This window comes from Bubalus kerabau, chromosome 9 (genome assembly GCF_029407905.1).
Source record: "Bubalus kerabau isolate K-KA32 ecotype Philippines breed swamp buffalo chromosome 9, PCC_UOA_SB_1v2, whole genome shotgun sequence".
Classification (NCBI taxonomy): Eukaryota; Metazoa; Chordata; class Mammalia; order Artiodactyla; family Bovidae; genus Bubalus; species Bubalus kerabau.
This window is the reverse complement of record NC_073632.1, coordinates 26,550,486-26,662,315: the sequence shown is the minus strand read 5'-3', so window position 1 is coordinate 26,662,315 and position 111,830 is coordinate 26,550,486. Positions and strand designations below refer to the sequence as shown.

Genomic DNA, 111,830 nt, shown 5'->3' with positions numbered 1-111,830 from the left:
CGCCCAGTGGGTACCCAGGGTCAACGATTTTATCTATTGTAGAGGTTGAGCTGTCTTGTCAGCATACTTCTTACCCATTCTGATAGGAATCAAGGATCATTTTAAGTTTCAAGAAGCTCCAACTGCCTTTAATCCAAGTTGGTGTCTCTTTTAACAGTAAAACTGATTTTCAGATTAAACCTTGTTTGACTTCTTAGCCCTATGTTTTCTTTCTAGACATATTTCTTTGCCATATTTCCCTCCTCTCTCTCCCTCTTTCTCCGCCTCCCTCCCTAATTGTGGGTTCCTTGAGCTCAGCAGTGAGAGCAATATCTCTTCCCCTGAACCGTGTTTAATTCATGGCCATTTGGTCCAACGGAAGGGGATATCAGCCACCATGCCCTAATCCATGTTCACTGTTCTGATCCTCACTGCAAAGCTGGGTTTTAATAGACTTCATGGCTCAAAGTATCAGTTTTATCTTTTATTGTTTGGGTTGAGAAGCCGTTGCCTTTCCAACCTTGTAAGTCCTTGAATTTGCAAACTCTCTTATCTCTTTTATGCATCTTTACCAAAACTGACAGATCTTCTCCTCATATCTCTTTCTTGCAATATCTTGTCACATGCAGAGAATAGCAAGCAAATAAACAGTAATAATAATAATTTGCTTTCAGTCTCTTCCCTAAAGTTAGGTATGCCTTCTACTTTCCAGTTGACTGCTGGCAACACTTTACCGACTTTTTGCCCACTAGAGAACATGGATTTCCAGGGATTTCTGTGGTGGTCCAGTGGTTAGTACTCCATGTATTCACTGCAGGGGGCATGGGAAAAACTTATTAAAAAAAAAAAACATGGATAGATTTTCAGTCTTTCAAGAATAGTTACCTTGATTCCTTTGACCAGTGGTTAAGCCAAATGCCACATAATTTAGGGTTTATTATTGAAGCAGCAGCTCACTCTTCCAAATTCTGTCATTTCAGGATAAGATAATCCCATGGTGACAAACTTACCCCCCAGTATCAACAGCTTAAATATGAGGTTTCTTTTCTATTGTGTCCCATGTCCATTGGAGGGACCTTGAGAAGATTCTGTTCAAGGTGGTCACTCAGGGACACACATAGCCAGTCTCTGTCTCAACAACTGCTCCCTTAAGCAGAGCTCTGGGGGAAGAGAGGGCGCCTCTTAGAGCTGGCAATATTTGGTAAGCAGCAATCTGCCTGCCAATGCAGGAGGTGCAAGTGACATGGGTTCAATCCCTGGGTCAGGAACATCCCTTGGAGTGGGAAACGGCAACCCACTCCAGTATTCTTGCCTGGGAAATCCCATGGACAGAGGAGCCTGGAGGGCTACAGTCCATGGAGTCACAAAAAAATTGGACACGACTGAGCACACATACACAAGAATAGAAGCTCTATAGCTCAGAGTTCAGATGCAGGGAACAGAACCCGCTGTATCTAATTCAAGGAGGAAGAGAGAGATTTGAAGATTCAATGGTTCGTGGACAAGTGGAGGAATAAAGAAATAGATTGTAGGTTGAGCTTTCAGGAAAGTCTCCCAAAGTCACACCCCAGAACCAGGTCATCAACGGAGCTGTGTCTCCCCTGCAGTCAGGAGTCCACTAGCATCAGGACTCCTTGAGGATGAAGACGCTCTCTCTCCGTCAGGAAAACAGCATTGCCACTAGTTCCAGACCACACCACACCTGGCACCATCTAGGTCCACAGGCTGCGCGCCAGGAAGCCCACCTCTCAGAACCCACAGAGCTGGTGCCTGGTATCTATCTCTGCCGATACTGTCACAGGACAAGAGAAAGTAGCAGACAGGACAGACAGACGCAAGCGTGGCCTTCTAGTCTCGACTTTCTAAATCCAAGCTAGTGCATCTGATTGGCCGGATTCAAAGCACGCCCAGAACCCGAGCTGCAGTGGGCTCTGGGATCTGGTTTTTAGACTCTGGCGTCTACACGCATGGAGGCCCACCACAGCGAAGATGAGGTTGTTAGGCAACACATCCATCCTTTACGACTCGGCAGCAGACCACAGGTAGGGCAGCAGGTGCTATAGCAACAATAAAGCTTGTTTATAATTTTCACATACCCCCCAGGCCCCACCTACTTTAAGAGGTTTACACTGAACATCCAAAGTCAGGCCCTTAGGGATTCTGGAAAAATTAAAAATTTTTTTGTGTTATCTTTTACAATCTATGGGGGAAGATAATATACTTTTTAAAAAACCAGATTTTTGCTTTGATGTAATGTCTTTATTGAATTTGTTACAATATTGCTTCTATTTTTGTTCTGGCTTTTTGGGCATGTGGGAGCTTATCTCCCCAACCAAAGATCAAACTGCTGTCCTCCCCCCATAATTGGAAGGTGAAGTCCTAACGACTGGGCCAGGGAAGACCTGATAATACAGTTTCATCAAACACAATATGTTAAGGACTGTGCTTCAGGCTTTTATGCATTCTCATAGTTTAGTCTCCAATTCTGACACCAATTCTATGAGGCCGTGTATCAGTGAGGGACTGTGTTTAGCTGTATGTCGCAGGCACCCACTACAGCGGCTTGAACGAGCAAAGTGTTCATTTTCCACGTGTCATAAGCAGTCTCTATGTGTGCATGCTCAGTCACGTCTGACTCTTTGGCACCCTGTGGACTATACAGCCCACCAGGCTCCTCTGTCCATGGGATTATCCCAGGCAAGAATACCGGAGTGGGTTGCCATTTCCTACTCCAGGGGATCTTCCTGATGCAGAGATTGAACCCTCATCTCCCATGTCTCCTGCATTGGTGGATTTTTTACCACTGAGCCACTTGGGAAGTCCCAGTAAGCAGTCTGCAGGGGAGCAAGCCAGGACTAATACAGAGTGCTAGCTGCCTCTCTTTTCTTTAGTCCTAAACTTCTGGCTCTGATCCTCACGGACATAAGACCACCTCCAGACATTACTAGCAACTTCCAGAATGGAAAGGGGAGGTTCAAAGGCAGAAGGCAGCAGTGGGGCTAGGTCCATCCAGTTACAGGTGGTGTTTACACTACAACCTCTTGACTTCCGCACACATCTCATTTCCAAAACAGTGTTACATAGCAACCTCTCTCTTCTGGGGAACTGGGGGACTAAAGGTTTTGTTTTGGTGACAGCTATTACCAAAATCAGAATTCTGTTAGTAGGAAAGAAAACCACTTTGAATATTGGGCAGGTAACTGGTAGTGTCCGGCTCAGATAAACATTATTTTCATTCTACCACAAGGAAACCAGGGTTCAAAGAGGTGGAGTAACATGATCATAGCTCAATGACTTGGGAATTCAAGCTCTGTAAGTACAAATTCAGGGCTTTCTGATAAGAATTTATTTATTTGGCAGGAGGAATTTTTTTTATCGAAGTATAGTAAATCCGATGGACAGAGAAGCCTGGTGGGCTATAGTCCATGGGATCAAAAAAGAGTCAGACATGACTTAATGACTGAACAATTTACATAGTTAATTTACAATGTTGTGTTAGTTTCAAGTGTACAGCAAAGTGATTCAGTTGTACATATACATACATATTTTCTTTTTCAGATTACTTTCCATTATACTTTATTATAAGATACTGAGAATAGTTCCCTGTGCTGTACAGTAGGACCTTGTTTTTTTATTTATTTTATATTTAGTAGGGTATACCTGTTAATCTCAAACTCCTGATTTATCTGTCCCCTCCCCCACAATTTCTTTGGTAACTATAAGTTTGTTTTCCATGTCTGTGAAAGAATTTACTTTTAAAATAGTTAAATCAAAAATATTTTGACCTATAAAGGGATAAACTGAATTATTCAGAAAACAAACAAACAAGAAACCATTTGCTAAAAATTCTGGAGAAGTGAAAGTAGGAATGAGAAAGGATGAGATTTTTGGTGGGAACAGCACAATCTCATGCTTAAACAATAAAACAACACCGATAAAAACCCCCCATGCTTAAAAGCAACCTTAAAGACTATGGCACATTTTCAGGCTAGTTTCCCACTGTGGGTAAAAAAATTCATTGCCTTGTGGCTAGAACTCATTCTGACCTGGCAAAGTCATTTTATTGCCTCTATTAACTCTAACCTAATGCCTGAGAATTAGAGCAGCTCTTAACCAAGCTAGAAGGCGATTGCACCCCACTCCAGTACTCTTGCCTGGAAAATCCCATGGATGAAGGAGCCTGGAAGGCTGCAGTCCATGGGGTCGCTGAGGGTCAGACACAACTGAGCAACTTCACTTTCACTTTTCACTTTCATGCTTTGGAGAAGGAAATGGCAACGCACTCCAGTGTTCTTGCCTGGAGAATCCCAGGGACGGGGGAGCCTGATGGGCTGCCGTCTATGGGATCACACAGAGTCGGACACGACTGAAGCGACTTAGTAGTAGTAGTAGTAGTATAACCAAGCTAACCTGAAGACCATCTCCAGTTGCTATATGGTGTTTTCCAGAATGATTCATTTGATTCTCATTTCCCTAAACTTAGATATTTTTATTTCTTGGTTGGTGTTTTTGTTTTGTTTTTGCTACCATTGAGGAAAGAAAATGATTTGATCTGCCCTGAAAGACGGGAGCCCTGTGAGTAGTGACGGGGGTGGAGCTATTGGATGTTTTGTACAAGCTCACAAGGATACTGAGGTTTAAAGAAAATGCAGAAGACATCAGAAGTGGGTACCAAGATCCCAGCTGGGAGGGCAGAGGTGGGTCTGCTTGAGAGTGCATTGCCCTGGCCATAGTTTGCAAGAATGTGCAACACAAGGGACTTCCCTGGCAGCCCAGGGGGTAAGATTCTGCAATTGCAATGCAGGGGGACAGGGGCTGGATCCTTGGTTGGGAACCAAGATCCTGCACGCTTCACAGTGAGGCCAAAACAATAAATAAATAAAAATGAAAAGACACCAATTTAAAAAAAAAGTACAACTCTGCCTGGGAGCCTGACAACAACCCCTAGCTGGCCTTGGGCACCTGGCAGGCTGTGGCTTCTGCCTTAAAGGGATAGGATGTGTCCTGACTTGGCTGTGTCCTTGCCTTGAACCTTGGGATTCCCCACTTTCACCACCTTGAACTTGGCTGGCTTCTGGCACAGGACACGTGGACCATCCAAGCCAAAAGGGACGGCTGAACAAATGCAGCCCAATCCCTGGTTCTAGTTACAGAGCATGGCTAATTTCTGCCCAAATAGTCTTTGGAGAACTACAAAGAGCAAATTAATTACACTCCTGTGAGTTTAAGCAGCAGCAAGAAGAAGAAGGAGAGGTAAATAACACAGAGATTGAACCTGAAAAGGACCGGGGGGTGGGGGGAGGTTGGGAAAACTGTGTAAACCACATTTGTTGAAGGCTGGGAAAACAAAAAGGGGGTTACTGTTGGAAGATCACAGAACACCCTGGGCCTCCTCGTTAATGCAGTTACAAGGTGTGCTTGTCCAGTTGCTGAAATAATAGAGCCTTGGAGGCATGGCTTGTGGGATTTTGCTCAGGTTGGGTACCCTTTGAGGGTGCGAGGCCACGGAATTTAACCTTGCCAGAGGCTGAGGAGCTGCCTGGGAAGCTGGGATGAGATGCTTTTCTAAGATCTCAAGGTGGGGCATTTTTACTCTCCTTGCAACTAGAGAAGAAAGTAGGTGGTGCCTGGCAAAAACTGGAACTGAGCAGGGATGAAGCCTGAGCACAAGATGAGGTCTGGCAGGGAAAGTTTCACCCACAGAATGAAGGCCCTACTTTGGAAGTGTGTTAATTTTAGAGGCTTTCACAGATATACAGTCTAAGTACCAGCATTCAGGCCCAGACTAGAATTCTCAAATTCTAGTATAAAAAACAACACAAGAAGCTTGTTTGAAACGTACGTTCCCAAATCCAGCCATAAAAGATTCTGATTCAGTAAACTGGGGTTAGAGTGGCAGAACCCCACAAATGTCACAAAGAACTCCGACTCTTTGTAACCCAGGAACTGTTGCCTACCAGGCTCCTCTGTCCATGGAATTTTCCAGGCAAGAATATTGGAGCAGGTTGCCCTTTCCTACTCCAGGGGATCCTCTGGATCCAGAGATCGAGCTTGAGTCTCTTGTACCTCCTGCATTGGCGGGCGGGTCCTTTACCACTGCGCCACCTGGGAAGCTATGGACTGTTCTAGTTACTTTGTAAAAACTATGGTCTCTTCAAAAAAAAGCACTCAGTCCAATTAGAGACCTGACTGATAACAATACCATCGCCAACAACAAAGGAGTACTCTTTTGCCATCTCTTGTTCATTTACTTCTGGAATTCTTTGGCTTATTCACTGAAGAACAGTAACTTATCCAGGAATTAGAGATCTATCAGGAGCAACAAAATATGATTCTACTTTTGATTTCTCCACAGCTGCCATTACTTCGAGCAAAACCTGCCTGTGCCTGCCTGAAAGAGGGAAGGAGGGACAGAAAAAGGAGGTGACCCCTCCCTTTCAAATTTTCTTTCCAAGACTTGAAGATGAAGCATCTTTCCTCCAGAGGAAGAAATTGCTGGAGCCCCCAAAACCACAAGATTGATTAGGGCTATTAATGTTCAGTCACTCAGCTGTGCCCAGCTCTTTGCGACCCTATGGACTGCAGCAGGCTAGGCTTCCCTGTCCTTCACCATCTCCCGGAGTTTGCTCAAACTCATGTCCATTGAGTCAGTGATGCCATTAAACCATCTGACCCTCTGTCATCCCCTTCTCCTTCTCCCTTTAATCCTTACCAGCATCAGGGTCTTTTCCAATGAGTTGGCTCTTCACATGAGGTGGCCAAAGTATTGGAGCTTCAGCTTCAGCATCAGTCCTTCCAATGAGTATTTATTAGGGCTGTGCAGTAGCTTCAATGTTTTTCACCAAGACCCCTCCTAAAAATAAATTTCAAGTCACAACCTAGAACACACACACACAGACACACTCCATATATGTGTATCTAAGTGTGGCATGTGTTTATGTGGAAACATGGAAAATGGAAACACTTTCTAAAACATGTGACGTACACTTTATCATGTGACGTACACTCTAGTATTTTCTACTTTTCATTTTCATGCATTGGAGAAGGAAATGGCAACCCACTCCAGTGTTTTTGCCTGGAGAATCCCAGGGACAGGGGAGCCTGGTGGGCTGCCGTCTCTACAGTCGCACAGAGTCGGACACGACTGAAGTGACCTAGCAGCAGCAGCAGCAGCCCTCTTTTCTTTTCCCTTCTTCCTCCCCTATCTTCTCTACTGACAGTCATGGTACCACATATGGTTTCACCTTGGTGTTTGAAAAGTGCTGGGGTCCATGTAAGATTCCAACCATTATGGGAAGGAAAGAAGGGGAAAGGAGCTGGAATTGGAAAAGAGGTCTGTTCAGTCATTTTTCCTTCTTCCTCAGGCAGTAACCCTCTTCATTTATCCTTTGTCTATCTTGGCTAAAACAGCATCTACAACCTACAGAGAAGACTTTAGTCTTAGAGGTTGATTGGTCAAAGTAAGTGAAACACTCAGAGGAATTTACTGATAAACCAAGGAGTCTCTTCTTACCAGGTTGGCCTTCTCACACTCTTGCAGAGGGCATGCTCACTTCTGCTTGGCTGTCTTTACCTCCTAATCTGGAATCACAGCTACCTGCAAAATCATCCTCCTTGCCTGCCTCCTCACCCCTAGGTCTGCCAGTGAAGGCTACTGAAGGCACAGGGCAAGCCCTTCCTCCCCTAACATCCTGCTCAGGCAGGTACAAGTGCCTTCAAAGTAAAAAGAACCAATGCTGTTATTTATTTTTACAACTAAAGCCATTATTCTCATCACTTGGAAATGAATTCTGGGGCTCAAATGACCCAAGGTCCCCACAATCAACCCTCTTTATCCAATTAGCAATGCTCATTTTCATTGAATGGCTATCCACTCCAGTATTCGGGCTTGGAGAATTCCATAAACCAGTTCCACTATTTAATTATATGCAGTAAAAACAGTCACAATTGTGTTTGCTGTTGTTGGTTGAGTGGTTAGTCTTGACAAACATCAGCTAAAGCAGCCAACTTCATGAATCACTTTTCCTCACAGAGGGGGAAAAGAAATCACTCCCATCCCACCTTTGTTGTGACATCATTTTATCTCCATAAAGAAAAACAATTCTAGCCAGATTTCAAGTGTTACTCAGCATCCTTCCCACATGTACCTTATTTTAAAATGTTTTCATTGGTTTAAAATGCACTTTGCAAGGACTTCCCTGACAGTACAGTGGATAAGACTCTGTGCTTCCAATGCAGAGTTTGATCCCTGGTCAGGGAACTGAGACCCTACATGCTGTGCGGTTCGGCCAAAACAAACATTTTTAACTGAAAAAATAAAAATAAAAAGCACTTTGCAAGTTAACTGTCTTTCAAAACAATTTCATTATAAATTAATTACCATGGTTAAAATTATAAACAAATTCCATCCAGTGCTGAAGCAAAGAACTGGTTTTATCTCAGTTCTTTTCAGTACATTGTGATCCACTGAACACCTGAAAATAAGGAGTCTATCAAAAACAATTGGGATCATGTCAAAAGTATACAAGTACTAATTTGAAAAAAGTCTCTCACATTGGAGCAATATGAGTATCAAAAAAAGTAATAATGGCAACAGGTTGAAGCATGCCAAAAAAATATCCATGCCAAAAAATCCATGTGTTCCTAAAGATATTACAAAAAAGAAAGTCATTGATCACTTCTGTAGTTTTCTAGGATACTAATTCATTATTGTGAAAATTAACAAAGAAAAATGTCAAGCATTAAAATTAATTACTTGATGATGCTATTTAATACATATTTGTAGCCTTTGTGTAACTAAAGTGGATTTGGCCATATTTGTAGTGTAAGGTCTCATTAGTGTTTTCCTATAATGTGAACTTTTGCCTTCCAACATGATTATAAAACTAACTGTGTAATTTTGCTTTAAAAATTTTCATGTAAGTGGAATTATTCAGTATGGTCTTTTATACTTGCCTTCTTTCACAAAGCATTTTGTTTTTGACATTCATCCAGGTAGGAATATTTTATTCCTCTTCATCAAGTTGAGTAGTATTCTATTGTATATAGTTACTAAAGTTTGTTTAACCATTCACTAGTGCTTTTCCTGTATCTGTTGAAAAACTGTTTTTTCTTTCCTTTATTCTATTAATAAAGAATACTACTTTATTATTATAATACTACTATGTATTATTTAAAGAATAACTACATTGATTGACTTTCAAATGTTAAACCAATTTTGCATTCCCAGGATAAACTACACTGGTCATGAAGGCTTATCCTCTTAAATGTTGCTGGATTTGACTTCCTAAAAAGAACTTTTTTTAATTGAGGTAGAGCTGATGTAGAAAATTATATAGATTCCAAGTATTCAACATAAAGGTGATTCACAATTTTTAAAATTTACATTTCATTTACAGTTATTTAATTTACTAAAATATTATTCAAGATTTCATGTCTGTGTTTATGAAGGAAATTGATCTCTAGTTCTCTCTACTTTTGAGATTTTATCACTGGTTATGGTATCTGGGTAAGAATAATTTCATAAAATAAATCCAGAGTGTTTATTTTATATTAAAATACTTTATATTTTATTTTATATATTTTATATTTATATTTAATCCAGGCATCCAATACCTATTGGATGCCTTGCAGAACTTTGAGAAACATTAAATTGTGCATATTTGAATTGTCATTTAAATATGTTCCAAAAAATAAAATAATCTTATCTGACCTTGTTTAGTCTTCTCTAATTTCCATAGTAAACACACCCTATTCACCTTCAAGCTTAGTTTGCTGGTGACTGAATTTGTAAGCAATATGAAATTAGGTTTTAGGAAATTATTCCTAAGCAGTTTTAGGGTTTACTGTCACTAGAAATCTAGAAGGGGAAACTGAGACCCTTAGAGACTGCCAGACTGTCTCCAAGCAGAGTACCTTCCCACTGTCAAAGCTCTGCACCACACAAGACTCATTACAAGCTTTTACAGGAAACACAAAATGCTTGCCGCGTATACATTTACCTTATAAAGTTAATGTGTCCATCCTTACTCTTTTTCCTTCTTATGAAGGCCCACACTTCCTACTGATAACAATCCAAATAGGGAGCAACAAAACAATGAAACTCCAGGATCCCATGGCTTGCGGGGGTTACTAGTTGAACTGGGCATGCTCAGTCGCCAGGCAGATTTTTCGGTGAAGTGGAAACTACAACAGCGCGTACCGTGCGCGCGGAGGTGGGCGTGCCCTCGTGGAATTTAGAACGTTGCCGCAGCCAATGGGGCCTCGCGGCCGGCTGCCGGGGCTCCTCATTGGAGGAGCGGGGAGACCAGCGAGTAGAGGGCCCCTGGAGGGAGCCGCCGAGGTTGAGGTCCCGGAGGCCGGGCTACGCCAAGACCTGCGCGTGAGCAGCTTCGGAGGCGGCAGCATCCAGCGGCGGTGCCAATAGTTCCAGCCCGTTGCTTTACTTTTAAGCTGCACGAATACAGTCATTATGCCGAAGAGAAAGGTAAGTCTTACCCAAAAAGATTTCAAAGGCCTTCAGACTGTGAGAAGAGCAAATCTTGCCATTGCTATGGATGGCGCGGAATGCACTCGGTAGTAACTCGAGGGCGGCGATTCTCTTTGCTCCTTCAGGCTTGTTTTCAGGTGCCTGTTGCAGATCTTGCTCCCTCCCTCTGTCCTCATCGATCTCTGGATGTTACTTTCTTTCCGGCGACGCGACTTCCCTTCTTTTCGAACTCATTCTAGCCGGAATGGTTTCTACCTCGAACAAGAAGCAAAAGCGCTTTGCACCCCCCCCTCCCCCCCCCCCACTTCCAGAAGGGGAGTTTTCTGTTTCCAAAACTGCCAGATTGAGGTTAGTGTGCAGGAAAAAGCAGCGAGACCGGGGGCGGGGGGAGCGGGCGGAGGGGAGGAGTAACAAGTAACACGCACAGGGAGATCGAAAATGAATCCAGTAAGTCGGGCAGATGTCGGGGTTATTCCCTTGTGGGCCGTGCCCACACCGGTGCGCCGCGAAGGCGCTCAGGCCACGGGAGAGGGAAAGCCATGTTTTAACATAGTGCTCACCCGGCTGCCGCCCCCGCTGCAGACCCGTATGTACCCAGTCCAGTGTCGGGCAGGGCCGGGCGGCTGGACCTGCGTGCAGTTGGCGGCGGGGACTCGCGGAGTTGGCCCTGCGCAGGAACGGGACGCCGCCGGGGGCGCGCGCAACTGTGTTTGCAAAGGGCAGGGGTCACCGGGTCCGATTCGGCGACCCGAACCCACATTCGGTCCGGGAAGGCGGGCTCCGCGTGCTCTCGCGCCCCTGGGTGCGGAGGGGGTACTTAGGGTCCCTCCTGCAGGACCATTATGTGTCCCCTTCCGCGCAGGCCCGGGACACCCAAGTGACTCGCACCGGGGACGCACGTTTCCCTTTGAGTCCGGCTGCGACTTGTCATTGTCCCAGGGAGGGAAGGGAAGGCTTTCTTCCACCCCGAGGAGAAACTGCAATGTGGCAGCTGTTGCTGAGAAAATACTTTGCACCCTCCCACCGCCTGGCCTCGCGTGTCCAACAGTGTTAAGCAGTGAGGATATTAAATTGGAAGCAAAAGGGCAAATAGTATGTTGGTATATCAGTTAAAGATGGTGGAATGATTTATGTTTGTAAGTGATCTCATTATTTTCAAAATCTTGCAGCTTTAAAAATACAGAGGCTTTTGACTTTTTATCTGTCTATATTTAGAAGTTGATGGAAAACTTGTCTCCTCCATTTGGAAAAAGAAATATTATAATTAAAAGTTAAAAAAAAATCTAAGAGTTTATTGTGCACATACTATATGCCTCATACTGTGGGCGGAGTTTGATTTAACGTCGCATTTAAACCTCAGAACTCCTTGAGAGATGGTGGTACTGCCATTGACCTGGGGCTTTAAGACAGGAATTACCTAAGGGTCTCAGCTACCAATAACTAGTACCAAAGGTTTAATTAGATGCTGTAGGTAAAGGCCTTACTTCCAGACATTGTTTACTCATTCTCTTTATTTACTCTCTCATGGGTGGTGAAGAGGAATTTGAAATGCAAAGAAACGCCCAGCCTGAGAAGATGGATGGCATATTAAGAGTACTAATACTTCGGATTCATTAGTTAAACTTAATTATTATGAAAGTACGGTTTTTCCAGTACCACAATGAGGACATTAGAATGATGCCACTATTTTTGGCATTTTATCTTTGGTTTAATGATGAGGTTGGGAATTCTAGTAGAGTCACCAAGAACTGGGTTCCAGAGTGAGTTGATATCATCTCCATTCTGGGAATTATTAACAAATGTAGACAAATAGATTGTACAAATTCTTTATTATAAGAGATCCTGATGTGCTGGAATCCTGTTGTCCAGGAGTCAGAGTTGGTGAAACCATTACTCTTCTCTTTTTCTCACTGCCCTCCTCTCTCAACGGAACAGAAGGGAAGAACAGAAGAACAGTAGAGAAACTGGTTTTTGATTATTGTTTTATTTCCCTAGAAAGCAGAGAAGAAGCTAGCCAGGCATCCTGGGACCAAGGGTGGACCTGTGTGTTGGCACCTGTGTGTCAGTCTACTTCGGAGATAGGAAACCTCTCCTTGATTAATAGAAATTCTTTTCATTTATACATAGGGCTCAAAGACCTGGGTTGTTACTTGGATAGGAGCAACCACAAATTAAACATGGCTCCCATGGCCATCCTGTTCACCAGGCAAACCTTGATGCCGCCCCATAGAACCCTGGAACTGCCTCATGGGGCCCTAGGGTTCCCTGAAACTTACATAGGAAACTATAGTCATTAGATAATGCCTGCCTAGGTGCAAAGAAGAGAACTGGAGACAATCTGTGCTTTGCTCTTCGAGATCTGTAAAGCTGGGGTATCTGCCAAAGCATTTACATACTACTCCGTGGTATTTTTCTAAGCTAAAGCACTGCTTGTTTTACATTGTAAGTTTTCAAAGTGCACTCACAGTACTTTTTTTTTTTTTTAACCTTCTTGGCCCCTGTTTTTCAACTTTTTCCAGAAATCAAGAAATGTTATTTAATGAGCACTGTTGAGGCTACAGAGGAAGAAATGGCACTAACAAAGTCAGTAGAAGCATCTGGAATCCTAGTACTGCTTGAATGCCATAGGAATACAAAGTTTGCCCTCATGGAGCTTATGTTTAATTTGATGAGTAATGGGCACAAAACAATTAAATAATATTAAACCTGTATACAGGTCCCAGAATATATAGTATAGATTCCAAAAACTGTAGGCTAGATAAGGAAAGAGGTTGAATTGGGGCCAGTCTTGAAAGTGTATGTGTGGGGGGGAGACTCATATATACAAAGAAAAACAATCATTTTCTGTTTTCAGGCATTTGAATGCCTCTTCTGATTGTATCTAACATGACCGGGCCTCAGGTATATGCCTTAAAGGCCATAGTGTCCACATTAATATAAAATGTTTTTACGGCATTTCTTTTTTTAAAATACAGTTATTTAAAAAATTTTTTTATCCAGTTATAAAGGTTATGTTCCATTTACAGTTAATGCAAAATATTATTTGTAGTCCCTGTGTTGTGCAGTACATCCTGAGCCTCTCTTACCTTTATGAGTTTTCTCTGTATCTTTGTGTGGTAGTCATAGCTACATGAAAGCAAGTGGTTTTTGGAACTGCAGTAGTATTTTTCGATGAGTATAGCACTCAGTAGTGACGGGTTCTTCAGTTAGTGTTACATGTCTTCCTGAGTCGGTGAGATTTAAATAAAGTTGTGTTTCCTGTATTCATTACCTAATGGGTAGTGAGTCACCACCCACTAATAGTGAATGGAGCAGCAGGGAAAATGGTAGTATTCCTGGACTCAGGTGGTGGTGGGACAGTGAGTGACTGAGTTCTAGACTGTTCCGGTCAGACATCCACGAATGCCTGATCACGTTGAATGCAGTGATCATGTTGTTATGGAATGACCTGATGGTCTACAAAGAGGCCTCAGCCAGTGAGCCCTCTAGCCATGGTCCTGGCATGACTAGCAGCAGCGGCCACATTTTCACGTCCTTCTTTTTATTTTTCCAGTTCCTCATCACTGGAACTATTGGAAATGTCAAGTGTATCACATCAGAAGTTTGCTCTAATGAGACAATTTTCCAGGAATTTGGGATGTCAACACTAGTTCGTCTTTACCCGTAAAGGTTTAAGGCAGAAAAGTCCGTCTGCCTCCAGCTTTGGGATTTGAAATTATGTTTTATCTCTTTTCATAAAATGGAAAGGCCTAGTAACACTGGGCTTGGGACAGGGGATGCTTACCTAACAATACTCAAGGTTTCTGATTAATCTTTCAAAAGGAGATTGCATATTATAACATCAGAGACAGACTCTGTAAATGAAAATACAGATAAATTTGACTCCATGAAAATGAATATGTCTATATGGCAAAGAAAAAGAAAACCCTGATAACAAAATTTTAAAACTAATGAAAAACTGGGAAAAAAGATGTCTACCACATACCACTGAAAAAAGCATGCTACTTTAAAAAAGATGAAAAGATGTCCTTATGAAATAGATGTATATCCTTTTAAGAAAATAACAAACCCAATACATGGAAATGTTTAGTTTAGCTAGAAGTCAAATACATGTATATTATTAAGAATAATGAGATGTGAATTTTTTAAGTCTGTTTTTTTAAAAAAAAGATTGATTGTGTCACTGTGCAGGGCTGAGGGACACAGACACTTGAGCAACTCTCAAGCAATATGGATGGGGCTGTAATTTCCTTAAAAAAGAAAAAAATATTGAGGTATGATGTACTTACCATAAAGTCCATTTATCTATACAAAGTATACAAATCAGTGACTTTTAATACATTTATAGAGTTGTATAACATTTCTGTAGTCCAGTTTTAAACCACTTCCATCTCTCCAGAAAGGTCTTCTCCATTGTTTGCAGATAGTCCCTACTCCCCCCTAGTCCTAGGCAACCACTGATTACTATCTCTATAGATTTGCTTTTTCTGGAAATTTTATATAAAAGGTATCAAACAATATGTAGCCTAATTGTGTCTGGTTTCTCTCACTCAGCACAGTGATTTTGAGGTCCATCCACAGAGTAGCTTGTATCCATACTCCATTCTTTTTTATTGCCTAATAGTAGTCCGTTGTATGAATTTTCGACTTTCTGTTTGTCCTTTCACAGGTCGATAGACATCTGAATTGATTTCATTTTGAATTGTTATAAATAATGCTGTCATGAATATTTATATGTAAGTCTTTGCATGGACATATTTTCATTTTCTCTTGGGAAGTTTCCAAAGGGTGGAACTGACATGTGGTACGAAAGTCTATCCTTAATGTTTTAAGAAACTTCCAAACTGATTTTGATGGTAATTATATCATCAGTGCATGAGGGTTCCAGTTTTCTCTGCATCTGTGCTCATAGCTAATTGTTGGGGTTTTTTGGTTATAGCCTTTTAATTAGCCTAATTTACATTTCTATAATAAGTAATGATGATGAGCATCTTTTTGTGTGTTTACTAGCATAATAGATACCTTAGGTGAAATGTCTATTCAAATGTTTTGCCCATTTTTAAATGGGATTTTCGTCTTATTATTGATTTGTAAGAGTTCTTTATATATTCTGGATACAAGTCCTTTATCATAAATGACTTATAGATCTTTCCTTCCAATCTGTGGCTTTTTAAAAAGTGTTGTCTTGATGTCTTTGGAAGAACAGAAGTTTTTTTAATTTTGATGAAATCCGTTTAACATCCTATCTAATAAATCTTTGCCTAATCTAAGGTCACATATATTTACTTCGAGAAGTTTTATAATTTTAGCTCTGATATTTAGGTCTATTATCCATTTTGAGTTAAATTTGTAAATAGTGTGAGATAAGGGTTTCAGTTTTATATTATTTTTGTTTTGGTATATGTGGATATCTATTTGTCACAGCACCAATTGTTTAAAAGACCATCCTTTTTCACTGAATTACCTAGGCACCTTGGTCGAAAATCAGTTCATCATAAATGGAAAGGTTTGGTGTCTGTGCTCTTGAATTGTGTTCATAATCTATATATTTATTCATATATTAATACCACATTATCTTGATTCCTATGGTATAGTAAGATTTGATACTGGTAATGTCAGTCTCTCACTATGTTCTTTTTCAAAATTGTTTTGGCTTTCATACAAATTTTTGAATCAGCTTGTAAATTCCTACAGAATGCCTGCCATGATTTTGATAGGGCTTGAATTGAATCTATAAATTGGTTTGGGCTTCCCTGGTGGCTCAGCGGTAAAGAATCTGCCTGCAGTGCAGGAGATGCAGGAGACATGGGTTCTATCCCTGGGTTGGGAAGATATCCTGGAGGAGGAAATGGCAACCACTCCAGTATTCTTGCCTGGAAAATCCCATGGACAGAGACTGGCAGGTTACAGTCCATATGGTCAGAAAGAGTCAGACACGACTGAAGCGACTGAGCATGCACGCATGCCATTTTGAGCTATCCAGTCTGAATGTGAAAGGGCCCAACATGTAGTATGCCATCCATAAATACTTGCTGAGTTTAATTGAGTTGATACTTACATGAAACCTATATTTGAGTAAAGGCTCCAAAACGTCAGGGTTATACATTTTATTCAGCCCTTCACTCACTTCATGTGAAATAAACATTTATCAAGCATCATGTTAATGCAGAGTACCATCACCTTGGGGAAGTAAGTGAATTATTGACATTACAAACTCTTTCTGAAATGAATGAGTAAAGGCCCTTGTTTTTAAGGATCTTTCAGTCTGAGAGGGTAAGTAATATAAATATGACAGTATTTATAATTCATGGCAAGAAATGATAATGAGCCACAAGAAAAACCATGAGTTCTAAACATTCAAAAGTTTGGCCAGACTGCATGTCCAAAGAAAAAAAACTGACAAAAAGTTGTTTGGTTAAAAGGGTTGGGGGTTACTTTGTTTTTTCCTTTATCTTAAGAGGATCATTGCTAGTTTGTTAATAGAGGTGGTCTGTGAAATCTTGCTTTCTTTGAAGTAGAAGAAAGGTAAATTCAAGGCCTGTTATATTAATAGCAGTTGAGGTTAGATTGTGCACAGTAGGTACCCTCATTAGTGAAGATTCTGTGACTTCCTGGTCCCATGCTTTTCTTGTAACCACCCTCTGATGTTTAAAAGGTGAGGACCATGTTTCTAAATTGACATATATTATTTGATTACCTAATTTTGAATTAATTTTGTAGCCCTTCTAATTTCACTTAACCATGAAGTGTTTGATGGCTCTGGCCTTTTTTTTAATTCCCACCACAGCACCTAGCACAGGTACTAGAACTGTTGAACGAGTGCCTGAATGAATCATTTTCAAAAAAGAAAGTAGTAACTTGAATTACTTCATGTCTTTGTTGGAGAGATCGTCCAGTTTGACCTGGCTTTACTGTTTACTAGCTGTATGTTTTAGGGTAGGTTGCTTAACTCTGTAAGCCTCTCAGGTGTCTGAGACTCAGATTCGTCATCTGCAAAACTGGGCTAAAAATATATTCTACCTTGTTGGGTTATTGGAGACATTAAATGAGATGATGAATGCAAAGTTCTTAGCCCAGGGCCAGCATGTGTGAAACAGTCAGTAGATGTTCCATATTGCGAGACAGGTATTTTTTTTTTAATTAATGTGTAGTTGATTTACAGTGTTGTGTTAATTTCTGCTATATAGCAAAGTGATTCAGTTTTATGTGCATATATCTGTCTTTACACATAGAAATATATATATCTATTTTTCCATTGTGGTTTATCATAGGATACTGAATGATAATTTTTAATTGTTAAGAGAATTGCAATGAAATAATAGCCTTGTAGTAATCCAAGCTTTCATTTTACAGGAGGACCAGTGGCACATAGATCTCACCTGTATGTCCAATTAACTGCAATTATAGGAGTCAGTGTTCAACAACCAGATAACAAATGTAGTGTTTTTAAGAGAACACAGGCTTTCATCTGGTGCATTTTTACATGGTTGATTTTTCTCACAGAAAAAATTATGCTTAAAAATATCGCCATATAACATTAAAATTCCCTTGGCAAATCAGTTATCAGGTGATCCACTTCTCCTATATTTTTTTCCCCTAAACCACTGCCTTTGTTTACACCAAGTTTAAATATATTCCACTTTCCTGCAGGTTACAGTTTGGAAATGGCGACTGACATAAACACCATTTAAGCTGTCTGCTTTCAGAGTACCTAGTGTGTTGAAATACGATGTTAGTCTCCTGAGTAATTTAAAAATCAGTGTTGAAGATAACAAACCAAATCAAAATGTTGAATTTTTCCCCCCACTGGCTGCTCATTTATTGTGCATTTCACTGCCTTCTTAGAAGAGTTCAATCGAATCATGTATTGGTCCTTGGTCAAGGTGTTTATTGAGTCCAGTATTTTTATATCTTGTGGGCATATCCAGAAAACAGGGCCATTTAGATCTGCCCAAAGCAAATGCTTGTTCAGTCACAGAAAGTAAATGATATGCATAATCAGAAGTAGGGAAGTAGAGAAAAAAGGTTTTAAATCTCAAAATTGGTTCCAAAATTTAATATTTCAAGAGAAACTTACCAGTAACAACATATGCATATATTTATTACCATTAAAAGTTAAATAGCTGCCATTTATTGAATGCCTGGCTGAGCTTTGTGCTTTGTAGTCATTAAGCACCTTCTTTTAAATAAAAATATGTGAAGTTGTTAGAAATAAACCTGGGTGAGAAGCATTATGGAGTAATTTCATATTATTTCATTTTATTCTCCCTGCAGTTCTGCAAGGCTGGCCTCGTCTCACAGAGTATGATATTGACAGCCACAATAAATAACATTTAGGTAGCTTTCTATGACTCAGGCACTGTTCCCAGCACTTTGCATTAATAACCTGAATCATCTAAGCACCCGGTCAGGTGTGTTCTCCACAATGACATCTTCAGAGGTAGGGGGTGGCCGAGACGGGTCTGCTTCCAGACCATGGAGCCTGCAGCTGGTCTCAGCTCCAGACACAGTGAGAAAACGGGGACTTAGTCAGATGAAGGCATTTCCCCTGGTCACACAGCGGGGAAGTGACAGAACTAGGAATTCCACCCCAGCCCTCAAGCATTTAGCGCCTAACTGTGACGCCACAGTACTTCCCATACATGTTCATTTCTAATAATCTCAGGTGGTGGTCGTTGTTCAGTTTCTAAGTCGTGTCCGACTCTTTGCGACTCCATGGACTGCAGCATGACAGGTTTCCCTGCCCTTCACTAGCTCCTGGAGTTTGCTTAAATTCATGTCCATTGAGTCAGTGATAGGTATTTAAAAAAAGGCGCCCAATGAATGAAACAAGAAGGACTCAAGCTATGTAAATATGTGTGTCCATCTGTTTAAAATGTTGTCTTTATTAAGATATAGGCTGATGCCATTGCTCCTAGGCACCAGTCAGAGGAAGTTACTCCACAAGTCATTATTATCTGTGATCGCAGCCTAAAGCTGCCCTCAGGGTCCAGACCTCTGGCTTCTGAAAGATGCCCATTATCATGAAGCCTTCTGGGTATTTCAGGAACTAATGGACTGCAGGCTCCTACACAAGGTATTTATGTGAAGTTTCCATCCCTAAGCTTTGGCATCTTCGAGTATTGAAAGTCTAAAACTTCATATTTTCTCAAATTCCACCATCAACTGGTGGATTTACTATTTCCAAGATATATTGTCTTTGTTGTTATATTTCAGGTAACAGGGATAATCACCTGTCCCCAGAAACATGTAGATAGACTTGCATCAGTTTCAGTTCAGTCCCTCAGTCGTGTCCGACTCTGTGACCCCATGGACTGCAGCACGCCAGACTTCACTGTCCATCACCAACTCCCAGAGCTTGCTCAAACCCATGTCCATCGAGTCGGTGATGCCATCCAACCATCTCATCCTCTCTCATCCCCTTCTCCTCCTGCCTTCAATCTTTCCGGGCATCAGGGTCTTTTCCAAAGTATAGTTTAGAACTATACTACAATTAAAAAAAAAAATACTGGCCTCACAATATGGAACATCCATTGACTGTTTAAGAACTTTGCATTCACCATCTCATTTAATGTCTCCAGTAACCCAACATGGTAGAATATATTTTTAGCCCAGTTTTGCAGATGAGGAATCTGAGTCTCAGAGACCTGAGAACCCCATGAACACTTGCATATTATACAGTAATATTGACAGGTTGTAATACATGTATGAAGCCCCCATTGCTTAGGCACTGGATTTAAAAAACAAGCAGGTGCTTTTGTGTTTGGAACTCATCAAATAAAGAATAAAAGCCTCATAGCTTGTAAAACCTGTTGGACCTAGAACAGAACGGATTTTTATTTCAGAGTTCTGGATTACCAGCGGATTAATGTATAATTACAAAAGTTATTTTTAAAAGGTATGAAGTGACATTATTTTAAAATTATATCTTTATTATTTTGATCCCATCCAAAGATAAATACAAAGTTTACCCTAAAAGGTGGGTTTTTTTTATTCTTTTCTATCTTTCTCTTTTTGCGTATAAACTGTGGCTTTTTACAATACTGGACACAATTAGTTAAATTCTACTTTGTGGGAAGTTGCTGTGAGTCCTAGACCTGGTGTATGTGGGAGGTTAACACACCAAAGACTTAAGTGTGAAGCTTGAAAGACTTCTGACCTTCCATATATATGCCGTAGAATACATTTCTGAACTGTATGTTTTATGTCTACTTTTCATTGCTTTCCTTTATCTCTTCTTTTATTTACAGTTTTTAATTTTACTGTTCCCCCTTTTAATGGTCACACGTCCATCACATCAGAGCCGGCTTAATTCATTTTGCAAAAATATAAGGAGTATCATAACTTGTTTACCATTTAGTAGAAGTAAATTCATATCTGAGCAAATAGGAAAATTAAAGGATTTGATAACATCCCTCTAAAATCCCTGGTGTAAAAGTTGAAAGACTGGGATCTAGGGTGGTCTCCCCGACTCTTTAATGGGGCAAAGTCGCTTGACCTCTTTGAGCCTCTTTTCTTCATCTGTAAAATGGGAATATTGAGACAGTCCCTGTGTATGTCAGTGCTGTTGAGATGATCAAATACAGCAACAAGTTGAATGTACGTAGAAAAACATTAAGTGCTACGAAAATGATAGAAATGATTTGGTGTTTTGTCTTTACTTTTAATAGTAAGATGAAAGTACTTGTAGCCATGTATATGAACATTTTAAAAACCTAGAATAGTAAATTTATGTGCCTCTCAACATGTAATATTTTCATTTTTTCAGAATTATCTTAAGTTTTATTTTATTATAGGTTTAGTCTTTTTAAAATTTGTATTTATTTATTTGCAGTATAGGTTATGTTTCAGTATAGTTGATTCACAATATTGTGTTAGTTACAGGTATCCAGCAAGGTGATTCAGGTATACATGTACATATATCTATTCTTTTTCAGATTCTTTTCTAATATAGCTTATTACAAAACATTGAATAAAGTTCCTTGTGCTAGACAGTAGGTCCTTGTTGATTATCTGTTTTATTAATGTATATAGTAGTGTGTATATGTTAATCCCAAACTCCTAATTCATCCCACCCTCACCTTTCCCCTTTGTTTACTGTAAATTTGTTTCTGAGTCTGTTTCTGTTTTGTAAATAAGTTCATTTGTATCATTTTTACAGATTCCACATATAAATGATGTCATACGCTATTTTTCTCTGTCTGATATTTCACTTAGTGTAATAATCTCTATCGATGTTTCTGCAAGTGTCATTGTTCATTCTTTTTATGGTTGAGAAATATTCCATTGTATATTTATGTACCACATCTTCTTTTTCTTAAGTCTTTATTTATTTGGCTCTGCGGGTCTTAGTTGTGACATGCAGGATTTCTAGTTAGGGCTTGTGAACTCTTGGTTGCAGTGCGTGGGATCTAGTTCCCAGACCAGGAATCAAATCTGGGCCGCCTGCCCTGGGAGAGAGGAATCTTAGCTACTGGACCACTAGGGAAGTCCCCACATGTTTATCCATTCAAATGGACATTTAGTTCCTTAAAAAACTAAAAGCAGAGCTACCATATGATCCGGCAGTCCCACTCTTGGTCATATGTCCAGAGAAAACCGTAATTTGGGAAGATACATGCACCCCACTGTTCACTGCAAATAGCCAGAACTTGGAAGCAATAACATGTTATATTTCTAATGGGAAATTGTTTCTTGTTATTCTAAAAGTTAAGTCGCTTAGCCATGTCTGACTCTTGGCTACCCCATGGACTGTCGCCTACCAGGCTCCTCCGTCCATGGGATTTTCCAGGCAGGAGTACTGGAGTGGGTTGCCATTTCCTTCTCCATGTTATTCTGAGGCTCACAAATGGGGCGGAGAAGGCAATGGCACCCCACTCCAGTACTCTTGCCTGGAAAATCCCATGGACGGAGGAGCCTGGTAGGCTGCAGCCCGTGGGGTCGCTAAGAGTTGGATACGACTGAGCGACTTCACTTTCACTTTTCACTTTCATGCATTGGAGAAGGAACTGGCAACCCACTCCAGTGTTCTTGCCTGGAGAATCCCAGGGATGGGGGAGCCTGTTGGGCTGCTGTCTATGGGGTTGCACAGAGTCGGACATGACTGAAGTGACTTAGCAGCAGCAGCAGCACAAATGAGGCAGAGGAGGAAACACTCCATTACATATTATGTGCTGCTTGCTCAGGTCTACGGGTTAAGATACTTCCCAGACTGGAACCCTTCTGCTGCCCTAAAGTCCCAGATATGCACCCAGTTTTGAATCTAGCAAAGCCAGAAGAAAGCACTTAGAGCCTGTAGTGGATGAGAGGATGAACTCTGAGCCCGTCCCCCTGGTCTGAATCCCAGCTCTTACACTTACCAGCGAGATTACCAGCTGTGTTGTCTCGGGCAAGTTACCTAAACCTCTCTGGCTTCAGTTCCTCATTCATACAATGGATATGATGCTTTTTACCCACCTCACAGGATTGTGGTGAAGGAGAGTTAACTCATTTGGATCACTGCCTTGCACGTGAGCGCAGTACACAGTCCACGTTTGTTGAGATGATGATGGTTGCTCTGGGTCTCTTCTCGTATCCCTTTCCAGGGCTTCAGTACTGGACATCTCTGTGATATACACTCCATAGTGTGATTAGTATATATTCGAGTATCTCACTAAGTCAGGGGAGTGAAATCTTTGGATCCAGCCTCTTAGTCTTCCTCATGAAGAAACTCAGGCCCAGGGACATAAGATACAAGCCAGGTTGGGGTCAGGCTTCCAGCCTCAGCCAGGAGCTTCCTGCACCATCCCATTCACCCAACATGGGAAGAGGTGACTCTCCTGAAAAAGGCAGCTCAGACCAAAGAGCTGCGTAAAATTTTTAAGTTATTTCGTATTAATGATATATTTCCATTTTTAAATTATGTACATTTATACAAAGAAAATTTTGCTGAGCATACTTAAACACAGCTTTTTCTTTGCCTTCAGCTATCTTTTGTAATGGAATCCATGAGATACTTTCCTTAAAAGTTTCCCTCAGAAAAGAGAGAATTGCTGTTTATTTCAGTTCATCGAGAGTCTTTTTAAAGCAGAGTCCTTACTCCATTACTTTTATCGTGAACAACAAGATTTTATTTTGGGAAGACATACTAGCCTCGTGGCCTTAATAAGCTATTTGGGTTTATAGAAGTTGATGAAATTAATAGACATAAGCCAAGGAGGAAGTAAGAAAGAAATTTGACATTGGTTTCATTATTAACGAAGGTCATTTGCATGTGACCTCTCATTCCCAGATACTGGATTTTTTAAGGGTTATTTTAACAAGCAAGGCAGTATTGGACTTCCCTGGTGGCTGGACTTCCCTGGTGACTCAGACAGTAAGCGTCTGCCTACAATGCAGGAGACCCCAGGTTCAATCTGTGGGTTGGGAAGATCTGGAGAAGGAAATGGCCATATTGGAAGATCTCAAACACACACTTAGAGAATGAATGAAAAACTGCCATGCTGATGTTAAACAGTGGTCCTTATGGCTTTGAATAAAATTGTCAGAGTCTGTTTCATATGTCAAATATGTGCATATTTGAGTTTAAGAGAAATATGTGTTATTTGGAAAACTTCATGAGAATTTCATGGACAGTGCCCTCATTTGTGGACGGAAATTAATGCTGCCTTAAATAATTTAATTATGTGTCAATTTTAGCAGAAGAGTGAAAACTTAGTTATAGACACATTTCAGTCTTTCTCCGGGTGGGTTATTTGGATTTTTGTCCTTAAATGTCCTCTGCTAACCAGCTCACTATTGGAGTGCTTTATTTTCTCCAGCTTTAGATTTGTAACAGAAAATGTAAATTAGTTTTAAAAGAAAATGTTTAAAAATTAATTTTAAAAGAGAAATGATACTAATTTAAGCATACTGACCAGCAAGTTGAATAAGAGTCCACTCAAAGTAATACATTCCCTAGATGAAAAGAAGTGATTGTTTATTTGCAGTGTTATATCTGCTCCTAACTTTCCTGCATCAGCATAGATAATCCAGCAGTTGAGTCTGGATTTGTTCTATGGCAGCTGGCTAATGGTTACTTGAATTGTGTACACACTCTAAGATCTCAGTGAATTCACTTAAATTAGAAAAGAATAACCCTTGTCACTTAATGTCTTGGAAGGAAAACTCCGAGAGCCTGCACTTAACTGGTAAAGACCATTTGGAACTTTAACACAAGGTCCAGCACTCGTTGCTAAGAATCCCAAGCTCTTGTCTTTCTTCCGCAGCTGAAAAAGATGGCACCAGGAGGTACTATACTTCCCAGCTTCCTGCCACACCCTCAGTATTTTTCTCAGAAGTGACAAATTTGGAGGCTAGGACCATCCAGCGCTGTTTCCAAGCAACTATTGAGGGGCATAATGATTCTCATCTTTGCAGATACCTTCCTGAGTTTAGAGAGAGAAAGCTGGGCTAGTGGTCCCCGTAAGAGCCCCTGAGTAAAGTGGTATTTATTCAACGAGAATCTCAATACATGGGCATTTGTTCTGTTGATCCCTATGGATGGTCTGCAGAATGAAAATTCCAAATTTCATTTCCTTCATTTCCCAAGAAGGACTCCTCGTCCTGTTGCAGTCTTAAGGAAGTACGATTTTGTCCCCTTCGGTGTGTTTTCGTGTCCTCAGATGCAGGACTCTGGCATCTTTGTAAGATGGGAGAGTGGAGACAGTGAAGTTGGTCAGCTGCTGAAGGAACTCTGGCTTTCTTCACCAGCTCTCCTCCCACGCCCGCTCAAGAGGACAGTTCTGAATTCGTGTTTCTAATGATCTTGGCTTCCCATCTTGCCCGACTCCAGATTGCTTCATATCAGCACAAATGAAATGACTATGAATTATGTTCTGGCCAGAAGAGGAAGAGGTGGTGTCTGCCCAGACTTGTAAGAAACACAAGAAACACTAATAGTTGTGGAATTTGTGTTGGCAGGAGATGTGGCACTGCCAACTGGGCTTTACTTCCACCCCTCTTCCCCCTGAATATTGGTAATACTTTGGGAGTTTTAAACACAAAAAAATTCAGGAAATAATATAACATGCCTATTTACCCATCATTCAGAATTCACACATTTGACCATTTTTTATCCTCTTTGCTTCAGATCTTTCTAAGAATAAAATGTTATAAAGTTTAAGTTCAAAACACCCGCTTGGTTCCCTTCCCTTGTGAACCTTCCTGAAGATAACCTTGATCATGAATTGATTGTATATGTTTGCAGGTCATGATTTTAGATGTTCATGATGTGTATGTTATATATAAATCCAAAATATTGATTTGTGCATGTTTTGAAATTTACAAGTAATCACATATTGCATGCTATTTCTTTTGTTATTTGACATTAAATGAATGAGTGTAATTTGTTTAGGTATATTATGATAACTAATATATGTGGACTTTTTCTAATGACTTATTTTGTGGTTTCTATTTATCATGTGTTTTCCTCTTTTCTTTCCTGTCTTTGATTTGTAAAATTTGCTTTATTTCACCCCTCCTGATTTTTTAAGTGTATAGATTCTTTTTATTTTCTTAAAAAACATAATGCCTGTCTTTAAATTTTTATTTTAGTATGATCTAAAATGATTCTGTGTCTGTATAATCCTCCAGAACAAAACCAGGACCCTCCCATGCTGAAAGATGGGGATGCTCTGTTCCCCCTCCTCTCATCTTTTATGGTTGTTATTGTCTAGACCTGTGCCGCCCAGGATGGCAGCCACTAACTACTCAGTGGCTGTTAGCCACTGAGAAAGAATGAGCCAAGTTTAAAAATTTTAATTTCATCAATTTAAATTTAAAAGCTGATATTCGATTCAGTTATTAGAAGGTTTTAGACATGTTTGCAACAACCTGGATATGTGAAAATACAGTAAAGTTTATGACCTCTAAATATGGGTCAGGTATTCCTTATTGACTATGCCAAAGCCTTTGACTGTGTGGATCACAATAAACTGTGGAAAATTCTGAAAGAGATGGGAATACCAGACCACCTGACCTGCCTCTTGAGAAAGCTATATGCAGGTCAGGAAGCAACAGTTAGAACTGGACATGGAACAACAGACTGATTCCAAATAGGAAAATGAGTACGTCAAGGCTGTATATTGTTACCCTGCTTATTTAACTTCTATGCAGAGTACATCATGAGAAACGCTGGGCTGGAAGAAGCACAAGCTGGAATCAAGATTGCTGGGAGAAATATCAGTAACCTCAGATATGCAGATGACACCACCCTTATGGCAGAAAGTGAAGAGGAATTAAAAAGCTTCTTGATGAAAGTGAAAGAGGAGAGTGAAAAAGTTGGCTTAAAGCTCAACATTCAGAAAACGAAGATCATGGCATCTGGTCCCATCACTTGATGGGAAATAGATGGGGAAACAGTGTCAGACTTTATTTTTTTGGGCTCCTTTTTGGGCTCCGAAATCACTGCAGATGGTGACTGCAGCTGTGAAATTAAAAGACGCTTACTCCTTGGAAGAAAAGTTATGACCAACCTAGACAGCATATTCAAAAGCAGAGACATTACTTTGCCAACAAAGGTTCATCTAGTTGAGGCTGTGGTTTTTCCAGTGCTCATGTATGGATGTGAGAGTTGGACTGTGAAGAAGGATGAGCGCCGAAGAATTGATGCTTTTGAACTGTGGTGTTGGAGAAGACTCTTGAGAGTCCCTTGGACTGCAAGGAGATCCAACCAGTCCATTCTGAAGGAGATCAGCCCTGGGTGTTCTTTGGAGAGAATGATGCTAAAGCTGAAGCTCCAGTACTTCGGCCACCTGATGTGAAGAGTTGACTCATTGGAAAAGACTCTGATGCTGGGAGGGATTGGGGGCAGGAGGAAAAGGGGACGACAGAGGATGAGATGGCTGGATGGTATCACCGACTCGAAGGACATGGGTTTGAGTGAACTCCGGGAGTTGGTGATGGACAGGGAGGCCTGGCGTGCTGCAGTTCATGGGGTCGCAAAGAGTTGGACATGACTGAGTGACTGAACTGAACTGAACTGAACTGATTCCTAGTGAAAACTTGGCATTTGAGTGGAAGTGTGCTGTAAATGTAAAATACATGCCAAGATTTGAAGATTTAGTGTGAAGAACATTTGTCACATACCTGATTAATAATTTGAATCTTGATAGCATGTTGAAATGATAAAGTTTTAGGTATCTTCAGCTAAATGAAATATATTATCAAAATTAGTTTCACCTTTGTCTTTTTACTTTCTTCATGTGGCTATTCAAAAATCTAAAATTACATTTTATAATTTTATAGGGCAACACTAGTTTATGACTTCTATTGAAATATTTTAAACACACACAAAATAGATTAGTATCTACAATTAATAGATTTGCCAATATATTTTATACTTTTTTCTTATATGTTTTTCTTTCATCTCAATTCTCTTTTCTTATTGCTGAATTTGATCCTTTAGTTTTAGATCCTTATTGAAAGAAAGACTCTGTTGGCAGTAAACTCTCTTAGTATTTATATTATGACATATCTTCATTTTACCTTTCCTCTTGAATGATAGCTGGGTGTAAAATTTTAGGCTGACACTTTTCCTCAACTCCTGAACATTTCTCTGGAGTTTGCTGTTTACAGATTCTGGTGAGAAGTTAATTCTTTGAAAATAATCCATCTCTTAATTCTGGAAACTTGTAATGACTTTTCATTTTCTTTGACCTTCTGTAGTTTTATTATGTCTCGTTGTATATGTTTGCTTTGTTTTGTTTCCAGTTTGTTCCTTGGTGTGAGTTTTTCGTCTGGAGACTCATGACTTCAGTTTGGGAAAATTCTCACCCATTATGCCTTTGCCTTCCTACCAGTGTCTCTGTTCTCTGCTTCTGAAAGTCTATTAAACGTATGTGGATCCTTGCAGTTAACCACCATGTCTCCTAACCTCTCTTTCATACTGTTTATCTCCTTGTTGCTGTTTGTTGCATTCTAGGCTAGTTCCTCAGCACTCCATGACAATTCATTATTTCTTCTGCTGTACCTGGTCTAGACTTTACGTTTTGAGTTCTTTTTAATTTCAAGGAGCCTGCTTTCATTTTCAGAACTTGGCAGTTTTAAAAAGTTCAACTACCTGTTGATTTTTGCCATACACAGTTTGTGCTCTCGGGTGAGTCTCCTTTTCCATTGGGTTACCAGGTGTTCAGTGATCCAGCTGCCTGCTGACTTGCACCATCTGCCACCCAGTGACTCCCCCAGAATCCCCGCTGTGCCTTCCATCAGGCCACCACATGTGTCCCCTACCCCTTGCTGGTTCTTAGTTCAGCACCCATCCACTTGGATGCTGAAGGAGCCTCAGATATGTGAAGATCTTTTTTGTTAGACCGTGGTTCTCTGCCTTCTTGGCCATTCTGCGTTCAAACTAGATTAGCGTGAGTCTGCCCTGTCTAGAGAAGGCAATGGCAACCCACTCCAGTACTCTTGCCTGGAAAATCCCATGGGCAGAGGAGCCTGGTAGTCTGCAGTGCATGGGGTCGCAAAGAGTCGGACATGACTGAGCAACTTCACTTTCACTTTTCACTTTCATGCATTGGAGAAGGCGATGGCAACCCACTCCAGTGTTCTTGCCAGGAGAATCCCAGGGACAGGGGAGCTTGGTGGCCTGCCGTCTGTGGGGTCGCACAAAGTCGGACACAACTGAAGTGACTTAGCAGCAGCAGCAGCAGCCCTGTCTAGGGGAGTGGGCAAGAACCTGTCTGCCTTGGAACCCCCGCATCTTGTCTCACTCACTTCATTCTTCCCTTCTGCTCACAAGGTGGTTGAAGTATATCTGAGATCATCTATGTACACCCCCGAGCCTTATTTCTCCCTTTTCTTCATTTTTAGTCCTCAAAATCTCGGATGAAAGCTTCAGGCTTCTCTTTTGATTCCTTTATACCATGACCTCCTGCTCTCTCCAGCCTCATGGCTAAGTGTTAGCAGTGTGTGATAAGACAGTCTGAAGGTGGTAGGTCTTTCTGAAATTGTATACCTGTTACTCTGTGTAACAGAAGCAGATGACAAGGTTGCAGGAAATCTGGATGTAAGGAATTGCATTAAACCTCAAGGCTCTATTGAATTTAATATATCATATTTGATAATTTACAGACTCAATAAGACAAATCTGCCTTAGTAGATACGGCTCAGTCACAAATATGGAAGTCTAGAATTTCGGGATTAAAAGGTGGTTCTTTATTTTACTTCTATACTCAAATAAAAATTGTTACTACAAAGCCTTTGACTGTGTGGATCACAATAAACTGTGGAAAATTCTGAAAGAGATGGGAATACCAGACCACCTGACCTACCTCTTGAGAAACCTATATGCAGATCAGGAAGCAACAGTTAGAACTGGACATGGAACAACAGACTGATTCCAAATAGGAAAATGAGTACGTCAAGGCTGTATATTGTCACCCTGCTTATTTAACTTCTATGCAGAGTACATCATGAGAAACGCTGGGCTGGAAGAAACACAAGCTGGAATCAAGATTGCCAGGAGAAATATCAATAACCTCAGATATGCAGATGACACCACCCTTATGGCAGAAAGTGAAAAGGAACTCAAAAGCCTCTTGATGAAAGTGAAAGAGGAGAGTGAAAAAGTAGGCTTAAAGCTCAACATTTAGAAAACTAAGATCATGGCATCCGGTCCCATCACTTGATGGGAAATAGATGGGGAAACAGTGTCAGACTTTATTTTGGGGGGCTCCAAAATCACTGCAGATGGTGACTGCAGCCATGGAATTAAAAGATGCTTACTCCTTGGAAGAAAAGTTATGACCAACCTAGATAGCATATTGAAAAGCAGAGACATTACTTTGCCAATAAAGGTCCTTCTAGTCAAGGCTATGGTTTTTCCCGTGGTCATGTATGGATGTGAGAGTTGGACTGTGAAGAAAGCTGAGCACTGAAGAATTGATGCTTTTGAACTGTGGTGTTGGAGAAGACTCTTGAGAGTCCCTTGGACTGCAAGGAGATCCAACCAGTCCATCCTAAAGGAGATCAGTCCTGGTTGTTCATTGGAAGGACTGATGCTAAAGCTGAAACTCCAGTACTTTGGCCACCTCATGAGAAGAGTTGACTCATTGGAAAAGACTCAGATGCTGGGAGGGGTTGGGGGCAGGAGGAGAAGGGGATGACAGAGGATGAGATGGCTGGATGGCATCACCGACTCGATGGACGTGAGTTTGAGTGAACTCCAGGAGTTGGTGATGGACAGGGAGGCCTGGCATGCTGCGATTCATGGGGTCTCAGAGTCGGACACAACTAAGCAACTGAACTGACTGACTGACTGAAGGTCTTATATGTTTTGTTGTATAACGTCTGTATAGCCATTCAGTCTATGAAATACTCTCCCCAGTATCTCACTTGATTGTAAACACGACCCTTTGAGTTAGGTCTCACTATCATTGATCAGAGAAAGAGACGGAGTCACATGATCAGGTCACTGTCCCAGATCACACAGCTCTGAGCTAGGGAGCCAAGAGTGAAGTGGTGTCTGGACCTGCATGTGTGCGGCAGAACCCCACTGATCCCAGGGTGAAGATCATTTGGGTTGTTCCTGCCTACCAGTTTGCTATGTGCTTGTTTATAGAGTGATCTCGTGGAGTAGTTGCCAGAGAAACCAGCTTTTCTACAGTTGTCTCTCTTGCCGTCTCCAGTCTTAGGCTCATTCATTCATCTGGAAGAATTAGCATATTCAGTTATACCTGCCTTTTTTGGGGGGTGCGGGGGTTGTTTCCAAGTTTCTCTTTTTCAATAATTTGCATCCCATACGAACAATATTAGGTCAGTTTAGAGAGTGATCAGTCATATTGCTGTCACAAATCCACTGCCTGGAAGCATATTGAACATAATGTCGTTAATATCAGTTTAAGGAAAAAAATTTGTGGATGATATCAGTTTAAGAAAAAAAAAATTTTAATGTCATTTAATGTCAGTAGAAGCTGTGTGGAGACTTCCCTGGAAGTCCAGTGGTTAAGACTCCGCACTTACATTGCAGGGAGGGTGGATTCAATCCCTGGTCAAGAAACTTAACATCCCACATGGCCAAAAAACAAATAAGGAGTAGCTGTGTGCTGCTTCTTTAAAAGCCTGTCAGTTACAGGTAGAGGGTAGCCCAGATCAGATCTACCGAGTGGCCTGATAAGTAAGAATGAGAGCCCAGCACTTGAGACAACACAGCGTCTGGTTTGTGGCCAGAAGGGTCACATTGGTAACCGGGGAAATGGGCAAAGCCAAATGGCTCACCTATTAGATTTTCTAAGATTTTTCTGTCTCTAACTCAGCCGCCTGATACAGCACAAGATCTATGAGCCAGACATTCCTGTGCCAGAGAGTGGGGAGAGAAAAGAGAAGCTCTGTTTTCCTGGATGATAGAGAGGATTCCATGGATGAGGGGGAAAATAGTTGCTTGATGGGGAAACAGGAGAGAACTCCATGGATCTGGGTGGTTCTGAAGAGAGAGAAATCTGTAGGCTGGGTAACGGGCAGCTCCCAGGGAAGAAGAGGCTTACTGTGTTGTTTGCATTGAAGAAAAGCTTTTGTCTTTCTCAAAGACTTTATCTGCTTCTGACCTGACTTTTACATATTACTTTTATAATCTAAGTGTTTATTAATATTTTTTGGCCGCACTGTGCAGCTCACGTGATCTTAGTTCCCCTACCCAAGATTGAACTCAGCCCCTCAGCAGTGAAAGTGTGGAGTCCTAACCAGTGGTCTGCCAGGGATTTTCCTGTAACCTAAGTGTTTAAATTTAATCTTGCTTTATGTGGACTTTCCATATGTTCACATAGCTTAACTATTTTTAATCCTATAACATTAATAATTACATTGTTTATCTAAACATTTGTCTGTTATTTACTGATCCCGTGAGTCGTTTCCAGTTACTTCATATTAGAAAGAGTACAAACAAAATGGTATTTTTACAAAGCTTCTTGTTGCTTTCTCTGAGTCTTGGTTCCAGGTTCCAAAATCAGAATTACTCTGTCATTACATGATTAGTCCTCTGTGTCTTTTTTATATTGCCAGATTGTTCTTTGAAAATATATTGATTTACAGTGTCACTAACACCAGCAAACAGTGGGTTTGAGGAGCATTTAAATGTTTTTCTCATTTTATCAGACTAGGCATTACCACATAGCTGTTTTCTTTTCCTAAGCCATGCTGCTACTGCTGCTAAGTCGCTTCAGTCGTGTCCGACTCTGTGCAACCCCATAGACAGCAGCCCAACAGGCTTCCCCGTCCCTGGGATTCTCCAGGCAAGAACACTGGAGTGGGTTGCCATGTCCTTCTCCAATGCATGAAAGTAAAAAGTGAAAGTGAAGTCGCTCAGTCATATCCGACTCTTAGCCACCCCATGGACTGCAGCCCACCAGGCTCCTCCGTCCATGGATTTTCTAGGCAGGAATACTGGAGTGGGGTGCCATTGCCTTCTCCGTTCCTAAGCCATGCGTTGTATCAAATGTCAGTTTGCTATTTGTATTTTTTTTGTCCTGGGAACTCTATCCTTGTGTGTGTGTTAGTTGCTCAGTTGTGTCCGACTCTTTGTGACCCTATGGAGTGTAGCCCCACCAGGCTTCTCTGTCCATGGAATTCTCCAGACAAGAGTACTGAAGTGGGTAGCCCTTCCATTCTCCAGGAGATCTTCCTGACCCAAGGATCAAATCTGGTTCTCCTGCATTACAAGCAGATTCTTTACCGTCTGAGCCACTCCTCTCTTCCTGCGTGCTTGTCTGATGAGTCACTTCAGTTGTGTCCAACTCTTTGCGACCCTATGGACCGTAGCCTGCTAGGCTCCTCTGTCCATGGGATTCTCCAGGCAAGAATACTGGAGTGGATAGCCATTCCCTTCTGCAGGGGATCTTCCCCACCCAGGGATTGAACCCACATCTCTTAAGTCTCCTGCACTGGGAGGCAGGTTCTTTACCACTAGCGCCACTTGGGAAGCCCACTCTATTCCTGTGTTGTGTCAAATAGTTTTAATTTTCTGATTATTATTGTTTTCGTCTTATTTATTGTATAGCCAATAAAAATATATTGACATAATTGATTTGCCCTATAAATCTAAGTGTATTTATGGAGTCTGGAAAGGAGTCAGGTTTGAACTATCACAAGAGTGGGCAGATGCTGCCCGGGGGGATGGATCAGAGTCTGGAAAGAAATCAGCTAGGGTGGCTGGGTGCTGGGCCGTTCCGCTGGGGCCGGGAGTGTGGGAGAGACCCTGGAGTTATTGATGGAAAAATGGGAATTCATGATAAATGTGTCAGGTCTTATCAGGAAATGGGCTAGAATCAAAGCTAGGCGAGTATGGGGTGAAAATAACAAGTTTTGAGCTTGGCCTGGGCTTTCCTGCTCTCATCTTAGGGAACAAAGTGACTATTGGCTCCCTATTCTTTTCCCCCGGTGGCAAAAGAAATCAATGAAAATTGCTTCAAGTGAATGTACATTGAGAACAGGGGCTCAGATCAGTTCTTGCAACAATTCTGGTTTAATATTAGAGCAGTTATGCAGATAAATGCTGTGTGTGTTTGTGTGTGTGTGTGTGTGTGTGTGTAAAACGTATCCTTTTACAAATTTTCTTTTCCCTGGAGATTATCATTGGCTTATGTGGTCTTTTAATATGCATTTTCCAACTTAAATACAATTCACCCAAATATTTTCTTTTTAGTCTCCAGAGAATACAGAGGGGAAGGATGGATCCAAAGTAACTAAACAGGAGGTAAGTGTATCTTTGACATCCTGTATTTAATTATTAACTGGAACTTCTAGTATTGTTACGATTGTCTGCATCTGAATGACTCCTCTTCTAAACTGGATTGCTGAGACTACTAAACCAGAGATAGACGTGTGGCTGTGTCACCGGCCTGGGCAGGTTTCAGTTGGGGGCACTCAGGAGGTGTTTTCCACTTACTGTGTTTATGTTTCTGCTTGTGGGTACTGCTGTCTGTTAAAGCAGATACTGAGAATTCCTCCTGGGCAAAGAGTGAGATAATAGGTAAATTCATCAAGGAGAACAAAGTCCGCCTTTCACAGTAAGGAAATGAAAGACTGTTGATTTAATAAATTCTCCACTCCAGTGAGTGAACTATAAATTACCGTTTGGGTTCTGAATATTTGCCTAAAAGCGGTCGTCTTCAAAAGTCAAAAACTACAAAAGAAGTGTAAAATGTCAGAATTTTAAAGGTTTTTTATTTTTAACCAGGAAAATTCTTAGGGTTTGGGATAATTAGATAATAAGTCAAAGAAGCTCTGTGTGAAAATACAGAAAACTCCAAAAGGCTAGGAACTTGGAAGAGATACCTGCGTTTGACCTTCCATGGCAATATCATGAACTTCTAAGAGGAGACGAGCTAGAAAAGTAGCAAATGAGATGGTTACTGTGACGACAGCCGTTCCCTCTGCACAGAGCTTTACAGCGTGGACACTGCCGCTCTTACCCTTGAACTTACAAACTAAAAGGGGTCATGAGAGAGACGAAAACAGTATCTAGTTACAGATTCTTTGATTGGGTGACTCATATTGTGTTAATAATTCAGAGGTTGTCATGAGAGCAAAACCCCTACACATGATTTGTAAAAGGAAGTTTGTTCGGCCAAATGGAAAATCTTCAACAGAATCTGTAAAGAAATAATTCAAAAGCAGAACAAACAGAACTGCGTATAGCCGAGTCCCCCCATGCATTTACCCAGTTTTCAGTGTCTAGCAGAGCTTGGGAGGTAAAACTGGCAATCTAAGGTCAAGTCACTAAACAAAGGGTAGAAACAAACAAAAAAATGTTATACCGAAGTTCCAGCGCTTGAGTTTTCTGGAAAATGGTGAAATGTAATCTGTAGGACAGTTGACTAAGTGTAATACGCCTTAATGTTTTTAGGTTTGGGCACAAATGCATTTGGGTTTCTCCTTGGGGACTGCTGTTTAAATTGATCTGTCAGAAAACCTAGAAACCATTATGTACAACAGATCATGGATAGTGAAAACAATTTCTCCCTCCTTTCAACACTAAAAGCAAGCTGGTAGAATATATGAACAAAATTTTTGCTCATACAGTTGTCTTATGCATATTCTTTTAGCCTCAGAATTTTTATTACTTATATTTTTAAATTATTATTTTTAATGTTTTCTCTGATTGCATGTATTATCTTACTACTATCAGAAATCTTTCCTAGAAAAGATTCTTCCTATCTTTTAAATCAGGACCAGATTAAAACTTATGATTTGTCTTCAGGACACCAACACAATTGTTTAAAAAGTGAAAAGGTTGGTTAATTAGAAGTGCTTTGTGATAAGAACTGTTTGATCATATATTGATTGGTTTTCCCTGCTGAATTGATGGGGTTTTCTAGTTATGTCACTGTGTGTGCCTAGCTTAGTCTACATTCAATAAATACCAGTTACAAAGGAGGATACCCTTTTGAAAATCTTCTCTGGTATTTGAAAGGCATAGTGCAGAGTATAGTATCTAGACAACAAATGACCAAAGTGATAGGCTACAGTCATTACACTGGGCAGATTTTCACCTCCATTGTTTGAGCTGACCCTTAATTTAACCCTGGAACAAGGGGAGAGAGCACTTCGGGATTTCCATCGAGATAGTTGGCCATGCACAGAGCTGACTCATTGGAAAAGACCCTAATACTGGGGGAGATTGAGGGCAGGTGGGGAAGGGGGTGACAGAGGATGAGATGGCTGAATGGCATCACTGACTCAGTGGACATGAGTTTGAGCAGACTCTGGGAGATGGTGAAGAATAGGGAAGCCCGATATGCTGGAGTCCAGGGAGTTGCGAAGAGTCAGACACGACTGACTTAACGACTGAACAACAGCAACAGCATTCCAACCAAAGCAACCACAAGACGTATGGAACACTTGAATGCACCAGGCTGTGCAGATTGCATAGTGAACAAAGGAGCAAAAGTCTCTGCCTTCATGGAGCTTCCACTGTAGAAGGGAGAAAGATAGAGTAAATAAAATGATCAGAAATCTGCTATGAAGAAGAGGGAATGGCAGCCCACTCCAGTGTTCTTGCCTGGAGAATCCCATGGACAGAGAAGCCTGGTAGGCTGCAGTCCATGGGGTTGCACAGAGTCGGACACGACTGAAGCGACTTAGCAGCAGCAGCAGCAGCACTGTTTTGGTCAACAGAGGCACGAGTTGTTATCCCCATATAACAAGAGCGGAAAAGGTTCTCAGAGAAATAACATACTTTTCCTTCAGGTGTCACACCTTGTCAGTTGCAGCACCAGGAAAGCCGTCTGAGTCTTCTGACTCAAAATCCCCTGTCCTCATGCCCCTTTTGGGGTCATCGTAAATCTGGTCATGGGACTTCGTGGTGGTCCAGTGGTTAAGACTCTGCACTCCCAGTGCAGGGGGCCTGGGTTCAATCCCTGGTCAGGAAGCTATATAAGATCCCACATGCCACACGTCACGGCTCAAAAAAAAAAAAGAATCTGGTCACCCAGCGCCTTTTCTCTGTCTTCTCCATCCTCCAGTGAAGACCCTAATATGCATCCTCCTCCACTTCTCAATTCTGCAAAGAAGGGAAATTCAACCTAGCTCTTCATTTGTTTATGAAAGTTAAAAGCAACTTGACTTGTGGGCTTTGCTTGGAAGTGCGTGGTGAAGCACAGAAGCATTAAGAAGTCTCATAAAAGTAAATATACTTCTGAGTTCCACTGGAATGGCGTATATGTTTTGAGCAGTATTCAGCTAAGTCCAGTGATTCTGCTTGTCTCTAGCTCTCCCAGGGAATTCTGTCATATTGAGATCAGACTTCTGTGTTGCTTTTGCAGGACATTAAAGACTCCGTATCTTTCATAGTAGCCCTCAAGATAATTTTGTCTAGCCTAGGGAGTTTATCAGGTGATCAATCAATGCCTACTGAATAATTCCATTTTGTCCAGCACCTGTGTACCGCAGTAACAAACCCTCAAGTTTTTTCTATAACTCTTAATGACCAATCATTCTAAAAGCCTTCCTTTTTTCCCCTGAGAACTGCTCTTTTGGCCACTTTTCCTGCAGATTCACAGTCAACAAACGGAAAGACTTTTTTTTTTAATTGACGTATAGTTGATTTACCATATTGTGTTTCAGGCACATAACAAAATGATTTGGTGATACACATATATGTATACATCTATATTCTTTTTAAAAATTATTTCCACTATATTACAAGATATTAAATATAGTTCCCTGTGCTATACAGTAAAGCCTTGTTTATTGAGAGAAATTCTTCTCTTTTTTCTTAAATCTTACCTTTTATTTTAAATCTTATCTTTTTTTAAAATAGTAGTTCTGCCCCACAATGTGAGTCTCAAAGGAATACTTTGAATTCTAGTGTTTGAAAGAAGGGAGAAGAGCAGCCTGGTCTATTTTATATCCAGTAAATACAGTCCGGTCATTTGTAGGAAGATTTGTGAAATGTGATGAAACTTTCCAGGAAGGTATACACACTTGGTACAAAGTCAGTTCTACTGACTGTGAGCGAAAGTTTGTTTCAGCCTCCCCTCTCTGCAGTGAGAAAGAGCATCTCTTAGGATGGTTTAAGAGAAGAATATTTAAGAGAAATTTAAGAGAAGTTTTTTTTTTTTTTTTCCCCTCCCTGACATAGAAGAGCTGGTAAATTTTAGGCAGGAAGTCATAAAATCATTTTACTGTAAAATATATGCTTTTTAGATATGGCTCCATTTAGATAGCCTAGAAAGGCAGACTTTGTTTTGCATGCGTTCTGTAGGCTTTTTATTTTGAAACTCTTGTACTGGACCTGAATTATGAAAAGGTAGTGAGTCATTTGGATGGCAACAGCTGGCAGGCCAGTGCTCTGTTGGAATGCCTCTGGAAATCCCGGGGTGGGGGTGGGGGTGTGACATCACTCTGCCTCTTCGTGTGTTCCCCTCTTGCCTGGAGAGGGAGGGAGCAGAGAACCATTGAGTTGGGGAATTTTTCACAGGATCTGGCTTCCCTTCAATGAGCTCTTACTCAGAACAGCTCGTTGGTTGATAGGGAGGCAGTTGTAAATAATGGTTAACCTGTAAGGCTCCAAACTGGATCCTAAGTAACTAGTGGCCTTGGCACCGCACCCTGCGAGTTCACTCTTGCTGTGCGTGTCTGTTGCTCACCCAGTCCAGTCACTTCCGTGTTTGCTGAGGGCCCCCGCGAGGCGTCAGAGCTACAGAAGTGCTAGAGAAGATGGTTCCGTGCAGAAGGGGTACAGACAAGGGGCGGGAGGGAAGACCCACACTGTGTGTCGCGCTGTGCACCCCCTGACCCTGTGCAGCGACGTGTCTGCACAGTCTCCTGACTCGACACTTCTGCCCGCCCACCTGAAGTCCAGCTCTGAGCTGTGCACCCGAACCCAGGGTTAAAGTTATTCCTGGAGGCTCTGGCCCTTCATTTCCTTCTGTAGTTTAAAGAAAGACAGCTTTAGCTTCCTCTGGCTATTTTCAGCAAGAAAATTCTTCGATGTGGAGATGGCAAGAAACACTCCAAGGCCCTTTGGCCTTGACCAGCTCACCCAGACTGACTTGAGAATTCCATGATTCCTTGGAATTGTGAGCCAGGTTCCTGCTGATCATGTGCGCTGACCGTCAAAAAGATTATTTGAGACCTTTAAGTTATTGTCATGAGGCAGAGTCCGCATAAGGCAGCAAATTAGAGAAAAGCTTGAGTTCCTTTTTTTTTTTTTTTACGAGTATACTTGCATATCTACTATATGTTAGGTGGTACACTGTTCTAGATGGACCGAAGAGAACGGGAGGAGTATTTGCTCCTGGAGCACTTACAAAGAAAGGAAGTTGTACTTGTAGAAAGTGAAATCCCTTGAGGCTCTGTCTTTGGCGGGTGAGGAGCAGAGTACCAGTTGTATGTGTGTTTTTCTGAAATATGTAGAACATTTCTGCTCTTAGTAATTTTCTTTACCATCTCCTTTGCTGTGAAGTTGCACCATCCTTGAGGAAAAAGATTTCCTTGAAAAATTCTAATCTCAACAGGTTCTCTAAATTTGTAAACTTCCAAATGAAAAGAGCTTTTTACTCTATTTAAATCTTTCAGCGATGTGCATTTCATAGATCAATCATTGTGTTTATTTTGTTACAGGTAAAAGGAAGCTGTGGTTGTTAACTGCCTAAGATTTGTAGTCCTTCTCTTTTCTAACATAGTAACCAGGGAGGGGACTCCTGCTATTTCGGTTTCTGCACAATTATTTAAGTCTCTTTTTGTGTAAATTTTTAAGCTTCGGTTCCGTTTGTGAGGAATGCGCGTCAGACTGGACTGGTTCTGAAATAGCGCCTCAGTGCCCCTGCGGCCCATTTTATCACACAGTAGATGGTGCTTTGGGTTGCAGCCTAAACGCATCTTCCTGGCCTTGCCCACGGCGCCCTCCCCTGCGAGAGGCCATTTCTTTTAACACTGCACCTGCACCTCTTTACAGACACTTCTGGAATGTTCCAGTGCTCAGGGCACTTGGGGTATGTTTAACTGCGCTCACCGGGGGTTGAGGTGGGGGATTAATGGGACTCATGCGTACTATTCTGTCAACAAAATAAGACAGTAAGAATGAACTTTTTAAAAAATCAGCTTGATTGTGCAAAATCACGAAGAATTATGTTTTGTGTTTCTTTTCCTTTGTAGCCCACCAGACGGTCTGCCAGGTTGTCAGCGGTGAGTACTTTGGGCCCCACTGTTGTTAACTCTTACGAACACACGCTCCTCCTAGCCACAGCAGCAGAAGGAAGACTAAGGTGGTGTTTCCCTTGAGCTTTGTTTAATTTCCTTTTTGGAAATTACCTGGGTCAGAATTTCGAGCAGGTTTGACAAGTGTTGCCAAGCAATTCACTTCATCAGATACGCTGGTGAAGAAAGGTGGCCAGCCCAGCGAGCAAGCATACGAAGCCCAGGAAGTTGTTTGATATGGCTGGAGCCGTGCAGTGAAGAGTGATGTTATTAGCAAAGCCCTCATCTCCTATTCTACACCTGATGTACCAAAGGAGACAAGAAGTCTTGATTCTCTCTCTATGAGAAAGAGAAAATCCATACCTTAGTCAGAATGTTCTGGAAGTCCTCTGAATCCATAGGCTGTAGCCTCACCTCAGAAGCAGAGAATCTTTTAAAAAAAAAAAAGGAACCATTTCCAGTCTGCCACCTGGGGTCTGCCTCTCTGGGCCAAGCCCAGGGAAGGGTCGTGGGTTAAGAGCATTGAAGCTGGGATGGGCAGTGATCAAGCCTTACAAGACTGTACCCCAGCCCTCCTCACCCCACCGTGCTCCTGGCTGAATCCGGTGCTCCTTCCACCCAGCCTGTTCGTGTGCCCGGCCTCCTCCTGCCAAGACCGATCAGCCCAGCTCTCTGGAGGGGGACGTGCACTGCCCACTGAGATGCAGGGGGAAAGGCTTTGACCTCTTGGCTCACAGCCCATTCTGGATGGCACTGGGACCTTCAAGGGAGCCTGGCTCTCTTCTCAGCCCACACCTGTGCCTGGCACAATGCAGGGAATCCAAGCCAAAATGGATATTGGAAACTTCACACATTAAAAAAATATATATCAGTTTCTGTTTTTTCTTCTCAATATATTTTCACTAAACTTGTTTCACAAATTTAAAAGAAAAGGAAAGAAAAAGGTATTGGAACCATTCTCAAGTTCGGAAGTATAGGTTTAGGTTGGGTTGAGCCAGTGTTCCACATGTGTGCGTGCTAAGTCACTTCAGGTGTGTCTGACTCTTTGCGACCCCCATGGACTGCAGCCCTCCAGGCTCCTCTGTCCATGGGTGCTCCAGACAAGAACACTGGAGTAGGTTGCCATTTTCTTCTCCAAGGGATCTTCCTGACCCAAGGATCACGTCTCCTGTGTCTCCTGCATTGGTAGGCAGGTTCTTCACCACTAGGGCCACATGAGGCCCAACCTAAGAAGCAGCATCAGAGTCACCTGGAAGGTTAAGACCTGGGAGGTGTGTTTGTGTGTGTACATAGTTAATCCAGATTTTGCTACAATACCAACACAATACACCAACACAAAAGATGTTACGCTTGTCCGGTGGTGTGATTTTCACTGTGGTTGAAAAGCTATGTCTTAACTCTTTTAGATTTTCCTGTAGATTATGCTGAAAGCCATTGTATTGCATGGATATCTAGCCTATCAGTGAGGGGCAGACCTTTAAGTCAAAAACCAAAATATAAAACAAGGCCTCTCTTGAGCACCAGGGTCCAGCAATATAATATCTTCCACTGACAGTATGGTCCGCGGTGCTGACGCAGAGCCTCGGAAGCCGGTGGGATTACAGACTACAAAAACATCACCATTTCCTGTCCCATTGAAACACCAATACTGAGTTTAGGGGGAAGAGGTCCGTCTTGCTGTAAATTGAGAAAACAAGGACATGTTAGTACAGTGTACCAAAGCCTGAAGTAAAATGTTTTATATCCTGAAATTTTAGGAGCTATGCAAGCTGATATATTTGGGGAGCAAATTTATGGTGGTCAGAAGATTAAGGATAACAGCCCCTGCTTTTCAAGCTCAATTTCCTTTTCTTATTTGAGAGGTTATGTCCAACGACCAGTCTTCCGGAATTGAAGTGATTATAATTTCAGTTTATGACCTTGATGGAAAGGGCCAGATTCGGCATGGTCCTGGACATCTGGAGGCACTGGGGAAACGTGTTTTTCTCCATGGGGGGGGAGGGGATGGGGTGGGGGTAGGGGTGGAGGAGGTACTCTGGGCAGTGTTTTCTATTTAAAAAACATGCTCCAGGAGAGAGGTATAATTTTTTCCTAGCTCCATGAGCGAGAGAAATATTTGCCCTAAGATAGCTTTAGAAAAACCACAGGTTTAAACTTCCCCCGTGTCTCTTTGTACCCATCTCAGGTCCTTAGGAAGCAGCCGGGCTGCAGCCTTGTGTGGAGGGGCCTGGGGCCACAGGGCAGGGGGGCACTGCTCCCAGGAGTGGGGAGAAACACACAAGGCAAGAAAAAAAAGAAGTCGCCTCGTGGGCCCTTTGGCTAATAAGGTCTGTGAAAGATCTTGGAACTCTGGGAGCTAAGAGTATACCTTGTGAGCTTCCCAGGTGGCGCTAGTGGTAAAGAACCCGCCCGCCAGTACAGGAGATATAAGAGATACAGGTTCGATCCCTGGGTCGGGAAGATCCCCTGGAGGAGGGCGCAGCAACCCACTCCAGTATTCTTGCCTGGAGAATTCCACGAACAGAGGAGTCTGGTGGGCTGTAGTCCATAAGGTCACAAGAGTCGGACACGGCTGAAGTGACTAAGTGCACACACACACGGTGAACACTGCCTCATTATAATTGTGTTCCTAATAACAGACTCTAGGGAGCCCAGGGTCTGGGTGGCCAGGAGATTCTGTTCACCTTGAACTGGCCTTGGAAGAGAAAAGTAGGAAGAAGCTCAAGCTCAGACAGGCATTTGAAACCCGCATCAGAGGTGGGAGAATTTGGAACTGGTTTTGGAATACTTCATGGGCAGCTCTCTTCATTCCCAGATGGGCTTCGCCTGTGATGGTGCTAGGATTTCTAGACTGTTTGGAAGGCCGGTGTGAACCAAATTCACAGAGTCATTTGGCCGAGGGCCTGAGTCGTTCCTCTTGCTGCATTGCTGTGATAAAAGGAAGTAAAGAGACATCAGACAGAAGCTTAAATGTGTTCCCAGAGAGTTGTTCTGGCCCAGGGAATAGTGAATTGACTTCCAGATCTCACCTGTCATCAACTTGAGAACCCAGGATGAAAATAGTCATGAAATGCGGGGGTCTTTTTGCTGGTACTGAAAACAGAACGACATTTTTTTCTTTTGAAATGAACGTCATAGTCAAAATGGACTGTTGTCTTTGGCGGTCTTGTTGCTGTTTCTTTTGGTGCTGAGGGTTGTCTTTTTCAGTATTTGTATAACTTCATTTATCTTGCAGAAACCTGCTCCCCCCAAACCTGAACCTAAACCAAGAAAAACATCTGCTAAGGTAAGAGGTGCTCCCTCCCCCGCTTTGGCTTTTTCAACAGTGAATGAATTATAATTCCATATCCCAAGAGTCATCTGAGGAAAGATCACATTTAATGATTCAGGCTCAGTGCCTGGACTAGAAAACTCACCCGAGCTGGAGACAGGCTTTCTCAAAAAGCAGAGAGCACAGTTTTTACACTTTGCTGGGAGTCTGTTTTCCGTTTGGTCCATACAGCAAAGGAAGTCAGAGCATATGCTGCTCTGAGAAGCCTCGTGTCCAAGGTGGAGTTTGGTAGCTGCCTCATGAGACACACAGTTCAGATGGTTCTCTGGAACAGTGAGCCTGGGCCTGCTGCCAACAGCTGGTGGAGGACTTGTGAGGGGCTTCTGGCTTCCTAGAACTGGTCTTAGGAGGCCAGTCTGCTGACTAGTAATTAATCAATACTACCAAAAAATTAAGGCTTCCTTGGTAGCTCAGACGGTAAAGAGTCTGCCTGCAGTGCACGTAAGTGTAGGTGAAAGGCGCTCAGTCATGTCTGACTCTTTGTGACCCCAAGGACTATTCAGTCCATGGAATTCTCCAGGCCAGAATACTGGAGTGGGTAGCCTTTCCCTTCTCCAGGGAATCTTCCCAACCCAGGGATCTAACCCAGGCCGCCTGTATTGCAGGTGGATTCTTTACCAGCTGAGCCACCAGGGAAGCAGGAGACCTGGGTTTGATCCCTGGGTCAGGAAGATCCCCTGGAGAAGGAAATGGCAGCCCACTTGAGTATTCTTGCCTGGAGAATCACATGGACAGAGGAGCCTGGCAGGCAACACCCCTTGGGGTCGCAAAGAGTCGGGCATGACTGAGCGACTAACACACACAGTAATAAACACACAGCAAATAATGAATACAAGCAAACGGTTTTGTAGCCCTTATCGTATGTGCGTGTGTGCTCAGTCGCTTCAGTCATGTCCAACTTTGTGACCCCATGAACTGTAGCCTGCCAGACTCCTCTGTCCATGGGGATTCTCCAGGCAAGAATACTGGAGTGGATTGCTGTTTGCCTCTCTAAGGGATCCTCCCGACCCAGGGATTGAATCCGCATTCTCCTCCAGCTCCTGCATTGCAGGCAGATTCTTTACCCACTGAGCCACCTGGATAGCCTCTTGTCCTATGTCAGACCCTCATACTATGCGTGGGCCTCCCTGGTGGCTCAGTGGATAAAGAATCTGCTTGCAATGCAGGAGGCCTGGGTTTGATCCCTGGGGTTGTTGGGAAGATCCCTTGGAGAAGGGAAAGGCTACCCACTCCAGTATTCTGGCCTGGAGAATTCCATGGACTGTGTAGTCCATGGGGTCACAAAGAGTCAGACATGAATGAGCGCCTTTCACTTTCATCCTATGCATAGACACTCACATCAGTCCTACAAAGGTGGGGATACATATTCTGTTTGGCAAATGAGGAAATTGCAGTGCAGAATTATCAGGGGGTAGGAAGTTTACCCCCAAACGGCTTTTCTTTACTCTGCCCTTCAGAGCGTCATCCCTTGTTGCGTGTGCATTGTTTGAAATGATGTGTATTGAGGCGTGAAAAGGTGATTGTGAAGCAGAAGTCATTTTTGTGGCTTTGGTCTTTTTTTTGGGGGGGGGCTGTGGTCACACTTCATGGCCTGTGGGATCTGGAATCTTAGTTCTCAAACCAGAGATGGAACCTGGGCCCCCTGCTTTGGGAGCGCATTAGAGTCTTAACCACTGGACCACCAGGGCAGAGTCTTAACCACTGGACCACCAGGGCAGTCCTGGCTTGGTCTTAAAATCAGGAATTTTTCTTCCTCTGGGCCTTCCTTCTCAAGGGCTCTCCCAGCTTCTAGCCCCAGGTCCTCATGTGCAGCGTTTGCTCTCGCTGGGTCTACCCTGACTTCACTGTGTCCCCCCTGCAGCTGCTCTCCCCACGGCAGGACCGCTTCTCACTGTATCAAGAGAGGATGCCCGCCAGAAACACACTTGAGGAGAAGTCAAAGTCCAGTGGATTTCCTGAGTTGCCTGTTACATTTTCACGGGAGCCTCCATGTAACCCACTCAAAGCTCAGCAGAACCGGGTTCCCGGTTTCCCCTGAGAGCCACCCCGTCACCCTTGTTTGTGCTTCCCCTTGTGTTTGGATGGAGGCTGGCTGAGTGTACACAACCTCCCACCCTGTCTCACGCACTCTGTCTCCCTGTGCTTTGATCCTCTGTTAGAAAGAACCGGCAGCAAAGGTTAGCAAAGGTGTTAAAGGGAAGAAGGAGGAGAAGCAGGAAGCTTCTGGAAAGGAAGGTACCGCAGCACCGTCTGAAAATGGGGACACTAAAGCTGAAGAGGTACTTTCCCCAAACGTCTCCCGCTGATTGAATCAGTGTCTTGAAAGCAATTGCTGGATCCTTCAGCCGGCGACCGCACGTTCATAATGTGTCTCTTTATTGCCTGTAATGTGATTGCAGATCCACATCTCTCGCTCAACTGTTAGTGTCTCAGCCTCCAGAGGTACCCCACCCAGCACACTGTCAGTAAAGGGGCAGATTGAAACAGTGAGAGTTAAGGGTACAGTAGACAATTCTGCACGTTTGCAGTGACTAGCATCAGATAGTGGTGTGGTGTTCTCTTTCTTTAATCGTGAACCGCGGGAGCCCCGCAGGCAAAGCTTTTGTGGTCGTTTGCAAAGCAGAAAGCAACAAATGCAGCCAAGTGTTCGTGTCATATAGCCCTGCCTTGTCTGTTTTTACACCCAAAGTTGAACTCGGTTTTGCAGTAGAGCCGCTAAAAACAGATGTTCCAAACTGTGCATGTTGCTCGGGTGGAGTCGTCTTTGGCTTATGGTAGTTTTAATAGTAACTCTTGTCTTTTTTGTCTTCCTTTCTGTTTTCACAGGCACAGAAAACTGAATCTGTAGCTAACGAGGGAGAATGAATGGTCATGAAAATTGGGGTTGATTTTATGTACCTCTTGGGACAACTTTTAAAAGCTATTTTTACCGAGTATTTTGTAAATGCTAATTTTTTAGGACTCTACTAGTTGGCATACAAAAATATATAAGGATGGACATTTTACCTTCTCATAGTCGTGCTTTTTGGAAATTTCCATCATCCTTGAGTAAAATAAATACCAGTTTAATATTGGGAGCTGTCTGTAAAATTGATTTCAGTATTCCATGCACTCGCTTTAAAAATTTAGTCCTGTGCATCCTGTGGTGCTTTTACTGTGCGTATTTGGATTTTTTCATGCCGTTTTTCTAGAGCAATAATCAGTGGTGCTTTTGTACCTAGGTTTTATGTGATTTTAATGAAACATGGATAGTTGTGGCCACCTGCTGATTATTTGTGGTTTAAAATAAAAGGTTTTCCTGCCTGCAAAATACCTGCCTCTTAGTAGTGTCTTTGCTAAATTTAGGCATTGTTTTATTTTCTTGCTGGAGAAGATGGAAAGAATTTGTACAGTCTGTCCCATGATGGTCCCTCTAATAATTCATAGGGTTGTTTCTTAATTTTATGGCCTTTAAAAATGTTATTTTAATAGAATCATCTACGAATGCCAGTGTAGAATTATTTCTAATAACCTTTATACCAGAAGTGGCCAGCAATAGTCAACCATATAATAAAACTTAATGCAACATTATTTTGTTGAAATCCTTATAAATAGAATGGCATTCTGCTAAACCAGAACTAGTGAAAAACCATAAACTCAGCCTCATCCTTGAAAATGTTCCCAGTTTCAAAATAATACTAAGTTGTGCTATGTTGTGCTAAGTTGCTTCAGTCGTGTCCAACTCTGTGACCCTATGGGACGATAGCCCACCAGGCTTCTCTGTCCCTGTGGGTTCTCCAGGCAAGAACACTGGAATGGGTTGTCATTTTCTGCTCCAGGGGATCTTCCTAACACAGGAATGGAACCCGCATCACTTAGATATCCTATATTGACAGGCAGGCTCTTTACCACTAGTGCCACCTGAGAAGCCAATACTAAGTTACATTCATATTAAAATACTTTCCCATTTGTTGAGAATTTCACAGTTTCGAATGCTCTTTACCCAAGTGACCACTTTTGGGAAAGATGTTGGCCTAGGTAGTATTAGAGCACTCTGTAGGCTAAGAAGTAGGAGAGTATGTGACCTACTCCACGCCCTCGGGAAAGAGAACAATCCGGACATGAACCTGATCTTTTGAATAGCATCCGTCTGAGTCTGTTCAAGCTGCTGTAGCAAAATACCACTGACTGGGTGGCTTATAAACAGTAGAAATTTCTTTCTCACAGTTGTGGAGGCTGGAAGTCTGAGATCAAGTGCCAGCAGGATCGAGTGAGGCCCCCCTCAGATCTGAGACTTCTCACTGTGTCCACACATGGGGCAAGGGGCTGGGGATCTCTCTCTTAGAAGCACTGATGCCATTCATAGGGGCTCCAGCCTCATGAGTTAAGCCTCACCTCCTACTGCCAGCATCTTTGAGAGTTGGAATTTTAGCATAGGAACTTTGGGAGAACACAAGAACATTCGGGCCATAGCAATGTCTTTTTGTTTCTGGAAGGACAGGGGCAGAAGAGCTGTTTTCTAAATGCAAATTTGTTTGTTTGTTTGCATTCCTGAGAAGTTGGGTAAATGCATGAACACCCGAGAAAAGCTGAAATCTGCAGATTCCTCTTGGATGAAGAAATGGAGAATAGTTATTGCCTGTGCTGCTCTGGGACTCTTGCACAAAGGCTGTTGTTCCTAGGGCCTTCCATGTTTTTCTCTTATCAACAAAAACAAGCTCCCTCCTCCAAGGTATAATTTCAGGACTCAGAATTTACACCTGTGTCATTGTCCCAAGTTTGGCATTAATCTCCTGCAGATAGGAACCGTATTATATGGAGGATAATCTCATGTATAGTTTCTTTGGTTTCTGATTATGAAATGTACCTTGACTGATGAGTGTTAGATATGCCAAGAACTTTTACCCCAAAGGAAAATAGCTGGTATCCTATGATCACTTGACAAAAGTATTTTCATCATGCAGTTAATACACAGTTGAAGTACATTTCTGGCTAGCTTCCAGTTCCGAAATGAAGTATAAACTTCATAGGTTTACATTTAATTTCTAAAGTGCTGCTGGTGGTCTTTTAAAAAATAACATTACAAAGATATATAAAGTCAAACTCCTCCTTTTTCCCCTTCATATCTCCCAGAGATAATCACTGTCCCATCGTTGTCTCTATTTTACTGTGTATATGTGCATATATAAGCACTTGTGTGCACATGTGTACATATGTGCATATAATTTTAAAAGAAGGAATCATACTATGCATTCTATTTGGAATTTAATTCAACCAATAAATTGTATTGAATACAAAGATTATCTCTAACAGTGCAGTATCACCAGTAATACTGCAGTAAACATTCTTGTACACAAAGTTTTGCCTACTTACATATTTCAACTCAAATAATTTCCTAGAAGTGGAATGTCTGAATCAAACGGAATATACATTCCATGTTCTCGCTATTGCCGAAAAAGTGGTCCCTATCTACTTCCATCAACAGCGTATAAATGCCATTTCTTCCTGCATTTGTCAACACCCTTATTTTGATTCGTCTCATAAATGAAAAATATGCTGTACTGTTTTAATTTATTACTAGTAAAACTGAGCTTTTCCTATGTTTAATGTCACTTTAACGTCTTCTATGAACTGTGATATTTTTCTCTTGGGGAATCAGTGTGTTTTAAATCCTCATTTGCCATGGCCACTGCTGTCAATTGCTTTTTATTCAAAGACACAAAGATCAGGGGTTCTGTAGGCCATTGGTATGCGTCTCTTAAAGTTATGGGTATTATTACTGCCACATTGACAAAGCAAGGGAATACTGTAGAGCAGACAGCTACCAAAATAACACAGGAAGCCTGCGTTGCTCCCCAAGAACTTGAAGACCTAAGGATATGCTGCCAAGGGTATGAGTGCGCCGCCAGCAGATGCAGTGAAGGTTGGGAATCCCATCCACTGCCACATTGCTCACCCCTTCAGTGAACATACCCAAGTTAGAAAAATATGTGTTCTCCAAAATGCTTGTCTGCTTGTGTTCTGCTGTGCGGTGCTCAGTTGTGTCCGGCTCTTTGCCACCCCACAGACTCTCACCAGGCTCCCCTGTCCATGGGATTTCCCAGGAAATAATACTGGCGTGGGTCACCAGTTCCTACTCCAGGGAAAATGGCAACCCATTTTCCCAGGCAAGAGTGCTGGAGTGGGTTGCCATTTCCCGATCTAGGGATTGAACCTGTGTCTCTTGCATCTCCTGCATTGGCAGGCGGATTCTTTACCACTGAACCACCTGGAAAGCCCACTTGTCTGCCTAACCTGCTGGAAAATCGTAAGTCTTTGGATCTACAGTGACTTTGAGTCAAATGGCATGGCCTTACGGTTGAGCGGCGCACTGCTTGTCCAGTCGAAGTGGTAGTCCTAAAATTCTCCCTGAGGCCGGCCCATGGATTGTGGTGGAATAAGTGGGCTTTGAGAAGCAAGTGGCTCTGTAATTCTCATTTTTATGTTCTGGGAAAAGATCATGTGAACTGAAAAGTCAAGATACATCAGATACATCAGCCCGACAGTAGGTGAACTGTTTTATAACATCTTTGGTGGACATTAAAATGATTAAGGAGTTTGAAACAGGTTTATGAAACGAAAGTTTTTTTCCTTCCTCAAATTTTAGGAGATGTTTTTCTCAGCTAGAGGTACAAATGCTGTCCTTCAGGTTTCCAATCCCAGCAGATATAAGGAGGCCATCTCAATTTTTAGCTGTCACCTATGCTAATGTATCTCTTTGAATGCCTCTCTCTTAATTGTGAGCTCTGAACTTTTATTATTTTCTATTATTTTATCCAGAACACTGACATAAAATATCTTGCAATAATTATAATGATTAAGATAATTATAAGTAGCCACAATTTATTTACTACCCTGTAATAAGCACTTTTCATAAATTAATTTGGGAGAAAATTTGTGAATTCTTTAAATATATTAATATGATGCTCCTATGCCTCAGTAAAAATTAGCCTTTTTTTCCAGTGCCAAGTAGAGGTTCAGGCTCTTTTAAAACTGCAAAGGGAATTTGGGATTATACATCTCTCCCTTGTATGAGAAGAGAAGGTGAAAGCCGGTTTTAGGATTATATTTATGAGTAAGCTTCATGACCTTGGTTAGGCAGTAGTTTCTTAAGTATGAAATCCAAAGCACAGCAACCAAATAAAAAACTAGATAAATTGTACATCAAAATTTAAAACGTCAAGAAAGTAAAGGTAGAATCCACAGAATGGGTGAAAATTTTTACAAATAATATATCTGATAAGTACCTATTATCCAGAACATATAATAAAAATTTAAAACCCAACAATAAACAATTTTAAAATTTCAAATGGGCAAAGGATTTGAATAGACACTTCTCCAGCAATATGTATCAATAGCCAAGATGTAAATGAAGGAATGCTCAAAATAATTAGGGAAATACAAGTCAAACTCATAAGGAGACAATACAGTCACTAGGATAACTTTTAAAAAATTGAAAAGTGTTGGAGAGCAGCTGGTGAAATTGAGGCCTTCATTTGTTGCTGGTGGGAACGTAAAATGGTGCAGCATCTTTGGGGAACAGTTTGGAAGCTCCTCAGAAAGTGGAAGAGTTACCAAATGACCCAGGAGTTCTGTATATACCCAAGAAAACTGAAAGCATATTCACTCAAAAACTGATGCATGATATGTTTATAGCAGTATTTTTTATTTTCCGCAAAGTGGAAGCAATGTAGATGTCCACTCACTGATGAATGAATGAACAAAATGTGCCTCGTGGTGGAATATTATTCAACCATATAGAAGGATGAGGTACTGATACATACTGTCACAATGATGAACCTTGAAAACATCCGCTCAGTGGAAGAAGGCTGTCACAAAAAACAATTATATGATTTCATGCCTGCCAAATGTCCAAAACTGACAAATTTATAACGACAGAAAATAGACTCATGGTAGGTAGTGGGACGGGAGAGTGGGAACTGACTGATAATGGAAACAGTTTACTTCGGGGGCGATAATGAAAAGGTTCTAGAATTTTAAAATGGTTGTACATCCTTGTAACTATACTAAAATCCACTGACTGTACACCATTAAAAATGACATTTATGAGGCTACTAAAAGCACAGGCCTTCAGGACGTCACCATTGCTCACCTATGTGAAGCCAGCCAGGTCATTTAACTTCTGCTCAGTTTCTCATCCCTAAAATAGAGATAATATCTGTTTGACAAAGCTGTTAGTGGTGAATGAGATAGTTTCTATGAAATCAGGTACTGCAGTGCCTAAAATGCAGTGGATTTTCCATAAATGCCAACTGAATGGAAATTGGATGAATACGAATGGGCCTTGTAGGTGTGGGCTGGTGCATATGTCAGGTATGTCTGTCATAGGTGGTCAGTCTTGGTATGCAAAAGGAAAAACTATGCTTCATGTCAAAGGCAATATAATATACTGGTTAAACTTGTAAACTCTGAAACCAGACTGCCTAGGTTCAAATCCTGTCTATTTCTTACTCTCCATATAATCATGGACAGGTTACTTAGTCTCTCTCTACTCTGCATATCTTAGAGTTCCTGTCTATAAACGAGGATAAAAATAGTACACTTGATTGGGTGTTAAAAGTGTGAAATGATACAAAATAGGTGTTCAGGAAGTATTAGGAGTCAAACCATGCAGCAGGTGAAATGTTAGTCCCTGGGGCGCAGTGACCATTGTCTCTTTGACCTTTGTGACATATGGTAAAGGCAGAGTAAATACTTGTTGAACTCAGTGTGGTCTTCTATAAACAAGAGAAGAATCAAGCTCAGGATTTTATCATTGCTCTATGTGTCTCCAAATTAAGCGAATTGGACAGTGTAACCCAAACATATAAAGCACAATTCAGGCTCATATTCCTTGGAATTAGTGCAAAAATTAAATCATCTTTATTTTGTGTGAAAGTCGCTCAGTCATGACCCCATGGACTATACAGTCCCCGGAATTCTCCAGGCCAGAATACTGGCGTGGGTAGCCTTTCCCTTCTCCAGGAGATCTTCCCAACCCAAGGATCAAACCCATGTTTCCCACATTGCAGGTGGATTCTTTACCAGCTGAGCCACCAGGGAAGCCCCAGAATACTGGAGTGGGTAGCCTATCCCTTCTTCGGCAGATCTTCCCGACCCAGGAATTGAACTGGGGTCTCCTGAGTTGCAGGCGGGTTGTTTGTATTTAAAGCCTTTTAAAATCCAGTTTGGGACTTCCCAGGTGACACTAATGGTAAGGAACCTGCCTGCCAATGCAGGAGACGTAGGAGACGTGGGTTCAATCTCTGGGTTGGGGAGATCCCCTGGAGGAGGGCATGGCATCCCACTCCAGTGTTCTTGCCTGGAGAATCCCATGGACAGAGGAGCCTGGCAGGCTACAGTCCATGGGGTTGCAAAGAGTCAGACACCACTGAAGCAACTTAGCTTGCACGCACGCAGGCACATCATAGCTTTAGGAACATCGTTTTTGGTTGTGGTACTATTCTTGGGACAATACTAGTTTGACCTGTGTGCTCACATTTTCTTTTTTAATTTAGACCCAACTTCACTTTTCTACAAAAATTATACCATGTTCTGTGTAATATCTTTCCTTCTAGATTACAAATTGCTTAACATTTTAACAGGAAATATTCACATAGAGATAAATAGACCTAGGTTGATGGCTCTCATTGAGTTGCTTGAAGCCAGGACATCAACTCTGAAGATGGGAAGAACCCCTGAGATCATCTTACTCCCTTCCAAGGAGGTTTAAATCCCCTTTATAACATGACAAAGAGTTTCTTAGACTTACTGAGTTCCTTCAGTCTTGACATTATCACTCAAACAGCTCTGTTACAAAGTACTTTCTTATTGTTGAGCTAAGAACTGTATCCTTGTGGGTACCTGGTCAGTGGCTTCAGCTGTATCTGACTCTGCAATACTTTGGATTGTAGCCCGCCAGGCTCCTCTGTCCATGGGATTCTCTAGGCAAAAACACTGGAGTGAGTTGCCATGCCCTTCTCCAGGGGATCTTCCTGACCCAAAGATCGAACCCACCTCCCTTAATCTCCTGCATTGCAGACGGATTCTTTACCCACTGAGCCACCTGGAAGCCCTATCCTTGTACCTGCCAACTATTGATGTCAGGTCTCCCAGGATCAGGGACGTACAGAACATTCTTCATCCAGTGACCCTTCAAGTGTCTGAAGACACCTGTTACATCCCCTTGGAAACACTTTGGTTTCTCAAACTCCTCTATAAAGATAGGAGGAAAGATCTCTTTTTAAAATATAATGTACTTAAATTAGTCTCATAAATTCACACTGATTGAGAAGTGAGAGCAGAACATTTTTAAAACAATCACATTAAACTGATAAGAACAGAAATCGCCAGTCCAGGTTCGATGCAGGATACAGGAAGCTTGGGGCTGGTGCACTGGGATGACCCAGAGGGATGGTATGGGGAGGGAGGTGGGAGGGGGGTTCAGGACGGGGAACACGTATACACCCGTGGTGGATGCATATTGATGTATGGCAAAACCAATACAATATTTTAAAGTAAAAAAATAATAAAATTAAAAAAATAAAATAAAACAATCACATTAGGCCTAACTGTATGAAATGCCTATCCTATTTTCTCTTTGGACCTTTAGAAACAGCGATTTTGCATGATTCAACTGATCCTTTTACTCAGTCTTTCTCCTTTGTGGAAATTTGATGTAGTGTCTTCTGTGAATACATCCTGATTTGTAATACGTATGTTTTTAGGACAAAGGACATATCAGGGTTGCACCAAAGTCTGTCTTCCACATTCATCTATTCATGAAAAACATACTGAACATGTAAACGCTGGGCATTTTGCAAGGTATTAGGGATGCGGTATTGAGAAGGTCACTGTCCTGCTGTTACGGAGCTCAGAGTCTAGTGGGGAAGCTGACATTATTAGTTACTTAGTAACACAAATGTGTATTTATAAAAGCCATTACTGAATCCTAACCTTTTCCACTGTAAAACCTTCATATAATTACTCTAATGGATTTCATTTTAAGAACAGATTTTAGTCACAAACAAACATACATAAAACTAAGTAAGTTAATTTACTGAATAGCACTTTAAAATATTATTTACCTGGTTGCTGTAGAGTGCCTGTGAAAAATGACTTCTTGGACTTGGAATAAATGTTTAGCTGTATTTCCAGGAAATAATTGATCTTGAATAATACTTCTTGTGGCTCTTCCACTGATGTCTTTTGGGGTTGGAAGACTCCAGCCCATCCCACCCAACGACCTGTGGAACTGGAGTGATTTGAAAGGCAAAACGGAATCTGGGGAGAATAGAGGATGGAAGGAAACTGAGGTGGAACTGATCTGTATGGGTACCTTTGTTTTTAGAGCCAAGTCTCCTTTGAATTCCAAAAGAATTGCTTTTTTACCTGTGAAATTTTTAAGGTCTTTTCATAGTAGCATCTAAATCAGGATAAGGTAAATTTTTATAGTATTCATTCATTCTTTTTGGTTGAATTCAGCTTGAATAATTGGTAATGAACAGTGCTCTTAAAAACTGGCTTACTTAACATATACAAAGCCCCCAAGAACTACATTTAACCAGCAGTTACTGAGCTGCTGCTGTGTTCTGAGCACTTTGCTAAAGAATTGATAACAACCCAAGAAGAGATGTAATCTGGGGCTTCATTCTTACAAGTCCAGACAGACCTTTGGCCATATACACTTCTAGGTTGTTTTTTTTGTTGTTGTTGTTGGTTTTTTTTTACAGTGAGTTGAATAATGATTAATCAAATTGTGTAAAATCTTCAGTTGATCAGCAGCTGTTGAGTGGCTGCAATGTCCCCATGACGGCAAGAAAGAATTGGACACTTGACTGATCTTTTCAGTCACAATGCATTGCTTTGGCCTTTTGCATTCTTAGAGCACCTTCTTGACCTATATTTTATACTGATTCCGTTTTGTCTGATACTATAATACCATAAAGGACTCCAGGGTAAAAAATCAACCATTATATATGTGTGCTGCTGCTGCTGCTGCTAAGTCACTTCAGTCGTGTCCGACTCTGTGGGACCCCATAGACGGCAGCCCACCAGTCTCCCCCATCCCTGGGATTCTCCAGGCAAGAACACTGGAGAGGGTTGCCATTTCCTTCTCCAATGCATGAAAGTGAAAAGTGAAAGTGAAGTCGCTCAATTCAGTCTAAAAAAGACTCTAGGAGACCAGAGCAGGGAACCATTTTGAGTAGCTGTGGAAGGATTATGGTATATTATGCACATATGCTCCTGATGTTTGAAGGAGGTCTGGATGAGTCTTGAGAGTAGCAGGAGAACTTGTCAGATGGGGAACAACCTTTATAAGGCTGGAGGGAAGTACATGGAGTCACATCTGGAGTAGGTTCATCTCCTAAAACCATATTTTGGGTACCTGAGCAAAAATAGATTCACTGTTTCCTGCTTCCATTTTTTTCTGCAAAATGATAGATTGGGTTTGATTAATGGCTTTTAAAACCATGTTTCAAAGTAGTGCATGCTAAGTCGCTTCAGTTGTGTCTGACTCTTTGCAACCCCATGGACTGTAGCCTGCCAGGCTCCTATGTTTTTGGAATTCTGCAGGCAAGAATGCTGGAGTGGGTTGCCATGCCCTGAACTAGGGGATCTTCCCGACACAGGGGTCAAACCCGCATCTCCTATGGATCCTGCATTGCAGGTGGATTCTTTACCACTGAGCCATCAGGGAGCAGTAGGATATCGACAATTCTTTGGGTATGGTGGTGAGGGAGGTGGACCCAGCCCCGAGGCTGTCACCTCACCTCTTTGGGCAGCTCCTAAGTCTCATTGGGTGAGCCCACGGGACACGATTTGAAGACTAATGAACCAGGGGAATCCTAAAGGCCTGAGTGACAGTTTGACTCCTCCTGGCTATCAGTGTGCATAGATGTGCAGGAAAATGGAAAAATACCGTGACTGGAGGAGAGGGTTGCTGGTGGGAAGCAGAGAGAATCGGAGCTGGGCCTGGCACACAGTAGGCACTAAGGAAATGGCATGTCAGTGTCCGCGGGAATGTACTGTCGTAGGCTGGGTATGGGCTGCCCACACGGTCAGAGAGGCCTTGAATTGTGGTCACCAGCAGCTTAGCTTTGAAACATGGAGCCACCCTAGACTCTTCCATGGGGGAGTGACAAAATGAACATGGTATGCAGGGAAAAGGAGCCCGGTAATGAACTGGACTCCTCACTTAACTCCTATTTTCCTTTAATTAGAATGTAGTCTGGATATTGCATACTAGGGAACTATAGTTAGTTTTCTAAGGTAAAATATGGTATTGTAGTTATTCTTAGGAAAGGTGTGGTGTGCTGCAGTTTTTTGTTTTTGTTTTTTAGGGGTGAAAGCATGTGAGAGCTGCAACTTATTTTCAAACAATTCAGATATAGAAATATACCTATATCTCTACATCTGAATTGTTTGAAAATACGTAGTGTATATAGTATATATATACACTATAGTGTATATAGTATATATATGGGGCTTCCCAGGTGGCATTAGTGGTAAAAAATCTGCCTACCAATGCAGGAGACCTAAGAAACCATTTCAATCCCTGGGTCAGAAAGATCCCCCGGAGTGGAAAGTGGCAGAGGAGGAGGACAGAGGAGCCCGGAAGGCTGCAGTCCATGAGGCTGTGAAGAGTCAGACACAACTGAGCACATAGTATACATATGATGTATATATTATACATATAATAAGGTATATAATATATGAATATATATAATGTGTATATAATATATATGAATATATAATGCATGTATATACAATGTGTATTATATGTATTCACCCATTCATACACATATATTTATCTACATGGATACTACAAATATGGCAAAATGTTAATTGTTGGATCCAGTGGTGGGAATACTCCTTACACTATAATATAATCATACCCATTAGGACAGTACTTAATCTGTGCCAGTAAAGAGTCTTGCCTATGTCTCTAGCTTCTGAGAGGTAACTTTTAAACCTTTGGAATAGTACTCTCACCTGGAAAATCCCATGGATGGAGGAGCCTGGTAGGCTGCAGTCCATGGGGTTGCTAAGAGTCAGACTTGACTGAGCAACTTCACTTTCACTTTTCACTTTCATGCCTTGGAGAGGGAAATGGCAACCCACTCCAGTGTTCTTGCCTGGAGAATCCCAGGGACGGGGGAGCCTGGTGGGCTGCCGTCTATGGGGTCGCACAGAGTCGGACACGACTGAAGTGACTTAGCAGCAGCAGCAGCAGCAGTAGCAGCAGTTGATACTAGTGTCTTTGATATTCAGGGTGAGCCCCTGGGCCACGTGGTTTCAGTCCAATTTGGGGGTGGGGAGAATGGAAACCAAGTTCAACCACAAGGGCAATCAATCATCAAACATGCCTCTATAATGAACCCCAGTAAAGCCTCTGCACATCAAAGCCCTGGTGAACACCCCGGGCTTATAATCCTCCCTGTGAATTGTCAAGCAGCAGTGCCAGGACTTGAACACTTCCTGAGGACACTGAAAGCTTTGCCTTTGGAACCCTCCTAGGCTCTTCCCAATGTGGCTCTCCCTTCAGCAGGTTCTAACGTGTATCCTTTGTCATAAACTATAACCACACGTGTAATTGCCTTCAGTGAGTTCTGGGAGTCCTCTCAGGTTTATCCCATTAGCAAATCTGGGGGTGGCTTTGAGAACCCCCAAACCTGCAGTGTTCAGAGGTGAGGTTGGGGTCAGAAGTGAGGATTGTTTTGGGGACTCTGTCCTTAGACTTTGCAGTTTGGCTACCCAGGGCTCAGGCCTTCTACGCTATACTTGTGTATGAATATTTAATACTCCTAACATGAGCATTAATGAGTTGTGATGGGCCTTCTATTTGTCTGTCTTACAGACTAGAAAAATTTAGGAACAGATAACTCCCTTGCCCAAGGTTATGCAGTGAGTAAATGGTGGAACTAGCATTTAACCCTTGCCAGGCTGCACTAGAGCTTGTACCTCTTGCTAATAAGGAAGCAAGCTCATCTCAGGGAAATAAGTGAATAGAATTCCAGAGTAGGTAGGTCCAGGTTAGATCCTGTCTCCTCCATTCTCTAACTACAGTTCTGTACAATAATAATGGACCTTTTGGATAAAGACCCTAAGGCATAATAAGACAGCAAGCCCTGAAAGAAAGATTCAGTGATGTTTAATACTACACACTTTGTTTGCTAAGGTCATTAAGTGGACTAATTAATTTTGTAAAGAAGTCCAAGAGTTCTAACAGAATGGGCTTTCTCATAAACTTCTCCCTTGTCCAAGTAACGAGACCTCCACATTCTCTAACCATCCCGGTTAACAGGAGGCTTGCTATAAAATGTCAGTGGCATGGAAAAAATGCTTTAAAGAGAAAGCAGTCCCACACCTCTCTCTACTAATTGATAGTTGACAATAATCCAAATCAGAATGGCATGCTCTTCAGAATTCGAAAATAAGGGTGGTAAAAATTTCAATACCCTAAAGAAAGTATATGAGGGAAGAAGATTTAACAAGTGAAGCTCCCAAACGCTCTTTTTTGCAGGAAAGTTTAATTGTAACAGGCCACAAATGTCACAATTTTGCCAGCACGTTGGTAATCTTGTAAACCCAACTAGCTGAATGTGCATTAAATTTTAATCAAATCGTCACAAAAGCTTCCAGATAGATGGTACTGTATAGATGCCAGCAAAAAAACGTGAATGACCCTCTGCAGTGGTCATGGAGTTGGGCATTTGCTCTTTGAATATGTGCACTGATGCGTGAGCAACGTCCTGACGCAGGTTGTGAGGGTGCTGTTCTTCCCTGGCCACCCCCCAAAAAGCCTGGAGGTAAGCAATTCACTAGTGGGGGAAAAACTCGGCAATGCCAAGAGCACAGTAAAACAAGAGAAATCCAAGAGATTAAATCTCTGCTGCTGCTTTATTCTGCTAACGTGATCCTGCTGGCCGAATGAATCTCTAAGAGTTTTTAGTTTGGGCTCTTCCATGGACTTCCTAAAGTGGCTTATATTTCACCTAAGACAAAACGAAACAAAAAAATCCCTGCAACTTCAAACATTGTGGTTTGAGATAATGCTTTGCTTTGATCTCATTTTCCAGTTTTTTTCAATGATTACAAAAAGTCATTTTCCAATTTTCTCAATGACTAAAAACTTGGTTTCAAATTTTCCATTTTCCAAATTGTAGTCATTTTCCACCATTTTCCAATTTTTTTCAATGATTAAAAAAAAAATAATTGGTTCCAAAGTGTTACTAGGCACAGTCCTAAAACCTTATGTAGGGGAAAAAAAAAAAAAGAAGCAGAAACAAAAAAAGAAAAGAAAGGAAGAGAGAAAGGAACCACCACCAAAGGAAATAGGAAATGGTATTTACGTGTTTCCTCATCCATTAAATAAGAACAAAAGTGCCGATCTCATAGGGCTGTTATGAGGATTAAATGAATTAATATTTTTAAAAATGCTTGGAAAAAGTGCTGGTCATGTGGAAAACTATATAACTTCACTTAATAAAAATGTTTAAACACAAGTGAAAGAAACTCTGCAGGCACCAGTGGAATGAAGTGACCGTCAGAGAAGCTGCCTTTGTTTTCCGTGGAAGTGATTAAGTACCACGAGGCAGTTCTAGAGGCAGAGAGAATTGAGGTGCAGCGGGAGAAATGTGTTTCCAGCAATTCTTAGCTACGTGCGTTATTTCTGGGTTTATTTTCATAATATGAGTTTTTGATTCCTGCATACTTTGAAGTTTGCCTCAGGGAAAAAGTTGAATTGGGACTCTTTGTGACCAGAATCTTTTGGCCTGGCAGGTTGGCGCCTTCAACTGGTTCTCATGCCAAGCCTGGGAGATTCTGTTCCCATTCCAAAAGCTGACAGGAGCTTCCTTGCAAATTTTTCTGAAAGAAATGAATGAGACTAAACTCCAACAGATTTCTGCCTTTATGGACCCTTAACTAGCCTAATTAGCTTGGTGAATTAGCAGTGCGAAGGCCAGAATACACAGTGCAGTGGGCCCAGCCCTGGGGGTGGAGACTCAGGAGGCTCCCGGATCACGAAGCAGGAACCTTCCCGCAGCTGGCCAGGGATGCTCACAAAAGGCTGCAGTGAGAAGACTGCAGAAAAGCTGCTGCCATCTTTTGGCTGAGTCCACAGGAATGTGGATTTTGAACTTTGAGCCATGCAAAATTATATTTATACCCAGAAAAGACTTCGTAATGCCAAACCTGGTGAGCGTAAGATATTACATCATTTACACTTTGGGACATAAACAAAGAAAGAGAATTTTAAGGTTGTTTTCAGTAGCTCTTTTCCATCTCCAAAGGGAGAGGGGAAAGACTGAAAATGGAAAATGGCATTAAACTGTGGCAGGAGGGATCCAAGTCTAATACAAAAAAGAACCTTCAGGCCTTCAGTTGAATAGTTGTGTTCAACTCTATCGGACCCACCCACTTTGTATAACAAATATTTGTTAACATTCCTTTTACTGTCCTGAGCTAAAGTTCACAGACAATATACCATGCCTGCTGCTGCTGCTGCTAAGTCGCTTCAGTCGTGTCCAGCTCTGTGCGACCCCATAGACGGCAGCCCACCAGGCTCCCTCGTCCCTGGGATTCTCCAGGCAAGAACACTGGAGTGGGTTGCCATTTCCTTCTCCAATGCATGAAAGTGAAAAGTAAAGTGAAGTCGCTCAGTCATGTCCAACTCTTAGCGACCCCATGGACTGCAGCCCACCAGGCTCCTCCATCCATGGGATTTTCCAGGCACCACACCTACAGGCATTCAAAAGTTAACATCATTGGTGGGATTGTAAATTGGTGCAGCCACTATGGAAATAGTATGAAGGTTCCTCAAGAAATTAAAACATGAACTACCATATGATCCTGCAATTCTACTTTTGAGTATTTATTTGAAGGAAATGAAAACAGTATCTTGAAAAGATATATGTTCATTGCAGCATTATTTACAATAGCCGAGGTATAGAAACAACCACTGATGGATGAATGGATAAAGAAGATGAGGTATATTAAAATGGAATACTATTTAGCCATAAAAAAGAATGAAAGCTTGTCATTTGTGACATGGATGGATTTGGAGGGCACTATGGGGTTGCACAGAGTCGGACACGACTGAAGTGACTTAGCATGCTATGTGAAATAAGTCAGACAGAGAAAAACAAATACCACATGATCTCACTTATATATGGAATCTAAAAAACAAGACAAGTAAAAACAACAAGAAAAACCAAGATCATAGATAGAACAGATTGGGGCTTCCAGGGTAAGGGTGATATGGGAATAGGTCAAGGGGTCAAAAGGTATAGTCTACTAGCCAGCTATAAAAAGAAAGTAAGTCTTGGGAATATAGAGTACAGCATTTGTGTTACATATTTGAAAGAGAGTAGATCATAAAAGTCCTCATTACCAGAAAAATGTCTGTGATATTATGGTGGAAGGACACTAACTAGACTTACTGTGGTCATCATATAACATTGGATACAAATATAGAATCATTATGTTGTGCACCTGAAACTAATATTGTATGTCAATTAGACCTGTTCAAAAAACAAACAAACAAAAAACCTTGGTAGACTGCTCTAACTGTAAAATAAAGAAGGATGTAAATCAAAGTCATTTATGATGACCTACGTATTTCAATATATAAATGTTTGGGTGTGACTTCACAAGAAGATATAATAAACTATAGATAGATGTATAAAATAAGGTCATATCTAAGAAAAGTAAGACATATTCAGTGAGGTATCAGCTTATTTCCTTTACACTTGAGACTTTAAAATAGGAGATAAATATGTTTATTTCTAAGCTTGGAATCACAGCAACGCAACAGCCGCAGTGGCATCAGAGATTCAGACGCTGCAAATGGCGTTGCTCTTGGTGATGTGATTTCCTGAAACGGTGCACAATGCTTGTTCAAGTTTTCAAACTAAGCATGACGGCTGCTGCTGCTGCTGCTAAGTCGCTTCAGTCGTGTCCGACTGTGCAACCCCATAGACGGCAGCCCACCAGGCTCCCCCGTCCCTGGGATTCTCCAGGCAAGAACACTGGAGTGGGTTGCTGTTTCCTTCTCCAATCCATGAAAAGTGAAAAGTGAAAGTGAAGTCACTCAGTTGTGTCCGACTCTTAGCAACCCCATGGACCGCAGCCTACCAGGCTCCTTCGTCCATGGATTTTCCAGGCAAGAGTACTGGAGTGGGGTGCCAGTGCCTTCTCCGAGCACAATGGTTAAAACTGTGCAAAAAGCAGTCAGAATACTCAGTGTGTAGATGTCAAAACAGAGTTCGATTCTAGGCTCAGAAACTTATAAACAGGATTTTTTTTTAAATCCTGGACTTCATACGTGAAAGCCCAGGTGGACACATGAAATTCATGAGAGATGTAGAAACAATGTGACGTTGTGCAGGACTGTTCACACGTGGCAGAATGTCTGGCATCCCTGGTTCCTGCTCAGGAAGTGCCAGTCCTCCTCCAGGGACCACCCGCACTCTCCTCCCCACTCTGGCCATTGTGACAACTAATGTCTCCACACCCTCTGAAGCAGAGTACAGCCCATGGTAAGATGTACTGCTCTGAAACCCCAGTCACCTCCCCCGTGAAGTCAGGGTGAGAGGTCAGGCCCCAAGGGGTGAGATCTGTGCTCTTCCTTGGGAGTAGGATGGAATGAGAGGTTTGAGATCACAGATAAACTTCCTTCTCTATGTTCCATTCTGTCTTAAAAATTTTAATTTACAGTAGGTCCCCTACATATGAACGAGTTCCATTCTGATCATTTTAATTACACACTATATATAATAATATGTTGTAGGTTATTCAAATAATTTGTAATCATAAATATTATCTATTGGCTTTCAAATAGGGAAAATAAACTTTCAGAACATGTGTATAGCAGACATTACACTTAAGCTATTCTCATATAGTGTTTTAGAATTTACAAGTGAGTGTACACAGACATTGTATCATGTGACCCTTGCAAAAGTTTTGAGAGGTATATCTTGAGTGTCATTCTCATGTAAAAGATAGGAAATGGGAACACAGGTAAGTGACAGCCCAAGACCACACGATTGTAAAATAGCCAAGACAGGACTAGAGCCCAGGATGTTTGCTTTCTTAGGCTGTTTTTAACCTTGCTTTGATAGCTGAAGTGTCATGGGACTATTCTGCTTAGATTCCCTTCTAACAGAAACTTCTTTGAGGTCCCCATTCCCATGGCACCTTCTTACTGAAACCTTTGGTGATCCTCCCCACGCAGGTCTTTTCTCTGAGCTTCAGTGCATCCATCTTGGCACTCATCACAGTAACTCATAAGGTGTCTTTTTCACACTGCCCGAAGTCTTTTTCACGCTTCCTCCTCTTTCTGTCTGCAAACGCCAGAAGGTCATCAGCTGGAAGTTGTGGCATCTCTGTGCTGGGTATCAGTTGGAAGTTGTGGCATCGTCTGTGCCCAGCTACACAGACCAGGACAGAACACCTTCCCTCCTTCCAAGCCCCCAGCTGGTAAACCTATGAATGTGTGATATACTCTCTGAAATGGAGACAGGACCAATGACTTCAGTAGGACAGCTACACAGAGACCAATGTCTTCTCAGATTTGGCTGCTTTGCACTTCAAACTTGCAAGATTACACAAATCAGACCAAAAGAGACACGCATACAGACTAACCTGATTCACAAAATCATGAAGATCCTGCTAGGGGACTGAAGTTAAGAGGAGGCCAGTAACAGTCTTTTCTTATACGAACAACGATGGAACATGAGTTTTGGTGAATGGAAGTGATTTATAAGTAAAGCTAACTGGACAAGTTTACTTTAATCAAGGTGGGAAATGGTAACTGTATGAATGGACATTTTTTCTGGAACAATATTGAGTAGTTTTATTTACTTATTATTATTTTATTTTGGCTGCACTGAGTCTTTGTGGTGGCGTGCAGACTCTCTAGTTGCTGCATGTGGGCTTAGTTGCCCCACGGCATGTGGGATCTTAGTTCCCTGACCAGGGATCAAACCCACGTCCTCTACATTGGGAGGCAGATTCTTAACCACTGGACCACCAGGGAAGTCCCCTCTAGTAGTTTTAATAATGGAGAAAATATCATTGGCTTTCTAGATGGTCAAGGAGAAAGAGGGAGAGGAACAATGAAAGTGATCATGTTAGCAGCAATATGGTGAGAAAAAGGAGTGGGATTTAGCACTAAATTAGTAATGGACATGGACTTAAAGGGGGTTGATGAAGTTATCAAGTGCTGTTGAGAAATTATGAAGGAAAAGAAAAGAGACAGTTTTGTAGGGGGTGATTCTTTCATTGCCCAGTTGGGTAAGAAGTAATGTGATGAATACCTAGTATCCGTAGTGCATACTGAAGTATAATGCATAGTGCATAACATATACTATGTACATAACATATAACATGTTATACCCATGAAAGACAGGTTACACCATAAATGCCATTGAAAAGTACTTGAATTGCCAGCCTTTCTTTTTCAACCTAAGAAGGAAACCATCCTCATTAACTTTGACAAATAACCACAGTTATAAATAAATAACTGTGAAGGGATAGCCTATTCCCGAAACCAAAGCATAGGCTCTTGATTTTTATCACTTGCCATACACCAGACACGACTAAGTGACTGAGTACACACATGCATACCCTCTGAAGGCTTGTATGAGCCAAGATCAATACCTCCTACAAGCACCTCCTTCCCATGAAAAGACCAGATTTGATGTATATGATTGGATTAAAAATTGGGGGAAAAGTAAAACTGTCTTTATTCACAAACAACAGGATACTGTGTATAGAAAATCCTAAGGGAAACACACACACACACACAAACTGTTAGAACTAAGGAGAAAAAAATAAACTCAACAAGATCTTAGGATGCAAGATCAATATACAAAAATCAATTGTATCTCTATGTACTAACAATGAACAATCCAATATGTTCTAAAACTTGGACTTTTGCAATGGTTGCAAACCTTGATAAACTGACCCCCTAAAAGTCATTTTTCACTTAAAATGAATATATTTTATGGTATGTAAATTATTCCTCAGTAGTTTTTTTTTTTAAATTGGGAGATGTCAAAAATCAATAAAAGGCTGTTTTGTTTTGTTTTGTTTTCATAAAAAGAGGATTTACACATTATCTATTCCTGATTTCTATGTTGTAGTCTCTTGTGTCAAATACTCTAGCCTTGAGGGGTGGAGCCTGGCCTGGGGTATTTCTACATCATACCTGGAGTGAAAGTTGAGGTTTGAAGCATCATAAACCTCAGCACTGACACCGGTGGGCAGGACTTGTTTGTTTGGCAAGGCACTTATGAGCCTGATCACATACACACACAATAAAATCAAGGACAGTTCCGAGGGATTACGATCGGTATTCCCTGGGGTTGGATTGCACCCTAATGGGACAAGAGGCCCTGGTTGTTTGGAAGCAAATCATATCCTCGACTTCTAAAACACAGTCAGCCGTTTGTACTGGAAGAAAAGCTATGACAAACCTAGACAGCATATTAAAAACCAGAGACACCACTTTACTGACAAAGGGCTGTATAGCCAAAGCTATGGTTTTTCCAGCAGTCATATACAGTTGTGAGATTTGGACCATAAAGAAGGCCAAGCGCCAAAGAATTGACACTTTCAAATTGTGGTGCTGGAGAGGACTCTTGAGAGTCTCTTGGAGAGCAAGGAGATCAAACTAGTCAATCCTAAAGGAAATCAACCCTGAATGTTCATTGGAAGGACTGATACTGTAGCTGAAGCTCCAATACTTTGGCCACTTAATGCAAAGAGCGAACTCAATGGAAAAGACCTTGAAGCTGGGAAAGATTGAGGGCAGGAAGAGAACAGGGCGACAGAGGACGAGATGGTTGGATGGCATCACTGACTCACTGGACATGAATTTTAGCAAACTTCAGGAGATAGTGAAGGACAGGGAAGCCTGGCATGCTGCAGTCCATGGGCTCACAGAGTCGGACATGACTGAGCGACTCAACACCAGCAAGGGGTCCTGACTTTGACAGTCAAAGTGAATAGAATGCACAACTCTCAACACTTGACTCTTCACAACTCCGAACATCTTTGCACACCAAGTTGAAAACATAGTCCTGAGCACCTACAAACGATCCTTGCAAAAAGTGTAAATGGCACCATTCCTACCAATGGCCCTCTGCTTTAGGCTTTTCAAAGCCCTACACACTTATAATTCAAATCACGTTTGTAAACATAAAACATTCCTAGGAACAACTGTAAGAATATTTAATACTTTTATGAAGAATGTGTAGTTCCTGTTTAGAAATATCATGAAAACCATCAGTGGAGTAAATTTACATTCTGGGCTCAGAGACAAAGTTTTTAGATATAATCTCTCATTCTTTGGTGATTAAAAGAAACAGGTGCTCAACAAAAAAATTCTCTTTTTCTTTTAATGCAACAATGCAATTCATGAACTGATTCTATGGCATTATGCCTATATTTAAGTTTGGTTTTGTTCTAATTTTTTTGTATTTGAGAACTATTGAGAGACGTACGATAAATACAGTAATTCTTTGCTATCAGTCATATTTTAGGAGTACTATGTTAGCCAAATACTCTGGTTCAAAGAGAGTTGACTATTTGCAAAGAATAATAATAATAATTGTATATATTATTATTATATATAGATAGATAGATAGATATAGATAGATAGATAGATATGTATGTACTAGGCCTTGACAAACTTGTCCTAATATTGTGGAAATGTTGCAGGAAGGGGGACCCCTTCCAGGGCCCGAAACTGGGCTCTTATCTAACACTCGTAAATGAATTGTCCAAGGAGACACACGTGCTGACAAAGCAAGAGATTTTATTGGCACCTGGGTGGAGAGCAATAGGGTAAGGGAACCCCGGAGAACTGCTCTGCCACGTGGCTCACAGTCTCGGGTTTTATGGTGATAGGATTAGTTTCCAGGCTGTCTTTAGCCAATCATTCTGACTCAGAGTCCTTCCTTGTGGTACACGCCTTGTTCAGCCAAGATGGATGCCAGTGAGAAGGATTCTGGGAGGTGGTCGGACATGTGGTGTCTCCTTTTGACCTTTCCTGAACTCTTCCGGTTGGTGGTGGCTTATTAATTCCGTGTTCCTTACCAGGACATCCTGGTCGTAAAACAACTCATTCACATTGTTACTATGGTGCCTGGCCAGGGTGGGCAGTTTCAGTCAGTGTACCTCCTGGACAGAAAGATATTTTACTGAGGAAACTAACATCTAGTCTGTGGTCACAAGGAGCTCCTCATAGATTTGCTGTGCCAGGTACTTTGCTGAGCATTTTGTTGACATTATGAACTTTAATCTTCATAATAAATCTAAGCAAGAACTTACTCTTATTTTACAAATAAAGAAACATGAATTTAGGAATAATTCTTATCCAAAGCTGTTAATAAAAGTTGTAGAAAGAATCTCACCAGAGTCTACTTGGTTCTAAAGTGTATCCTTTTTCTCTTTTATGCGACATCTTGCAATTCTTTTTTGAGAAAGAATGTAAGATTGTCAACATGTCAAGTTCAGCAACATTGTCAATGTGAAAATGAATGGTTATACAATGTCCAAAAAAAGCTAATTGACTATACTCTCTTTTATCAAAAAAGTATCATCATCATTATTATCATTGATAACAAACATTTGCTATTCCCCACAAAAGTCACACAACTTCTTTTAATGATATTGAACTGTGAAAATTCCTCAAACATGGCAAGTCAATAGCCATTTTGAATTTTAAAAATGAGCTCAATAAGAAGAGCAGCAAAAGGAAACAATTCTTAAAGCTTTAATGCAAAGCATTCATTAAAAATGTAATTTATGAAAAAGGCTACTGAATGAACTTCAGGATGAAGTAATGAATGTTAAATTAGGCTTTTTAAATCTCAAAGGAAGTTGCAGAGTAACCACAGACCATACTGTTATATTTCAAATTTTCTTCTCTTATGTAGCATTTGTTTTAAGAATAGTCCATTATTCATCTTTAATGGGCATCCAAAATTAAACAAATTGATTTTAAAAGAGGGTTTTAATAAAATACATCCTTTCCTGATACATTTCTGTCTCCAACAGTGTCCTTACAGAGTCCAAGAGCTTAAGAGTAATTTGGGATTGTTTGCAATCATCTATGTGATGGGGTCAGCACAGGGCCAAATAGCTTTTCCTGAATTCGTGTGTAAAAGGCAAATTCACTGTGTGTGACTGAACTTCACTCTATTTGCTGCTAGATGATACACAGCTAGAGCAGGCAGAGGGTCTTTTTCCAAAGCAGACCATTTTCCAAGGAAGCCACACAGATGGCCAACCTGCACATGAAAAGATGCTCAACGTCGTTAATCATCTGGGAAATGCAAATCAAAAACCACAGTGAGATATGACCTCACACTTGTCAGAATGGCCATTATTAAAAAGACTAGAAATAACAAGTGTTGGTGAGGCTGCAAAGAAAGAGCACTTGTGCACTCTTGGTGGAATTATAAATTGGTATGACCACTGCAGAAACAGTATAGAGGTGCCTCAAAAAATAAAAGTAGAATCACTGTACTAATACAATCCAGCAATTTCACTTCTTGGTATTTACCTGAAGAAAACAAAACCACTAACTCAAGAAGATTCATGCACCTGCTATGTTCATTGCAGTATTATTTACGATAATCAAGATGTGGAAGCAACCTAAGTATCTATCTATAGAAGAATGGATAAAGATGTGATACACACAGACAATGGAATATTAGCCATAAAAAGAATGAAATCTTTCCATTTGAGACAACATGGATAGATCTATGTGGTATTATGCTAAGAGAAATAAGTCAGAGAAAGACAAACACCGTATGATCTGACTTACATGTTGAATCTAAAAAATAATATAAACAAACAAAAGAAAATGAAAACAAACTTAAAGATATAGAGAACAAACTGGTGGTTGCCAGAGGTTGTGGGACTGGGTGAAATATGTGAAGTGAATTAAGAGGTACAAACTTCCAATCAGAAAATATATGTTATGAGATATTATACATCATAAGAAATAGCATCAATGATATTGTAATAAAATTGTGTGGGAACAGATGCTTATTAGATTTATCATGGTGATCATTTTGTAATATATTTAAATATTGAATCACTATATATTGTCTACCTGAAGCTAACATAATGTAGGTCAACTATATTTCAATTTTTAAATAAATGGTTTAAAAATCCCAACAAGGTAAATCAGGGAAGAGTGAGTCTTCTAGTAAAGGTCCTTTTCCCCTTTATAATATGAAATAAAATCCACTTAAACAGGTATTTCTAGAAAAACTCTTAGATTTTACTTATTCATAATTGATTTGGGTAGTAGTAGATGTTATTGAGATAATGTTTCAGCCTGTAGAACAAGGAATATATAGGGATCCAACCTCAGATGAGTTCACATTAATTACTAAATTCAAACCCAAATCTCAGAATTTATTACTGAAAGACAGTAATTGTATAATAAATTGTAAATAAATAAATAAAGACAGTAATTGTCCGAGAGACAATGAAATCAGACCTCCAGAGAGCAATAGAAAATAGCTTTCATCCACTTAGCCAAGAGAGACATTATCAAGTCTTTACCAAACCCATTTTACTTTCTTTCCTCTTGGGCCCCTTAGCAGTTAGGCTGGGGCCATGTGAGTTGTGGCCAATGGAAATGAAGAGGTAGCAATGGCTAACCTAAACTCTCTGCTACGGATCTTCTTAACAAAGGCAAAGCTCAGTCAAGGCGATGTAGCCTCTGGACAGAGGCAGACCAAGCTGGATTTGTAGGAGAGTATGGAGAAGGGTGTTAGTCTTCAGATAGCTAATTTTCATGACATTTTACCTTCCTTCTTCCCATCAACATTGGACTCTTCTCAAAAATTCATTTAAGAGTTGCCATTCCCAGACTTCCCTGGTGGTCCAGTGGTTAAGAATCTGCTGTCAATGCAGGGGACATGGGTTCCCCTGGTCCCATGGCTTCCCCATCCCTGGTCCAGGAAGATCCCAGGTAGTGCAGAGCTATTAAGCCCACTAACCACAACTATTAAGCCTGCGTGCTCTAGAACGCATGCTCTGCAACAAGAGAAGCCACCACAGTGAGAAGCCCAAGCGCTGAAACTAGAGAGGAGCTCCCACTCAATGTAACTAAAGAAAGCCCGCTCACAGCAAGGAAGACCCAGCACAGCCAAAAATAAATAAGTAAATAAGAAGAGGTGCCAGTTCTCTTTGCTTTGCTTCTGCTTCTCCAGTGAGGGCAGCAAAGCTGAATACAGCGTTGGTGAAGGTAAAAAAAGGACTAAAATGAAATCAGAGAAAAGGGACCCTACTTAAAATTGCTGGACTCCTTTGATAGTTCCACCCCTGAAAAAGTACACCCTTCTACATGCTGAAGTCAGATCACTGGGATCAGCCCTCCCCCAACCACCTTCGGTGGAAGCAAGCTGTGTAGAAGGGCAGCAGAGAAGAAGACTCCCGCTCGCTGTTCTGGGGACCACCTGGCCATCACTGGGACACACGCTGGTGACAATCCCCTTCTGTGCACCAACAAACATGAATAGGCTGAACCAGATTTCACCTCCCTAAGAAGAAAACTCTAAATCCCTTTAAAAGCACCATTTATATACAATTGCAAATATGTTTATTGTGGATCACTTTTAGCTGTTCATTAAACCAAATCCCCTGGGGCCATTTTATGCCTATGCTTTGGAAATTAGTCCTTGTTACTTTATGTAATTGAAAACAATAAAGCTAAGTGCCTGTTATACTCTTCTGTAATTTGAAACAGGGATGCCCAACCTCCTATCTCCAGGCCCCTTGATGGCCTCAGAGGTAATGAGGGGAATCTGTGCATTATTTTCATGATAGCAGAAAACCTTTCAGAAATGGGAAATTTAACTTAAAGCTGTATGAGCTATCTGTTTTGTCAAGTTTCAGTCTTTTGACTGAGATTACATCAGCCTAGGACAGTAATATATTGTCTCAGAGAATAATTGATTGATGATTGATTATCTCAGGCTATTTGGAAACCCTGAAGTACAGCCTTTTAATGTTTTTGATTAAAATAAATGGGTTAATCACCAATAAAGCTTTCAAATTTTAAGAAATAAGCTCTATGTAGAAAAAATTATCAGTTTAAGCATCTATCCACCAAATGGAAATATTATAATAATCCAAATGTCCATGAATAAATTAAATATGGTATAGCTCTACAATGGAATACTATTCAGCCATAAAAAGAATGAAATACTGATATGAACATGAAATGATACAACATACTGATATGATACAACATGAATGAACCTCAAAGAACCATTATGTTTAGTGAAAGAAGCTAGTCACAAAAGACCATATATTGTATGATTCCATTTATCTTGAAATGTGCATTAGACGTAAATCTTTCAAGAGAGAAAATAGATTCATGGTTACCTGGGCTGGGATGGAGGAGAATGAGAAGTGTCTGTTAGTAGATATGAGATTTCTTTTTGAAGTGAAGAAAGATTTTGCTGATGGTTGCACAACTTTGTATAGGATATATTAAATCATTTAATAATACACTTAAATGGGTGAATTTTATGGTGTATAAATTGTATCTCATAAAAGCTATTAACATTTGTCAGAATCATAAATTAAACTCCATAACTTTGCATTTGACTTTACACCAGATTTGTCTGAATTAATGGAATCTTGCAGCCTGAGTGTAAAGTTGGGTTCTTGAGAAAGAATGACAAAAGCAAACAATAGCTGTATGTCTTGCCTTCGGGAAAAATGCTGGGACCTCAGCCCTGTCTCCCCACACTCTCAGAACCTCTCCTGTACCCTGTTTCTTACTCTTGGCGAGAGGCTGTGAGACAAGCCTGTGGTTCAGAAACTGCTTGTCCTCACCCAAACAGTGCTCCACCCCCATAAAGGACCCAGGGCTTCGTAAATCTCTTCCACGCAGAGAACAAGGGCCAGGGCCCTTCAACCACAATGAGACCAATCCTCCTCCTTGAAAACTACTGGTTTTCTCCCTGAAGCCAGTTTTATCTGGCACTCGATTTGCACCTGTGAAACTTTTTCGTTTCACCTTTTGAGGCATTTAACAAATTTCTACCAAAGTCATCAAGATACACGACAGCACTCTCCTAAGGATGTCATAAGTCGATTGTGAAAATTTCAGAAAATATATGAAACTACAAAGAAAAAAAGATACAGCCGTTACCTAATAACAACCTTTAAAAAAAAAACATTTTAGCATGTTTCTCTCTAAAATTATATATATCATTTTCTTTACCTAGTAGAGAGCACACTGTAAATTCATTTTTGTGGATTTAGGAATCGTATAACTAGTCACCTTGTAGGCAGTAACTGCTGAAAAGCCTGGCGTCAAATGTACAAAGCCTTACAACATTCGTGCTGTGGACAAAACTCACTCCCAGCTTAATTTTATGCTTTTCTATTCAGATTTCTTCTGTCCTACTTTCCATCTTCTCTTATTTCTATATTTAATCTTGTTTTATTATATGTATTTTTATAAAACATTCTAAAGGCTTTCCAAAATAAATAGTTTTTCCATCATAACTATTTCAAGTGTACTTTTTCAGTAGTGTTAAATATATTCACATTGTAATCTTGCAAAACTGAAACTCTAGACCCATTGAATAACGCCCATTCCCTGCTCTCTCTGTCCTCTGGTGATCACCATTCTACTTTCTGTGTCTATGAATTTGATTACCCTAGATACTTCATACACTTCCCCAGTGGTTCAGTTAAAAATCTGCCTGCAATGCAGGAGACCAGGGTTTGATCCCTGGGTCAGGAAGATTCCCTGGAAGAGGGAGTGGCAACCCACTCCAGTATTCTTGACTGGGAAATCCCATGGACAGAAGAGCCTAGAAGGCTACAGTCCACAGCATCACAAAGAGTTGGACACAACTTAGCATGCATGCATGCAGATATCTCTTATAAACGGAATGATACTGTATTTGTCTTTTTTGTGACTGATGCTATTGTAAAGAATTGCTTTCTTAATTCTTTTTCAGATTGTTCATTGTTCATGTATAGAAATGCAACTGATTTTTGTGTCGATTTTTATATCCAAAAACTTTGCTGAATTCGTTCATTGGTCCTAACTTGTTTTGTGTCTGGACTCTAGGTTTTTCTATGCAAAAGATCATGTCATTTGCAAACAGAAATAATTTTTTCTTTCCTGATTTAGATGCAGTAAACATCTTTTAAAATAATAGTTGTTTTCTTGTTTGAGATATAGTTGATCATATTGTATTTGTTTTAGATGTACAATGTAATGATTTGAAACATGTATATACTGTGAAATAATTGCCACAACACAAATTTGGTTAACATACATCACCTCTCATAAGTACACATTTTTTCTTATAATGAGAACTGAGTTAAAGATCAACTATCTTTAACAGTTTTCAAGAATACAATACAGTATTGTTAGTCACCATGTTGTAGATTACATCCCTAGAACTTATTTATATAACTAAAAGATTATACCTTGTAACCACCTTCACCCATCTTCCCAACTCCAGCCTCATGCTTCTTTCTGGCAGTCACCTATTTGTTCTCTGTGTCTATTAGGTTGATACAAAAGTAATTGCAGTTTTATATCATGAATTTTAAATCATTATATCTAAGCTCAAAAAAATCTTTATTAATCAAAATAGGAACCATTACAATCAACACAGTTTTGCCAACAAGAAATAGCATAAAATCCTGTAGCATAAAAATCCGTTTTTTGGGAATCGGTGAAATCTTGGAAAGCATTTTCTGCCTCCTGCTGGGTGTGGAAGTGGTTTCCCTGCAAAAAGTTGTTGAAATGCTCGAAGAAGTGGTAACTGGTTGGCAAGAGGTCAGGTGAAAATGGTGGATGAGGCAAAACTTCGTAGTTTAATTTGTTCAACTTTAAAAAATATATATATTTATTTGTAATTGATCAATGATTGCTTTATAATATTGGCTTTATTTCTGCCATACATCAATATGAATAGCCATGTGTGTGTTACTCGCTCAGTCGTGTCCCACTCTTTGTGACCCTGTAGACTGTAGCCGGCTAGGCTCCTCTGTCCGTGGAACTCTCCAGGCAAGAACCCTGGGGTAGGTTGCCATTCCCTTCTGCAGAGGATCTTCCCGACCCCGGGACTGAACCTGGTCTTCCATATTGCAGGCGGCTTTTTCACCATCTGAGCCACCAGGCAAGTGACATAGGTGTACATGTGTACCCACCCCCTTGGACCTCCCTCCCACCCCCCACCCTTTCCCACCCCTCTAGGTTGTTACGGAGCCCCAGTGTCAGTTCCCGGAGTCATACAACAAATGTCCACTGGCTATCCATTTTACATATGGTAGTGAATACGCTTCCATGCTACTGTCTTCATTCAACTTTTGAAGAGTTGGTTGTGTGACATGTGGTAGGGCACTGTCATGGAGAATTGGGCCCTTTCTGTTGACCATAGCCAGCTGCATGTGGTGCAGTTTTCGGTGCATCACATTGATTTGTTGAGCATACTTTTCAGAGGTAATGGCTTCACCAGGATTCAGAAAGCAGTTGTGGATCAGACAGACAGCAGACCACCAAACAGTGACCGTGACCTTTTTGGGGGGCAAGTTTGGCTTTGGGAAGTGCTTTGGAGCTTCTTCTTGGTCCAACCATTGAGCTGGTTGTCATCAGTTATCGTATAAAATCCACTTTTCGTTGCTCATCACAGTCCAATCAAGAAATTGTTCATTATTGTTGCTAGAATAAGAGAAGATGACACTTCAAAACGATGATTTTTTTTTATTTGCAGTTGCTCAGGGGGCACCCACTTACCAAGCTTTTTCACCTTTCCAATATGCTTCAAATGCTGAGTGACCATAGAATGGTTGATGTTGAGTTCCTCGGCAACTTCCCACGTAGTTGTAAGAAGATCAGCTTTGAAGATTGCTCTTAATTTGCTGTTGTCAACTTCCGATGGCAGGTCACTAACAAGCCTCATCTTCAAGGCTCTCCTCTCCTTTGCAAAACTTCTTGAACCACCACTGTGCTGTACATTCAGTAGCAGTTCCTAGGCCAAATGCATTGTCAGTGTTGCATGTTGTCTCTGCTGCTTTACGACCCATTTTGAGCTCAAGTAAAAAAATCGCTCAAATTTGCTTTTTGTCTGCTATCATTTTCATAGTCTAAAATAAATATTAATGGTAAATAAGCAGCAAGTAATAAGTCATTAGCAAAAAACATGAAGTGATAAATGTGCATTAAAATGATGTATAACATAACATTTATTGAGAACATATTCCAATGTCAAATGACAAATTTCAACAATGCAAAAGCCACAATTACATTTACACTAACATGAGTTTTTTTTAGATTCCACATATAAGTGAGATCATACAATATTCATCTTTGTCTATCTAACTTATTTCACTTGGCATTATACTGTCTAGATCCATCAATGTTGTTGAAAATTACAGGATTTCCCTCTTTTATGACTGTATAATGTTCCATTATTTATATATATCACATTTTATTTATCCATTTATCCATAGATGAACACTTATTTTGTTTCTGTACCTTGGCTATTGTAAATAATACTGCAATGAACTTGCAAATGCAGATATTTTTTCAAGATAGTGATTTCTTTTCCTTCAGATGTATAGCTAGAAGTGGAATTGCTGATCACGTGGTGGTTCTGTTTTTAAGTTTAGGGGGAAAATTCATGCCGTTTTCCACAGTTGCTATACCAATTTGCCTTTTCATCAACAGTGCATGATGTTACCTTTCCTCCACATCCTCGCCAGATAAAGGTCTTTATCTTTTTGATAAGGCCTTTCTAACAGGTGTGAGATGCTGTCTCATTGTGGTTTTGATTTGCATTTCCCCAAAGATTATTGCTTTCCCCTTTTCACATACCTATTGGTCATTTTGTATGTCTTCTTTGGGAACATGTCTATTCAGTTCTTCTGCCCAGCAAATATTAAAAATATTTTGTAACCATTTGTAATGACCACATATGAGTCTATCATCCAGAACTGCCATAACCGACATGGACATTTCTCATTCCTCTATTGTTGGATATTTAGATTGTTTTAAATTTGTATTATAAAGAACAATATTCCAATGCATATTTTTATGTATAGTTCTTTGGTCATATTTAATATTATTTCCTATGAAAGAGTTCAGACATGGCAGCACTGAGTTAAAGATTATGAATATTAAGACTTTTGACACATCTTTTCTCATTTCTAAAAAATTATAACTTAAAAAAATATTTTTTCTCTTCTATAATTTAATTATTTTTATTGAAGTATAGTTGATTAACAATGTTGTGTTGTAAATTAAAAAATAATCAAATAACATTTGAGATACATTATATCTATCTTCTGAAAATTTACATTACATATTATGTTTTAAAATGGTATGAAATATATCATATATGTGGCTTAAAATATACTAATACATGAATTACATTTTTTATAATGTTGAGGTCTTTTTAAGTTTATTTTTAATTGGAGGATAATTGCTTTACAATATTGCGTTAGTGTCTACCATACACCAACATGAATCAGCCATAGGTATACACATGTGTCCCCTGTCTCTTGAACCCCCTTCCCACCTCCCCCCACATCCCACCCCTCTAGGCTGTCACAGAGCACTGAATTTGAGCTCATTTCACCTGATGATGGACAGCTAGGGTACTTCCATGCCCTAACTATTATAAACAGTGTTATAATTAACATAGGGATTCATGTGTCTTTTTCAATTTTGGTTTCCTCAGGGTATATGCTCAGTAATGGGATTGTTGGATCATATAGTTTTATTCCTAGTTTTTCAAGGAATCTTCACACAGTTCCATAGTGATTATATCAATTTACACTCCCACCAACTGTGCAAGAGTGTTCCCTTTTCTCCACACCTTCTCCAGCACTTATTGTTTGTAGAATTTTTGATGATGGCCACTCTGAACAATGTGAGATGATATTTCATTGTATTTTAAATTTATATTTCTCTAAGAATGGGCAACGTTGAGCATCTTTTCATGTGTTTCTTGGCCATTCATATGTCTTCTTTGGAGAAATGTCTGTTTAGGTCTTCTGCCCACTTTTTGGTTGGGTTATTTATTTTTCTGATATTGAGCTGCATGAGCTGCTTGTATATTTTGGAGATTAATCTTTTGTCAATTGTTTTATTTGCTATTATTTTCTCCCACTCTGAGGGCTGTCTTTTTACCTTATTTATAGTTTTCTTGTCTGTGCAGAAGTTTTTAAGTTTATTTAGGTCTCATTAGCTTAGTTTTGTTTTTATTTCCATTATTCCATCAGGAGATGGGTCCAAGAGGATCTTGCTGTGATTTATGTCAAGGAGTGTGCTGCCTATGTTTTCCTCTAGGAGCTTTATAGTTTCTTGCATTGCATTTAAGTCTTTAATCCATTTTGAGTTTATTTTTGTGCATGGTATTAGAAGGTGTTCCAATTTCATTCCTTCACATGTAGCTGTCCGGTTTTCCTAGGACCACTTATTGAAGAGGCGGTCTTTTCTCCATTGTAAATTCTTCCCTCCTTTGTCAAAGATAAGGTGCCCATAAGTGCACGGGTTTATCTCTGGGCTTTATATCTTGTTCTGTTGCTCTATATTTCTGTTTTTGTGCCACTACCATCCTGTCTTGATGACTTGTAGCTTTGTAGTACAGTCTGAAGTCAGGTTAATTCCTCCAGCTCCATTTTTCTTTCTCAAGATTGCTTTGGCTGTTCAGGGTCTTTTGAATTTCTATGCAAATTGTGAAATGTTTTGCTCTAGCGCTGTGAAAAATACCATTGGTAGTTTGATAGGGATTGCACTGAACCTGTAGATTGCTTTGGGTAGTATAGTCATTTTCACAATATTGATTCTTCCCATCCAAGAACATGGTATATCTCTCCATCTGTTTGTGTGGCCTTTGACTTCTTTTATCAGTGTCTTATAGTTTTCTGCATACAGGTCTTTTGCCTCTTTAGGTAGGTTTATATCTAGGTATTTTATTCTTTTTGTTGCAATGGTGAATGAGACTTAATTTTTAATCACCTTAATTTTTATTTCTGATATTTCATTGTTACTGAATGGGAATGCAAGTGATTTCTGCATATTATTTTTATATCCTATGACTTTACTATATTCATTGATTCAGTTCAGTTCATTCACTCACTGTGTATAATATCATGTCATCTGCAAAAAGTGAGAGTTTTACTTCTTTTCCAATCTGGATTCCCTTTATTCCTTTTCTTCTCTGATTGTTGTGGCTAGGACTTCCAAAACTATGTTGAATAATAGTGCTGAGAGTGGGCACTCTTGTCTTATTCCTGATCTTAGATGAAGTGCTTTCAGTTTTTCATCACTGAGAATATTTGCTATGGGTTTGTCATATAAGTCCTTTATTATGTTGAGGTATGATCCTTCCTCAGGATTGACTGAGATTATCATATGGTTTTTATCTTTCAGTTTGTTAGTATGGTGTATCGCATTGATTGATTTATGTATATTGAAGAATCCTTGTATCCTTGTTTCCCTGAGATAAAGCCCACTTAATCACAATGTGTGATGTTTTTAATGTGTTGTTGGATTCTATTTTCTAGAATTTTGTTGAGTATTTTTGCATCTATGTTCATCAGTGATGTTGGTCTATAATTTTCTCTCTCTCTCTTTTTTTTTTTTGCGGCATCTTTGTCTGATTTTGGTATCAGGGTGATAGTGCCCTCATAGAATGTGTTCTTAAGTCTTCCTTCCTCTGCAATTTTATGAAAGAGTTTTTGAGCAGTATAGGTGTTAGCTCTTCTCTAAACTTTTGGTAAAATTCACCTGTGGAGCCATCTAGCCCTGGGCTTTTGTTTGTTTAATGTTGAGCTCTTTTGTTGACTTTTACATTCCTTTCCAAATCCAGCCCGTCCTTGTTGGGGTACCAGACAGCCAGTACTGCAGGTTGGGTTCCAAGGGGTCAGGTTGGGGCGGAGTAGCTTCAACGGCACCCTACTCCAGTACTTTTGCCTGGAAAATCCCATGGACCGAGGAGCCTGGTAGGCTCCAGTCCATGGGGTCACTAAGAGTCGGGCACGACTGAGCGACTTCACTTTCACTTTCCACTTTCATGCATTGGAGAAGGAAATGGCAACCCACTCCAGTGTTCTTGCCTGGAGAATCCCAGGGATAGAGGAGCCTAGTGGGCTGCTGTCTATGGGGTCGCACAGAGTCGGACATGACTGAAGCGACTTAGCAGCAGCAGCAGCTTCCTCTACTTGTACCAGGCAGGAAGCAACCATGGAGTTGGTTTTAAACAAAGGTCTAGGCGGCAAAGGGCAAGGCAGAGAGTGATTTTTCTGAGGAAATGTAGAACTAGCCTGAAAGGCCTGAGGTATGGATTTAAAATGCATAGCTGTGGCTTCAATAAGGCTGGTACAGCAGCTGGGGGGCAATTGGAGAGGGGGGATATTTGGGGTTGTCACAATGATTGGGAGCGTAGTGCTGGCGTTTAGCGGGTAAGGGCAAGAAAGACTAGAGGTATCACATGGCTTGAGACTATTCTCTTTAAGTATTTTTCAGACCCTAATGTCAGTAGCTCTCCCAGTGACACACACTGGCTAGTTTTGTGTTGATATATCTAAACTCCAAGGGCCGCTCTGTATTCTGTTCCTTTTGCCATTAAGGACCATAAAATCATAAAGTAGCTCTTTACTGTACAGTGGAAATGAACACATTGTAAATCAGTTATATTCCAATAGATTTTTTTAAATGTACATTTCAATGATGATGGGTTGAGAATAAAAGGAGAAAATTTATATTTATTAAAAACCTATTATGTACGGCATAATTTTATTAGTTTCCTATGGTGGCTGCGACAGATTACCCTAAATTAGGTGGCTTAGAATAACAGACCTCTCTCACAGTTATGGAGGTCAGACCTCTGAAATCAGGGTGCCAGCTTTTAGAGGAGCTCTATTCCTGCCACAAGCTCTAGGGGAGGATGCGGCCCCTGCTCCTCCAGCGTCTGGCAGCTGCCAGCTTCCCTTGACTTGGGCTCCTTTCCTCCAGTCTCTGACCCCAGTGGCTTCCTCCTCTTCTCTCATCTCACTCTTTTATATGGACACTCGTCATTGGATTTTGGATCCACCTGTCCAAGCCAGAATGACCTTCTAATCTCAAAGTCCTTAGCTAAATGTCAAAAGCCCTTTTCTCAGACATTTACAGACTTTGAGGATTAGAATGTGGCTATCTTTGGGGCTTCCCAGGTGGCTCAGTGGTTAAGAATCCACTTGTTAATGCAGGAGACACAGGAGCCATGGGTTCGGTCCCTGGGTCAGGAAGATCCCCTGGAGGAAGAAATGGCCACTCACTCCAGTATTCTTGCCTGGAAAATTCCATGGGCAGAAGAGCCTGGCAGGCTGCAGGTCAAGGAGTTGCAGAGTCGGGACATGACTGAGTGACTGGGCATGTGTGCGTGCACACACACGTGGATATCTTTGCAGAGTGGTGAGGCATCTTTCAGCCACTACACTTTATTCCAGAATTGCGTTAAATTTTCCAGCAATCTTGTGATGGTGGGACATCTTTAGCTCTTGTTAATAAATGAATAAGATGAAATGTAGAAAGAATAAATGCTTGGCGTAGGTGTCCTGGTGCCTTCCAGAGCCGAGATTCACCCTGAAGCTCCTGCCACCTGGATGCACTGTTGATAGGCTCCGCCTGGTGCCTGGTCAGTTACAGGGCGCTGTCCTTACTAATGCAAAAGTAGCAGCAGTGTTCACAGGTGACCCTGTACACTCCACTGATCTTGCCCTAAAAGAAGTAAAAGTTCTCTACTAAAAGAGCATTCCACTTAATATAAGAATAAAATACAGTCGAGCAATTAAATGTATTCTAGAACAATTCCAAATAGGTATCCGACTAACCTAAATTTAGACATTCATGCAATGTTCCAAAAGTGCCTTTTTCCATTTTCTTATCCCCTGAAAAGAAAAAGACACATTTTTTCAGCCCAGTTTAATTTATCCTTTCAACATTTGTTGAGTACCTACTATAATTTATGGTCTAACCTCCCATGAAATCCTTCTTCCCCTATTATGGACATTTTAATTTTAGTGTAAGAATGCATTTGAACTCACATGAAAAAAAGGTATAAAGATATTCTGGCAGTTTCTACATCCTGAATTATTTTTTAATCTACTTTATAGAGTATTAACTTTTTGTTTTACTCTTTTCCTTTGCTTAAATTTAGGATGTTTTAAATAGCGTTAAGATTTTACATAACTGCAACTGGTTAGTTCTAAAAATTGTTTTTCTTTAAATAAAGCTTGTTTTAACAATTTAGATTTAGGAGAGGTTTGTAACGGGTTCAGGGTTCACATTCAAATCAGGTCCATCAAAGCAATTATAAAATAAAGAGAATATCATGATGTTTTCAAAGATAGCTTTTCCTTCTATCAAGGATGAGTTTTTCGACAGATATACATTCCAGTGCCTCAGGATTGAAACATCTTACGTATTCAAAAAATTGGTAATTTAGAACCATAGCACCTTTTAGGGAAGGGATAGATTTCTTGAAAGGCTTGTGTGTTTAAGGAAATAACATATTTAATGAACTCACACACACAAATAACATCTGTTATCACTGATTAGGGAAATTTAGTGGAACTGCAAAAATTGAAATGACATTAATTTGTCCACACTGGAGAGGATCTGCAGAAAAGACCCGTGTTTAGATGCTTTAAAATGTAAATAGTGCCCATCAGGGAGCATAGCCTTACTTCACATAATGGGTTTTCAGATAAACAAGTAAGGGGAGTTTGCACTAATTCTATAGGGGCATAATTAAAAATAATTAGAAAACAAACCCTACGTATTTTATAAAATGACTTCAAGAAAACAGATTTTGCATTTTCAGAGTGTGGTAAGCATGTAGCACAGGCTTGGGGTCTGAGGTCCCCAGTGACACAAGCTTCCTTCCTTGTGCAAATCTGCCAATACTCTTTTCAAAAAAGAAAAGAAGAAAACATTTACAAAGGATAGTCTCCAGGGGCAAGAAGGTATGCCTTTAATGATTCAGACCTTGGCAACCATCAATAAGTATGCTAGTGAAAGGCAACAAAGAGTATAATACACATATTGCAGGAATACACATAAATCCAGGAAAATACTACTGTAGATAGACAGATGGATGGACAGATAACTCGCGGTGAAATGAAAAAGTAGGCAGAATGACCACCGCTCTAGGTTTTGCTATAACGACAAATAATAGCCAAATCTCAGTGCAACTGCAACTATTCATTTCTTGTTCACATTACATGAGGGCTGTAGGTCCACTGGACTTGTGCTGAATTTGGCTGCACCCTATGTGTCTTATTCTGGGACCTAAGTAGAAAGAGCAGCTGCTATCTGGAGCTTGCAGTACTCATAGTGGAGGGCAGAAGTTGAGAGGTAGAGCCGAACCACACTAGAGCGTCCTAATTTTCTGCTAAAACATAGTGCGTTTCTCCTTTGCTCACCTTCTGTTGGCCAAAGCAAGTCCAAAGGGCAGGACTTTGCAAACTTTGAGAAAGTTTGTTGCATTACAAGGAAGTGTGGCTAAAGTGGAGAGGAATGAAAAGTTGTGAACAAATAAATATTTATCACACACTAACATGTAGAAAACAGCACAATAATATGACCAATACATTTATTTTAAAGAAAACATTATGATTATTAAACACTTAGGGAATTCCAACAGAAAACTCAAGTCAGTGGTGGACTCAAGTTTTATGGGGCTTAAATACATGCAATTTTTGTGATCCTCTTTAGAAAATGTGATCAAATACTCCTATTTCAAAACTAGAGACCCTGAAGTTTAATTATCTTCATGATAAATTCAATTTTGCCTTCAGAATATATGTTGGAAAAACTCTGATTCTATTCATCAGTAAAATTGTAGCAAAATATATATTGCTGTTGTTGAATTGCTCATTCATGTCTGACATTTTGCGACCCCATGGACTGCAGCCGCACAGGCTTCCCTGTCCTTCACTGTCTCCTGGGATTTGCTAAAACTTGCATCATCCACTTTAAAACTTTTATTGGCACCAATTCTTTAAAAATAAAATACTCTAGTTTTTAATCGGCAAATGGTCATTTATTAATTTGGATTTAATATAATAAAATAATCTCTGTCTTCCCGAGGCCATAGAGGTCACAGACTTAAGGGAAGAATTCCCTAGAGGACTGCATCTGAAGAAAACGATTTTTGTTCATTCAAGGAATCCAATTGGTTGTCATTGTTAAATATATTATAACCCATGATGACCCTGGAAGATAGCTAATGTGAAGACCCAAGATTTTTACTAAAATTAATTGGTCTTTTTTCAGCCTACACGAAAAGTAATTTATTTCTTATAAATTTTCTGCACTCCCCAATATTGTTGAGAATAATGAAGGAATGGTATGATTTTCAAGCCAGGTAAGTTAAAACTGAACAATAAGAAGAGAATAAGGCTGACATATATTGAAGTGTATGGTGGTAATCCCAGATCCACCAGTAGGTTAAGACCTAAGGACAATGTGAAAGATGGAGGTTAGAAAGAACACCTCCCAAGTCTGCATCACTCTACTCTTCACTGGGGGTGGTAGGCAATGTCCCCCCATCAGTGTCCAAATCTTCAGAACCTGTGAGTATATTAGGGACCTTGCAAATATGGTTCGGATTACAGACCTGAAATAGAGAAATTATCCTCCAGAGGGTTGGATGGCATCACCAACTCGATGGACATGAGTTTGAGTAAGCTCTGGGAGTTGGTGATGGACAGGGAAGCCTAGTACGCTGCAGCCCATGAGGTTGCAAAAAGTCAGACACGACTGAGCGACTGAACTGAACTGATCAAGATGACATGCTTAGTCGCTCAGTTGTGTCTGACTCTGTGATTCCATGGACTATAGAGTCTGCCAGGCTCCTCTGTCCATGAAATTCTCCAGGCAAGAATACTGGAGTGGGTAGCCATTCCCTTCTCCAGGGGATCTTCCTGACCCAGGGATCAAAACCAGGGCTCCTGTATTGCAGGGGGTCTCCTGCATTGCAGATGGATTCTTTACCCACTAAGCCACCAGGGAAGCCCAGGGAATATCCAGATGGGCCTCATCTAATGACAGAACTCCTTCAAATCAGAAACCCTCTTCCAGCTGTGCTAGGAGAAAGAGATGTGATGACCAGAGGGTCAGTGAGACTTGGGAGAGAGACTCAACCCGCAGTGCTGACCTCTAAAAGCAAACACAGCCTTGCTGACACGTTGATTTTAGTCCAGCGAGATTCTTACCAGACTTCTGACCTACAGAAGGTCAAAAGTCCCATAAATGTACAGTAAGTGTGTTTCTTTAAGCCACAAATTTTGTTGCAATTTGTTACTGTAGCCGTGAAAAACAAAAACACTTGGTGAAGCAGGGAAGTGACACACGCAGATGGTGCCCTCCATTTCCTGGTGTGAATGATCCAGGGAGCTCAAATCCCCCAAATCTTAGTTCCCAGGTTTCTGGGTTCTCCCAAGTACATACGCCACCACTCTGCTATGGACCACCACTCAGGCGTGTTTTCCAAGCCAGAAATCTCTTCTAGTTTATCTCCTCCAGTTTCCTCAGTTTGTGTTTGGGAAGTGACATTTCAGATCCTCTTAGTCTGATTATTCTGTGTGAGATAAAGTGGGAAAATATACTTTGGCAACCCCGTGGGTCACATTCTTCAGTGTGATCAAGCTGTTTGTAGTGGATCAGGGCAATGTTTGGGAAGTACATTCATTTTCCACTGGTACAGTGTTTGACAATTTGGATTGTTCATGCTGCTGAAACAGAGAGCAGAGAACGTTAAGTGCTTCTGTGGTCCAGGAAATACTTGAACTGTTTGATGGCGTTTTGATTAAATCCACTGAAACCTTGAGGCAACACATGTTTGTATTTTTTTTGTTTGCTTTCTGCTGGACATACTTCTGTGCAAAGCAAGTTATCTGTCTCACTCCAAAGGGGATACACAGGAAAACACCTTAGCGGAAACTTTAATTAAAAACAAAGGCAAGAGTGAGTCATTTGGGAGAATTAGGAAAAAATATAGAATAGATGCAAAGGTAAAGAATGGGCTGATTCTGAAGCATTGTTTAAAATAGTTTGAATGAAATGGTCATTGACTGGAGGTAAAAAAAACAGTCACCCATAAGCTATAATGAATGGTTTACTTTGCACGCAAAATAGGCTGAAAAAAGGATTCAAGCAGCAGTGAAGGTGTGTTAAACAAATGGGCTAACTCTATTGAGAAACAAGTGAATTCCTCCTGGAGAAAGACACTGAAATAATAAAGCCATTTGCCAAATAATGAACCAGAATGATGAGCTTTGTAGTCATTGGCATTATACAGTTGCTATATAATATTTTAATATACCTTAATACATACTCGTTTTCAAGATCAAAGGATTTAATAATGCTGAAAGAAGTGTTTAGCATCCTCATAGAGCTTAATTTCTGGATTTCAGCTATGCATCACTGAACAAACAGAATGTAATATTAATGGAGCTCTGCTTTGCCCAGAATATTGACTATTTATAATATTACAGTCATTAAAAAGAAGCACCAGTTTACTGATACAATTTAAATACTAGTGGTTGGAAAAAAGAGAAGGTTATTTGTGTTCCTAAATTAGAGACATTTATTCATGCCAACTTTCTTTCCACTATAATGGAAGTGGGAGCTACAAGAATATATTGTGTATTTCCCCTGGAGAAACAGCTAAGTGTAACACAGAGCTCTGGACTTGGTGCCAGGACACCTGGGTTTCAGTCCCTGTTCCTCTGGTTCTGGCACTGACAACACTTGGATGCCTCCTAGAGCAGGTTCTGTACCTGAAAAACAGAGATAATGTTACCTGTTTCTGTCTGATTCACAAAATGAGGTAACATGATATACTGCAAGGTAAAAGTGCTTTGCAAATTTTAAAGGGTCCTATCCATTAGGGTCCTTACATTAGGCTAAAAAATAAATAAAAAATAGTATTTAAATCATTGAAATACCAATTCAGCATAAATATAAATTGTTATAACACTTGGTAGAGTTTTTTAAAATATTTAATTTTATGATAGTTTCATGATCCTGGCCTTACCATCAACTTAGGCTGTGTTCATTTGTAGTGATGTTAACTATACAAGAGTATCTGGAAAATAAATATTGTCTTCTCCATAGTTTTGCCTAGAGTTAGGCTTTTCCCTTTGTTTTGAGTTCTCTTATATTGGTTGTTGACAGTCAAATCGTATATCCATAAAGGTGTAAGAATAAATGCTAAATTCATTGATTTACTGACCCAGGAAATATTAATCATATATTATGTGCCTAGCACTGTACAAGGTGCTATTCAGTAAACTCAAAAAATGAGCAGTTTTATTTTTTTCCTCTTCTAAATTGATTCACTCTTTGTCTGAATTAATCAAATCAACCAGTAGGTTTTGGGTTTCCTGTAGACACAGCTTAAATGTCACTTTCTATCTTCAAACTGCTATTTTGAGAACTGGTGATGTGTAGGTGGAAAACACTTTACTATTTAGAAATAGAGTACTATACAGTAAGTCTTATTAGACAGTTGTTTTCACTTTGTAGGTTTCATTTAACTTTTTATTACAGAACATTTTAAATGTGCATAAGCATATGATGCAAGAAATCCTCATATACCTAGCCAAGGTTCAACAATTAATGATTCATGGTCAATCTTGGTTCACTTCTACCCTCATTCAACCCTTCCCTACCCCATATCATTCTGGATCAAACATCAGTGATCATGTAATTTAGTCCTTATATTTTTCAGTATATATTTCTAAAAGATAGAGGATTCACGCCCCCTACCCCAAATAACCACTATACATTAGTAGTAGTGTTGCTCATTTGTGTCTGACTCTTTGCGACCCCACAGATTGTACCTTGCCAGGCTCCTCTGTCCATGGGATTCTCCAGGCAAGAATGCTGGAGTAGGTAGCCATTCCCTTCCCCAGAGGATCTTCCCCAACCCAGGAATCAAATCTGGGTCTCCTGTATTGCAAGCAGGTTCTTTTACCCTATTAGCTACAGGGAAGTCCCTACTAGTGCATTATTACAGCCAAAATAAAATGAACAAAACTCCTTAATAGTATCAAACATTCAGTGTGTATTCCAATTTCAACTATTTTTTAGTATTATGATTCTTGCAGTTTGTTTCATTTAGTATTCAAATAAGGGCCACACATTGCAATTTGTCGAAATGCCTCTTAATTCTATTTTAATCTTCAACTCTCTCTTTTTTTCTCCCCCTTGCAAATTATTTGTTGAAGAAACTGGGTCATTTGTCCCATGGTCTTTTCTACAGCCTAGATATTACTGAGTGCGATCTGTTGTATAGTTTAATTTGTTTTTCAGTCTTATGTGTTTCCTGAATATTAGTAGTTAAAAATATATCTGCATGTAACATCTTTTTTTAAAATAAACTTTTTATTTTAGAATAGTTTGGTATACAGAAAAATGTGAAGACAGTACAAAAAGTTCACACCCAGTTTCCCCTATGATTAACATCTGAAATTAGCATGATACATTTGTTGTAATTAATAAACAAATATTGATATACTATGATTATCTAAAATCCATACTTTATTCAGATGCTCTTAGTGCTTGTCTAATGTCCTTTCTCTGTTCCAGGACCCCATTTAGGAAACTGTGTTGCATTGAGTTGTCATATCTCCTTGGCCGCCTCTTGACTATGACAGTTTATCAGACCTTCCTTGTTTTTGATGACCTTAACAGTGTTGAGGAGTACCAGACCAGGGAGGCATTCTGTAAAATGTCCCCTAATTGGGATGTCTCATTAAACTGGGATTTAAGAGCTTTGGGGAGGAAGAGTACAGAAGTAAAGTGCCATTTTCATCAAAGGTACATCCTATACACATGTTTTATCACTGTTGATAATAACCTTGGTCACCTGGCTGAGGTTGTGTTTTTCAGGCTTCTCCATTATAAACCTACTCTTGTTATCCCCTCTTTCCCTATAGCACCCTTTTGAAGGAACGCTCTTTCTGAAGCCCCTATTCAGAGTGGAGATTTACTCTGCATCTTCTTTAGGTGGAGTAACTACATATATTATTTAAAATCCTTCTTAATTTTTCTATGTATTGAATATATATTTAATCATTTAATCATGTGTTTATATCAGTATGGACTCATGGTTATTTATTTTATACTTTTGCTTATAATCCAAAACTATGTTATTTATTTTGTTGCTCAAAATATTCCAGCTTTGGTCTTTGGAAGCTCTTTTCAGGTGGTTCATTTGTCAGACGCCTGGCATTGTGTGTGGAGGAGGAGGGGAGGCAGGGTGTATGTTTTAAATACTTCCTTACTTTCTGGCACACAAGATACCCCAAGCTCATTAGGAATATTCCCTGCCTCCATCCTAGAATCAGTCATTTCTCCAAGGAGCCCTGGTTTCTTCTATTGGAGAATTAAAGATCTGGGCACCAAATTCAATAAAATATTTTAAAACCATTCTTTTGCTTCCATTTAGTTGGTTTTGAAAATTTTGGATTATTTTTGTTATAGTTTTATTGTAAGTTTTTGATACTTTATAGTTCCAATTTGCAAAAGTCATTTTTAGTCGAAAATTTCTGCCTATATTGAATATGGAGCCTTCTATTTTAAGCAAGTAATTTGCATGGTTTTGTTTCTATGTATGTCTTTATTAAACTCAGAGTCTGAAAACATTAATTTTTCTACATTGTGCCCATTCAATCAGTTTGAGTGGCTATTTTGTTAAGTGATGCTAAGTGTATGGGACCTTTGACTGTTTTAAAAAAAGTTTTTAGTGAATCAACTAAATATTTTGACATCTTATAATTACAAAGTATCTAAAGAAAGTAGATAAATAAGCAAATATCATAAGGAGTGATTATGTTTAGCTCTGTGAAAATCATCCAGTTAAAAATTCATGAATGTTTAACTTCTATGGTAGACTTTTCTGCATAACTAGGTAAATCAGTAGCAAAAATTTTCACTGTAAAATTTATGAAATGCTTCTTAAGAAAATAAACTGTGGAAAATTTTGTACCTTATACCAGAAGAATAAAAGAAAACATTGTCAAGGAGTGTCATTTCTATATAAAATATACTAGCTACATTTTTTTCATTTATTGGTTAGAGGTCTCTTTATATAATTTATTTTTTAAAGCTAGGCTTATAAAAGTTATCAGGATTCCAAAAGCAGGCTACCCTAGCAAAAAACTTACCATCTATCTACAGGGGGCAAGTCTCCTCTGTAAAACGAGTTGTAGAGATAAATTGGTTCATATAGATAAAGTGAAAGTGTTAGTAATTCAGTCACGTCCAGCTCTTTGCAATCCCATGGACTGTAGCCTGCCAGGCCCCAGAATTCTCCAGGCAAGAATACCAGAGTGGGTAGCCATTCCCTTCTCTAGAGGGTCTTCCCAACCCAGGGATTGAACCCACTGTCTCCTGCATTTCAGGCAGATTCTTCACTGTCTGGGCCACCAGAGAAGCCTCATACATGGAAAGTACTTAACATATACATCTACAAGTATGTGTGATATATGGTATATCTACACATATAGGCATATATGTGTTTTAAATATTTACATATGTGTGCCATGCATGCTAAGTGCTTCAGTCATGTTCAACTCTCTGTGAAACTATGGACTGTAGCCCACCGGGCTCCTCTGTCCATGGGGTTTTCCAGGCAAGAATACTGGAGTGGGTTGTATGCCCTCCTCCAGGGGATCTTCCCAACCCAGGTATCCAACCTGCACATCTTCTGTCTCCTGCATTGCCAGGCGGGTTCTTTACCACTAGCTCCACCCAGGAAGCCCCATATATACATATGTGTATATGTGTGTATATATATACACACACACACACAATATGTAAATCCTAGCCCTGGTGGCTTAGACGGCAAAGAATCCTCCTGTAATGCAGGAGACCTGGGTTCGATCCCTGAGTTGGGAAGATCCCCTGGAGGAGGGCATGGCAACCCACTGCAGTATTCTTGCCTGGAGAATCCCTGGACAGAGGAGCATGACGGGCTATAGTTCATGGGGTCACAAAGAGTTAGACACGACTGAGCAACAAAGCACAGCACAGCCCATCCAAATGTTCAATAACAGTAATCCTGTAGTTAATATGCTTTCTCTAAATCAATATTGTAAGGGTATTGTTGAGTTTTTCTCTTTTGCATTTCTTAGTGTGTGACCTTTGCTCATTCTGCCCAAGGCATTAGGGTTATGTTATATCTGGAATGCAAAAATAGAGGCTTTCAATTTACAGCTTTTCATATCCAAAGCAGGAATGCAAAGCAGGGGTTTTGAATCTGCAGAAAGAAAATAATCCTAAAATCCAGGTTTTTTCAAAAGACTCTGCAAGTTTCCAAATTGTTTTAGCTCCATGTTGACTTTGTCCATGGCAATTATCAAATGCCTGGGATAGACGGATTCAGGACAAGACTTAAGGGAAGACCTCATAGTTTGCCAGCCACAGAGAATTCAGACTCTCTCTTTTGTCTTGGGGAAGTTTTGCAGCAAGAGGAGAGAGACAGAGATGACAAGACAGACCCACTCCCAACCATCGCTTTGCAGGCAGAAGCTGCTCCAGAAGGGAAGGTGCTTTAAAGATGCTAAAGACCCTTAGAAGCAGAAGGCCTTTGCTTTGCTCCCTCTGCGGGACTCTGGGAGGAGGCATGGGATGACAGTGGCACCCACATCAGTGTCTGGTGTAAAGAAGTTATCTAGACCTTTAGGGTCTGGACTCATGGCTCCCCTGGCCTGTGTGTGGCGAGCAAGGGATCCAGAAGTGAGTGTGTGTCCTGGTGGGGAAAATAGAGACCCAGGAAGGCCCAGTGGACCAATAGGATTCATGGTGAGGCATAGAGGCAAATGGTCCACTGGTGTGTCCACACAGTGACTCACAGGGCAAATGTGACTATCAGCAACCCACTGTCACACGTCCAGGGACCAGACCAGGCATTCAGCTGAAGAGAGCAGGGAGGGTCCATGGAGGTCACCATCTGAATCCTCACCACTGCTCCCCTCACCGCCACCCTCCTTCCGTGACATCATGACTGTGTCTTGGAGCTAAGGAAGCGGAAGAGAAAATTCTTAAATAATTAGCATTTCCCCCAAAGAGACTGAGTAAACCACCCGAATTCAGTTACAGTGAATCTGTAAATAAAAAATATAAACCCACTCACTATCAGAACCAGACAAGCAGCGGGCACAGCACAGCCCTGGGCCAGGAGGCCAGGACACAGACAAGAGGCCAAGCCGCCAAGTAGAAGAAACCAGGAGATGAGACCAGCGGATTCAGCTCAGAAGTTGTGAAAGGGAAGCCAAGTGGTGGCAGAGGATCAGGTCTGAGCATGACCTCCCCTGTGAGGAAACAGGGACTACAGTCTCCAGGAATGACAACAGCCTAGGACTACCTGACGTTTTCCTTAATTGGGTGTATGACACAAAAGGTTGTATATCTAAAAGCAGTTTCACCTGGAAGTATGCATTGAGTATGACTATTAGTAGTTTGGAGAGAGAGCCTTGAATTAAAATTAAGAAGCATATGTCAGAGTTGAGAAATACAGAAAGGATAAATCATAAAGCTAAGTGAGATCAGGATCATTCATTCATGAGAAAACTTTTCTCAAAATTTCAAATTGAGGAAAGAGAGCCCTTGCAAGAATCTGGGGGAAAAAAATTGCTTCAGGAATTCTAAAAGGCCAGGTCGCCATAAATATAAATGGTTTCATATTTATGGTACCTAGGAGATGCCATGTTCTTTGTCAGGTAATAAAGGAGCCCTTGCTAACTATCCATAGGAATGCAGACACATAGATGGACCTTTAAAATGAGCACACAACTGATAAACCTATTTGCAGGGCAGCAATGGAGGGGCAGATGTAGAGAACAGACTTATAGACATAGGTAGGGAGGAGGAAGGAGAGAGAGAGAGAGGAAAGGACAGAGAAATACGGAAGCATATACACTACTATATGTAAAACAGATAACCAAGGGGAATTTGTTGTATAACTCAGGCAACTCAAACCTGGCTGTGTAGCAATCTAGGTGGGTGTAAAGGGGTGGGAGGTGGGAGGGAGGTATGAGATGGAGGGGACATACATACACCTGTGACTGACTCATGTTGATGTATGGCAGAAACGAACACAATATTGTAAAGCAACTGTCCTTCAATTAAAAATAAATAAATTTATAGAAAACGCACAATAATGGGGTGGTATGGGAGTGCAGAGAAAGGACATGAGGGGGTGCATTTTTTACCCTGACCCTGTCAGCATATGTCTTGCTGATCAAACATTTCCTTAATACATATTCATGAAGGACCTGCAATGTGGGAGGTTGTCCTGGAGAACATAGAAATGAATGGAGGGGGAGATGTTGCCAGAGGGGCTTCCTGGTAAAAGCAATATCTAAATTGAGATCATCACTTCATGGCAAATAGATGGGGAAACAGTGGAAAGTGACAGATATTTTTTTGGGTTCCAAAATCACTGCAGATGGTGACTGCAGCCAAAAAATTAATAGAAGCTTATTCCTTGGAAGGAAAGTTATGACCAACCTAGACAGCATATTAAAAAGCAGAGAAATTACTTTGCCAACAAAGGTCCGTCTAGTCAAGGCTATGGTTTTTCCAGCAGGCATTTTGAATGTGAGAGTTGGACTATAAAGAAAGTTGAGTGCCGAAGAATTGATGCTTTTGAACTGTGGTGTAGGAGAAGACTTTTGGAAGTCCCTTGGACTGCAAGGCAATCCAACCAGTCCATCCTAAAGGAGATCAGTCCTGAGTGTTCATTGGAAGGACTGATGTTGAAGCTGAAACTCCAATACTTTGGCCACCTGATGCGAAGAACTGACTCATTGGAAAAGAACCTGATGTTGGGAAAGATTGAAGGCAGGAGGAGAAGGGGACAACAGAGGATGAGATAGTTGGATGGCATCACCGATTCAATGGACATAAGTTTGAGTAAACTCCGGGAGTTGGTGATGGATAGGGAGGCCTGGCACGCTGCAGTTCATGGGGTCACAAAGAGTCTGACACAACTGAGCAACTGAACTGAACTGAAACTGAGACCTGAAGGAATGCACAGGTGAATCAGAGGGTGAAGATGATCCAAGTCAAGGAAACAGCATGGCCAAAGACCTAGAAGGGAAGAGTGTTGCTCGCTGGGGAATCTGCACAAGCTTGAGGCACCCTGAGTATGCGCAGAAAGGAGAGGTGGGGATGTGGCAGAGTGAGCAGAGACCCCCGGTGACTGGGGACTCAGACTTAGGGAGCCGGGGAAGAGGGTGGATGCAAGAGCTCTTCAGCAAGTGCAAGTGACAGGGCTTGGGACTGAGTGGACTCGGGGCAGGTGAAGAGGTGCTCAGAAGCAGTCCAGCTTTCTGGCTTGAGCAACGGGTCATGTGGTTTACCTGGAGAAGCAACCCCAGAGACAGAGCGAACAGGTGAGCAAGGCAAAGGGACACCGAGTTCAGCTGGCACTTGCTGAGTTTGAAATTCCTGGGAGAAATCCAAATGGAGCCCTGCAGAAACAGTTGGCTCCTTGGATCTGGGGTTCTAAAATGAGATCTGGGCTCGAGATGCAAATTTGACAGTGGTCAGTGTAATTTAAGATGCCTGACTATTGAAAAACAGTGACCGTGTACTGTTCTTTGCCTCAATAGAGCTGTGGAAAATGGTCTTTATTTTTCAAATTGCATACCATAAAAACAAAGTTTCAAAGTATAGTGTGAACTAGGAATATCATTCTTAATATTAAGTAGCTACTTAGTAATTAAAAAAAAAAGTCAGCTTACTGATTTCAAATGTTAGGTGCTTTTTGATATGACATATTTTCTAACAAAATCATTAAATGCATGTTTACTTTAAATTTTATATTGTTCATTGTAATCTTACAATTAAAATGCTTTAATTTCTCTAATTTCTTATTAATGTTAATGGAACCGGGATATAGATATTTTTCAAGTCAGAAATCAAGTTTGAATCATTTCTTACAGAATTCAGTTCATTTGTGAGGTCATTTCATTTATTAATATTTCTGATGTTTTATTGGGATATAATTGGCATATAACATGTGCAATTGTAAGGTGTATGTGAGTTTATTTCTTTTTAAACAAATTTTAGTTTTTGATTAATTTGGCTGCAGTGTGTCTTAGTTGCTGCATATGGGATCCAGTTCCCTGACCAGGGATCAAACCTGGGCCCCCTGCATTAGGAGCTCAGAGTCTTAACCACTGAACCCCCAAGGAAGTCCAGAGGTTATTTCTTTACAGAGTAGCTTCATCCAGGCATACATGAGTACCAAAATTTTGAGTTTTTCATTGTCAATCAATTGGGAAAATACTAGCATGGAACAACCTTGATTGGTACGATTGGGGCGTTATTTATAGCTGTACAGTAAACTTGCCACAAACCCAGTAAGCTGCAGTACACTGGCAATGTCTTTGATTTTAAAATCCTAATCGTTGTTCCCTTCTCCATAGAGCCAGGTGGGCTGAAGATCAGACTGCCAGCCTTGAGCCCTGCCTGACCATGAGGCTCTGCATGCACAATCATGCCCTTTGCCCAAGGCTGACATTGCTTGACTGTGAGCCCAGTGTCTACAAGGTCAAGCCCTTACTAAAGCCCTGGACAACATGCCCTGTGTTCACTGTGGGTTTTTTATTTGATGCAAATGGAATAGTTGGGCTAGACAGAGAGCCAACTTATGTAAATGTCTTAAGAAGACAATTGTCTTGCCATGTATGAGTTTTTGTTTTATCATACTGTTACAAAACTTCCAAGGGAATTGTGACATACGCTAATCACTTGAAATCTGTTTACCAGTCTAATGCATCCAGAATTCCTGTCTGCCATACATATTCATAGCTTGGCATAGTCCCAGAGGGTGAGAATTCTATATCAAAGCTGGCATGTTTGTCGCTTGTGAAAGGTGAGTTTGGGCAACTATTATATGAGAATGGCATGAAAATACTATTTGGAGTTTCAACTTTAAATCCAAATATCAGAGAAACTTTAAAATTGTTAAACTTTGTACAATAGGCAAAATTTACCCTTCTAGATCTACCAGCTGTATTCATTACCGTTGTTGTTCAGTTGCTCAGTCGTGTCCGACTCTTTGTGACCCCATGGACTGTAGCACTCCAGGCTTCCCTGTCCTTCACATCTCCCGGAGCTTGCTCAAACTCAAGACCATTGAGTCAGTGATACCATACAAGCATCTCGCCCTCTGCCGTCCCCTTCTCCACCTGCCTTCAATCTTTCCAACATAGGGTCTTTTCCAATGAGTCGGCTCTTCTCATCAAGTGGCCAAAGTACAGAAAGCCCAGAGATAAATCCACGCACCTATGCACACCTTATCTTTGACAAAGGAGGCAAGAATATACAATGGATTAAAGACAATCTCTTTAACAAGTGGTACTGGGAAAACTGGCCAACCACTTGTAAAAGAATGAAACTAGAACACTTTCTAACACCATACACAAAAATAAACTCAAAATGGATTAAAGATCTTAACGTAAGACCAGAAACTATAAAACTCCTAGAGGAGGACATAGGCAAAACACTCTCTGACATACATCACAGCAGGATTCTCTATGACCCACCTCCCAGAATATTGGAAATAAAAGCAAAAATAAACAAATGGGACCTAATTAAACTTAAAAGCTTCTGCACAACAAAGGAAACTATAAGCAAGGTGAAAAGACAGCCTTCAGAATGGGAGAAAATAATAGCAAATGAGGCAACTGACAAACAACTAATCTCAAAAATATACAAGCAACTCCTACAGCTCAATTCCAGAAAAATAAATGACCCAATCAAAAAATGGGCCAAAGAACTAAATAGACATTTCTCCAAAGAAGACATACAGATGGCTAACAAACACATGAAAAGATGCTCAACATCACTCATTATCAGAGAAATGCAAATCAAAACCACTATGAGGCACCATTTCACACCAGTCAGAATGGCTGCGATCCAAAAGTCTACAAGCAATAAATGCTGGAGAGGGTGTGGAGAAAAGGGAACCCTCTTACACTGTTGGTGGGAATGCAAACTAGTACCGCCACTATGGAGAACAGTGTGGAGATTCCTTAAAAAACTGGAAATAGAACTGCCTTATGACCCAGCAAGCCCACTGCTGGGCATACACACTGAGGAAACCAGAATTGAAAGAGACACATGTACCCCAATGTTCATCACAGCACTGTTTATAAGAGCCAGGAGTTGGAAGCAACCTAGATGTCCATCAGCAGATGAATGGATAAGAAAGCTGTGGTACATATACACAATGGAGTATTACTCAGCCATTAAAAAGAATACATTTGAATCAGTTCTAATGAGGTGGATGAAAATGGAGCCTATTATACAGAGTGAAGCAAGCCAGAAAGAAGAACACCGATACAGTATACTAATGCATATATATGGAATTTAGAAAGATGGTAACAATAACCCTGTATACAAGACAGCAAAAGAGACACTGATGTATAGAACAGTCTTGTGGACTCTGTGGGAGAGGGAGAGGGTAGGATGATTTGGGAGAATGGCATTTAAACATGAATAATAATTATATATGAAATGAGTCGCCAGTCCAGGTTCGATGCACAATACTGGATGCTTGGGGCTGGTGCACTGGGATGACCCAGAGGGATGGTACAGGGAGGGAGGAGGGAGGAGGGTTCAGGATGGGGAACACATGTATACCTGTGGCAGATTCATGTTGATATATGACAAAACCAATACAATATTGTAAAGTTAAAAAATAAAATTAAATTAAAATTAAAAAAAAAAACAAAACAGGAGAAAGTCCCAAAAGAAAGAAAGGGGTGGGGTTTAGTGACATCTAGAAAATGTGGCTCACTTACCAGAAAAGAGATATTTTATTTTTACTTTCTTACGTTAGCAGGGGACAATTGTTTGCTTGTTTTTTAGTTTGTTTATTAAAAATAGAGTATGAAAAAGATGTAGAAATCTATCAGCTTACATTTTTGCAAAGCTGTAATCATGTAGATATACATTTAAAAATCACATTCATTGGGCTTTTCCTAGGAGTAGACTGACTACTGAAAAAAAAAAGTCTATGAAGGAAATAGAAGGCAAGGCTTAAGTGGTCAACACTTTTTACAGCTAAAACAACTGTTTGATTTAAATCTGACTTTCCTGATGCATTTATTCAGATATGGGTATAGATGGTTAATGTGAAATGTAACTTTGAAGTCACCTATATGAACGTAGACTGCCAGACAGTTTAAATAGTGTTCTTGAATGAATTTTTTAGCCTGAAATATCCATGTGGCTAAATATCCAAGGGCTTTCCTTGTAGCTCAGTCAGTAAAGAATCTGCCTGCAGTGCAGAAGACCCGGGTTCGATCCCTGAGTTGGAAAGATCCCCTGGAGAAGGAAATGGCAACCCACTCCAGTATCTTTGCTTGGAAAGTCTCATGGACAGAGGAGCCTGGTGGGCTGCAGTCCATGGGGTTGCAAAGAGTCAGGCACGACTGAGCAACTAACACTTACTTACTTATCCATGTGGCAGCTAGTTGATCAAATATCTTATTAATACATATTTACTGAGGGCCTACTATGTGCTTAATTGTTCTAGAGGATACAGAGAAATCCTCTAGAACATTGTCCCTATCTAGGGAGCCTTTGTATTCCAGCAAGATAATATCAGGGCTTCCCTGGTGGCTCAGTGGTAAAGAATCCGCCTGCCAATGCAGAAAACCCAGGGTCAGTCCCTGGGTTGGGAAGATCCCCTAGAGTAGTAATTGGCAGCGCATTCCAGTATTCTTGCCTGGAAAATCCCATGGACCTAGGAGTGTGCCAGGCTACAGTACATAGGGTTGCAAAAAAAGTCAGGCATGACTTAGTGACTAAACAACAAAAACAAGAACAAGATAATAACCATGTTACATGAATAACAGTCATTTACCTTTCAGGCAAGGTGTGATGAAGGTCAAATAGACTGAAAAGAGTGAATATCTTGAAAGTTCAATGGAAGAAAAGGTATCTACAGGTTGTGAGGGTCTAGAAAGAGTTCTGAAAGAAAAAGTTCAGGCTTTATAGTGAAGATTTTCATTATTTAGTGGAACATAATTATACAAAGACCAAAGAGTTACTTATCTCTTACCTGAGCTGTATGACTCTGTTGGGCTATTGTGTATGCCATGCTGTTTAATTTTTGATGATTTTAATTTCTAAATTCTTTCAGTTACCAATGAAAACCCAACAAAACAATATTTGTCACATGACTATATATCTCCAGATAATGAATCTATATAAACTTATAGTTATAAAAACAAGTGGTACTAACAAATGACTCTATAATGAATAAGAAGTTATATAACTGTTAATGTTATAGCTTAAATCTGAATGGGAAAAGGTGACCAGTTTTTCTACAATTATACATTGATGTATTTTCCTTAAGATTTTCTTCACATTCACAAGATTTTGTTTCTTACTTAGAAATTAGTATAACCAGAGTCACTGCTTTTCATTCAAAATAACCACACTTTTCAATTTTCAAAATAAGTTTCCTTTTTCTAACCCCAAAAGATCCAGATAGATCAGATTTTTCCCAATGTTTTCCTAGCCAAGTGTTAATTTCTGGCCGAAGATTCTGTCATAAAGGCTAACTTTGGGGAGATTTAGCCTTAGGGTAAAAAAGAAGCAATATAAAGAATATAATAGTGTAATTTAAAGAAGACTATTATAGCTATGGGTACTAATTTATTCTTTTAAACTGCCTTAGAATTAAGACTTGGTCTAAAGCAGACAAACCCAACAAAGTTTGTATTGGATGGTTGTTCAGCTGTTATGTATGTACAGAGAGGTGACATACCATAGGGGTTAAATGCCCAGACCCCAGACCCTAGAGTTCAACTTGCCTGGCCTCAAATCCCAAACTCACTGAATTTTTAGAACATTACCCTGGGAAGATTGCTTCAACTCTTTTCATTTTCTCAACTGTAAAACAGGAATAATAACAGTACCTGTCCAAAAATAAACTGGTACATGAAAAGCACTAAAATTATCCCTAGCAAAGAACAATCACAAGTGTTAATCGTTTAGTATCGTTCAGTTTTCATGTAGTGATACCTGTAGGTATACTGTTTTGTTTCTATTTTTACTTTCTGTCTAAAACCTCTTTTCTTTCCTCTCCTCTGTCATCCTCACTCCCATCTCCTAGATCATTTGTCTTTCATTTGCATTGCCTAACATGGCACAGTGTCTTCACAAAGGTGCCCAGTAAAGGTTGAATGAATGAATGAATGAACCAGATTTCTAGTTCTTGTCTCAGTCTCCTTAGCACCATCCCCAGACCCCGATGCTCTCTTGTATAGGAGAGGGAGCCTTCCTTCTTGCCCCCATAAACCCCCATAAACCCAGTAACTACAGTGAACACTGTAGGCTTGGTTGATCTGTATGACACTCTTTTCCCTTTACATTTCTTCAAATTCGCAAGTTCTTGTTTCTTACTTAGGAGTTATTTGAGCCAGAATCTGTGAGCTTCTTGAGAGTAGTAGCTCTCATCTGCATCACCTGCTGCTGCTGCTAAGTCGCTTCAGTCGTGTCCGACTCTGTGCGACCCCATAGACGGCAGCCCACCAGGCTCCCCTGTCCCTGGGATTCTCCAGGCAAGAACACTGGAGTGGGTTGCCATTTCCTTCTCCAATGCATGAAAGTGAAAAGTGAAAGGGAAGTCAGTCATGTCTGACTCTTCGCGACCCCATGGATTGCAGCCCACCAGGCTCCTCCATCCATGGGATTTTCCCGGCAAGAGTACTGGAGTGGTATCACCTGATGCTTGGCAAATGATTGATTGAATGAGTGGATGAATGAATGATTGGACTCGTTCCAGCTCCTCAGCAGAGCCCTGATAGTCTCTGACCACCTGTCAACTTCCAGGAATTGTAAGCACAGGTCCCTGGCTCCTCTGAAGAGTGGCCTGACCCTGGAAAAGGCTGGTAGGAATCAATAGCAGAGAACTCGGCCTGCTACCGTCTGACCACTGAATGAATGCAGTCGCTGGGACTTCCTGTACCCTAATACCTTCGTTTTACAAGTGAAGAAGCGAAACCCTCAAAAAGCTTCAACCCCCAACAAGGACCTACTGTGCAGCACATGAAACTCTGCTCAATGTTATGTGGCAGCCTCCATAGGAGGGGAGTTTGGGGGAGAATGGAGACATATATATGTATGGCTGAGTCCCTTTGCTGTTCACCTAAAACTATCATAACATTGTTAATCGGATATACCCCAGTACAAAATCTAAAGTTTAATAAATAAAAAATTAAAATTTTAAACAGTTCTAGCTGTCAAGATCTCCTAGCATATTAGAGAAGCAACTGGAAATAAGTTTAGGTCTCCTGGCTTGTACTCTATACATATTCAAGTGCAAAGAGATTTTGCATAAGAGATTTGCATGCTCCGTGGAAAGCTTAGGAAGAAGGAGTTAATGGAGAAGGGAAATTGGATAAACAGGAAATATTCTTGTTTATCTTATTTGTTATTCTTAACAAAAGTCATTTCTAGTTATAATATCCTCCTATATGAATGTTTTAGCTATTAATGATCAAAGCCATATATAGAGCAATTATAAATAAATGTCTTGGTTTTAGAATCTTAAAACATGTACTGCTTTTGCCTACCTAGAATCTTCTCTCCTTTTTTGGTGACCACATCTAGGTGTCCGTTTTAGGGGGTATGTGTCTTCCTAGCTGCTAGCCTTCTTCATGGTCACTTCAGGGAAGAGGTCCAGATAGCCCCAGTCAAGGTGTGGCCTTGTGAACTTCGCTAAGCAGATCAGACTCTCTCCCAGGAATGTAGATCCTGAGCTGAGAGACACTCAGAAAAGGGCAAACACACATTCATTCCAATAAGCTTTCTATGGACCATTTTGGATTCCTCCAAAGCTGTGGATTCTATGGATAATCTATGGATTTCTCCTACCTGGATCCTTGGAACTGTTCTAGGGTCTGTCCTCACCAGGGTGGCTTATCAGCTTTATCTTTGATTCTGTGAGCTGACCCATATCCTTCCAACAAATTTCTTTACTGTTGAAGTGGTAGAGTTTGTTTGCAACTAAACTCTACCGGCGGTTGGACTGCAAGTTGGTTTGTCTACAAAGCAAGCTAGCAGAAAAAGAAAGAAATGTGGAAAAGGTATGTGTGTGTGTGTGTACTACTAAGTATATAACTGCACAAGAGAAAACAGACTTTGTGCTACTATATATACAAAGTGGAGACAGGCCAACTATGATTTTACCATGGAAATGTGTCTGAAGATGGCCTTGAATTTTAATTACTCAACTTTCCTTGCATGTTTAAAGTTGTCATACTCTTTTACAAAAACATATTATGCAGTATTACAGGTTTCTTTCTATAGTTTACATTTTAAATTTAGGTTCTTTGTTAACTGACATATATTTCCCTTACAATTTAATACTGTAAAGAAATCACCTTATTTATATAATAATGGTAAAACATAGCAAATTCATAAATTAGAGAAAATAATATGTAATTGTACTTAATTTATTCATGTTTATTACATTAAGCTACAAATCCATTGCACTTTATGAATACATAGATATATGCAAAATTCTGTGTAAATCTTATGTTAATTATTTCACCATGAACTATGGCTGTTCTTTAATTTTTAATTCCACTTAATAAGCTAGAAAGTTCACTAAAGGTGTTCATGTAAAAAAAAATTTATGAAAATTCTCTAAGAATTAACCTACAAGAATAATCATCTATGCTGTCTATGAAAAATGATTTTTTTTCTTTTTGGAAAAGTGTTACACAGAGGTCTTCAAGAAATAACAGTGGGGAATTTTTACCATCTCTCCTTTTGGTTGTGAAATTTTAAGACGTGTAATCCATTAACTCTTTCTAGGGTGACTATATTTTGCAAGCAGAATGTTACATCAAGCACTGGAAATAATTCTGAAGCAGTATTTATAATGGTAGGGGAAAATTACCTACAAATTCACCAAGAAGTATTTATAATGCTTATAATACACATTTATATAATATATATACATACATCCTAAAATTTTTCTAATGGTTAAAATGTCAGCCTCTCTTGGCAAACTCTGGAATTTAAAAAAATGCATACAAGTCAATACTAGCTTTTATTTCTTCCTTGGAACAGGAGCTTCATACATAATATTTACAACTCAGCAGAAAGATTAAAGAGACATGAGGCTGATGTTAATACCATCTCCCTCTCCCTATTTAAGGTTAGTTTCCATTGCCTTTCACACCCTGACTTGTAGAACAAGCTGAAATGACAGTTGTCAGCAAGGGTTTACTTTGAGGTTGTACGTGCAATATTGCTTCGCAAACATTCTCTGCTAGCACTTAGTCAAATGGTTTGGTGAGTTGGCTGAATCTTTAAGAAGACAGTCCTGGTTTCCTTGAAATCTGTGCTTAGTAATTTTGTGAAAAGTACTAGAAATGTGTGTGTGTGTGTGTTCCATTTAATCACCTGCTTGGTGTTGCTCTTTTGTGCCAGTTTTCAACTGAGAGTGGACCTTAAAAAAACTACTTTCTTATTGTTTGTGAGATAGAAATCTTTACTTTTAAACGTAAAACATATTTTAAGATTTTGAAAAAATATACAACAAACTATGAATTCATGGCTACATTGGTGGAAAAATGTTTTAGGGAAAGAAGGAGCAATGGTCAGGAAGGCGAGAAAAGGAAAGATTTTTACTTTTAACTCAGGATTTCTTTCTTTTTTTGTTTTTTCAGTAATTTCTTTTTTTGCATTTCTTGTTTTAAACTGAAGTATAGATGATATACAATGTTATATTCATTTCAGGTGTAGGACATAGTGATTTGGCATTTATACACATGATGAACAGATCCCAATAGTCTAGTAACCATCTGTCACCATACAAATTACAATAATGTTGACTTTTTTCCCTATGCTGTACATTACATACTTATTTATTTTATAATTGGAAGTTTGTTCACCTTAATCCCCTTCACCCTTTTCACCCACACCCACTCCCCTTTACTCTGGCAATAAGCAGTTTGTTCTTTATATGGGTCTGTTTCTGTTTTGTTTGTTTATTGGTTTCTTTAGCTTCCACACATAAGTGAGAATATACAGTATTTGTGTAACTTATTTCACTTAGCTTAATACCATCTAGACCCACATTGTCACAACTGACAGTATTTTGTTCTTTCTATGGCTGAGTAATATTCCCTTCTATATGTATCTCACATCTTCTTCATCCATTCATCTATTTATAGACACTTAGGTTGCTTCGATATCTTGGCTATTATAAATAATGCTGCAGTAAGCATAGGAGGCTGGAGAAGGAAACGGCACCCCACTCCAGTACTCTTGCCTGGGAGAATCCCATGGACACAGGAGCCTGGCAGGCTACAGTCCATGGGGTCAAAAGAGTCAGACTTGACTTAGCGACTAAACCACCACCACCCAACAGGAAGCATGTGTGGTTTTGAATTGATGTTTTTGTTTTCTTTGGATAAATACTCAAAAGAGGAATTGCTGGATTATGTGGTAGTTCTATTTTTAATCGTTTGAGGAACCTACGTACTGTTTTCCACAGTGGTTACACCAGTTTATATTCCCACCAATAGTGTTCAAGGGTTTCCTTTTCTCCACTTTCTTGCCGGTCTTTGTTATTTCTTATGTCTGATAATAGCCATTCTAACAGGTGTGAGGTGATATCACACTGTTGCTTCAGTTTGCATTTCCTAAATGATTAATGATGTTGGAACATATTTTCATGTATCTATTGCTCACCTGTAAGTCTTCCTTGGAAAAATATCTATCAGATCCTCTGCGCATTTTTAAACTGAATTGTTGATTTCATTTTTTAATACTGAGATGTGTGAGTTCTTTATATATTTTGGATATCAATGCTTTATTGAATGTACCATCATTTGCAAATATTTTTCCCATTAAGATTGTTGTCTCTTCATTTTCTTGATGATTTTCTTTCATGTGCAAAAGCTTTTTAGTCTGATGTAGTCCCATTTGTTGTATTTTTGCTTTTGTTGCCCTTATCTAAGCAGACATATTCCCCCCAAATATGGCTAAGATCAATGTCAAAGGTTTTTTTCTATTTTTTTCTAGAAGTTTTATGATTTCAAGGTCTGACATTTAAGTCTTTAATCTATGAGTTTATTTTGTATATGGTGTAAGAAAACTGGCCTGGGAGCCTGGTGTGGGGCTCAGACCCTGCCCTCCTTGGGGAGAACCTCTGTGGTTGGAATAGCCTACCTGCTTATGGGTTACCACACCAGAAGGGGAGCTCCTGACTCAATCTCATCTCCACCCCTCCTACTTACCCCATTGTGGTTCTTTCTTTATATGTTTTGTTGTGGGACAGCAAAACACAGGATCTTCATTGCAGAGTGTGGGATCTTTATTTGTGTCATGCAAACTCTTAGTTGTGGCATGTGGGATCTAGTTCCCTGACCAGGGATTGAACCCAGGCCCCCTGCATTGACAATGTGCCATCTCAGCCAATGGACCTCCAGGGAAGTCCCTCAAGATACATTCAATGTTGGCTTACATGGGCAGGACAGAATTGGAGGTGGCAATGTTAGCTATTGAATAATAGCATTATAATAATAGCTCAGGGTTGGAAAAGAAGTGAAAGAGAGCTGCTCTAAGAAAGTGTCATGTGGGGGCTTTGAGTAGAAGGTTGAAATGACTGACTGCACTTGGAAGAGATCAGGAGATCTCCTGAAAGATATAAGTGAAAGAAAAATATATTGGACAGGTTTCAATCTAATTTGAAGAGCTGCATATTTTCAATCCTACAGTGCTGATAAATGAAATTAGGTTTAGGGGTGATCCTTTAGGGCTAGTGATTTGGAGGCAGCTTTGAAAGAGCTGCAATGGCAGAAGGCAATGGCAACCCACTCCAGTACTCTGGCCTGGAAAATCCTATGGGCGGAGGAGCCTGGTAGGCTGCAGTCTATGGGGTCGCTAAGAGTGGGACACGACTGAGCGACTTAACTTTCACTTTGAAAGAGCTGCCAGGGTACTCAGTGATCTTTAATTGCTCTTCATCCTTAGGTTTTTAGGTCTAAAGATCCCAGCAATTTCCTAGGTGGAAATAGGAGGGTGGAGGGAAGGAAAAGTTTTGAGTCTCATGGAAGTTTACTTTCCTGGCAGCTCAAAAGTTATACTCTTTGGTGAGCTCTGCTTATTGACTCATTTATTCAAACTTTTTCATTGAAGACCTATTTTTGTGAATAGGAGAACTAAGGATGTGGGATCTAGTTCTTTAGACATATGGGATCCAGTTCCCTGCCCAAATCAAACTGAGGCCCCTTGCAGTGGGAGTGTGCAGACTTAGCCAATGGACCTCCAGGGAAGTCCCTCTCTTCCATTCTCGATTACAGCACTGATTTTGTAACAGGAGACTCAAGTTCCATCCCTGGGTCAGGAAGATCCCCTGGAGTAGGAAATAGCAACCCACTCCAGTATTCTTGCCTGGAGAATTCCATGGACAGAGGCACATGGTGGGCTATAATAGTTCCTAGGGTCGAAAAGAATTGGACCCTATGAGTGACTGAGTGTGCATATTGCCTATCTTTTCTACTGTTCTTTTTCTGCATTCCAATCATTATATCAGTCTTCTCTTCACTTCCAAAACAGGCTACAGTCATCATCTTTTTCCCTGAGATGATTTTTTCTCTCTACTCTCCATTTAGACAATATCTACATATGCTTTAGGTTTCAAATTAAATATCTCATTTTAAATGAATTGCTCCCAGATTCATAAGCCAGATGAGATTCCCTTCTTATATGTTCTATCATAATAATTTAATTTGTTTCATTGCATTTATTTGTTGAATGTATCTTCTCTGTAAGTTCTATGAGGGCAAGGACAGGGGTCTTGGCTTCTTCACTCCTGTCCTCTCAGCTCCCTAAGCTGTACCCAAGGAATCTACAGGCTTCTAAGTCTCTTTACATTCCCTACCAAAGCCAAGGGATTCTCTGCCTAGTCTGGAAGCAGCTGAGAAAACTTCTCTTCTGACACTTTCTACCTTCTTCCAAATATTTTGTCTTTGACAAGGCCAATGTTTGAAACTCAGAAGCAAAGAATTGATCCATTTGTTCTCTGCATTCTGCTGTTTCAACCTTCTGCAGAGACAATGGCAGAGAAGTATGGAGTATAGGAATGTGTATGAGGAGAAGGGGATCACTCAAATATTGTCTCCACCTCATATCCATAGCCAACACCTGCCCCAGAGATGACACCTTTTCCCCATGACTTCTGGATCCTGTGCTGCACTGACTGGAGTCCCCTTCCATGACTAAAGGTCTTATTCTCTGGGGAGCCTGGGAATTTTGCCTGCTGACAGCTATTAGCTTGGAGCTTTCTTTGGGAATTGCCCTCAGCTATAGAGAGCCTCCTAGCCTAGGTTCAAACCTCTTCCCTTTGATATCTTATATCCAGTATAAAGGGTGGCTCAGTCTCCTAACCTAATCTCATCAGTTGGCTGAAGTCTTGTGATTATAGCCCACCTTCTTAGTCCCATCCAGCCTCCTTCCCTTTCCCCATTGGTGTCAATCCCAAGACTCATTCCCAATAAATTTTCTGCACACAAATCTCTATCTCAGAGTCTACTTCCTGGAGGTCTTATCCTGCAACAGTTATATCTGCGATTATATGTATTTTTCATCCATCTACCTCTCAATTCCAAACACCTAAAAGTGGGGAGGGGGAGGATTTTAGATTGCTTGGAATCTTGCTTCAAACAAGTCATGTAGGGAAAGAATTATAGCTTATTTCTGTTGATTTTAGATTTGGGATACAGTCAGTGGGATACTATTGCAAGGAATGGAAAAGAGGAGGGAGAAAAAAATTTTCATATTTACTCTTCCTAGATTGCATTGAGGAGGATTTTATGTAGATATATTGGGAGAACTTGTAGAATTAAAAATAAGAAAGGAGTATAAGAGAAAGTTTGGAGAAGGAAATGGCAACCCACTCCAGTGTTCTTGCCTGGAGAATCCCAGGGACGGCGGAGCCTGGTAGGCTGCCGTCTATGGGGTCACAAAGAATCGGACATGACTGAAGCGACTTAGCAGCAGCAGCAGCATAAGAGAAAGTTGCTGACGATTTTTTAAGTACAAATTATAAAATCCTATAAAATTCTCTAAAAACCAAAATGACGTGTGTCATCTTTAAGAGTAGAGCTGATGTATATACGCAGATTGGGAAATCTCATATACCAAGACATTTAGCGTTAACTGCTTTTCCCCAGAAAACTGAAGAAAATAAAGTTGAAGAAAAGGTAAGACTAAAAGAGACAACATTTGTCATGTTTTTTAGTGCAAAGGAATAATAATAATTTTATTTTTCCCTGAGAGTTGGAAGGATCTTAGAAGTCATGAAGTCCTGACCAGTGCAGGAATATCTTCTGGGAGTTATTGTACTTTTGCTTAGAACACACAAATATAATGTTAATTTTATATTTTATTATTTTGAAGTTTAATAATCTTTGCTAAATATTACCTTGAGGCTATATGCACTACACTGCTTTTTCTTATTCCTCAACTGTGTTAATAGTGATGCTTTTACTATCTTCTGTTTAATCTTGCCCCTGGGATCTATTACACTTAGCACAGAGTGTCTAAAGGAGACACATTGATGTGCTTTGGTTTGTCCTCAAATTCATACTACACTTACACATACTACATCCATGGTCGTGATTGGTCACGTTTTCCCTCGTTGCTGAAAAACTACAAAACAGAGGTGGACGGTGTTCAAGTAATGTAGTATAACAACTGTCTTAAGCATTGCCTCATTCTGGATGGATTATGCTACCAGAATGCATCTGTAATTTGTTTCCCTGTGTGTAAGTACATGTATACAAGGAACAGGGGAATGTCTCCTTTGCCACATGGGTGTTTTTTTGTTTTTTTTTTTTTTGAACTCTTTATGAACATACGGCAATTTTATTTTTATTTTTGCTTTATTAAAGCAAAGTAATAATCATCATCACCTTTTTAAGTGGTTCCTATATTCTACGCACCATGCTGAGTGTTTTACATACATTTGGTTCACTTAAAGGCTCACAGCCCTCTGAGGTAGGTAGCTCATACCCATATTTTACAAATTAAAAAACCCTGAGTCCTCAGAGAGGTTTAAGTAATTTGCCTAAATTCGCATGGCTACAAAGTTATCATAAGTCATAGCTGATTTTTTTTTAGCGACTCTTTTCAAAACTTTTTTTGAAAAGAAAATTCAAAGATTTTCACTTCAGGTCTTGACTGACTTCTCGCAAAACAACTTCTGTGCCCTTAACTTTCCCTCTGTGTTTAAGTAACTCAATTCCACAGCTTTACTTTCTTTCCACATAAAAATGCCCCGCACTCCTTCCCTCAGCGTACGGTCTTCCCTTCCTCCAGCCATCTCGCTACTCAGCACTTTAGCTCTTTGTTATCTCCTAGACCTCGCTAACTGGATGACTAGCTGCCAAATAAAATCACAGGAGGAAAAGATAAAGCATCTCATCTTTCTCTCGTAAGCCTTTGCTCTCTTCCACTTCCTTGTCAGTGAGTGTTCGAGTTCTCCAGTTTCCCCAGGCAGGCCCAGTGCTAAAAATAGCCCACCCTGCCTGATGGCGCTGGTGGCATTTCCTGGGGTAGAAGAGGCCGAGTAAAAACAACTGGTGAGCCGAGATGGTCAGACTGAAGCAGTCAGGGGACACCCTGCCCGCACCCACTGCTGAAATCCTGAGACTTGGGCAGGAATTGGTTCATCGTCACTCTTGGAAGGATCAGATCAAAAGGAATTAGTGTGTTTCCTCTTCTTAGATGAGAGGGGCGTAACTTTTCATTGTTTCAAGGGCAAAAAACAAGTGTAATCATAGAAATATAATTCAAGCCTGTCTGTCCACTCTACTGTTGTTTCAACTAAGTAGAGAAGTTTGATGAGAAGTAAATGTTAATTGAACTGTTAATGTTTAAGAAACATAAGTAAACTCATTGCTGACTTTTTCTCATACATACATACATCCATCCATAATGTTTTGGGGGCCATCCCCCGTGGCCCAGTGGTTAAGACTCTTCACTTCCACTGTAGAGGGGGCAGGTTAAATCCCTGGCCAGGGAACTAAGGTCCCACATGCCGAAAGATGTGGCCAAACTAAGATTAAAAAATAATAATGCTATATATATTTAGGGCCTTCCCTGGTAGTTCAGAGGGTTAAGAATCTGCCAGCAGTGCAGGAGACTCTGGTTCGATCCCTGGGTTGGGAAGATCCCCTGGAGAGAGGAATGGCAATCCACTCCAGTGTTTTTGCCTGGAGAATCCCATGGACAGAGGAGCCTGGCAGGCTATAGTTCATGGTGTCTTAAAGAGTCGGACACGACTGAGCAGCTTTCACTTTCCCTTTAAAGGAAGATTCCATTTTAAAAAAAGACTTCCTGCCAGGACAAAGATGGAAATGAAATGATTAAAAAAAAAAAAACAATCTGTGTAAATCCATACTCTCTCCAGCTATTATTATGAGATACATTTTTTCCACACAAAAAATAGCTTTATCATTTTTTTCTGATTGAAGTAATAATATATGTTTACTTCTAAAATTCAATCTGATATTAAAGAAGAAAGTAAAAATTACACAAAATCCTCCACACTGAGAAAACCAAATTTTAATCCTTTTATGCACACACACCTAGGCCTAAGCCCATGAATTCATTTCCCTCCCCAAAGGGACTCAGAAAGGTGGCCAGCTGGGTCCAATGAGGTGTAAGAAGAAACTTGCTGTGGTTTTTTTCTTTACTGTAAGAATGGACAATAGGAAAAAATCGACACTTTTTCTCCCGGCCATTGTCAGGTGTAGATGCCACTTTTAGAAAAACCGCTGTAGCCACCTCAATACCAGCCTCTAGAAAGCCAATGGGAAAAAAGAAGGCAAGGATAGGAGAATCACAGAAAATGATTCTGATGAAGACACTGAATTGAGGCACTATAACTCTGGACTTCCCAGGATGTGAGCCTATAAATTCCCTTATTGCTTGTATGACTTGAATTTTTCAAAACTTGAAGCTGAATGCATCCTAACTAACAAAGATATAACAGGCCCTAAGAAAAAGTTTAATATTGATGTAAGGTCAATCCTGTATTTTCTTAATAATTTCTGGCTTACTAATTAACTTTTAAAAGTGTCTTCAATATGCAGTTATATACATGTATATGACTGAGCAAGCGAGCTAAGCTGCTTCAGTCATGTCCGATTCTTTGCAACCCCATGGACTATAGCCCACCAGGCTCCTCTGTCCATGGGATTTTCCAGGCAAGAACACGAGTGGGTTGCCATGCCCTCCCGAGGGGCTTTTGCCAACCCAAGGACTGAACCCACGTCTCTTATGTCTCCTGTGTTGGCAGGCAGGTTCTTTACCACTAATGCCACCTGGGAAGCCCTTACATATATATGTAGAAAAAACATCTACTTCTGCTTCATTGACTATGCTAAAGCCTTTGACTGTGTGGATCACAACAAACTGTGGGAAATTCTTAAAAAGACAGGAATACCAGAACACCTTACCTGCCTCCTGAGAAATCTGTATGCAGGTCACGAAACAACAGTTAGAACCGGACATGGAACAACAGACTGGTTTCAAATTAGGAAAGGAGTACGTCAAGGCTGTATATTGTCACATTGCTTATTTAACTTCTATGCAGAGCACATCATGTGAAATGCTGGAATGGATGAAGAACAAGCTGGAATCAAGATTGCAGGGGGAAATATCAATAACCTCATATGCAGACGACACCACCCCTATGGCAGAAAGCAAAGAGGAACTAAAGAGCCTCTTGATGAAAGTGAAAGAGGAGAGTGAAAAAGCTGGTTTAAAACTCGACATTCAAAAAACTAAGATCGTGGCATCTGACTCATCACTTCATGGCAAATAGATGGGGAAACAATGGAAACAGTGACAGACTTTATTTTCTTGGGTTCCAAAATCACTGCAGATGGTGACTACAGCCATGAAGTTAAAAGATGCTTCCTCCTTGGAAGGAAAGCTATTACAAACCTAGACAGCATATTAAAAAAGCAGCAACATTACTTTGCCAACAAAGGCCCATCTCGTCAAAGCTATGGTTTTTCCAGTAGTCATGTATGGATGTAAGAATTGGACCATAAAGAAAGTTGAGCACTGAAGAATTGATTCTTTCGAACTGTGGTATTGGAAAAGACTCTTGAGAGTCCCTTGGGCAGCAAGGAGATCAAATCGGTCAGTACTAAAGGAAATCAGTCCTGAATATTCATTGGAAAGACTGATGCTGAAGCTGAAGCTCCAATACTTTGGCCACT

General features: G+C 40.6%; 1 protein-coding gene and 1 long non-coding RNA gene across 10 annotated transcripts; one reads left to right on the top strand and one right to left on the bottom strand.

Moving 5' to 3' along the window:
• Window positions 1–492: 492 nt before the first annotated feature.
• LOC129619651 (uncharacterized) lies at window positions 493–10,115 on the bottom strand. The gene is made up of 3 exons (XR_008698005.1): window positions 9,981–10,115; window positions 6,692–6,832; window positions 493–790 (listed from the first exon to the last, which is right to left on the bottom strand). It is a non-coding gene; the product is annotated as an uncharacterized LOC129619651 (long non-coding RNA).
• A 130-nt stretch (window positions 10,116–10,245) lies between these two features.
• On the top strand, window positions 10,246–46,745 carry HMGN3 (high mobility group nucleosomal binding domain 3). Of its 9 annotated transcripts, none has more exons than XM_055534855.1 (7): window positions 10,261–10,465; window positions 34,125–34,175; window positions 40,082–40,111; window positions 43,359–43,409; window positions 45,614–45,733; window positions 45,854–45,940; window positions 46,281–46,745. In XM_055534855.1, the coding sequence occupies exons 1-7, from the start codon at window positions 10,451–10,453 to the stop codon at window positions 46,317–46,319; spliced, it is 393 nt and encodes a 130-aa protein (XP_055390830.1). In that variant the 5' UTR covers window positions 10,261–10,450; the 3' UTR covers window positions 46,320–46,745. The 9 variants fall into 9 exon arrangements, 8 of the variants coding, with proteins under 8 accessions (XP_055390835.1, XP_055390834.1, XP_055390832.1 ...); XM_055534856.1 differs by having other exon boundaries at window positions 10,262–10,465; window positions 45,854–45,953; XM_055534860.1 differs by lacking the exons at window positions 45,854–45,940; window positions 46,281–46,745 and adding an exon at window positions 45,316–45,511 and having other exon boundaries at window positions 10,246–10,465; window positions 45,614–45,737.
• Window positions 46,746–111,830: the final 65,085 nt, after the last annotated feature.

Bases quoted from the DNA above. Each gene is read 5' to 3' on its own strand.
- HMGN3 (XM_055534853.1), top strand. The intron at 34,176-40,081 runs GTAAGTGTATCT...TTTCCTTTGTAG, and splicing joins CCAAAGTAACTAAACAGGAG to CCCACCAGACGGTCTGCCAG. The intron at 40,112-43,358 runs GTGAGTACTTTG...TTTATCTTGCAG, and splicing joins GGTCTGCCAGGTTGTCAGCG to AAACCTGCTCCCCCCAAACC.